General features: G+C 47.7%; 1 protein-coding gene across 3 annotated transcripts; it reads left to right on the plus strand.

Annotated features, from left to right (window-relative positions):
- The first annotated feature begins 715 nt into the window (after positions 1-715).
- abhd3 (abhydrolase domain containing 3, phospholipase) lies at positions 716-105858 on the plus strand. 3 transcript variants are annotated; one of them, XM_038809206.1, is made up of 9 exons: positions 716-963; positions 50963-51126; positions 53186-53368; positions 60683-60728; positions 67741-67853; positions 69943-70116; positions 76580-76628; positions 76732-76897; positions 105667-105858. In XM_038809206.1, the coding sequence occupies exons 1-9, from the start codon at positions 802-804 to the stop codon at positions 105843-105845; spliced, it is 1236 nt and encodes a 411-aa protein (XP_038665134.1). In that variant the 5' UTR covers positions 716-801; the 3' UTR covers positions 105846-105858. The 3 variants fall into 3 exon arrangements, with proteins under 3 accessions (XP_038665134.1, XP_038665136.1, XP_038665135.1); XM_038809207.1 differs by lacking the exon at positions 716-963 and adding an exon at positions 41203-41448; XM_038809208.1 differs by lacking the exon at positions 69943-70116 and having other exon boundaries at positions 717-963.
- The last annotated feature ends 38321 nt before the right edge of the window (positions 105859-144179 follow it).

Below are 144179 nucleotides of genomic sequence, written 5' to 3' on the forward strand. Positions count from 1 at the left end.
CATCACCACCACCAGAAGTCCACCCGATCACTTATTCCGATTTTGGTGCCAGCCGACGGAGAATCCCACCCGATATGTAGTAAGCCACAGATCAGGAATAATTTCAGTCAATGGTGGGACAGGCTCAAGGGGATAAATGGCCTACTCCTGTTCCTCTGTTCTTAGATTTCTAGAATAGCTTAATGCTACTGAGGATGACTATACATGTGGCAGCACAGTGCAACGGAAGTCCAATGGATGGTGTAATATGATCATTTGGCCGTATGGTGTCTTCAAGATGAGTTCTCAGTCTATAAACTATAATGTTATCTTTGCACTTAAGATAAATTGAAAGAGAGTGTCTCAAGACTCTTCAATACTTTTCAGAGTAGCTGCCTATATAGGATAAAATGCAGATTCTATACAATATTTAAAATTATAACATCTCTTCTTTACTGTATGTTCCATGATGTAGTTTAGAAATTTCTCTGAAAATAATCATCTGTTGTTTCAATGAGCAGTGATTCAATCACTCTTTAACAGTAAGGTCAATGTGTCTTCAAGTCTGGGAATAAAATAAGCCCTTTAATTGAAATGAAGTTTGGAAGAGTGAGGGAGGAAAGTGTAGTTAGTTTGATGCTATCCCTCCAGTAGGTGGCATTTGAACAACTGAGTAAAGCTTCAAACCTATAAATAGAAACTGAAGAGGATTGTGCTAGTGTATGAGGGTTGGGCTGAAGGACGCAAGAATCTCTTCCAACGTCTCTGCTTCTGGTGCAACGTGCTGGTAACCGGTCCTCATTTTTCACTGGTAGCACAGCAATGATTGATCTGATATGGAATGTGAACACATTGACCAGAGATCTGACAGTGTATTTAGAAAATCAGGTCAAAATCAATCTGTCAGGTTCAGGGGTAGGTTTGTCTCTTGTTTTAGGATTCGGTGCTGCTTACATCTGTTATTACCTGAGCTCAGTTGCAAAGGTAAGGAAGAGGTTTATTACATTTTATTCACCAGTTTAATATAAAATCTGCCTGATGTCAGGTCTCAAAAGGCAACAAATTTTCCAGTAAATCATTTGATGTTGCTTGTTTTCACATTATCTACGTTTTCAGCTGTGCCTGTCACTTTACCAGGAAGAGGTTTGCAGCTGTATCGATTCCTGTATGGGATAAGGTTAAGTGATTGAATGTCTGCTACAGATATTGGTGTTGTCACAACTGTTTGAGTTTTATGTGAAAATCTCCAATCACAAGTTTCTACCACTGCATTGAGTTGTCACTTCCAGATGTATCTGCATAATGTACATCTGTACTGAGGTCCGTAACACCGTCTCATGCTCTACTTCTTCCTGCGTATTACTCTGCCCATTTCCTTCTTCTACTTTCTCACCTCAATGTGCCAGAGGTCCTGGTCACCCAGTCCAGCCACATATCTTCTCTTGTACTCTCTTCAATCGCAATCTTTCACTATTATTGTCTGGTTTTATGTTATGTTGAAATGTTCTTTCCTTTAATTATTATTAAACTTACTTTAATTGCATTTTCCCAAGTCACAACTATTTTATATGCAATTAGATAGGCACCACTGTCACATTGAGACATTTCAAACTGATTTTTCCCCCTCAGCACTTTGGCAGTTATTGTATTGGGATGAGTTTTGAGCAAATCTCTGGCTGTATGTTTCTTCGGCATCATTTTGAATTAAAAGCGAACTGTGAGTAGGAGATGATCACCATTCAGAGCGTATTAATCAACTTTTTTGCTTTTACTGCTACTCACGTACTAACATGTATTTTGCAGTAACTATTCTTTATTAATGACTGTTGCAGGTTCTCTCAAAGATGATCATGGGAAAATTGAATGATTAACTTGCATGCAGACCTGTGGGATATCAGTATATCTGTAACTGTGACCCTAATTTAAGTTAATGATTCAATGGTGTATGTATAACTGCTATATGTATTCAGCAATAAAAGATAAACAATCAATAAACCTTTATCTCAAATCCACTGTACAAAACACAATGACAGGATTTCTCCGTTTGGGAGACTATGTTCTCCCGTCGAAGATGAATTTGCTCAGAGTTGGGCTCGAGGTTGGTGATTCACTATCTTTTGCCATACAAATTTAAGCATGGCGGAAATTGCGAGGAATTCCATCACAAATTCCACTATTGAGCCACCCACTCAAAATGGTGGCCCGATAGCGAGGCCCGGTAGCTGGGCCGCATCCCCCCTCTCTCCACAATGCAATTCCGCACACACACATCACAGAACTTTTTGAGACCCCCCTCTCCATAGTATGAGGGTGACGTGTCACCCCCTCCAAAGACCCCTCCATAGCAGAAAACCCCACCAGAAACCCCCCCCCCCCAATTACACAGACCCCTGTCTGGAAGCCCCACATTACAGAGACTCATGCCTGGAAGGCCTCCATTACATACGCCCCTGCCTGGAAGCCCCTCCCCCCCCCCAATTATACAGACCTCTGCCTGGAAGCTAAAGAGCAGGCCAGACAGAGACAGTGAAAAATAATCATTGCTTTAAAACTCACCTGTGCAATACATCTGCTGGCTCAGGCAGAGGAAGGAGCACCTGTAAATTCCTGGAAAGGGAAAATAACATCAGCTCGGTTTAAACCCCCTCAAATATTTGATCTGCCAGGATTTCATTCATATAAATGTGAAATTGATTTTACTAGGGTGTGATTGACGGCTTGTGCACACAGTCAACTGCCTGGATTGTTTAATTTCATTTCCCTTCATGCCTGAATGGATTTCAAGTTGCCTGCTGTGAAACTAACCACAATGTTTATAAACATCTAGCTATAATTGACAGCTCTTGGACCACATCAAAGCCAGTCACTGCTCCTTTTTCCCTGCAGAATGCACTTAACTACCTTTGATGTGCTCTAAGAGCTGTCACTCATAGCTTGATGTTTATAAATATGTGGTTAGTTTCACTGCCTTAAAAATACACCTGCTGGCTCAGGTAGATAAATTCCTCATAAGAGAAAACCGCATCAGTTGGGTTTAAACTCCCTCAGATCTTTGGGGCGGGATTCTCCCCTGCCCAGTGGGGCGGGCCGTACAGGGGTGGAGGAGTGGCGTGAACCACCCCAGCGTCGGGCCACCCAGAAGGTGCGGATTCCGCACCTTCGGTGGGGTTGCCGCCGCGCCAACCGTCGCCAAAGGGCTTGATGCTGCGCCAACTGGCGGCGAAGGGCCTCTGCTGGCCGGCACGAGTTGGTGCATGAGCGTGAGCACCAGCGTGTGCTGGCATCATCCCAGCACATGTGCAGGTCCCGCCGGTACAGACTTGGTGTATTTTACACCGGCGGGACCGCCGAAAATGGGCGGCCACTCGGCCTTTCGGTGTCCGGAAAATTGTCGGGGGGGGGGCGGTTGCAATGGCCCCCGACCGGCGCGGCGCGATTCCCGACCCTGCCAAAAAAACGGTGCCGGAGAATTGGGCAGCCGGCTTCGGGGTGGCAGGGTGGGATTCACGGGGTGGCGGGGTGGGATCCCCACAAAGCGAGACCCCACAAGAAAGACCCCATCAGAGATCCACCCCATAAGATATACCCCTGCCTGGAAGCCTTCCATTGCGGATACTCCTGCCTGAAAGCTCCCTGTAAGAGAGGCCCCTGCCCCCCCCCCCCCCAACACCCCCCCCCCCCCCCCCCCCACACACACCCCACACTCCCGCCCCCCTTTCCATGTCTGGAAGCTAGAGAGCAATCCAGACAAGGACAATGAAAATAATCACTGCTTTAAAACTCACCTCTGCAATACACATGCTGGCTCAGGCAGAGAAAGCAAATTAGTAAATTACTAGAAAGGGAAAACAATATCAGCTGGGTTTAAATCCCCATAAATCTTGATCTGCAAGGCTTTCATTCAAATTAGTGTGTACCTTATTTTAATGTATTGTAATTGACAGCTTGAACATTTTCTGAATTGTTTAATCTCATTTCCCTTCATGCTCGAGTGGCTTTCAAGTAGCCAGCTGCGAAACTATCTGCAATGTTTATAAACGTCCAGCTATAATTAACAGTTCTTGGAGCACACCAAAGCCAGTTAAGTGCTCTCATTTCCTCTTTTACTCTGCAGAAAGCACTTACCTGTCATTGATGTGCTCCAAGAGCTGTCAATCATAGCTAGATCTTGATAAACATTAGTTTCACTGCCTTAAAACTCACCTGTGCAATACACCTGCTAGCTCAGGCAGAGAAATCAGCCCCGTAAATCCTTGAAAAGGAAAACCACATCAGCTGGGATTAAACCCCCTCAGATCTTTAATCTACAAGGCTTTCATTCATATCAATGTGAAATTGATTTTACTCGGCTGTTGACCCATTTACATCCGATTAACAGGCCACGCACCGGATTCTCAGAGCCTGCGTGAATCTCCGGGTCTTTGAGCCGGGACTCACGTAGGCGGAGTATCCTAACGTGGCCCTGGCATGACGGACCCCGTGGTGGGCCAAAGGGCTAGCTCTTTTAGGGAGTTGCCCTCAAACTCCCTCCCCCCCACACAATGCTTAGCACTGTGTTTCACAGCGCCAGGGTCCAAGGTTCGATTCCTGCTTGGTCAACTATCTATGCAGAGTCTGCACATTCGCCCCGTGTCTGTGTGGGTTTCCTCCAGGTGCTCCAGTTTGCTCCCACAAGTCCCGAAAGATGTGCTTAGGTGAATTGGACATTCTGAATTCTACCTCTGAGTATCCAAACAGGCGCCGGAGTGTGGCGACTCGGGGCTTTTCACAGTAACTTCATTGCAGTGTTAATGTAAGCCTACTTGTGACAATAATAAAGATTATTATTTCAATGCAAATCCTGCCCATCCCACTCCCACCAGACACCCCCAATGCCCCCCACCAGAAACTCATCCCCATAAGAGAGATGCCACCAGAGACTCCCCATAAGAAATACCCTTCTCCCATGAGAGAGGACCCCCCCCCCCCACAAGAAACCCCTCCATAAGAGATACCTTGATGCTGCCACCAGCGGAGGGCTGGAGCAATGGAAGTGGATTGGCGGCAGACGCTGGATTCTCCACCGCACCGGGAAGTCAGCTATCATCCATGGGCTGTGGAGAATCCAGCCAAGTGACTCACTTTCACACGAAGCTGACTTTAGAGGCAATAGGTGTGTCATAGTTTCTGCCTTGTGATTAAAGGTCAATTTTCTAATATATGTTGGAGGTCTAAAAGGTGAGTTTCCTAGCTTTGATTTCCCGGTAAGGTGTTTTTCCTAACGAAGCACAGAATTACAAAATTAATTGTGTAAATCCAATGGATGAAACATAACTCGCAAAAAAGTGTGAGTCTCTCACGTAAGATCAGTTCTTGAACAAGATTGATGAGTACTTTCCATAGCCTTCGATACAATCGGGCAATCATGCACCAAGTTACGTTTGTAACTGTTGACGCATCCTTTGTAAGTAGGCGATTCTCACTTTGTGCAGATGGTTTAGCCTTTTCTCCTTTCATTCAATCAATTTTATTTCCAGCATGTCGACTGCATCCAGGCAAATAATTAGAAACTGTAACTCAGTGCTGAGCAATCTAAATCACAAGATTATGGGTTCATGTCCCATTCCAGAGAATTGAGCATAAAAATCTAGCTTGACATTCCAGTACAGTACTAAGGGAATGTAGGAATATGTTAGGCGCTGTCTCTCGGCTGAAATGTTAAACCGATTCCCCGTCTGCTGTTTCGGAACGCCAAAAATCCCATGGGCCTATTTTGAAGATGAACAGGGAAGCTATTAGTGTTCTTACCCTTCAACTAACATCAGATTATCTGGTCGTTATCACATTGCTGCCTGTGTAAATTTGTTGTGTATAAATTTGTGCCACTTTTCCTACATTGCAACAGCGACCACACTTCAAAAGCATGTCATTGGCTTTGAGTGTCATGAAGGACAAGTTCCTTTTTTTCTTTCCCTTTATAACTTTGAACAAACTCATATTTAGACATATTTCTAGAATAAATAAATATTTATTCATCTTTCAATTGCTAGAACAAATTATGTTTTATTCCTTGTTTTTTTAAAGGTTGCAATTAACTCACTGCTGTATACAATTTGCACCTATATTAAATTATAGATCTTTAAAAATTTACAATTGTCTATCGGGCCCCAATGGGTTGGCCTATTCTGGGCTCATGGTCTGAACTGGAGAAATTTTAAACACAGAGAAATGCCTAGAATTTACAGGACATTTGGTCATTCAGCCTTATGCCACTGCCAATGCTTTACAGGAGCTTATTTCCATTCTAATGACTTCATCTCATTCTACAAATGATGAATTCAGTTTTAAATTGCAAAGTGACTCCCTTGACATATTTCCTCTTTTTGGGTTGTGGGGTGGGGTGGGGATGTGGTACTGACAAATTCAGGTCAAGCAGAGTGCACTACATAGCGTGGTCTCTGTGAAGACATCCAAGTTGAACCCATTGGGGTACAGGTGCCAACTATAACAATGCGAAATTGGATGCATCTCCCTGAAGGCCCATCAGAGTCATCTGTGGAGACTTCAGGCAGATAGAATTCAGGGTCTGTGGATTTTCAAGTTTTTTATTTGTTATCATTACCTATCTATTGGAATTATTGGTAAGACAACTATGGAAGGGATTTTGCACTCCCTTTTTGGAGGGGGTGGGAACGATTGACGGTGGGGGCATTCAATGCCACAGGAATCCCAAAATGGATTTTATGCCAGCAGGATTTCCCGTTGTGATTGTCCTTGCCCCCCCCCCCCCCACCAATGATGTAACAGGTATCCCAACACTAAACCCATTTGAATACAATTATAAGGCCTTTACGCCTGAGAGTGCCTTCACGTTAAATTGTCCATTCACATCGGTGTGAGCGCATGCCAACATGAATCATGACAGGTTTCCCATGATGTACACCTGACGAGCAGAACCCGGCGGAAATGCACAGGTGAGTACAGCCCCCAGATGGAACAGGGTCATTCCCATGAAGTACCCTGGCACTGCCCAGGCACTTCCCCTTGGCACTTCCCCTGGTACTACCCCCAGCACTGCTTGGCAGATGTGGACTTACAATGAAACATACCATGCCTAGGCAAAGAGTCCTGACCAATGGGGAGTGCCCATGTTGGCCAGTGTATGTGGGCACCAATCAGAGCCTTATAGTTCTGCATTTACTGATAAGCTCACAAGTGTCGCAGCAGGTAATGCAGAGTGACACCAGATTCTGATTAGTTGAGTCCCCGTAAGCACATAAATATTGGTGAATGTTGACGTGAGTTGGAGAGGAAGAGACAGCAGTCAAGGCAAAGATCTTCGGTGTTCACTTAACTAACTTTTTTGAATTGGGGGTAAAAGCCATGAGGGAGAGAGGTGGTGAGTCATCCAGCTAGTCGGGACTTGGAAGCAAACTGTCGTCAAGGGGAGCAGGGTTGTCTTGACCCCCAGGCCAGGGCGGATGAGGGCTGTGCAGGTTACAGCCAGGCAACTAGCAGTGAGGTGAGGTCATTGTGATGAGGTGCGAGGCACCGCCAGGGCCTGGTGAATTGCCAAGATTAAGTTGAAGTGCAATTATCAGAAACGATTTTTGATCAGATGGTTGAAAAACAAGAACAGGTGGAGGATGAGGCGCATATTTTTACGGTAATAACACTCTGGTATACACTCAGAATCCTCTTCCGTATATGCTTTCTGATACATCCGTATTATTTCCGTTTTATTTCTACATCTTTCTGTTGTAACTCCGCCAATTTTCCTGAACTAAAAAGGCATTAAAGACAATGTTGAGGGCTTATTGTCACAATTATCCAGAGGATTGGGATAAAGGAATTCCATTCGCACTGTTTGCAATTAGGGATGCATCTGATGAGTCAACCAAATTCAGTCCTTTTGAAATAATTTTTGGTCATGAGGTAAGAGGAGCACTTAAATTGATTGAGGAAAAATTGGTGAGTGAGGAATTGGAAATTACATTATTGGATTATGTAACAAATTTTAGGGAACGATTCAATAGAGCAGGTGAATTGGCTAGACAACATGTAAAAGTTGCACAAAATGTGCTGAAATGGGGGCAGCATGGTGGCCTAGTGGTTAGCACAACCGCCTCACGGCGCTGAGGTCCCAGGTTCGATCCCGGCTCTGGGTCACTGTCCGTGTGGCGTTTGCACATTCTCCCCGTGTCTGCGTGGGTTTCGCCCCCACAACCCAAAAATGTGCAGAGTAGGTGGATTGGCCACACTAAATTGCCCCTTAATTAGAAAAAATAATTGGCTAATCTAAATTTAAAAAAAAAAAAAAAAAAATGTGCTGAAATGGGTAGAGGACAAGAAATCCAAAGTTTGTAGTTTTGCCAGTGGAGATAAAGTTTTAGTATTGTTCCCAGTAGTAGGTGAGCTTTTAAAAGCAAGGTATTGTGGACCTTATCAGATTAAAAGGAAATTAAGTGAGGTGAGTTATGTGGTAAAAACGCCAGATAGGAGGAAAACTCAGCGAGTCTGTCATGTGAATATGCTTTAAAGGTACTTTGAAAGGGAAGGAGAGAAAAAGGAGGAGGTTTTAATGATTCTAACTCAAAGTGATGAACCAAATCCAGATGACTGCGAATTTGGCATACCTCAAATTAAATTGGAAAACGAAGATGGTCTTAAAAATTGGGATAAATTGTTGAGTTACCTTCCAGAGGAAAAACAAACTGACCTGAAAGAGTTATTGATGTCACATGGGCAAGTTTGTGGAGATAAATTGGGAAGTACTAAAATGGCTATACATGACGTAGATGTGGGAAATGTTGTTCCAATCAAACAATATCCAGATTGACTTAACCCTTTAAAATTGGCACAGGTTAACAAAGAGATTGAGAGTATGCTTAAAAATGGCATAATCGAAGTGGGTTGCAGCCAATGGAGCTCACCCATAGTGATGATACCTAAACCAGACGGTACCCAACGGTTGTGTGTGGACTATAGAAAGGTTAATGCAGTTACAAGAACGGACTATTATCCTATCCCATGTTTGGAGGATTGCATTGAGAAAGTGGGACAATTAGTTTTTATTTCCAAACTGGATTTACTTAAAGGTTACTGGCAGTTACCTTTATCCGAAAGGGCGAAGGAGATTTCAGCTTTTGTGACTCCAGATGGTATATACCAATTCAATGTTATGCCATTTGGCATGAAAAATGCTCCAGCCACATTTCAATGGTTAACTAACAAAGTAGTTTCAGGATTACCCAATTGTGCGGTATACATCGACGATCTGGTAATTTTCAGCCAAACATGGAAAGAACATTTAAAGTATATGATGGAGTTATTTGATCAACTTCAGGAGGCAGGTTTGGTGATAAACCTAGCCAAAAGTAAATTTGGAAAAGCCCAAGTCACTTTCCTTGAGGAGATGGATCGAGCAGAGACCTTCTTGTTCAAAGAGACTATCAATCGAGAAGGATTCCAGTTGGAGGAAGAAGAAAAAGAAATGGACTATATTATTATTCCTGTGTGCATGCGTTGGTTTTTTGAAACAAAAAAGTATATTTACTGTGTGTATTTCTTCAAGGATAGTGAAGAGGTGAAAAATAAAACCATCTTGAAGTTGATGGTTTATTTTTTTTGCTTGGGGGAGGTGTCATGTGACAGTATCTTTAAGAAATGGGTGCTTATAAATGGGTGTGTATATAAATATCTATAGTGAGAGTACCTTTAAGAAATGGGTGTTTATTACTGCAGTGATGTCAGAGAGTGGGTGGAGCTGGGCTGTCAGCTTTTTACTTTCGCTTTGGGCTTTTTGCTACAAGGTGGGTTTGGTTTCATTTAAAGGTTTGGAGAAGCTGCAATCACCACAGGACGTGTGTTAATCTCTACAAGCTGATGAATGTCCATTTGCTCATTTCAACGTGGTAACTGTTCTCAATAGTGAAGTTAAACCTGAGGTGCTTCTGTTAAAGTTTTTGTTTTAAGTCTTATGGATGTTAAAAGGAAAGCTCAAGGATTACTTAGTGTTGTATTCTTTGGGGGCTGTATGTAAATTAATGGTTGCTAAGATGTTCACTGTATGTTTTAAAAAGGTTAACTTGAGTTCATAGAATAAACATTGTTTTGCTTTAAAAAATACTTTTCCATTTCTGCTGTACCATACCTGTAGAGTGGGCCGTGTGCTCCCCATACCACAATCTATCAAAGGTTGTGGGTCAGGTGGACACCATGATACACTTTGGGGTTCTCCAAGTCCTGGACCATAACATTATAAAAATCCAGTGATATTACCCATGCCAAATATGCTGCCACTTCAGTAAAGGCATACCATACAACCTTTTAAACTCACTTCCATCCTGCTATGGAAATCCAAGAAATGTCAGAAACAAGATTGCTTTCTGAAGCCCAAGATTTTCCTGGTTTGATTGGATGGCTGATTCGGACTTCACACCTTGTCCCAACATTTATGGGCATTGGGTTTGAAATTCAGCTAGAGTCACAAGCCTCGGAAAGCAAACCATCTGGCTCAGCCTGAGCAAGCATCCAGGAAAGGAAGTCGAATCAGGGGCTATGGAATGAGAGCAGTTTGTCCCCGAGAGCCTGCAAGGATGGATGTTATTTTTAAAATATTTTTCGGCAATATTGTGTTGTTCTGCAGACGTCTGTGTAAAGTAACCTTCATCAACCTACCTATCGCCCAAAATATCGAGTTTCAAATTTGTATCTTCACATACAAATCCATCTCAGGCTTTGTCCCATCTAACCTCTATCAACTCTCCAGCATTACCCGATTATGTACCACTCAGTTCTCAGTTGAAAATTCAATCTCAAAATTTTCCCTTTCCTCTTTTTTTTTGCTTTCCAAGGTCCTCTTGAAACTTCTTTTCTTAAATATTCCATTTGTGTCCAATGCCAATTTTTATTCTGTGAAGCATCATGGAGCATTTGCTACATTAAAGGCACTTGATAATTGTTAATATTTAGTTACTGTTCCAGTCTACCCTATGGTTGATCATCTTTTATATCAATACATAGATTCCAATGCCATTAATCAATGAGTGGCAAGCAAGTAACACTTATGGCTGTACATTTACAATTGTTAAACAGCTATAACATATGTCACATTGAGTCTATTCAGAGTTGCATGATTGTAAAATGGAACATAATTTTGGAATATTATTTTAAACTGCAAGATGTGACCATTTTTAGATGCAGTACTTTTTCAGCATGAACAAGACTTGCAGATAAATTAGCATTTTCTAAATCTATTGAAACCATCATAGAACATAGAACAGTACAGCACAGAACAGGCCCTTCGGCCCTCGATGTTGTGCCGAGCAATGATCACCCTACTCAAACCCACGTATCCACCCTATACCCGTAACCCAACAACCCCCACCCCCACCACTTAACCTTACTTTTTAGGACACTATGGGCAATTTAGCATGGCCAATCCACCTCACCCGCACATCTTTGGACTGTGGGAGGAAACCGGAGCACCCGGAGGAAACCCACGCACACACGGGGAGGACGTGCAGACTCCACACAGACAGTGACCCAGCCGGGAATCGAACCTGGGACCCTGGAGCTGTGAAGCATTTATGCTAACCACCATGCTAACGTGCTGCCCAATCATGCTAGGGTCTCCACGGTCCGGTTGCAGAACTGTTGATCAGTCTTTCCTGTTGATGGATTTCTTATAAACTTGTCAACTGCGAAAATATGCTACTTAATAGGTTGCTTTTCTTTTATGCTGATGATTCTTATTGGGCATACATTCAGTTTGATAAAACAATAAAAAAAAGCACAAACATTCACAACATCAGAAATATACAGTAATTCGGTGCATTCAAAATTATTTTACGTAATTTGCCAACTTGGGAAAATGATGTGCAAGGAATACTAGCAGGATAACAGTATGTCTCTGAGGTGCCTGATTAAATGAAGAGTTGGACATGATAGTCTGAAGTGAAATATATTAAATCAGATCAAATGCTAAAGGGCATGCAACGATGAGTTCACTTTTCAGTGGTTTAGTAAGGTACAAAGGGCATTGAACACCTATATGTGTACTTTGTTCTGCATGAATAGTTAAATATTATTTTATTAATAGGGGTAGTTTACACTGGCAGTTTATCTGTAAGAAAGAAAGATGCCCTTTCAATAATTGTCACTTTCTCCCCCCAAAATCTTCACACAAAGCAGGGCTAATTCAATAATTGTTTTTCATTTCCTTATGTACTTGTGTGCCTTGATAGAATGTAAATTTCAAATTGCAGGCAAGATTTTATGATATCTACCATCTGATGGCAGGATCTGCAGGGAGAGAACAACCTGCCCGAAACAGACAGAACAGAATGTTTACTCATTAATTCGGGCTTGTAAGGCTTGCGTGCAAGTTTCTGCTGTTCTTGCATGTGGGACTATTTGGAGCTCATGGAGGCCTAACGGAGACTTCCGTGAGTATAGAGTGCCTCTGGCCACTTCCTGTATATCCCCATTGGTAGAGTGGTTCATGCAGCTGTGTCCGCTGCCTGTACCAATGGCCTTAAATGGACACTAACATGACATAAGTGACCCAAAACAGGCTGATGCAACACCAGGATATTTGATCATCACATGTGCAGGTAGCATCTTTGTTAATCACTCCTTAACAAAAGTGTAAGCAAAGTTGGTGCTGTTCTGGACATATTTAAAGAATCCCTCAACTAGTCGCAGCTGGGAAACCTTACCTCACTTTTACTCAGGCAACATTTGTTGAAGCTGGACTTCCAGTTGTGGTGATGCGGAGCTAAGCCGCACGTTCGGAGGCTCCCGCTTTTTTCAGACTTTTGGGTCCTTTTAAGGGCCCGTAACGGTGCTGGTCGGACTTTTCCCGGTGTGGGAAGACATCAACTGCGCCTCTCTTCCGGTGGATGGACTGGACCAGGAGCGGGGCGGTCAAAAAATCAGCTTTGGAGCAGAGAAAGGTGCGAGGGAGGAAGATAAAGATGGCGGGGGGCGGGGTATCGCAGCATGGCGGCAGTGGGCGCAGGAGCAGCAGGAGCTGCTGTATCGCTGCTTCAGAGAGCTGAAAGCTGAGCTGCTGGAACCGCTAAAGGCCTCGCTTGACAAGCTCACAGTGACTCAGACCGCCCAGGGGGCAGAGATCCGCGAGGTCCGGCAAAAGGCCTCGGAGAATGAGGACGAAATCCTAGGCCTGGCAGTGAAGGTGGAGTCGCACGAGGCGCTCCACAAGAAATGGCAGGCAAGGCTGGAGGAATTGGAAAACCGCTCGCGGCGGAAGAATTTGCGGATCCTGGGCCTCCCGGAGGGGCTGGAGGGATCGGACTTGGGGGCCTACGTGGTCACAATGCTGAACTCGCTAATGGGAGTGGGGTCCTTCCAAGGGCCCTTGGAGCTGGAGGGGGCCCATCAAGTGTTGGTGTGAAGGCCCAAGCCGAACGAGCCGCCAAGGGTGGGGCTGGTGCGGTTTCACCGCTTCGTTGACCGAGAATGTGTGCTGAGCTGGGCTAAGAAGGAGAGGAGCAGCAGGTGGGAGAATGCGCAAGTCCGAATTTACCAGGACTGGAGTGCGGAGGTGGCGAAAAAGAGGGCTGGTTATAACCGGTCGAAGGCAGTGCTGCACAAGAGAGGGGTGAAGTTTGGCGTGTTACAGCCGGTGCGCCTTTGGGTCACTTATAAAGACCGCCAGTACTACTTTGACTCCCCGGAAGAGGCCTGGGCCTTTGTCCAGCCAGAGAAGCTGGACTCGGATTGAGGGGGGGTTGGGGACTGATGTATAGTGTTCGAAGGCTCTGTTCTCCCTTGCTCTTTTCTGTTGGTTTTTGTTTTTTCTTTCTTGTGGGATGTTTTGTAGGCCCGTTGTGGCGCGAGCCTTCTCTTCCCGCGTTTTGGGTCGAGGGGCGGGGTTTAAGCTGGAGGCGCGGGTTTTTTCCCACGCTGGAGTCGGAATGGGGGGGGGGGACTGTGCCGGTCGGGGGGAATGGTGGTTGGGTCACACCGGGGGGGGGGGGGGGGGGGTCGTTGGGGTGGCGGGTGCAGCCAGGGTCAGCAGGAGTCTGTTGACTTACGGAGGTACAATGAGGGGGGCAACGCAGCTAGGGGGGCCCTAGCTAGGGGGGGGAGGGGAGGAGGGTGTCAGGGGTGGGGGGGGGGAGAGTAAGGGGGGGTACCGGGTTGCTGCTGGAAGGGCTGAAGGGGAACTGGTGGTGCTAGGGGGGGGTCGGGATGAGGATCTACCACTGTGGGGAACGGGCCGTGTGGGGACTGCGGGCATGTGTTGGCCGAGGAAGAGTTATGGCTGACCGGAGGGGGGGGGGGGGGGGGGGGGGGGGGGGGTGAATAGCCCCCTGATTCGGCTGGTCACATGGAATGTAAGGAGGCTGAATGGGCCGGACAAGCGGGCCCGGGTGGTTGCGCATTTGAAGGGGCTGGGGGCGGATGTGGCTATGCTCCAGGAGACGGATCAGATAAGGTTGAGAAAGGGGTGGGTTGGGCAAGTGTTCCATTCGGGGTTGGATGCGAAGAACTGGGGGGTGGCGATTTTGGTGGGGAAGAGTATGTTGTTTGTTGTGTCGAGTGTGGTGGCGGTTAGTTCTGGCAGATATGTGATGGTGAGTGGTAGGCTCCAGGGGAGTGGGTGGTGCTGGTTAATGCGTACGCCCCAAATTGGGACAATGCAGGCTTTATGCGGTGTATGCTGGGCCGGATTCCAGACCTTGAGACTTGATAATGGGAGGCGATTTCAATACAGTGCTGGACCCAGCACTAGATCGCTCCAGGTCCAGGACGGGTAAGAGACCGGCGGCGGCCACAGTGCTGAGGGGGTTCATGGACCAGATGGGAGGGGTGGATCCTTGGAAGTTTATGAGGCCGAGGGGTAGGGAATTCTCATTCTTCTCCCATGTCCATATGGCTTACTCCCAGATTGACTTTTTTGTCTTTAGCAGGGCATTGATTCCGAGGGTGGTAGGGGCGGAGTATTCGGCGATAGCCACCTCGGATCACGCCCCGCATTGGGTGGACCTAGAGCTGGGGGAGGGGAGGGACCAACGCCCACTGTGGAGGTTAGAGGTGGGGCTGCTGTCGGACGAGGAGGTATGCGGGCGGGTCCGGAGGTGCAACGAGGGGTATTTAGAAACTAATGATAATGGGGAGGTGCAGGTGGGGGTGGTCTGGGAGGCGCTGAGGGTGGTGGTTAGGGGGGAGCTGATTTCCATTAGGGCACATAGGGAGACGGGGGAGAAAAGGGAGAGGGAGAGGTTGGTGGAAGAAATGGTGAGGGTGGACAGGAGGTACGCGGAGGTCCCGGAAGAAGGGCTATTGAGGAAGCGTCGTAGTCTCCAAGCTGAGTTTGATTTATTGACCACCAGGAAAGCGGAGGAGCAGTGGAGGAAGGCGCAAGGGGTGGTTTACGAATACAGGGAGAAGGAGAGTCGGATGCTGGCCCACCAGCTCCGGAAGCAGGAAGCGGCAAGGGAGTTAGGGATGGAGGAGGGAGTCTGGTGTGGAGTGCAAGGGGCATTAACGGAGTGTTTAGGACCTTCTATGAGGAGTTATACCGGTCAGTGCCCCCTGGGGAGGAGTGGGAAATGGACCACATTTTGGACAAGCTAGAGTTCCGGAGAGTAGGGGAGGAGCAGGTGGAGGGTCTGGGGGCGCCAGTTGAGCTGGAGGAGCTGGTCAATGCGATGGGGAGTATGCAGTCAGGGAAGGCACCGGGGCCCGATGGGTTCCCGGTGGAATTTTATAAGAAGTTTTCAGACCTGCTGGGCCCGCTGCTAGTGAGGACCTTGAATGAGGCAAGGGAAGGGGGGGCTTTGCCCCCGACGATGTCCAGGGTGTTAATTTCATTGATTCTGAAGCGGGATAAGGACCCCCTTCAGTGTGGGTCTTACAGGCCGATTTCGATTTCAATGTGGACGCGAAACTGCTGGCCAAGATATTGGCCAGGAGGGTGGAGGATGTGGTGCCGCAGGTTATTCACGCGGATCAAACGGGTTTTGTGAAGGGGAGGCAGTTGAACGTTAATGTGCGGCGGCTTTTCAATGTCATAATAATGCCGGCGGTGGACGGGGAGGCGGAGATAGTGGCGTCGATGGATGCAGAAAAGGCCTTTGACAGGGTGGAGTGGAGATACCTTTGGGAGGTTTTGAGGAGGTTCAGGTTTGGTGAGGGATTTATTAGGTGGGTGAGGTTATTGTATGATGCCCCGGTGGCGAGTGTGGTGACGAAGGGGAGGAGGTCGGAGAACTTTTGGTTGTACCGGGGGACGAGGCAGGGGTGCCCCCTGTCTCCCCTGCTGTTTGTGTTGGCGATCGAACCCCTGGCCATGGCGCTGAGGGAATCGAGGAACTGGAGGGGGATAGTGCAGGGGGGGGGGGAGAGAGGAGCATCGGCTGTCGTTGTACGCGGACGATTTATTGTTGTATGTTGCAGATCCGGCGGGGGGGATGCCGGAGGTAATGAGGATTCTTGGGGAGTTCGGGGACTTCTCTGGGGTATAAGCTCAATGTGGGGAAGAGTGAGCTGTTCGTGGTGCATATGGGGGACCAGGAGAGAGAGATAGGGGAGCTTCCGCTGAAAAGGGCAGAGAGGAGCTTCAGAAACCTGGGGGTCCAGATAGCCAGGAGCTGGGGGGCCCTGCATAGGCTAAACTTTACAAAGCTGGTGGAGCAGATGGAGGAGGAGTTCAGGAGATGGGATGTGTTGCCACTCTCCCTAGCGGGCAGGGTCCAGTTGGTTAAAATGATGGTGCTCCCGAGGTCTCTGTTTCTCTTCCAGTGTCTACCCATCATGATCCCAAAGGCTTTTTTTTTAGGAGGGTCAGTAGGAGTATCACGGGGTTTGTGTGGGTGCAGAAGACCCCAAGGATGAGGAGGGTATTCTTGGAGCGGGGGAGGGAAGTGGGCGGGTTGGCGTTGCCCAACCTGTGTGGGTACTACTGGGCTGCGAATGTGGCAATGATACGTAGGTGGGTGATGGAGGGGGAGGGGGCAGCATGGAAGAGGTTGGAGGCGGCGTCCTGTGTGGGCACGAGCCTAGAGGCGCTGGTGACGGCGCCGTTGCCGCTCCCCCCAGCAAGGTATTCTACGAGTCCGGTAGTGGTGGCTACCCTCAAAATCTGGGGGCAGTGGAGGCGGCATAGGGGGGAGGTGAAGGCTTCAGTTTTCTCCCCGATACGGGGGAACCACCGGTTTGTACCAGGGAGGATGGACGTAGGGTTTTTGAGCTGGCACAGGGCGGGTATCAGGCGGCTCGGGGTCCTCTTTCTCGATGGGAAGTTTGCGACCTTAGAGGAGTTGGAGGGGAGGTGGGGTCTCCCCCCCAGGGAATACCTTCAGGTATATGCAGATTAGGGCATTTGTTAGGCGGCAGGTGGCGGAGTTTCCACTGTTGCCGCCAAGGGGGGTTCAGGGCAGGGTGCTTTCGGGGACGTGGGTTGGCGAGGGGAGGATCTCGGCAATCTACCAACTGATGCAGGAGGGGGAGGGGACGTGGGCGGATGCCCTGGGGAGGGTGAATTCCTCCTCCTCTTGCGCACGGCTTAGTTTAATCCAATTAAAGGTGCTGCATAGGGTGCATATGACGGGGACCAGGCTGAGCCGGTTCTTTGGGGGAGAAGACAGGTGCGGCAGGTGTTCGGGGAGCCCAGCAAACCACACCCACATGTTCTGGGTGTGTCCTGCGTTGGAGGGGTGTTGTGCGGACCCTGTCAGGGGTGGTTGGCTCCAGGGTGGAGCCAGGCTGGGGGTTCGCAATTTTCGGGGTAGCATCGAAGCCGGGAGTACAAGAGGTGAAAGAGGCCGGGATCCTGGCCTTTGTGTCCCTGGTAGCCCGGCGCAGGATTCTTTTACAGTGGAAGGATGCGAAACCCCCGAGCGCGGAATCCTGGATCAACGACATGGCTGGGTTCATCAAACTGGAGAGGGTCAAGTTTGCCCTAAAGGGGTCGGTGCAAGGGTTCTTCCGGCAGTGGCAGCCATTTCTCGACTTCCTGGCGGAGCATTAGAGGGTGGTCAACTTCAGCAGGAACACGGGGGGGGGGGGGGTTACTTGTTTGTTATGGGGGATGGGGGTGTGGTTTCATGGCTCCATATGTTGGTTATTTTTGTTAATTTATTGCTTTTGTATTGGGGGGGTTACTGTTTCTCTTTGTTGTGTTGGTTAAAATTTGTTGAAAATTTGAATAAAAATTACTTTAAAAAAAAAACATTTGTTGAAGCTGGTTAGTTGGTGGCGCAATTTTCAGGTTTTTGCTGACAGGAAAGTAGGAAAGACCTATCCCTTGAACAGTTGTTGTTGCAGCTCCATTTGCTCTGTAACATGAGCAGGACATGGGAAGGATGAGGCAGAGAGAGAAAGCTCTATGAGCAGGAAGAAGGAAGGCTTTCGATAGAATTTCATGCCCACAAACGGTGTGCAGGGAGCATAACTGCTACATAACATTGAGCCAACAGCAGGGCCTCAGCGAGTTATGAATCACAAAGGAGGTTTTCATAGAGTTGTACCACCTCCTTCGCACTGACCAGAAGCCTCAAACCAGTTTTCCTACTGGCATGAATGTCACTACTTGCCTTACAGTCCCTGACATTGGCGTATTACTTGGCCACTGAAGGACCTCAGTTGGTCCACAGATAAGGAGGACGCCTGATGCCTCCCCCACATTCCCCTATGCTGGTGAAATTGCAGCCGAGTGGGTGAGGAAGAGTAGGCAGTGGGAATACCTTCACTAGCATGATGCACAATTTTATGCCCCCTCCCCCACCTGCCATTCCACTCTTGGAAAGTGTAAAATTTGGGCCATGAAGATGAATATTTGGGCCCATCAATGCTTGGGAACAGAGATGGGGAATGGGAGTGGATTGTTGAAAACCAATATTGGCCAGCATGTCACTTTTAGGATTGCATTCCCAGCACCTGGACTGTTAACTTGGATGGGGGTAGAACAAGATAGTGATCCCCGCTCTGCTTTCTATTGAGGACAATGAAAATATTTAAAAGTTTGTTAGGAATTTTTTTGGGGGGAGGGTTGCCATGAGAAAGTGGAATTTTGAAGGGACACACAAGTTTCAGGAGGCTTTTGTTCCATATCTGAAGGGTGTTAAATTTAGAGTGAGGAGCCAGTCACGGTTGCCCATGGACATTAGAGTTAACTCTTAGCCGGAACATGTTTTAAAAAGCTTTTAATTCAACAACAGTCAGAATTGTCACTTTAAAATGCACTGTGAACAGGTCAACACCGAGTCAACGCCTGAACATCTGGCAGCCAAACACGCTCCGATCAATAAATAAATAATAAATCATCGACAGTTAAAAGACCGAGGAAATGCCAGGAAACAGTGGTTTCAGGACCAAAAAATATTTTGATACGTCGGGGAAGATTCAGAAATGTTGATCCAGGTAGTCACTGTTAAATATTTAAAATACAGAAATCATGACTGCTATAGCAATGTGAGCCTGCCAAAACCAGCAAGTATGGGAAACCTCATTCAGAAGAAGCTTACTGCAATGCCATCTTGGATTTTCTTACAGCATTTAAAACTGTACACACTTTTAATTTTAAACAACTATGGATCAAAAGTCTACCTTACCAGACCACTTTTAACTTAACCAAAGCTAGTCGAAAAAAAATTGATGCTTTGGATTCCTTAGATACATGATTGCTTCAAGTCGAGACAAATGACATAAGCTGAACAGGTTAACACGCTGCTTTACTTTGTAGACCCAATAGTTGAAGATGTAATAGCTAGCCAAGGAATCAATGAACCCTCAATAAAATTTGACAAGGTTTTGAAAACACTTGAAACTGCTGTCTGAGCAGTAACAGGACCCTTGAAAGAACAAAGTTTAACAAACGGGTCCAACAGTCAGGAGAGCTTGTTGACTACTTCATTAACAAGCTGTACAGAATGGCTGTAACCATGGCGATGGTGGCCTGAAATCAGAGTTAATCAGCAACACAATTGTTGTTGGGGTGTCAGATGGTGCACTGTCAGACATACTTTAAGCTAAGGAAGATTTGACCATTGAAAAGCCCATTCAAATTGACAGGAAATCAAAATCTGTTTACAGCACAGATCCATCTTAAGGGACGAAAGAAAGCCACGGTACAGAGCAACCTTCACTGTGCAGCAAGGAAAACAGGAGAGAAACAGGGACCCTCCATGCCAAGGGAAGGAATACACTTACCAACCAGTAGAGGATGCGTGACCATGCCAGCACTGTGAAGCCAAGTGACACCACAGGCATGATTAATGTCCGGCAGTCTCAGCATAATGTTTTAATTGCAACCACAGATGATGCTTTTGAAAGTTAGACATTGCTAAAACAACCAAACACACAGAGGATCCCAAGATAATTCAGGAGGCCAAGGTACCACACCAAGCGGAGACACAATGATGCTTCATGGGTGAGGTCAAAGATCATGGATTTTCATTTGTGAACAGAGGCACCTCGGTTAATGGTTATCTGATCATCTCACAAATTAAGTTAGATGTGGGAGCCAGTGTTACGATCCTCTTGGACAAGGAACCATGGCTGGTGACTCAATTGCTGATTCCACCCACAGCTCAGCTGTATGAAGCTGGTAGCATCAAACCCCTGGTGAAAGGCGATCTGCAGGTGACACTCAGGTACAAAGACAAAAATACAAGAGACCTTGTTCACCGTCCACAACCAAGAAGGCTCCCCTTTCAGCTGAAATGCCTGTTCCGACCTCAACCTCGTCCAGAAAATTGACAAGGGCATCCAGCAAGAACCTGGTTCAAAATTTACAAATGAATACCCTAAACTCTTTATCACATTGGGGATACTGAGGACCACATACAGGAAAACAGTGAGGAGGTATGATAAGCCCATGTGCCTGTTCACACGATGGAAAATATTCCATCCACTCATTAAGCAAGTGCAGCAACAACTGGACAAGATGATCAAAGTGGGTGTCATCTCTCTCCCAGCCAACCCAGTGGTGTTCCAGGTTGGACCCGGTCCAAAACAGAATAGGTCCATCCCTATCTGCATTAATTTGACACAGCTCAATAAGTCCATGGAGAGGGAACTCTACCTGATGTCCTTGGTGGATGACAGCTTGGCCAAACTCTAAAAGTACAGTGTTTTCAAAACTTAATGCTAATAAAACTTTTGTCAATTTGCACTGACAGAAATTTCAAATTGTTTACCATATATATCACTCCCTTTGGCAGATTCTGCTTCAACCATTTACTGTTCAGAATATCTCTTCATTGGAAATCTTTCAACGCACGATGTTGGACATTTTGAAAGGCCTAAAGAATGTCATCGGCCATGATGTCTCGGTCCATGTCACAACAGCAGAAGGTGATGTGGGGTTCAATACAATACCACCCACACTGTGATGTAAAGGAACACATGACCTGAGTCTTGGGAGCAGCCTTAGACTGGACAGAGGCCTGTGTAGAGTAAAGCATGGAGACAGTTCCTGGATTGGACCTTTAGTGCATATTTTGAGTGGTTAATAAACTCTTATTAACTAAAATTTTAAACTATTCAAAACTAGTTTTTTTGTGAGACCTACAAACTGCCGCATCCTGCAACAGCTAATAAGGTCAATGCAGCAAATGGGTATTTGGAATTTGGTAAGGAAGTGTGCTTGGCACTGTCCAGGTGTTAGGATGAGAGAAAATACAGACCTCAGGCATTGAATTAGGTGTCCTCCCCTCCATTGCAGAGAGGCAAAGCTACTAAGACAACTGTGTGCTCAGGTTTCTCCTTCATCCTCTGCCAATCAACATTTTCTCCGATCTTCTGTCTAACCCGTGTGTGAATGGATCCTTGGGGACAAGGAATATCTCTTGACGGCATGGCAATTCTCCCCTCTCAGGGAACCCAGAAAGACACAGCCAATGCCACCTACTCACTAGAACAACATTGAGAAGGCCATTGGGTTCTGAAGATGCAATCCAATGCCTGGCTCAGTTGGGCGGTTCCCTCTAAAACCCTTCTGGAAGGGTCTCAATCACAGTGGAGGCCTCCGATGTTCTCTCTAACTTGGTCCTATATAGCAGTGTGGACCTGAAGCAGAGTGAGGACCAGGAAGGAGACAATTCATCGGGGAAGGAGCAGGAGGTGAGAAAAGAGGAGGAATTAGAGATATAACAAAGAGGTGGGTGCCCCTGCTGCAGGGTGAGGTGACCACCGCCCACCACCCTCCAGGAAGTGAGAACCTTTTTAGCCTTTTTATTCCCAACATTAGATCCAGGTCAGCATCGATGTACTGAGAGCAGTCCGGCTCCTAGTGCCTGGCCTCCAGCTCTCCTGTGACATCTCACTTCCTGCTGGTGCTATGGAAGACCATGGCACAAACCACAGATTTCTCCATTAGGACTGCCAGCAGCCTCAGTGATGATTGCCATGGGAAGTCTAAATCAGTTCCAAAGTTCATCTGGCCCACCTCTGCTTCCATTCCCACTGGCTCTAAATTGGGCAGGGAACCCACCTTATCAATTAAGCACTCACCACTGTGGAAAAACTTAACTTTAATCAGTTGCCCATCAAAACTGGATTTTTGACCCAAAAATAAACCAGGTATGGACTCGATGGGCTGAATAGTCATAATGACTCTATGATTGTATTGCTCCTGTTTCCTGCTTCCGTGGTGAAAATTCCTTCATGGCCTCTCTCTCCTGGCCTCTCTCCATTTATGACAATTTCATCATGGATAAAATTACTGCGGATGCTGGAACCTGAAACAAAAACAGAAAATACTGGACAATCTCAGCAGGTCTGACAGCATCTATGGTGAGAGAAGGGAGCTAATGTTTTGAGTCTGGGTGACTCTTTGTCAACGCTTCAACTTGGATGACTTCGCTAAAGCAGAAAAACCTTACCACAGCGTGGTGCGACAACCTCTTTGACCTTGTGTGTTCAAAAATAATGACCCAGAAGTCATCGCTGCCGCTTCTCTTTTACTTGGTCTGTGCCTTAAACAAGGGGAGGCTGCATGGAGCACATGGTTAGTTCAGAAAGCTAGTCAGCCCTCTGTGGGATGCAGGGGACATTGGCAGCACTACAGAGAACAGGTCAGTGTGGGGTTATTCAATAAGAACAGAAAATTGTCTAACCTGTATCAAAGGGGAACATGGAAATTACTGACTAGCTTGTTATCGAGGACATACTGCTCCACAATCTGTACACTTCTTTCACAGAATCATAGTCATAGAATTTACAGTGCAGAAGGAGGCCATTCGGCCCATCGTGTCTGCACCGGCTCTTGGAAAGAGTACCCTACTTAAGCCCACACCTCCACCCTATCCCCGTAACCCAGTAACCCCACCTAACCTAAGGGCAATTTAGCTTGGCCAACCCACCTAACCTGCACATGTTTGGACTATGGGAGGAAATAGGAGCACCCGGAGGAAACCTACGGAGACACAGGGAGAATGTGCAGACTCCGCGCAGACAGTGACCCAAGTTGGGAATCGAACCTGGGACCTTGGAACTGTGAAGCAACAGTGCTAACCTTTCTGCAGCACCGTTTGATGCTGGGTGGTGGATGGGCTGTTTGACTCCATTCTTACTCCGAAATGTTTCAAGCTCTCCTGATGTTAACTGAAACCATGATTTGACACCAACACTTCTGCAAATCATTCAACATTTGTCCACTTTATAGCTATCGACCAAAACAAGATTCTCTTTTCCTTCAACTTGTTCTCTTTCCTACAGTTTTCTTGTGTTTGACCACAGAATGAAAGGAGCTCTGGGTGCATCATTTGCCATTCGGGAGACACACCTCACGATTCTTTGCTAATTCTTCAATTCATTTATTTACCTTTGCATACCAAAAATAGCTACTTTGTACTGCTTTCATAAGGACTATGTCTGTGTGCACTTGATGGAGTTCCTCTAACAATCTCTCTCTAAACCATGGTGGAATAAAGACTTTTAAACCACATTGGAGACAGGCTGGATCTATATTCAGTTAATTTCTGTCTGCAAATATCCCTGCAATTTCTCATCATCACACTCTTCAGGCCAGGTATTCATGACATAATTGAGCACTTTACTAAGCATCACATCCTTATGAGTTTCTGGACTAATTTCTCTGGGAGACACTAGCCTGTCACTTGTGTATGTCGTGATTCACTGGTAATGCAGCAGCTAAAAATGAATTGGATTCATCAGAAATCTTGAAGTAATATCTGCATTTGTATGATCGGCTCACATATGGCATTGAATCGCACACTGATCGGCCATCACAATAAATGCCCATCTCTGAAGCCATGTTGCCACGAGAGGTGGTACTTCCTTCTTAGAACTAAATTATGATCATACAGACTTGGTGCTCATTAACAAAGTGAGCGGCTTACTGTACAAGTATTGTAGAACTTAGCAGCACCATTTATGATTGATAATGCCTCTTTCTCAGCTGGTGAGTTTAAAAAAAAATTTTTTAGAGTACCCAATTTTTCAGTTTCCAATAAAGGGGCAATTTATTGCGGCCAATCCAGCTACCCTGCACATCTTTGGGTTAGGGGTGTGAGACCCATGCAGACACGGGGAGAATGAGTAAACTCCACACGGACAGTGACCCGGGGCCGGGGTACAACCCGGGTCCTCGGCGCCATGAGGCAGCAGTGCTAATCATTGCGCCACCGTGCCCCCTAACTGGTGAGTTATTTTGCTCTGATTTTGTTAAAATACATGAAGGATATGCTACATGCTTCTCCACACTACCTTCCATAATGTGGTGAGGCATTTCATGCTAAAACCAATTGTTTCTTGGGATCATAGTCGATCAAAACTGTTCTTCACTTCAAATGCTTTCTGACACTCTACAGACCGTTTACACATCTGCAGTACTGTGGATATAGTATTATTAAATGAAGGATGTAAATGCATTTGGAGAAGTTCCGAGAAGGTTTACCAGACAAATGCTGGAATCAGAGGGTTGTCTTATGAGGCAAGGTTGGACAGGTTAGGCTTGTACCTCTGGAGTTTAGAAGAGTAAGTGGAGACTGGATTGATATAAGATCCCAAGGGTTCTTGACAGGGCGGATGTGGGGAGGATGTTTCTTCTTGTGAGAAAATCTAGGTCGAGGGGTTACTGTTTAAAAATAAGGGTCCGGCCATTATAAACAGAGAGAAGGCAAAATTATTTCTCGCAGAGGGCCGTGTTTCTTTGGAACACTCTTCATCAAACAGCGGTGGAAGCAGAGTCTTAAAATATTTTTCAGGCAGAGTGGATAGGTTCTTGGCCAGTAAAGAGGTGAAAGATTATCAGGAGTAGGCAGGATTCAGATTTTTGGTTACAATCAGATCAGCCATGATCTTATTAAATGGCAGAGCAGGCTCAGAGGGTCGAATGCTACAGTTGTTCCTTGTTCATATGTTCGTATCTATTTGAACTTTGAGCAGTAGAAATAGTGGACCAAATGTAATCGCTCAGTCGGGGATGAACTTTGAATAATATAGATCATTTCATAGAAACATAGAACTTACAGTGCAGAAGGAGGCCATTCTGCCCATTGAGTCTGCACCGGCCCTTGGAAAGACCACCCCACCTCAACCCAGTAACCCCACCCAACCTTTTTGGACACTAAGGGCAATTTAGCATGGCCAGTCCACCTAACCTGCACATCTTTGGACTGTGGAAGGAAACCGGAGCATTCGGATGAAACCCACGCAGACTCAGGGAGAACGCGGGACATACACCGGCCGTGTAGGGCTAGCTTTCGGCGTTGGAGCAGTGCACAACACTCTGGCGCCATTCTAGCCCCCGAAGACGAGGAGAATTACTGGGCCCGGAGGTCCGTTAACGCCGGTGTCGCTCACGCCGGTTTTGACGCCGGCGTCAACACTTGGCTGCGATATTGGTGAATCCCGGCTATTATCTTTGATGCCTATTCCTGAAGTCAACCGAGGCGTTCAACCTTGCAATATGTTCTTTCTCTGGCTGGGATTTTCTGGGCCCCCTGCAGCAGATTTTCCGGGGCAGATGTGGCTTACCATTGGCCACCAGCAGGTTCTCATTCGGTATTCTAAAAGAATTGGGGACTTGGCCGTAATCCTAACACGTTGTTCTTGCTCTCTGACCGAGTACAACCCTGGATCTTTCCTTAAACTAACTTCCTGTATGTGCCCTGCTGACAAGACCAACATTTATTGCCCACCCCTCATTGCCCTCGAGAAGGTGGCGGTGAGTGGTCTTGAGCCCCTGCAGTCCCTATGATGTACGAACACCCAGTTTTGTTAGGAAGGGAATTCTCGGATTTTGACCCCGCGACAGTGAAGGAAGATATATTCCCAAGTCAGGATGGTGAGTGGCCTGGAGTGGAAATTCCAGGTGGCAGGGTTCCCCACTGGGCTAAATCACTGGCTTTTAAAGCAGGCCGAGGCAGGCCAGCAGCATGTTTCGATTCCCGTACCAGCCTCCCCGAACAGGCGCTGAATGTGGCGACTAGGGGCTTTTCACAGTAACTTCATTGAAGCCTACGCGTGACAATAAGCGATTTTCATTCATTTCCTACATACCTGCTGCCCTTGCCCTTCTAGATGATAGAGGTCATGGGTTTGGAAGGTGCTGCCTAAGGAGCCTTGGTGAGTTTCTGCACTGCAACTTGTAAATGGTACACATGGCTGCCATTGTGCAGCGGTGGAAGAGAGCAGCCAATCAAGTGGGCTGCTTTGTCCGGGATGGTGTCGAGCTTCTTGAGTGTGGGTGGAGCAGCACTCATCCAGGCAAGTGGAGAGTATCATATCACAGTCCTGACTTGTGCCTTATGGCTGGTGGACAGGCTTTGGGGAGTTACACACCACAGGACTCCTAGCCTCTGATCTGCTCTTGTAGCCACAGTATTTATATGGCTAGTCCAATCCAGTTTCTGGTCAATGGTTGATGCGACCGTCAATTCACACGAAACCTGGAGTAGATGTAAACTGTGGCTTTAATCAACTAGAACAGTGCCTGCCTGCGACTGATCTGTTAGTGGGAGCCGCCTACAGGGTGACTGCTCTTTATACCTCCCCTCAAGGGGTGGAGCCAGGGCCGGAGCCCACACAGGCCCCAGCATGCTACATTATAGGTAATACCATACAATGGTCCATAAGTGGAGCCCACATGGGCAACAGCGTAATACTGATAAGCACATGGTGAATTGTTACAGCAATACATTCACCACATTGGTAACCACATTGATGTTTATAATGGGGGATTCAGCGATGGTAATGGCATTGAATACCAAGGGATGGTGGTTAGATTCTCTCCTGTTGAAGGTGGTCATTGCCTGGCACTTGTGTGATGTAGAATGTAACTTGCCACTTACCACCCCAAGCCAGGATATTGTCCAGGTCTTGTTGCATTTGTCCATGGACTGCTCCATATCTGAGGAGTCGTGAATGGTGCTGAACATTGTGTAATCATCAGCAAACATCCCCACTTCTGACCATATGATGGCGGAAAGATCATTGATGAAGTAGCTGAAAATGATTAGGCCTTGGACACAACCCTGAGGAACTTCTTCCCGCTTGAAAACATCAACTCTGTTTCCACGTTCAATTTATGCTCATTTGAGGATTTCCAGGCTCCTGGACTGGCTGTAGATTTACCACAGCCTCAACCTGGTGCATGACTGTGACCTGGTGCTTTATAGTGACCTGGAGTACGACTGTGTGGTGATCCACTGTGTGCACCTGTATTAGGGGATGTAAGGTAGGACCTGTACTACAGGTTCGCCGGTAGCCCCTGCCGGCTAGCTCCGCCCACAAGTAGCCGTATAAATATGCATGACCTCCTCCTGATCAGCCATTTCACCAGCTGCAGCAGGAGGCCACGCATCTGACTGTAATAAAGCCACAGTTGTACCAATCGGAGTCTTTCGTGCAATTGATCGTGCATCATACTGTTTACTTTATTCCTGCATGTCCTTTGGATGTGACAACTGTCCTGCAGGTGCATCACTTTTACTAGTAATAGAGGCATTTAAATGGTTGGCAATTAGCACGACAAGGTAGCATATAAATTTCTCACTCAAGAGACTGTGGGCTGGATTCTCCAAGCCTCCTTGCCGAAATCGTGATCGGCGCGGTGGGTGGGGGGGTGGGGGGAATGGGCGGTTACGGTAAAATCCGGTCCGATGCTGCTCCCACAATTATCAGCACGAATTGCGCACCCGCGGTCTATGCCGCATGGATAGGGGGCCATTGACAGAGGCCCCCGCGGCGATTCTCCCAGGAAAACTGGCCGAGTTCCCGACGGCGTGGTTCTAACCACGTTTTGCCTGTTGGAAACGGCCGGTGGCGGCTGCGGACTCGGTCCGTGGCCGCACTGGTGGGGGGCGGAGGGATCCTTTACCAGGGGAAGCCTCACAGAAAGCCAGGCAAGCGATCGGGAGGCACCGATCCGTGGGCGCGCAATCTCAGGGGGACCTACTTCGTTCATCATTGTCTGCGGTGTGAGTCCGCCGTGTCACACGGGGCCGCCGCCACAGGCCTCTGCCGTGCGCATGCGCGGACCTACGACCGGAATGCAGGGCTCCATATCCGTAGCCAGAGCTGTGAGGAGCACTCTGGAGCCCTGCAAGCCTCCTGCTTTCTTAAGGAAAGTCCAGAGTGAAACACCCGCGTTTTGACGCCGGCGTGGGGACAAACCCCATTATTGGAGTATCCCGCCCTGTGAATCTGGCTACTGTGGTCTGAATCTCACTAAAATCAGATTGACCTCCCCTACTGATTCAGGAAAATAACTCTCTTTCTCTTTCTGTCATTTCATTGGCCGTGGCCTCAAAACAAGCTTCCTCTCAAGGCAGCTTGTTGCCTTTGTTCAAACGCCTGGCCTGGATTTCAATGTTCTTTCGGCCTCTTATGAATTAGTCTCTAAGCTTTATTTCTAAACTTGGACCATACCCATAGCGATGAGAGAGATCCTTTAATTCAAGAATGTAATCTACTACAGTCTCACTCAGCAACTGCTTCCTTTCGCGGAATGCAACTTGCAAGGCAGAATAATATGTATGTGATATCACATTATGATTACACCCAAATTAGAACTGTAGTGACATGTACGAACGACTGCTAGAGAGGGCCGACACTGAACTGGACACGACAAGGAGGAAATGGAAAGAAGGCCTGGGGTTTGAAATAGGGTAGGGACGCAGGAGCGAAGCACTGCACAGGGTCAACTCCACCTCCACATGCACAAGGCTCAACCTAATGCAGCTAAAAGCGGTACATAGAGCCCACTTGACCAGAACCCGAATGAGCAGGTTCTTCCCGGAGGTGGAGGATAAATGTCAACAGTGCCAAGGAGGCCACGCCCACATGTTCTGATCTTGCCCTAGAATTGCTGGGTACTGGACAGCCTTCTTCGAGGCAATGTCCAAAGTGGTGGAGATGAGGGTGGAGCTATGCCCGAAAGTGATGGTTTTCGGGGTATCAGACCAGCCAGATCTCTTCTTGGGGAGGAGGGCAGACACCCTTGCCTTTGCCTCCCTGATTGCCCACCGTAGATCCCTGGTCAGCTGGACCACCTAAAGCTGCAGACTGGCTGGCCGACCTATCACAATTTCTCCAAATGGAGAATATCAAATTCGCTATCCGTGGGGCGGGAGAGGGCTTCCACAAAATATGGGAGCCATTCACCCGACTGTTCCGGGACCTGTTTGTGGCCAACACATAAATAAATAAATAGCCGATAGCCAGGGGGAAATAGCCAGGACAAGATAGGAAGAGGAAAGGGAGGGAGGACCTGGGAGCAAGGCGAGGTAACAAAACCCAGCAAGAAAGAATGGGGGGCAGCAGTGAAGATGGGGGGGGGGGGGGGGGGGGTGGTAAGGGAGGGCAAGGGAACAGAGAAGAGGACCAAGACGGGGGGGGGGGGGGGGGGGGGGGGGGGGGGGGAGAAGAGCACTGGGGAAGACAACAGCGGCAGCAACCACAGCTCGGCAAGAGGATGCAAAGAAAAACGCGAAGGGGAAACGAGCAATGGCCGATGCGGAGCAACTGCACAAAAGAATGTAAAGAGCATGGTGCCCCCTCCACCTTAGTTAGATGATCTGTAAACAGGAGGGAATAGAAGAGAGGGGAGGAAAGACCCCCCCCCCCCCCCCCCCCCCCCCCCCCCCCTCGGGTCTGGTTATCTTTGCAAGGTATATATACCTGCATTTATAACTTGTACAAAACCCAATAAAAAACATTTTAAAATAATTATTAATCTGAATTATTTGTGTTCATAATTTAATTCAAAGGATTGTGGGCATATTTATGGACCAACTGTCATGACAGCCTGGGCTAGTGAATGATCAATTCTAGCCCCACTTGACAACACAGGGGAAATTAGATTTTATTTAAAATATCCAAGGTCCTTGGTGGAGCCCAATAAACTACAATTTTCTCTGCCAATATTGTCTACTTTCGCTGCAGACTCAGCATCATTTTATAATAATCTTTATTGTTGTCACAAGTATGCTTGCATTAACACTACAATAAAGTTACTGTGAAAATATTGTAGTCACCACACTCCGGTGCCTGTTCGGGCACGGAGGGAGAATTCAGAATGTCCACTTCACCTAACAGCACGTCTTTCAGGACTTGTGGGAGGAAACTGGAGCACCTGGAGGAAGACCACGCAGACATGGGGAGAACATGCAAACTCCGCACAGACTGTGACCCAAGCTAGATTCAAACCTGGGAACCTGGCGCTCTGAAGCAACAGTGTTAACCACTGTGCTACCGTGCCGCCTTGACAGCAAAGGATGTACTAGGCACCCACTGCTTACAGAACAATAGAGCAGTTCTTTCACTTCAGCAATGAAGGAGAAAGAGAGACAGAGTTCCTTTCAGTCCAAGAGCTAAACACATCTGCTAATTTCTCTCAATCACTGACCGTTGTCAGGCAGAACACTATCCCTAGCCAACTCAAGGGCTGCCAGTTAACCAATCAAACCGACTCCCTCCAAATCTGGTACTCAAGATCGACTCGGTGCCAAAGAGTCTGGCTTTCATTTCCAAAATACAAAATCTGGGAACACAGTCTCCTGGCAAGCAGGGCACTTTTGATACTTCTGTTTAAAGGCACATCCTGATTATGGGTTCACAGACAAAAATATTTTTTTTTAAATGAAAGAAATGGGAACAAAGGAAATAAACAGAAAGGACTCTTACACAACCAAGAAATCCATAGAGTAATATGGTCTAGTTCATTGAGTATCTCCTCAAATGCAGACAGAATTCTCCCATCTGGGACTAAGTTGCATGGTGGGGCAGGGATGGGGAGTATTTCCCCACTGTGGAGGCCAATGGGAAACCACACCATGTCTTCTGGCCCCAAACTCATTAATTTATCCATCCGGGGGTATGGCACGTATTTCATTGCAGGGCAGGTTTGATTGCGTGTCCTACCGTCACTTCTGTATATGTAAAAGGCACCCAACATCACTGACCCACCATTGAAGAAAGACGATGGACCACCTCAATGACCTTGAAGCTGAAAGATCCACCTGATATGTGCTCTCCACCATCCACTGCTGTGGTGTTCCAAGGTAGCTGGCGGCCTCCATCCTGAATTCCGGTGGCAGCCCCAAGCATTCTGCAGGTAAATCACGATTTCTGCACGCCATCTTGTTCCAGATGTGTTCTGGGCTGACATGTTTTCCCTCTGGCATCGCAGAGAATCGGATGTGGAGGCAAGATTCTGGTCAGGCCTTCACCTGAATCGCATTAGCAGGATGCAAATCAGTTTCACGCCAGCCACCTGCTGGTTTCTTGATGCGCACCAATGGAAAATCCCATGGGAAATTTGCGCCAGCGTAAAACCTTTTTCCACCTCCCACCAAATCCTCCTCCCGCCCACCAGTTCAACCACCAGTGGAAGCATGGGAGAATTCTACTCAGAGTTTCTTATTTTTATAAATTTAGAGTAGCCAATTATTTTTCTTTTCCAATTAAGGGGCAATTTAGCATGGCCTATCTACCCAACTTGCACATCTTTGGGTTGTGGGGGGTGAAACCCACGCAAACATGGGGAGAATGTGCAAACTCCTTCGGTCAGTGACCCAGGGCCGGTATTTGAACCCGGGTCCTCAGCGCCGCAGTCCCAGTGCTAACCACTGTGCCACATGCCGCCCTAGAGTTTCTTAACTTACTCACACCAGTTAGGGTTGGTGACTGGAAAGAAGATACGTCCTCAGAAATAATTCAAAGTTCCAAGTCCCAAATCATGGGTGGAATCTTCCATTGGCAGTGAGGTTTTACCTCTGAGCTAGAGAGCCAGTGAGAGACACATGTTGCCTCTTTTGGCCCACCCGGTCTAATGCCATCAGGCAGCCTTCCTTTAGAATCAAGTCCCCGGAGGTGAAAGTTCCACCTGTTAAGTACTGCTGACAAATCAGAGGCCGGGAATTCTTGTGATTGACAGTGCCATTCAGAGGGATGTTGCTGATGTCAGAACACCATCATCCTGCAGTCCTAGGACCAAGGAGAAAGGTAAGTAAATGCCTGGGGGTTGGCGGGGGGGGTGTTGTCAGTGCAGAAGCTGTAGGGAGAGCGAGGCAGTGGAATCTGAAGCAAGGGCAAGCAAGCGTTGGCTACCAGTAGCCGTCCCCCCCACCCCATGTCTATTCCCTCGGTCATACACAAATTAGTGGGATTGAGGAACCCCCCCCCCTCCAGCTGACATGCAGCCTGCACAGTTTAAACAGTTATGCAAGCCACATGTCAGCAGGCCTGCCAGGAGCAGAGGATATTGCAGTGGAAGTGGGAAGAGGCCCTTAAATGGTCAAATAAGGGTCTCAAGTGGAGGCAGGGTGGGAAGATCGACCATGGGCCTTCCATTCAGAACCTAATTCAGATGAGGCAGGAAGCTGTTGGCTATTGACCCTGGCGCAATACTGTCTTTTTCAGGCCCTTTCACCTCCTTTCTTGCCTCTGGCAGGGGCAAAAGATTTTACCCCATACTTCTTCACCTTACAGTTCAGAATAAAATTGTGGTCTCCATGAATTTATCAAAATGGGGAAAGAAACTTAAATCCCTGTTAGTTCAGGAATGATAATTTCCCAATGCACAGCACATGAAAAGGGCAAAACAAACCCCTTCAAAATGGGGTAGGAAAATTGGCTGAAGCAGAAAATGAGTTTCAGTCAGTTCCTGGTGGTTTCTGAGGTACAACCTGGCCCAGAGTGTTAGGATTAGTGATTATTCTCTCTGGTAGCAATGTGAAATTAGTTTGCCAGTCTTCGTTTCCAAGTGCTGTGAGTTCACTGTGCCAGCAGCCCATAAATTGGAACAACCAGCAGGTTCAGACAGGCCACAATGAGGGCTGTTTTAGGGAATGGGAACACCATGGGGCGGGATTCTCCATCCCGCCACACCAGCATTTTGGTATGACGCGCCCCCGGGATTCTCCGTCTCGCCAATGGGGTTTTCCATTGTCGGCATCCCCACGTCGGGAAATCCCTGGGCTGCCGGCACAATGGAGACTCATGATAGCGGACAATCCAGCCCCATGCTTGGTCAGTAGAGTCTGCTATTTTTAAGTTTAATAGGAACTTTATACCAACTGGCCATAATGTAGACTTCCATAAAATTATATCATAATATACATTTAGTCTAAATGTCACCAATAAATAACATCAAACATCATAATTACGACAAGCACTTTATCTGCTTGCATGGCTTTCCTTTAACAGTTGATTTTACGTGGGTTAACATCTTTTAAAATAATGGATGAGAAATATCATATGAATGGAAGTACTGCATAGAGATACTGGAGTGGTTCGGGATTAGAACAGCGTTCATCGCCTGGGTGAAATCCCTGTACAACGCTCCCACGTGAGCGTACAGACAAATACCACTAGCTCTAACAGTAGCTCTCCCATCCCCGCCCAATAAAAATTCGACAAGCCCTGTGGTGTGAGCAACACACTGGTCATGGAACCATCTGCGATTGCATTTTGGACTAACCAAAATGTCCGACAAAGCTCCCATCTGCAACAACCACAGGTTCACGCCGGCGACTGTGAACGCCACCTTTAAAAAGGTGGAGACAGGATGGAGATCCCAGTTAGCAGGCTGAAACGTTTGAAGAACTGACAGGAAGATTCCAACTGATGGGGGACAACAAACTCAGGTATTTACAAATCAAACATTTCCTACAAAGGGAAACAAGGACGTACCCGCAACCACTCCGACAATCACTGCTAGAGGATGTTAAGGGCCTCAATAGGCAATAAGGGCAGACGGGTTAATGGACACATCACCCACTCACCATATTATGGGGAAGCATCGAGGTGGGGGAAAGATGATGAGCCATCCACCAGTTGTATTTTACATACTCCCTCCCCGCCAAAAACACACCTGCCGGGTGCAGTGAACTTCACCCTGTTAACTCGATTTCTCTCCTCACAGATGCTGACAAACCCGGAGTATTTGCAGAATTTTCCTGCTTATTTCAGATTCCAAACATCTGCAGTATTTTAGTTTTGCTAAAGTATATGCTGGTCATAATAGTCTGAATACCATTATCTTTCTTACAGTACTTTATATGCAGCTTTATGCAAATATCCTTTGAAATTATGTTCTATTATTACGTATTCTATTGTATTATGTTCAATTTGCAGCAGTAAATAATTCAACACCACTTTCGTAGTGGGACATTAGTAATCAAAAATGAAAATGGCATAATTCCTAGTTTAACAAAGAAAATAATTGTACGAATAGAAAAGCATTTAGACAGCACTCTACTGATGCTTCCAATGTAAGGCAGTTTCCTGGGACACTGCTCTCCCCAATATCCAAAGCCTTTATTCAGCTAACTTGTTTTTTTGCATGTTTGGAGGATTTTGTATCAAGGTTAGGCTGACTCACAGCTAAAAACGCTGTGCTTTCAGATGTAGAGCCATTAGAAAAATGACCCCTAACTAGAGGTAATGCTATACTGAGAGAATGCTATTAATCACAGATGTAAAGTACACCCATTATCAACGGCACTCTGATATAAAATGCCAAGCTCTCCACTGCTGGATTACATGAGCTACGGGTCATATTAAACTCCTAATCCACTTACCCGCTAAATGAGCAGAGTTAGTTCCATGCACCAGTGTACTTGCATCATGATCCTGTGTTGTGTCATGATGGAAGCATACATAAAATTAAACATTTGAACATTAATATTGCACACAGTTATTTATAAACTAATTCTCTCAGTATAGCATTGATACAAAATCGTCCAAACAATATTCATCCATTAGCAGATATTCTCATTCTTATGAGGAAAAGCTGTTTTGAATCTTTGCCCCTCACCCTCAGTGAAGGAAGCTAATCTGCACAAAAAGGGCTAGCAGCCTATTTTGACCATGTGACCAACCCATCAGCCAGTTCAATGTGGCATGAGCTGGTGCAGCTGTCACATTCCAACTAAATTTACTTTACAGTCCTTCCCCTAGTGACTGTACACATCAACAGTCACTAGGGGATGCCCTCCTGTAATGACCTCCAATTAGCATTATTGGTTGGCCAATTGGAGTATGAGCTCCCTCAATGATAGCTCATTGAGGGGGCCCATATAAGCACCTGTGTAGGCTTTGTGATCCAGTCTTAAGTTGACTGGACTACTAGTAGCACTGTTGGAGCTGCTCTTGTATATAGTTATTGGCAATAAATATTGGTGTGGTGACGGGACTCCTGCCTCCTGTGGATTATTACAGTGGCGACGAGGTAAACAAAGAACTTTGCTGAGACCAGCTGCCGCACTCAGAGGGTAAGCCTTGCTATTTCAAAAATGCCGTTTTTTGGGAGGTTAGATGCATTCGACCTGACTATTGAGGACTGGTCCCAGTATGTGGAGAGAATGTGTTACTTCTTCCGGGCCAATGATATAACTACGGACGAAAGGAAATGGGTTATCCTGCTGTCGGCATGCGGACCCTCAGTTTTCGCCATTATACGTAGTCTAACTTATCCCGATGCGCCGGACACAAAACCCTTCCAAGAATTGACGGAATTGGTTAAAGAGCACTACGACCCAAAACCACCCCTCATTTTGCATAGGTACAAATTCTACACAGTGAAGCGGGAAGACAGGAAGTCAGTCACAAATTTCTTGACCCGCCTAAGAAGGCTGGCGGAAAAATGTGAGTTCGGCCCGACGCTAAATTAAATGCTTCGGGACCGGTTAGTTTATGGCCTAAACGATCTCACAGTACAGAAGTGCCTTTTGGTGGAAACGCAGCTCGACTGCAGGCAGGCGTTACAGCTCGCACTGTCCCTAGAAAAGGTAGCAAGTGGGGCGCAGGAACTACAGGGCACGCCAATGGAGGTAGATACCTGTGAGAGGGACTCCCATAACAGGTCCAGCTACCAGATAGCCACTCTCAGGAAAAGCCTGAGGAATAGAGGGCCAAAGGAAAACCCCAGAACTGCCCCCAAGTCTGCTAGGACTAACTGGAGACAGAGGGAAGTACTGGCTGAGGCTCCCCCAACAGAGAAGGACCATTTCTGGCACCAGACAGAGTGGGGTAACAGCGACAGAAACCCTAGAAGGAGGTGGCAAAAGAGGAATAGCAGGTGGGGACACAGGGAAGTACACAACCTAGATGCCCCATCCTCCTCCGAAGGGGAACAATTATATAATATTGTGATGATGAAAGCAGAACCTATTAAGGTTACCCCACGGGTGAACGGTCGGCCGACAATAATGGAAATAGACATGGGGGCGGCCATATCAGTAATGGGAGTGGAAGCATTTTTAAAAAATCAAAGATGGACTCCAGCCACTAACCCTAACAAAAATATCGACAAAACTTAAAACCTACACGGGGGAACCCCTGGAAGTTCTAGGCAGGACTCATGTACCCGTGGAATATGAGAAACAATTGCTCAGATTACCGTTGACGATAGCAGAGGGCTCCGGACCGAGCTTAATTGGATGGAACTGGCTGAAAGACCTAAAATTAGATTGGATGAAATTTTTCAGAGTGGAAGCGGGCAGTTGAGTGGAGTACTCCAAAAATACCCGGAGGTCTTCCAAGAAGGTTTGGGGGAAATCATAGGTGCCAAAGCAACTTTGCACGTGGACCCAGAAGCCCTTCCGAAATTTTGTAAGGCCAGGGCGGTACCTTTCGCATTAAGGAAGACAGTAGAGGTCGAAATAGAAAGGTTACGGCACGACGGCATTATCAGACCAGTACAGTTCTCGGAATGGGCAGTGCCGGTGGTACCAATTTTGAAGCCAGACGGCTCGATACGTCTGTGGAGATTTCAAACAGACGGTAAACAAATACGCACTGCTGGACAAATACCCGATCCCAAAAATAGACGACCTATATGCCAAATTGGCAGGTGGGCTTTTGTTCACGAAACTGGACATGAGCCACGCCTACCTGCAGTTAAAACTGGACAAGGGCTCCCAGAAGTTCGCTACGATCAACACCCTGAAGGGCCTTTTTCGTTATACTTGGATAACCTTTCGGAGGGTCATCAGCCTGCGCTATATTCCAGCGTACGATGGAAAATATTCTGCAGGGACTACCGCAGGTGCCGATTTATTTGGACGATGTCTTAATCACGGGTAGGACGAACAGGGAACACTTAAGGAACCTGGAGGAAGTGCTCAGGTGTTTCGCAAAGGCAGGCGTACGGCTTAAAAAAGAAAAATGTGTTTTTCTGGCCCCACAAGTGACGTACCTGGGATATAAAGTAGACGAGTCGGGCTTACGCCCATTGGAAGACAGAGGAAGGGCAATAAAAGAAGCCCCAGCTCCCACCACGGTCCAGGAGCTACGATCATTTCTAGGGTTGGTAACCTACTATAGCAAATTTATTGAAAATAGGGCGTCCATCCTAGAACCCCTCCACCAGCTACTAAAAAAGGGGCAAGAATGGAAATGGTCCGCCCGGCAAAACCAAGCATTTAGGGACATTAAGGAACAGCTGTCATCCGAAAATGTCCTAGAGCATTGTGACCCAAGGAAGGAGTTGGTGGTCACTTGTGACGCATCCCCTTACAGGGTAGGAGCCGTCTTAGCCCATAGAGGAAGGAATGGGGAAGAACGGCCAATGGCCTATGCTTCGAGGACCTTGGCGATGGCTGAGAGGAAGTACGCCCAAATTAGAAGGAAGGACTGGCGGTGATATTTGCAGTAAAAAATGTCACCAGTATCTGTACGGGCGGAAATTCACCATAGTGACGGACCATAAGCCGTTATTAGGGTTATTAAAAGAAGACAAGTCAATACCCCCGATCGCATCAGCTAGAATCCAACGCTGGGCGTTGCTACTGGCGGTGTATAGATACGTTCTGGAGCACAGACCGGGAACGCGAGTAGCAAATGCAGATGCTTTGAGCAGACTTCCCCTCCCGGACACCCCGCCGCTAATACTGAAAGTAGAGGAGACAGTAATGACTCTAAATTTTTTGGACACCTTACCAGTGGACGCACAATATATTCGGCTGTGGACGCAAAAATACCCAGTTTTAGCCAAGAAGAAGCATTTACTGCTAACATGGGAACTGGAAAGACCAGGTGAGCCCCAGATGCACCCATACTGGAGCAGAAGGGACCAAATAATCGTTGAAGATGGTATCCTATTATGGGGAGCCCCGGCAATAGTCCCAGCTCAGGGCCGTCAGGAAATCTTAACCGAGTTACATCACGGACACCCAGGGGTGTCTAAAATTAAGATGCTAGCTCGAAGCTACGTTTGGTGGCCAGGATTGGACACAGACATAGCAGCCTTGGTACGTCGGTGCCAGCAGGGGCAAAGAGTGCCACCAGCTGCACCATTGCACCCGTGGGAATGACCAGGCAGACCTTGGACCCGCCTGCATATTGACCACGCCAGCCCTTTGATGGGCTCAATGTTTTTGGTGATAGTGGACGCCCACTCCAAATGGTTGGGCGTCCACCGGGTAAACACGGCAAGCACAGCATCGACAATCGAAAAGCTCAGGGCCTCGTTTGCAACACATAGACTTCCGGAGGTATTGGTGTCTGACAACGGAACAGCATTCACAAGTGGGGAATTTGGGAAATTCCTAAAAGAAAACTGAGTCCGCCACATCAAAACGGCCCCTTACCATCCAGCGTTCCAACGGCCTGGCAGAGAGAGCGGTCCAGACACTAAAAGCGGGACTCGAGAAGCAGCCGGCAGTGTCAATAGACACAAAGCTCTCCCGCTGGCTGTTTGATTACAGGATCACACCGCATTCCACAACGGGCATACCGCCAGCTGAACTCATAATAGGAAGGCGGCTGCGAACGAGGCTGAGTCTCCTTTTCCCAAATTTAATGGGGAAAGTGGAGAAACAACAGGAGGCCCAAAGCAGGGGGCATGATAATAGTCGGCAGCAGAGACATTTCCAGATGGGGGCACCGGTTTGGGTCAAAAATTATGGGACTGGACCAACGTGGGTCAAAGGCACGGTAGAGTCCCAAACAGGGCCCATATCCTATGAGGTTTCGATAGGAGGTAAAGTGCTGAAGAAACACCTAGACCAAATAAGGGCAGCGGAACCACACCTGGAGGCAGGCGAAGCAGGACCGCCTCAAGCTGGGATAGCCCAGACGGAAAAGATACCCACACCCCAGCCCCAAGCAATTTCTCCAGACCCCGTCATCCAGTCGTCAGAGTCGGAGATGGACACGTTCGACGAGGCCGCCGCGACACCTCTCCCCGAGGAGGAGGAGGAAGAACAACTTCCAAGGAGGTCGTCAAGAAAAAGACGGGCACCTATAAGGTACACCCCGCCCACATCGGAGAACGACCCGGTGGACGATAGAGGTGACAGACGCGGACATGAAGAGCAGGAAGAAGCTCCGAGGGATGCCAGCTGGCAGGAATTCCTCAGACCTTGGGGGGAGGGGGTGGATTTAATGACCTCCAATTAGCATTATTGGTTGGCCAATTGGAGTATGAGCTCCCTCAATGATAGCTCATTGAGGGGGCCCATATAAGCACTGTGTAGGCTTTGTGATCCAGTCGTAAGTTGACTGGAATGCTAGCAGCACTGTTGGAGCTGCTCTTGTATATAGTTGTTGGCAATAAATATTGGTGTGGTGACAGGACTCCTGCCTCCTGTGGATTATTACACCTCCTAAAGTTCGTCTTCACATCTAAATTTGTCTATATATGTTTCTGGAACATACATCTTCATTCACCTGAGGATGGAGCAGTGCTCCGAAAGCTAGTGTTTGAAACAGACCTGTTGAACTTTAACCTGGTGGTGTAAGACTTCTTATTGTCTTCGCAAAGCGTGAGGCCCAGACTACACATCATGCCAGGTAGTCAGAATAGATCAGAGATATATCATCAGGGAGTGAACATCAGCAATTTGATGACACTTCAGGCTGGGAATTACACCGTGAGCATTCTCACTCAGGAGCAGTAGCCCCCATGTAGTTGAAACATTTTTCTCAAAGTTTATTTCTCTGATTCGATTTCCCAGGTTCGATTCCCTGCTGGGTCACTGTCTGTGCGGAGTCTGCACGTTCTCCCAGTGTCTGCGTGGGTTTCCTCCGGGTGCTTCGGTTTCCTCCCACAGTCCAAAGACATGCAGGTTAGGTGGATTGGCCATGATAAATTGTCCTTCCATGTCAAAAGTCAGAAGAGGTTATTGGGTTGGGGGACGGGGTGGAAGTGAGGGCACGTTGGTTGGTGCAGACTCGATGGGTCGAATGGCCTCCTTCTACACTGCATATTCTATGTTCTATGATCTATCATTTTTAATTATTCTCTCCAATCTTTCTTTCAAATGCTGCTGGAATAATGGGCCAATTTTGTTTGTGTCTTACCAGTATTGATCTAAATGTGCATGGGCATGCTGCAAATTGTAGCCATTGTCCTGAAATATAAGGATATTTCTAGTCCCAAGTCTCTCGTGTTGTTTTAGTATCAGCTCCTTGCTAGAACAATCCATGCTTCCTCAGTCTCACTGCAATCTCCTTCCCTCCCAGCAAAATGATCCCGTGATCTGGCCACCCGTCCAACATCAAATGGTGGATGAGCTGAAGTTTTCTACAGCTCAACAAAAAGTCTAACTGCGCTCTAGCTAGCACCCACACGCTTCTGCCTCTGACTCTGTCAACACCTCTAGCTGAGCTAGAGTCTAACCTCTGCATTTATTCAACCCTGAATGAACTTTAAAACTCACATCCAATCAGTCACTCTCCAGATTACATAGGCATATCAAGTGACTCTTCATTACACAACAATCCTTGACCTCCAACCCCAGTGACTATCCCATCTTTCTGTAATGATGTCATGCCAGCACCTGAGGTGAACTGAATGTTGACGGCACATGTTACAGCCTCCTGAGCCTCTGCTACAAGGTGCTAGCAGCCAGCCTTTCCTTTTTAAAAAATGAGAACACCTTTACAATAATCACTAATGTCGTATGTAAGATGAATGAATTGATCAGGGAACTATCAGTATATTTAGATATCAATCTGTTTGATACCAGGACAAGTTTTCTTTTTGCTTTAGGATGTGGTGCTGTCTACATCTATATTTATTTGTGCTCAATATCGAGGGTAAGAAGATTTATCACCTGCTATTTAATAGGTTTTACGTAACACTTAAGTACTGTATTTTGTAATTTATTTCCTGATAGCGATTTCTGTTCTACATCTGTACAATGGGTATTTAATATGTAACAACTGTTTATAAGAAGCGTTGAAAAGCTACAATTGTAATTTTGCACATTAGAAAGCATTTACTTCGATTATTTTTATTAGGATCTGATCTCTTATGAATATCATTTTATATTTTCAACATATTAACTAATGTTTTCTATGCTGTTTCGTGGTTAAATTAATACCTTCCATAATTTGTTAATTTACAGTTTGGTTTTGTATTAACTCCATTAAGATCCTGTAAGTTAGCTCACACTGGCCGTCTATAAAAGCATAGCCTTTGCTGAACCATAAAGAACGAAAAACTCCAGATTCAATGTCTAGTCCACGCTAACAAATTGAAGTTATTGCTGCATACTGCATTTTACTGTATTCATTGCATCATAGTTTTGCCTGAAAGGTGGATAATTATGATGCCATAATAGGATTGTAGCTGTGGAGATTAATTATGAGACCATAATGAATGGTGGACATATAAGATAGTTTTATCATATGATTGAGTGATGGACCACAGACAAATATCACGTATGATGTACATAAAGCAAGCAGTAAGACATGAGGCCAGGGATAATCAAAATCACAACATAGCTGAGATGCATATCTTGGGGTACAATCTTGACTGCAATACCTTTTTTCAAAATAGTCTACAAACAAAATACAACTTGTATTGTTTTTGAAGGTAGAAGGAATCAAAAAGTGCCTCATTTTCATTAGAATGCCTGTGCCATGATTATGTTTTTTAATGTGGGGTTGAATTTTCAGGCCCCATAGGAACTGAGACAGATTGGGCCCAAAAATATCAGCTTCAACATTAGTTTTCCTGACACCTTGTAATAAGCCCCTACACCAGAATTCCTTTTGTTAACAAAACCAACAGCAGTACAACCATATGAATTTAGTTTGCTGTCTACACTGGGAGTTCAGAGGATCTGACGCTCCCTGTTATATACAAAGAAGAGGTTCCCTGATTGGCCCACTAATCAGGGAACTCCTATTCCAATTGGCCAATCTCAAAGGCCTGGTCTAAGTCATTACACACCCCATTTTCAGCATCAGCCATTTTTGCAGAGGCAGGTTTGGGGTTGGCAGGGCTATCTGTCCACAAAAGGCAGACAGCCAATCAAGCTCTAAGGGCCTTGGTGAGTGCAATCAAAGGAGGTTGACTGAGATTTTCCGGAAGTGGGCAACCAGCCATAGGCAGTTAAAATGACATAACCGACAAATGATCTACATTTGAAATGTTAACTTGTCCTTTTTGTCACAGGTCCTGACTGACCTGTTGAATACCACTCTGCTGAATACCATTATGATATGGAATGGAAATCATAGACATATGAAAAAGATATCAATTAATTTGATTTGAAATCATAGCATGAAAAATTGTCCAGTCAAACATTCATTCAATTATTCTTTATAAACCAAAATCTTCATATTATTCTACCAAATATATATGTGCTTTATGTTGGATTAATGGTAATTTACCATAATGGGATTAATTGAAATATTTTCCCAGTAGCTTTCAGAGGAATGATTTTAAAACAGTGAGTTTTTAAAAAAATATTTCTTTATTCTCCTCCTTTTTCACATTTTCTCCCAAATTTACACCCACCAAAAATAAACAATAATCAGGAACAAATATGTCAATCCCCATAACAATAACAACAATCCCATCCTCCCACCAAACCCCAAACATTCGTCCGCATGCTCACATAAACAAATGACGAAAAGGTTTCAGGAATCACCCATAGCTCCCATTAACACATATCGCACTCCCTCCACCCATCCCCCCCCAACTAATGTTCGATGTTATCCAGTTCTTGAAAGTGCATAATGAATAATGCCCATGAATTGTAGAACCCCTCTATCCTTCCCCTCAGTTGAAACTTAACCTTCTCAAGAGTCAAGAATTCCAACAGGTCCCCCCACCACGCCAGGGCACAGGGTGGAGAGGATGCTCTCCATCCCAATAGATCCACCTTCGGGCGATCAACAAGGCGAAGGCTACAACATCTGCCTCCGCACCCGTTTCCAACCCTGGCTGGTCCGACACCCCAAACATGGCCTCCCGGGGGCTCGGGTCCAGTTTCACACGCACCACTTTAGAAATTACCCTGAAAACCTCCTTCCAGTAATCCTCCAGATTTGGACAGGACTAAAACATACGAACGTGATTAGCGCCCCAGGCCCCCCCCCCCCCCCCCCCCCCCCCCCCCCCCCCCCCCCCCCGGCAATGTTCACACACATCTTCTACTCTTTCAAAGTATCGACCCATCCTTGCCCTCGTGAGGTGTGCTCTGTATAGCATCTTCAGCTGTATCGGCCCCAACCTCTTGCACGATGTGGAGACATTCACTCTCCTACCTCACACCAGAACCTCTTCTCCATATCCTCTCCCAACTCTTCCTCCCACTTTGCTTTGAAGGCAGTGAGTTATATATTGTGAGACCGCAACTAGTGGCCAATAATTCATCTGAAGGAGAGAAAATCACCTCAAATCACTTAAGTACATAAATCCAATATAACAATATTGAAGATATGAAGCTCCATGGGTTGGCTTATTCCATTTTAATCCCGTTCCGCCATGTCAATGCTATATGTGCAGTCGATGTGCGATGATATACACATTTTACCACATTATTGAATTTTTTAGTACCATATGTTTGCCAGGTGATGCTTAATATTTGATTACTATGAAATAACACAATCAGCAACCTGTATTATTGGAGATTTCTTTTTTTTAAACAAACAATTTTAATGAGGTATTTTTGGCATTACAAACAACAACAATAAAAACAATGTACAAAGAACAATAAACATAGTGCAAACACTGACTCCCATCCCTCCAAGACCTGCCTATTTAACCCCCTACTCTACACTACTCTAGCCCCCACCCCCCCGCTGATGGATTAATTCTCCGTGAAGAAGTTGATGAATGGTTGCCACCTCCAGGCGAACCCTAACACTGACCCTCTCTAGGTGAAATTAATCTTCTCTAGGCCGAGAAAGCTTGCCATGTCAGTTAACCTGGTCTCCAACTTTGGGGGCTTTGAGTCCCTCCAAGCTAATAATATCCGTCTCCGGGCTACCAGGGAGGCAAAGGCCAGAACATCTGCCTCTTTCTCCTCCTGGATTCCCGGATCTTCCGACACCCAAAAAATCGCCACCTCTGGACTCATTGCCACCCTTGTTTTTAATACTCTGGACATGGCGTCAGCAAACCCCTGCCAATATCCCCTAAGTTTTTGACACGCCCAGAATTATTGAAGATTTCGTCTCACACCTATAGGGTGAGATTCTCTGGCCTCCCCGCAACAGGGAGATGGCCCACCATTAGCCGGTAATGGGAACTTCTGTTTCCACGGCTGTCAGCAGGATTTCCCATTGAATCTATCCCACGTTTCCAGGAAACCCACGGCCGTCAGGTGGAGCAGAGGATCCCGCTGGTGTGAACAGCCAAAAGATCTCGCTGCAGGCAGGATCTTCCCGGTCCCACCAGCAATTTACCCCTCCCATGGGTTTCCTGGTGGCCTGGAGTGGATTCAATGGGAAATCCCATTTACAGCGGTGGGGAAGAGGATCCCACTGCCTCTCACTGCAAAGAAACACACCACGGGGAGGCAATAAAATCTCGCCCAGACTCTAAACTTTCACTTTTGCCATTATTTTCATGACTTTATCATATTACTCCTTCTGTGATCATCATACATATCAATGTTTGAATTAACATTAGCCACAATCACAGATAGACATAAAGGCAGAGTACGTTCTTTCACCTTCAGCCCTCTGGGTCACTTCTTCCTTACGTTGTAGCCGATATGTCATTGAAAGCTGCAGCACACCAGAGAAGCAGCGGTTGCACCAGAAAAAAATTGAGGCGAACTTAACTAACCATGACATAGGATTTTTAATGCTAACATTTGCTGGACAGTACACTCCTGTTCTATTTCCTCTCGAAATGCACCACCTATTAAGGAGATGGTTGGGCTGGTAGAAAGAAAGGGGAGAGGGGATGGTGGTAGCAACAGCAGTGTGACATTTGGAAGGACTGCAGTAGACAGCATTCTAAATGAATGAAATAAATATGTAGACAAAGAGACTGAGTTTGAACCCCTTATCTGCTATCGATAAAATGTCTTTCTCTCCGGAATCTATTATCTACTGCACCTGGGAGAAATAAATGCAAAGCAATGTTTAAATGCTCCCCATCATCACTACTGTCCCGAGTCGGGCGCAAAGAGGCTGTCGAAACGGGCCGTACATTTTAAATTTGGGAATTCACTGTGCTGATCTGTTTCCAGTTTGAAAAGCAAAACTGTGGTGGTTGTCTATTCCTTTTTGGTAGAATTCGGCATTTTGGAACTTGGCCACTTGTGGTAATCACCACTGTTGTGTATACTGTATACGAGGGTATTAAGGTAAGGCCCCTGTACTACAGGTACGGGGGTAGATCCCTGCCTGCTGGCTCCGCCCAGTAGGCGGAGTATAAATGTGTGGGCTTTCCGAGCTGCAGCCACTTCAGCAGCAGCTGCGGGAGGCTCCACATCTAGAACATAGAACATAGAACAGTACAGCACAGAACAGGCCCTTCGGCCCTCAATGTTGTGCCGAGCCATGATCACCCTACTCAAACCCACGTATCCACCCTATACCCATAACACAACAACCCCCTTTTGTTGGTGGTGTAGCCCCTAGCTAACACTCTCTCTCCCTGATTGAATACTTGCTTTTTAGAGTTTTCCTCCCTCTTAGCAATTTGTGTTTGTCCTTGTTGTTTGACAATGTCTGAAGTATCAGGTTGAGCTAACAAATCGAACTGTCTGTAGTTTCCTTTTGAACAACATAATTTCAGGTGAACTCTTGAGTGTAGCATGTACAGTGTTCCTGTAAGATATTAAGAATTTGTTCACTCTTCTAGCCAATGTACCCTGTTTTTTCGATACTTTGATGGAATGCTTTAATAATTGCACAAAATGCTCGGTCCATCTATTCATTACAGGATGAAACGGAGTTGACTTCAAATAGTGTAAACGTTTCCCTCCAAGCAGTCCTCAAACTCCTTCAAAGTAAACTGAGTATCATTATCACTAATAATCTGCTCCAGTGTTCCAAATCTTGCACATATTTCATCCAGTTTCTCAATGGTCTGCTCAGTCTTTGTTGACTTCATTATCGTGACTTCTGGCCATTTAGAGTACATCCACAATCACTAAGAACATGTGTCCCTGCGGTGGGCTAGTATAATCAATCTGTATTCTCTGCCGTGGCAGTGTCAGCCATTGCCACGGATGTAAGGGTGGCGTGTTCCTCAGTTTTGCACAGGATTGACATTGCCAAACTTTCTCTTCAATTTGAGCATCTAATCCTGGCCAACAAAAATAACTGTGTGCCAGTTCTTCCATTCTTACCATACCAGGATGCCCCTCATGCAATGTCAACTTCTGTCTTAGGTTGATGTAGGGCTTGAGGTCTGGATTTTTCCTATGAATGTTTGACAGCATTCCTTTTTGGACCTTATCTTATCCATCACCTTCCTCATTACTGGATTGGTTCTTGTATATCTGAACTGGAGGAGAAGTCACTGGTACACTATCCACGAGAGAAAAATACAGGATATTGACAAAATGTTCTTCAGGTTCTTGCTTGACTTGTAACTGCAATTGTGACAAAGCAGCAGTATTTGCATGCTGCTCTGATTGCGATATTGGATATTGTAAGTGTGTGACAACAATATCAATGATCATCTTTGTAATCTGCTAGCCGCCAAAGAAGCTATACCAGTATATGGCCCAAGGATTGTGGTTGAGGGTTGATGATCCGTTAAAAGTGTGAAATGACGCCCATAAAAGTAATGGTGGAACCTTCTTGCACTGAAAATGATGCTCAAAGCCTCTTTTTTTCTAGCTGAGCCTAATTCATTTCAGTGTTAGAAGAGTTTGTGAAGCAAATGCTATCAGTTGTTCCTCTCCTGAAGGCATAATGTGCGGGAAAACTGCACCAACCCAATAGGGCGAGGCATCGCAAGCAAGTTGCAACTTCAGCTAGCGATTGTAAAGAGCCAACATCTCTGACTTATGTAAGGTTCTTTTACCTCAGTGCATCATTTTCTACATTCTTCTAACTGATGCCATGCCTGTTTGGCACATAGCAAAGTGTGTAAAGGCTTCAATCGTGTTGCTAAATTGGGCACAAATTGACTATAATAATTGATCAATCCTAAAGACGGCCTTAATTATGTCACATTTTGAGGACGTGGTGATTCTAAGATTGCTGACATTTTCTTCGGCCCCTGGTGTAAGCCATCTTTGTCGTAGGCAATTTATGGATAGATTGAAAAAGTTGCACTTGGTGTGGTTCTGTAAACTTTTCAGGGTAGTTTCCAAATCCTCCAAGTGCTCCCATTCACTCGAACAGGTGATGAGTAGGTCACCTGAATAACATTGCACTTCATTTAAACTAATTAGAATTTGATCCAGGGACTTTTGTAAAAGAGCAGGAGCAGATGTTATTCAAAAATAAGTCTTCTGTAACGAAGCAGACCTTTGGGCGTCACTGTGTTGAGAAGAGGCTGTTATTTGGCAGCCACATTCATCTGCAGCTATGCCTGTGAAAGATCAATTTGACTGAATTTCTGCCCTCCAGAAAGCTCAGCCAACAAGTCCTCAATCAGCAGTAGTGCATAATGATCTGCGCACAACACTGGGTTAATAGTGGTTTTAAAATCTCACACAAATTCTCACTGAGCCATCACATTTCAATACAGAACTATTGGTGTTGCCCAATCACTATAGCAACAGGTTCAATAACTCCTGTTCTTATTAGTCTTTCGTTTTTCTTCAACTTTAGGCCTGATGGCATCTGGTATGTCTCTAGCTTTGAGACATTGGGGTGTTGTGTCTGGCTTGATTTTTAGGTGTATCTCAACTCCAGTCATAGAACCTAGTGAATCTTCGAGTACCTTCTCGTACTTCAGAAGTTGTTGCAAGTTGTTCTTTGAATCCATGAATTGATTTACTGCTTACCAGTTAAGCCTAATCTTTGCCAACCAAGCTCTGTCAAATAGAGCACGATAATATCCATGGACAACGTGAAGAGGCAACTTCATTGTCTGCCCATTTGCTTCTACTTTCACCATAATCTGTGTCCTTTGGATCACATTTGATGGTTGTAAAGGGAGATGCTTCAGCTTTAGATGATAAATAGTCTCAGGTACAATAGGGAGTTCCAGGGAGAGGAGCTTTCCACTGTACAAGAGGGGGCTATGTGCGGCCTCGTCCTCGCGTTCCCCGTTCTGGCACCTTATTCAACGCAATGTGTTTCTCGACACTCCCGAGTGCCGGGAATCATGTGGCTAAACACGCTTGCTAGAGCACTTTGTTCCCTTTTGGGAAAATCGCGTCCAATATTCTTTTTCTTACATATTCTTTGTGCAGGAGATATTTTATAAGCCTAACATGCCTTGGCAATATGGCCCTTCTCGACACAGTTCTTGCTTGTACACATTTACTCCAGCATTCCCCTGTTATACATCAGTGACATGGTTTCTGCTCCTTGCTCCTTGTGGTAACCATTTTGTGGATCTTCACTTCGGCCCCCATCTGTGAAGCTTGTTTTGCTGCTAGCTCTATAGATGTGGCAAATTCCACAGCAGCTTCTTAAGTTAAATAATTTACAGGAAGAAGTTTCCTCTGAGTAGCTTCGCTGCAGAGTCCACTACCAGCCTATCATGAAGAGTATCATGTCTTGCACCAAATTCACAATATTCTGCCAACCTTCTTAAAGTCACTACAAATTGTAAACTGCTTTCATCTTTTTCCTGACTACGTGGTGGAAATTAAACCTTTCTACAATCAATTAACGGTCTCGGAGATTTTCATTAATTCAATGTATGACTTATCTCCTGGTTTTTACTGGGTGAACTAAATTTTGTGGCAGCATAAAAGTTTTGCGCCCAACTAAACTGAGAAATGTTGTGACCTTTAGATCCTCTGGTGTCTGATTTGTTAGGAAATAAAATTGGAAACTTTCCTCATAAGAGTTCCATGCCTCAGTCTTCATCAAATGCATCCATGGTGCCCGTTTTTCTTGCCATTTCATATCCTGGCTCCTTGGGTTTACCTTCAAACAACTTCTTCCCTTCCAATTTTTATTGAAAGTATGCACAATGGATCCCCTTTATTATAAGCAACTCAAATTTTTTTCCATTTCGACTTTTTCCTCCCCAAGTAGTGGCCCATGGAGAGTCGGCAGATTTTGAAATCTCCGTTCTCCCGCAGCCCATTTAGTTTCGCCACATGCGCGGTCCCTGAAACTCAGATACTACTCACTCTAATGGCAAGCAAGTTTCCCCTGACTGTTCTTCCCTCTACTGACGTCACTACACATCAAGAGGCGCTTTACCAGCAGGATACATTTATTCCCTGATTCATAATAGGGAAGGGCAAATACAAACCACTCCCATTTGCTTAAGTTTCTGGGGAATTTTAATCGCTGCCCTCTTTTCGGTAGACCTGGCCACTTCCTAACTATTGCACGTTGAAAAGTGAAGGTGCACTTAAAATTAAAATTCCTATTTTTCTAACTCTGTGGCATTCCCATTTCCATAATTTCAAGAGAACTGTTTTTCATTTCAAAACAAGCTTGTCCATAATTATACTGAAACTAGTTTCAAGTTCATGACGATTTACTCTGGATTCTAATGCAAGCCCAGCCATTTCATTGAGCTATGATTCACTGAACCTCCACTTTCTCACAATAATCCCCTCACCTTGATCTTCCCTCAGACGGTTCCCTATCTTTCTACATGAAACCATAACCCTTCCCTTAAGCCTTTTAAACAACAGACAATTTTTGGATCACTCTCATTTGTCAAAATCCCACAGCAATGCACTTCAGTACATCAATCATACTTCTACTCTCAAATGTGCTTTTAATTTAAATTCTCCCATTTTCCTGACCCCACATCCTCAAACTCGCTGTACAAGGTGCCAGTGCTGCAGCTTATTGAAGCTCATTAACTCTTCACAGCTCCACCACGTAATGGCCCACACATTGTAATCCAGCAGTATTTTATAAATCAGGATTGCAGAAATTAGCCTTAAAACGTCAACAATGAAATACACCAGCCTTAATTTATATATTTTTTTAAATCAGTAAAACAGGTTGGGTTTTCTACATAAAACTCCGTAGTCACAAAGTGAGGATATCGTATGCAGCAATACAGAGGCAAATATAAAATAAAAGCAGAAAGTGCTAGAAGCTCAACTCTGCGGAAACTGGAAATGTAATCATTTTTTTCTTCCATAGTTTTATTTTTATTGTAGATCTCTAGTAGCTGCCAGCTGTTGTGCTTTTAACTTCAGTAAATGTCATAAATTTGCTGTCACGCTATAACTGTGAGCTTGATTTATTGCAGAAGCCACAGCTTATCACAGGAGCAACAAGACTATCTCAGTTTCTACAGAGGTATTGTCCTGTGGTAACAGAGACTTATTATCCGACCTTTTGGTGCTGGGAAGCAAGAGTCCAGACACTGCTCAGGCCATTCATCACAACAAAACCTTATGTGGAATACAGAAAGTACGCGTGACATTTTTTTCTGTTTATTGTACTGTTAGCATTGTCCAGAATTGATGCTTATTCAGATATCAAAACTATATTCTTTCACATAGGAAATTACTCATTATTTTTCAGTTGGATATAATTCAGATTTCAATATACATTCAAATCACTGGGTTTCTGGAAATAAACATTAGAACCAAAATATTCAAACACAGGAACTCTGATTCATCCATTAAAATGTTCTGCTTTTTCATTGTACAACACATGAAACAGTTATATTCTAATTTGCATTTTAGTCAACAATTTTTTAGAAAATATTGTATTGAGGCATTTATAATTTTAACATTTTAAACAACAGAGAGATCCAACATCCGCAAAAAAAAAAAACACCCTACTCCCCCAGCCCTAATATTTTAGTCAACTTTTACAGTTTCAGTGATTTTAAAATTTTCTTTTGGATTCAACTGTTGAATACATTGGGGGCTATTTTCTGTCTGCGTTGCACTCGGTGCTATGTTGGTAGAATTCCGAAAGAGGCCTGAAATGAGATTTGCGGCGGGCGTAAAACAGTTCTCGATGCCCTGAGGCCTGCCCAGCACAGATAATCAGGTTCACGCAATCAAAGTATGAGCCTGATAACCGTTAATTTGAATATATTTCAATATTCAAAATCGGTTTAGCGCCAAATATTCTGGGAACATGCTGGACCAGATTCTCCAATTCGGAATCTAAGTAGGGAGGATCTCTGGCGTTTTACGTGGAAAAAAAAAAGTTGGCGGCGCCCCCGCTCCAATAGCCGCCGAACCGCGTAAAACTCCCGGTCTCCACAAAATAAACGGCGGAAGAATGGCTGGGTCCATGGCCACGCATGCGCACGGCGACGACCTGCAGTGGTCACACCATAAAACATGGTGCCAGCCATGCGCGGACCCTGCCAGATAGTACCCACCTGGCCACCCCCTCACCAGTCCCCCCAGCCCTTGCAGAAACCCTCCAGCTCCCTCCCAACTATGGCGCCGCTGGACGGGTTCCCGCTCGGCTGAGACCACAAGTGAATGGTACCATCAGGAACTCGGCCCATCAGGGGTGGGGCACGGGCGACGGCCTGCAGGTGACCTGCTGAGGCCATCCCAATGGCATGAGGTGATACCGTTCAGAGGGTGCGAAGCATATAAAACCTAGGTCAAACAGGCACCGACCCCGATTTTGGCGTCAAAAGGTATTCTCCACCCAATCGCCGATTACAAAATCAGCGTCGGGGAACGGAGAATCCCGCCCCCCAATTTTTCCATCGGTTGGGATGACGTGACACCGACGGAAATTATTACTGTTCTCCACAAACGGAGACCAGATATGATGACCACACGGGAGGGTGCTCGGAGGTCATTGTAGCTCCTGGGTGCTAGGGGATTGGCAGGGCAGTGCCATAGCACAATGGCAGTGCCAACACTGCCTGGTTGACACTACCAAGGCAGAGCCTGAGGGGGTGGAGCATATAGTACGACCCATTGGGAGGGCCCGGTGCCAGTGATCTATGTTTTTGGGGAGGGAACATGCCATTAGTGAGGGGGGTCCCCCATGTCCATTGGGGGAGGTGGGGGGGGGGGGTTAATATCACATCGATCTCTGTGAATGACGGCACAATACACGCCTCCCTTGAGAAAAAAAATGGAAAAGTGTCAAAAGATCTCATCGGGAAACCTGCTTGCGCCGGTTTTCTGACTGAACCCAACATTTGTCATTTTTTGGAAAAATTCCGCCCATTATTAAATGTGGGGTGCGTAGAAACAATTTGTAAAATTAGCTTTTTTTTTAAATCTAGTTTTACGAAATCCTGATCTGACCTGAGCAAAATCCGAGTCTAAAAGCATTGAATCTGTTGGCAAGCTGGTTGTTCATTCAACTGCATTATCTGCTCAGAACAGTAATAATAATCCAAATAATGGATTATGTTTTTACAGTGTCCAGAAATTAATGATTACATAAATTGATAATATCAAAAAAATGAGATTGCTGTGTAAAAGTGTGTTTCAAGAATTAATCCATTTTCATTTTGTTTATTGTTTCTGCATTCTAGTGAGCTCATTAAAACAGCAGATGGTGGCCATATTTCCTTGGATTGGAGTGATAGCGATGACAATGCACTATATCCTATTTCTACGACAAGACCGACTGTCCTTATCTTACCTGGACTTACAGGAACGAGTAAGGAATCATATATACTGCACATGGTTAAACAGAGTGAAATACTTGGATACAGGCAAGAGTTACTTCTAATGATTATTATTTTCATGTTTTTGTTTACAATCCATGCATCATTTTATAGTCAGTGGGATGGGCAAGCACCATCTCTCATGCTTCTGGCAATTTCTCTCAAGATAAAATATATTAATCCTGGAAAATGGAACTATCCATTTTTGGCACCCCAAGGTAGGTACAACATGGTTAAATGTAAATTACAGCTCCCTATACTCTCTTCCAGCATATGTAATAGCACCAACCTTGGAGGATTATTCCCTACAGCACAAGTGTGATACTTGTTAGATTACCAGGTCTATGATGACTTCAATCCAGGTTTGATCTCAGCATCAAACATCAATAACTTCTGAAAGCAGTTCATATCTATAAATCTCAAAGGCAGCGGGGTATCAGAGCAGCCAGAGCTACACATGGGAAAGGGCACTGCCAGGCAGGCATTGCCAAGGTGCCAAGCTGTCATTTTTCTCACGGAGGGAGGGAATCGGGCCCGGTGGTGCCCTGAGCGATTGAGGTGGGGGCCCCGAGGGCCCGTCTATAGGCAGGTGGGGAGGGGGTCCACGAGAGCGGTTCAACATTTTTAAAATGGCCTCCCAAACTCTTCCTGCACTGAGGAGATCTAGCAAGCTCCTCAGTACAGGAAACGGAACTAAGTGCGGCCTCAACAGCCATTCCCCGCTGAAGCCCTGAATTGCAGATAGTGTGGTGTTGTCTACCAGTAACGGCCATGGAATGAGTAGTCACACATTTGGCAGCTCTCGCTCAAGGTGTTTTTTTTTAGCCTTTTCCCCATTTGCTGGGTGGATGTTTTGGTGGAAAAAGGTGTAGAGGTGACTGAAGAAAATTAAACTCCACTGGTGGATGGATTCACGGACCAGAAGTGGGTCGAGAAGAAGGGAGCTGTTGGAGCAAGAAATGATTTGTACGCCACAGGTGAATATGGCGGAGGGTAAAGGGTCAGTCCTGCCTACCCAGTGGTCAACTGAGAAGCTGGTGGACTTGTTAAATAAGAAGTTCAGCCAGCAGAGGAGGGAAGCTCAGGAAGGCCTAGCCAGGGTGATGGTACCACTAAAAGCGGGAATTGACCGGGTGGAGCAGAGGCTAGAGACTCAGGGCTAGGCCATTCGGAAAGTGGAGGAGGCAGTGGGGTAGCAGGAGGAGCAGCTTACCTCATTGGCTGCCGAGACTGGAATGTTGCAAGAGACGCAGAAACGGCCAGAAGGTGGAAGACTTAGAGAATCACTCCCAGAGACAAAACTTAAGAATCGTGGAGATGTCCAAAGCCATTGAGGGAGCGGACACTGGTTCATATGTAGCCAAAATGCTGGAGACATTGATGGGTTAGGAGGCCATTGACTGGGCCCTGGAGGTCAACTGGGCGCATAGGGTGCTGATGAGGAAGCTGGAGACAAATGAGCCACTGAGCACAATGATGGTGCGGTTCCACAGATTCCTCAATAAAAAGAAATGATGTGGAGATGCCGGCGTTGGACTGGAGTGAGCACAGTAAGAAGTCTTACAACACCAGGTTAAAGTCCAACAGGTTTGTTTTGAATCACTAGCTTTCGGAGCACTGCTCCTTCCTCAGGTGAGGAAGGAGCAGTGCTCCAAAAGCTCGTGTTTGAAACAAACCTGTTGGACTTTAACCTGGTGTTGTAAGACTTCTTACAATAAAAAGAAAGTATTGTGGTCGGCAAGGCAGACGAGGACGTGCACCTGGGAAGGCAAGGAGCTCCGGGTGTACCAGGGCCTCGGTGCGGACCTGTCGAAGAGGAGAGCCGGGGAGAAGGGGGTGAAGTTTGGAATGCTGTACCCAGTCCCCCTCTGGATGACTCACAGAATTTTGGGACACCAGAGGAGGCGATGGAGTTTTTAAAAGAGACAATGGACTGGCACAAGAAGGTAGACACTTAATTGTGGAGGAGGAGTGAGGAAATGTTCGTTTTCGCTGCCTTTTTCTTTTTTATTGCCTTTTGTTTGAGAACTTCTCTCCTTTGAGATGTTTGGTTGTGTTCTGTGGTGGGATGTTTGGGAAGTGTGGAGGTGGAGTGCTTCCCCCCTACATTATCGCAGGCGTCCATATCTCTAATATTAAAGAAGGATAAAGATCCGAAGCAGTGTAGGTCCTATCGGCCGATATCGTTGCTAAATGTGGTCGGTGAGTTGTTGGCAAAGGTCCTGCACTGGCGAATTGAGGACAGTGTGCCGGAGGTGATGGGGAAGACAAGACGGGGCTCGTAAAGGGGAAGCAACTGTCAGCGAAGTTGAGATTACTAAATGTGATGGTGATGCTCCCAGAGGGACTGGACTTGGAGGTGGCAGATACAATGGATGCAGAGAAGGCTTTTGATCGGGTAGAATGGGAATAGTTGTGGAATGTGTTAGGATGTTTTGGGTTCGGGCAGGGGTTTGTAGATTGTTGTATAGGGCACCGATTGTATAAGGTGCAGATAGCGAGCGAATTGGGTGAGGTTGGGGACTTCGGGTTACACCGTGGGACAAGGTAGGGGTACCCACTTTCCCCATTGCTTTTTGCCTTGGCAATACAGCCACTGGCAATGGTGCTTAAAGCATCAAGGAGTTGGAGAGGGATTGTGCTGGGGCAGGGAGGTGTTGAGCACAGGGTATCTCTATATAGAACATAGAACAGTACAGCACAGAACAGGCCCTTCGGCCCTCAATGTTGTGCCGAGCCATGATCACCCTACTCAAACCCACATATCCACCCTATACCCGTAACCCAAAAACCCCCCCCTTAACCTTACTTTTTAATTAGGACACTACGGGCAATTTAGCATGGCCAATCCACCTAACCCGCACATCTTTGGACTGTGGGAGGAAACCGGAGCACCCGGAGGAAACCCACGCACACAGGGGGAGGACATGCAGACTCCACACAGACAGTGACCCAGCCGGGAATCGAACCTGGGACCCTGGAGCTGTGAAGCATTTATGCTAACCACCATGCTACCCTGCTGCCCCTATGCTGGGACAACCTGTTGCTTTATATCTCGGACACACTGGGAGGCATCGGGGGGAATTACGGGTATCTTGGAGGAGTTTGGCTGGTTTTCCGGATATAAACTAAACATGGAGAAGAGAGAGGTCTTCCTGATCGAGGCAGGGGGTAGGAGAGCAGGTTGTGTGAACTGCTGTTTAAGGTGGTGGCGACGAGTTTCAGGTAGTTGGGCATCCAGATGCCATGGGGATGGGAACAACTGCACAAATTGAATCTGGCATGTTTGGTGGAACAGATGAAGGGGGACTTCAAGGGGTGGGATGTGCTGTCACAATTGCTGGCGGGGCGATTGTAAACCGTGAAAATGGCAGTGCTGCTGAGGCTTTTATTTGTTTTTCAGAACCTCACGATCTTCATCCCCAAATCATTCTCTAGGAAAGTTAATTTGTTGTTCTCAGGATTTGTGTAGGCGGATTTGTGTGGTCGGGGGAAACCCCATGGGTAAAGAAGGTGTTGGAACGGGGGCGAGGCTGGCCTTGCCAAACATAATGAATTATTACTGGGCAGCGAATATTGCTATGGTGAGACAGTGGGTGAGGGGTCAGTATAGGGGCTGATGGAGGCAGCCTCTTGCAGGGGCAGGAGTTTAGGAGCATTGTTACCGGCGTGCCTGCCATTCTCGCCGGCCAAGTGCTCCATGAGCCCCGTGATAGTAGTGGCCTGGGTGTGTGGGGACAGTGGCGGCAGCATTTGAGGTTGGAAGGTGCCTCGGTGTGGGCACCGATTTGCGGTAATCACAGATTTGCACCAGGAGGCGTTGGACGCGGGGCTTCAGAGGTGGCGATGGGCAGGGATCAAGCAGTTTGATGACCTGTTTGTGGGGGGCTGCTTCGCGAGTTTAGAGGACTTGGAGGAGGAATTTGAACTGCCCACTGGGAACAGGTTCGGGACTTTGTGAGGAAGCAGGTGCCACCTTTTCCAGATTTGCCGCTCCCGGGATTACAGGATAAGGTACTATTGAAGGAAGGAGTGGGGGAAGGCAAGGTGTCCGAGATATACAAGGAGCTAATGGACTGGGAGGAGAAGTCAAGCGGAAATGGGAGGAGAAAATGGGGGGTAAATGAAGGTTGGGTTGTGGGAGGAGGCTCTGAGGAGGGTGAATGCATCCTCGCTGTGCCCGAGGCACACTTATCCAGTTTAAGATAGTTCATCGGGCACATATGACAGTGGCCAGGATGAGCAGGTTCTTTGAGGAGGTGGAGGATAGGTGTGGACGGTGTGCTGGAAGGCCCACGAACCATGTTCCCACAAAGTGAGGTTCTGGCAAGTGTTCACGGACTTAAACAGAGGGTGACGGTGGCCCCTGTGATGTTCTTTGCTTTGTTGATGAGGCTGGCTTCAAAATGTAGTGTCTCTCAAATGAGAATCAAGCTATGGTTTAAACAAAGCTAATTTATTAACACAACTAAATGGATTTGAATTACTCACCAAGATATAAATATTACAAAATACACTAAGTCTATGATTCTTTCTGCAGAGCTTCTGGAAATACGCCTACTCTCTATCCCACCTAATCAACTACTGCGCTGAATCAAGGGTATCACGTGATTCACATGCATGCTCTTGATCACCATCTAGTGGTTGGATGTATTCACATTAAATTGTGAACCCTTCATTTACAATATAATATATATTGTCACAGCCCCGAGTCCAGAAGTGATGATATTTGGTGTGTTGGAAGACCTGGGAGTCCAGGGAGGAAGAGTGGTCGATGTTTTGGCCTTTGCCTCCCTGGTAGCCCAGAGATGGGTTCTCCTGGAGTGGAGGGACGCGGAGCCACCAAAACCAGGGGGGTGGGTGAGTCACCTGGCAAAGTTCCTAAGGCTGGAGAAAATCAAGTTCTCCTTCAGAGAGTCGGTTGATGGGTTTGCCTGGAGATGGAAATCGTTCATTGACTTCTTCAAGAAGAATTGTGGTGTCATCAGTGGGGGGATAAAGGGGTTAAAATGAGGAAGACAGGGCGGGAGGAGGGGAATGGTAGGGTGGTTGGGGCATTTGGGTAGATATCCTCTTTGTTCTTGTGTTGGTTAGTGTTAAATGTTCATACAAAAGCTTCATAGAATTAATTGGCATGAAAAGTCTGGAAGAGCAAAGGATGGTTGATGGGAGGACATGAGTTGGCATTAAGTTTGCATGGAAGCTTTAAGGGACCATGGGGCTGGGTGGGGGTCATGGGATGGCATGGAGAGTGGGTGGGGTAAAGGCTAGAGGGCCTAATATTTAAGAAACCAACTGGGATGAAGTCCAAATGCAATGAGGTGGGCCTTTTAAACAGTCTCCCTCGGCACTCGACACCCACTGTATGTGACTGCAATATGCAACTGTGGATAGAGGGCATCCTCCCCTCCTGCACTGCCCCATTTCCCGAGTCAAGTGTTCCAAGCCAGTAAATATTTTTATTCAAGCTACCCATCTCTGGAGTGAAATGCGGAAGATGTTTCATGTCTTCAAAGATTAGATACTTTTGCATGGTTATGTAGACGTTACACACAAGGAGAATGGCACCTTAAAGTAGAGATGTTTCAAGTAATTCTGACTTTGTGAAACAATGTAAAATGGTCAAGCCCCTTTTATAACTCAGTGGGTTTGAGGCAGTACTGTAAAATACTGTACCTGCCCTCCAACCCAATTTTACCAGTGGTGGGGAGGCGTTTGCTTATTTAAGGTCCTTAAGTAGCCAATTTAAGCCCACTTAAGGGCCTCATCCAATCGCCACTGAGACTTAACTATCATCTGGAGATGTCCATGCCAAATTTCCAGCACTGCGGCTTTCTCTGTATGGGCTGATGTTGTGAAGGCAGGTCGCTTCATTCATAGGGACTTTGCCAGGAATGTCAGCCTGGCCCCTGTGAACCCCCAAGTCTCATCTCCGGACATGGCTCTAACACAACACATCTTCTTGCCGATCTCGCTGCAGTACTCACCACTCCTGGTGGTGCTTCCACTACTGGAAAACTGCCATCCTCTGATTGGCTGACAGCTCCTTGAGGTGGGACTTCCTGTTTCTGAGGAATGGAAGTCCTGCCTCAAGCCAATTAATGACAGTCAACCAACCAGAGAAAGGTTTGGCCATGGATTTTATGTGGGGTGATACCACCACCTGCAATGTAAAATCCAACCCTATATCAATCTTGATGTTGGCCGGAATTTTCCAGCCTCCCATGCTGGGTCAGCGAGCCATTGAAATCTCTTCAAACTGCCAGGACTGGAAAATCCCACCGACATGAAGGGTTAGAAAATTCTGGCCTATATACCTGAAAAAAATAAACTCTGGCCGTGTATCTATTATTTTCACAGTTAGTCTGTTTATTTTGTACATTCAGTGGAATACACATGTCACGTCGCAATTTAATAATCGTCAGAAAATGCCTGAAGTGAGTATCAATAATTGCAACGCAAATTTCCCCCCATACATTCATCCACCTTTACCGCAACAACACAAATACATCTTAAAGAGTTAAAAGATTATAGATACTGTGGCTGGCATGAAGATTTTTACAAATACAACTTAAGAGGCGGATTCACAGCTTTGTTGCAGAGCCTCGCCTGTGGCATCATGTGTCATATTGTGAAATATTCTCTGTCTCAACACCTGCTTTAATGGTGTTTTAGTCAGATGCTGTTTCTCTTGCAGGAAAAACACATCACTGGTGTGTCTGCTGCCGCTGAGGTCCTTTTTACTCCAGGGCATAAAGCAGATAAATAAAATTAACCAACAGCAACATCAAGGGGAGTTCATGCTGCTTCCAGTATTTGTAGTCAATCTCCTGTCGCATTATTAGCTCACAGTAAAACCATCATCAAAACATTGTCCTGATTGGTATTATTCAATAATCAACTGAACCATAAGGTCAGGAATATCCCAGATTCCATTCCCAAACGCTTGATTTTCATGAACGGAGCTGCAACCAGTGATAAAAATGCCACAGTTGGCCTCAGTGTCCATAGGTTAGGGAAACTAAATGGCTATCAGCGGGTTTGCTGCTTATGATGGCCAAAGTTGCTTGGTAAGTAAAAATAAAAGATATGTTAACAACCTCCACCAGTAAAGCCAGCACGTACAAACCATTCAATTTCTAGGAAATCATCAAAAAATATTTATTTCACTGTCTACAAAAATTCTCTTAGAATTCCAAACATTTACTCAGGATTCCATGCACTTTCCCAGCAACCTTTCCTTGCATCAGTGCTACTGTTGACTCTACATAAGCCTTGCCCCCGGAGATCTTCTCGTATTTTTAGAAGTTGAAATTAAACATTGGTGGAACACGCTGAAAAATATTTTTGGATTTATTTTAGGTGTGTTATTTTCAACAATAGAGGAGTTTCTGGAGAGAAACTTTTGGTAAGTTTTTTTAAAAATCCATGAATACTGTGGGAACTGTTTATCAATGCATATTTAAGCTATGGAGAGGGTCCACAAATTTGGATACTGTCCCTGCATCATAATACTAGGAATGTGGCTTGTCTGGCAGGAGCATGCATTAGAAATTAAAGGACAAACTGTGTAAAAATAAAATAGTTTGTTCCACTCTCCCCTCTCCCACACACAATAAATAGATTGTCTTAAAGAGTGCATCACTAACTTGAAACATAAATGGTGAATTTTATGATGGAATGTTTCCCTTGCCCACATCCACCCCTCCACCGCCCCCACAGATGCAAAGTCAATCGGAATCACACCAACCTTAACCCCACCGCAAATATATATACCCCACCTTCCAGTTTGCCTTTAGCCCATGCAGATTGCCCCTTGCCTCGATAGGCCTAAGTGCAGATGGCCTCTCTCTCAAATTTATCCCAAAGAGTTCTAAAGTAACAGCTTGCCCCAGCTAAATGACAGGCAGGAAAAGAACAACTGATCCAGATTTATAATTCCCTGGTCATCATGAACAGACAGTTCCTGCGCACCAACAGCCATGTAATCACCTAGGATTAAAAAAACTAAAAGCTACAGAGGGGAAAAGTGAAAAAAAATATGGAAGTACAGTTTGGGCACGATTCTCCCAAAGGGGAACAAAGTCCCATGGTGAGTGTGTTTAGCTGCGTGTTTCCTGGTGCACACAGTGCCAAGCAGCACATGGCTAATCAACACGACTTGCGTTGTACAAGGGGCCTGAATGGGGAACACACAGCTGAGAATGCACATAGCCCCATTCGCCAAAACTCCCGGGAGTAGCGAGAGATCAGGGCGCCATATTTAAATGCCGTCCTGATCTCCAAGGCCCCCGCAAAGCTATTCCCGACCTGCCTATCCCCCAGTCCAAATGCATTATGGGAGGGTAGGACATCCACGTAGGACACGAGCAGCCCACTCCCAAGCGCATAAAAATGCCAGCTTGGCACTACCAACCTCGCAGTGCCCATGCTGGATGGCAGTGCCACCTGGGCAGTGCCAGGCTAGAACCAGGTGGCACCACCAGGGTGCCCAGGTGGCATTGCCAAGGGCATGCCAAAGGGCATGCAGCTGGGTGCCTCCGATCCCCTGGAAGACTCTCATGAGTGCCATTCCATCTGGAATGGGACTCACCCGAGGTCACTGAGGCCAAGGAGATAAATCCCAAAGCCTCAGATTCTTTGGGAATCTGCACATTAGAGTGATGCTAACTGCCTCACACTAATATACAGATTTGCTAAAAAGTTATCCTGCTCAAAATGGATGGGATTTACATCGCAACATCTGCGAGATCGCGTTGGAATTCACAAGGAGTTGCGAGCCAGGTAGATCCTGGGAGCAGGATCTCCCAGCTTTCATTGACCACGCTGCGTCACGGTGAGCTGGTATTCGGGTGCAGAATGGCCATTGGATCTCACACTTTGTGTTTCAGGGATGCATCACACTTGAAAACATGTCATTAATTTAAAAATCCACCCAAATACCCCTTCTTAAAACATACAGGTTGGATTATATGCTGAGGGTGGGATCCCTGCTCACCACTGTAAATGTCAGGGATGAACCTGCCACTGGTTGGCCAGCTCATCTCCCCCTTAGATTTTCTGCCATTGGGCCTTTAATTATTATGAAGGCAGCCCTCTGCCCCTCTTCAGTGGGCAGTCCCTGTACCGAATATTCTGTAAGTATTGTATGTAACTGTCACTTGAAATCTTGAAAATAATTTTTTAAGGTGTCTAAAAGTTAAATAGTTAACTTTGATCAGAGAAAGAGCTGAAGTAGATCAACAAATTTAAAACGAAAGGGAAAATGCTGGAAAATCTCAGCAAGTCTGGCAGCACCTGTAGGGAGAGAAAAGAGCTAACGTTTCAAGTCAAAACTAACAGACAAAAAGAGTGGGAAATATTTATACTGTGGAGTGAGAATGAAAGATGAGTCATAGCCACAGAAACCCAGGGAAACCGGGTGCTAATGGCCACAGATACCAAGGGGAAAGAGTGCTAATGGCAGTCCCCAGAGAGGACAAAAGATGTGAAAGGTCAAACAGCAGGGAAACTAACATCAGAGGATGAACTGTCGGTGTGGGGGGAGGGGAACGGGAAGCAAAGAGGTGAAAGGTGCAGGAAAGAAAGAAATGGTAAAAGACAGTTAAAATGAAATGAAAACAAATGGGTCGAGGTGGGACTGATCATCTGAAGTTGTTGAATTCGATGTTCAGGCCGGAAGGCTGTAGCGTGCCTAACCGGAAGATGTGGTGTTGTTCCTCCAGTGTGCGTTGCGCTTCACTGGAACATTGCAGCAGACCAAGAACAGACATATGGGCATGGGAGCAGGGTCTTTTGTTAAAAAGGCAAGCAACAGGAAGGTCAGGATCCTGAATGCGCACCAACCGAAGATGTCCAGCAAAGCGATCACCCAGTCTACATTTGATCTCTCCGATATGGAGGAGACCACATTGGGAGCAACGAATGCAATAGATCAAATTGAAAGAGGTGCAAGTGAAACGCTGCGTAACCTGGAATGAGTGTTTTGGGCCTGGGATGAGGGGCCGAGGGTAGTGGCGCGGGAGATGGACCGCACACTGTTGAGGGCCCTGTTCACAACTGTAGGTGGGAAATCACGATCGAGAAGAAGGAACACATTTTCGAAGCACCATTTTGGAAAGTGGCATCGTCGGAACACATGCGACAGAGGCGAAGGAGTTGAGAGAAAGGGATGGAGTCCTTACAGGGTGTAGGGTGTGAAGAGCTGTAGTCCAGATAGCTGTGGGAGTCAGTGGGCTTGTAGTGGATATTAGTGGATAGTCTATTGCCGGAAATGGAGACAGAAAGATCAGGGAAGGGAAGGGAAGTGTCTGAGATTGTCCAGGTGAAAGTGATGGAGCGGTGGAAACTGGAAGTAAAGTTGATGAATTTTTACAGGTCCGGGCGAGAGCATGATGCGACACTAAAATAGTCATCAATGTATCAGTAAAGGACTTGTGGCAGGGGGCCCAGATAGGCCTGGAATAAGGATTGTTCCACATACCCCATAAAAAGGGGTATGTGGACAAAGGGGGTGCTGTTGTCATCTGGCGCACTGACCTCTACCTCAGAGGCTGTGCGCCAACTCTCCGATACTTCCTCTTACCTCCCCCTGGACCATGACCAGACCACTGAACATCAAACCATTAACTCCAACACCGTTAGTGACCTCATTTCCTCCGGATGCCTTCCCCCTACGGCTTCCAACCTCATAGTCCCCCAACCCCGGACAGCCCGCTTTTACCTACTTCCAAAATCCACAAAAAGGACTGTTCCAGCAGGCCCATTGTGTCAGCATGCTCCTGCCCCACCGAACTTATTTCCTCTTATCTTGACTCCATCCTCACTCCTCTTGTCCATTCCCTCCCCACCTACAACCAGGATTCCTCTGATGCCCTGCGTCATATTGACAGCTTCCAGTTCGTGGGCCCTAACCGCATTCTATTCACCATGGATGTGCAATCTCTCTACACCTCCATCCCACACCAGGATGGCCTGAGAGCTCTTCGCTTCTTTCTCGAAAAGAGGCCCAGACAATGCCCATCCACCACCACTCTCCTCCGCCTGGCGGAACTCGTTCTATCTCTGAACAACTTCTCCTTTAACTCATCTCACGTTCTCCAAATCAAAGGTGTAGCAATGGGTACCCGCATGAGTCCTAGCTACGCTTGCCTTTTTATGGGGTATGTTCCAGTTTCCACCTCTCCATCACTTTCACCTGGTCCATCTCAGACACTTCCCTTCCTTTCCTTGATCTTTCTGTCTCCATTTCCGGCAACAGACTATCCACTAATATCCACTACAAGCCCACTGACTCCCACAGCTATCTGGACTACAGCTCTTCACACCCTACACCCTGTAAGGACTCCATCCCTTTCTCTCAACTCCTTCGCCTCCGTCGCATTTGTTCCGACGATGCCACTTTCCAAAATGGTGCTTAGAAAATGTGTTCCCTCTTCCTCGACCGTGATTTCCCACCTACAGTTGTGGACAGGGCCCTCAACAGTGTGCGGTCCATCTCCTGCACCACTACCCTCGGCCCCTCCACTCCCTCCCAGAACAAGGATAGAGTCTCCCTCGTTCTCACATTTCATCCCACCAGCCTCCGTATGCAAAGCATAATCCTCCGCCATTTTCGCCAACTCCAGCGTGATGCCACCACCAAACACATCTTCCCTTCACTCCCTCTGTCAGCATTCCGCAGAGACCGTTCCCTCCGAAACAATCTAGTCCACTCCTCCACCATACCCAGTACCTCTCCCATCACCCATGGCACCTTCCCATACAATCACAAGAGGTGTAACACCTGCCCCGTTACCTCTTCCATGCTTAACATTCCAGGCCCAAAACACTCATTCCAGGTTAAGCAGCGTTTCACTTGCACCTCTTTCAATCTGGTCTATTGCATTCGCTGCTCCCAATGTGGTCTCCTCTATATCGGAGAGACCAAACGCAGACTGGGTGATCGCTTTGCTGAGCATCTTCGGTCTGTGCGCATTCAGGATCCTGACCTTCCTGTTGCTTGCCATTTTAACAAAAAACCCTGCTCCCATGCCCACATGTCTGTTCTTGGCCTGCTGCAATGTTCCAGTGAAGCTCAACGCAAACTGGAGGAACAACACCTCATCTTCCGATTAGGCACACTACAGCCTTCCGGCCTGAACATCGAATTCAACAATTTCAGATGATCAGCCCCACCTCGACCCATTTGTTTTCATTTCATTTTAACTGTCTTTTACCATTTCTTTCTTTCCTGCACCTTTCTCCTCTTTGCTTCCCCCTTCCTCTCCCCCCACACCGACAGTTCATCCTCTGATGTTAGTTTCCCTGCTGTTTGACCTTTCACATTTTTTGTCCTCTTTCCCCTTGGTACCTGTGGCCATTAGCACCCGGCTTCCCTGGGTTTCTGTGGCTATGACTAATCTTTCATTCTCACTCCACAGTATAAATATTTCCCACTCTCTCTGTCTGTCAACTTTGACAAAGAGTCATCGGACTTGAAACGTTAGCTCTTTTCTCTCCCTACAGATGCTGCCAGACTTGCTGAGATTTTCCAGCATTTTCCCTTTCGTTTCAGATTCCAGCATCCGCAGTAATTTACTTTTAACAAATTTAAAATGTAAGTTGAGTACTTCCCAGTTACTGAAATGAAAATCGCTTATTGTCACGAGTAGGCTTCAACGAAGTTACTGTGAAAAGCCCCTAGTCGCCACACTCCGGCGCCTGTCCAGGGAGGCTGGTACGGGAATCAAACTGTGCTGCTGGCCTGCTTGGTCTGCTTTAAAAGCCAGCGATTTAGCTGAGTGACCTAAACCAGCAAGTTGGTTAAGTTGTGCGAACTGCACCTAGGTTCAATTCCTGGACCTGTGTTGAGATCACCTTGCCACAGCACAGGCATGGAGGGCTTACACATGAAAGTTGAGGAAGGTAACTAGTACCCATTGACTGAGCCTCAGGCAACATCCTAACAGGGATGAATGAAGAGGGAGGAAGCATGTGTGGAGATAAACAACAAGTTTAGATCAGTCAGGCCATATGGCCTGTTTCTGTACTGTACAGTCTATGTAATCCTGCATAGTACAAAGGGAAATGAGAAGATGAAATTAGAATTTGTTTCCATTACACTTCAACATAATGCTCACTTATGATTTCTACTGTAAATGCCATGACAATGCACTGCTTTGGGAGACCTTCAATTATAAACTATGATCCCTGCCTGTATAAATTGTCACATAATTCTGAAGTGCTTTTCTATTGCACATTACTCTCTATCCAACTTGAGCCACTGAAACAGTTTTTGAGAGTACTATTTTTGTAAATTAAAAATAATTTCCTAAAACATAATAGTTTATTCAGTGTGTATAAAGCAGGATTTTGAGACACTAAAGTCCTGATCTTGACTCCGAGAGAGAATCAGGCTGAAGGGCGCATTGCAACTAATAAGCCCTCAATCATGTTGCCAACGTGAGGCATGGATGATTTTAATTCCTGGGCCTCACTGTCATGGAGCAAACACGGGGAGAATGTGAAAACTCCACACAGACAGTGACCCAGAGCCGGGATCGAACCTGGGACCTCGGCGGCGTGAGGCAACAATGCTAACCACTGTGCCACCATTCTGCCCCTCTGGCTCCATATTCAAATAAGTATTTTTTATCAAACTAAACTTTTTGTTGGCCAATAAACAGGGGCTGGTTTAGCACAGCGGACTAAACAGCTGGCTTGCAATGCAGAACAATGACAGCAGCGCAGGTTCAATTCCCATACTGGCCTCCCCGAAAAGGTGCCGGAATGTGGCGACTAAGGGCTTTTCACAGTAAGTTCATTGAAGCCTACTTGTGATAATAAGCGATTATTATTATATTGTTATTAAGGATCCTTTAGGACTGCTCATTAGGCTGCATGTAAAGCTGATTTTCATGAATCAAGTCAGCCCTGGCTGCCTCAGAGCAGATTAATATTGTGGAGGGATACTCAAACATTCTAGGTTTTTTAAAATTGAAACTGTAAAGGTCCTGGTGCCACTTTCAGGAACAGGCTCTGGGCACCTATTAACGGAGGCTCGCCTAGCACTGTAAAATGCGTATAGCATCATTGGATTTCTAGGCCAATAAAATTTGAAAACTCCTAATTATAGCATTAACATAATACCCATAACAGTAATGCCAAACCCACTTATTTCAGTGCTGACGTGCAAATGTAACATGGAAAGTGATCCTGATGTGATAGGACAATCCCAACAATTAATTTGAAAATTGCCTTTTTTCTCTCTTTAGCGGATTTAATAGTTAAATGCCCAGTTCATCTTTCCAGCTCACAAGTGTACAGAGAATTCTGAACTTGCGAACTCTGAGGTTTTGGGCCTGGTAACAATTAATTTTGCTTTCGGCAATGGAATCACCCATATTACTTACTGTGCCACTTTGTATGACCGGTTCTAGACTCCCAGAACATACTGTGCAGCCAACACAGAAGATTTGGAAACAGTCATTTCACATGTGCAGAAAACATTTGTGGAAGCTCCACTGATGGCTGCTGGAGTCTCTATGGGCGGGTGAGTCCTTTATTCAAAGTTTGTAAGATTAAAGCAGAATATTTAAGGAATTGTAGATGGATTTTAATGTAAATTAAGATAGGGTCAAACATTTTTAGAACAAGAAACAGCAAAATTAGAAAAGGAAACCATTGGTACATCATCATATAATTTGAGGCATAATAAAGTGTTTAATGCATTGAATTATCTTAAAGAGCAGTCATAAGATATGGGAGCAGAATTAGGCCATTCGGCCCATTGAGTCTGTTTTGACATTCTAACGTGGCTTATATGTTTGTCATCTGTTACCTAGATGCTACAGACCAAGAGCTGGATTGCAAAATCAGCCCGAGCATCTCCTCCCTATAACACATAACCTCGGAGCAGGAGTAGGCAATTTAGCCTCCCAAGCCTAAACACCTTCATTGTCCCTGCATCCACCGCACTCTGGGTTGGCGAATTCCAGACTCACAACCCTTCGGGAGAAGTAGTTTTTCCTAAAATCTGTTTTAAATTTGCTACCTCTTATTCTAAGATTATAACCTCTTGTTTTAGAATGGCCCACAAGAGGAGGCATCTGCTCCATGTCTACTTTATCCATCCCTTGATTTGATCTCCCCTCATTCTTCTAAACTCTAGATAGTATAGGCCTAAACTATTCAAGGTCTCCTCATACGATAAACCCCTCATCTCTGGAATGAATCTAGTGAACCTCCTCTGAACTGCCTCCAACGCCACTAAATCTTTCCTCTAATAAGGGGGCCAAAACTGTGCACAATCCTCCAGGTGCGGTCTTACCAATGCTTTGTATAGTTGCAACACTTCCTTACCTTTTATATTCAATTCCTTTTGCTATCCTTATTATCTGCTGCACCTGCATGCTCGTTTTCTGTGACTCATTAACAAGGACACCCAGAAACCTCTAAATCGGAGCACCCGGAAGTCTCTCCCCATTTAGATAATAAGTTGCCTCCTCCTTTTTTCCGACGAAAATGCATGGCCTCACACTTATCCACGTTAAACTCGATCTCTCACATTTTGGTCCACTCCCCTAACCGATCTCTATCCATTTGTAAGGTTCTTATTTCCTCATTGCAACTTACTGTCCCACCTATTTTTGTTTCATCTGGGCGAATTTGGCTATAGAACCTTCTATCCCTGTATCCAGGTCATTAATATAGATTGTAAATAGCTGGGGCCCAAGGACCGAACCCTGTTCGATAGTGTCAGGATAAATACCCATTTATCCTGACACTTTGTCTCCTGTCTGTCAGCAAGTCTTCTATCCAAGCTATTAAGTTACCCCCTAATCCAATGTGGTCTCACCTTGTGAATTAACCTCTGTACAGCACCTTATCAAATGCCTTCTGGACATCCAGATAGACTACACCTACAGGATCACCATTATCCATTTTGCTTGTTATATCTTCAAATAACTTTTTGTTATGTCAGCAAAAGACAGCAACGGTTTCCCACACATTCAGGCCTACAAAAGGCAATGAGAATGAAGAATAGTGAAAGAATGTCTGCTGTTTAAATGTAGCCAGCAATAAAATCCATCTTCAAATGTATACAATTGGGACACAAATAAAATCTATTCCCAGCTCAGTAATTTTTGGTAAAGCAAGTGATGTTGCATATGCCATCTAAATTATATACGACATTTCTTCTATTATGCTATTGTCTCCTGGAAATGTCAGTGGGTTCCCATACCCTCGCTGCTTTGCCTTTATTGAGGTGAGGAAGGAACACTGATACAAAATCTGTTCCCAGCCTTCTGTTAACACTCCACTGAATTGGCTGTTGGGATGTGTAGAAAGTCAGCTGGTCTTCCCATAACCTTCGATTTTCACTTAATCAGGGACAGTGTATCATGAAACACTTCCAGGTGAGTTTGAGAACTCACTGTTTGAAATAATTTGGTGAAGAAGCTGGCTTATGGTAAAGCACATGAGTGTACACTTGCAACCAGGGACACCGTAAACAATTCATTTTACTGTTCTAGCCCAATTCAAATAGGAATCCAGTGTGTTCCTTAAAGCTTAGGTAGCACAATAGTGAATTGTTAAGCCAACTTAATAAGCAGATCTTCATTTCGTGCCTGATACAGAATGCTCCTGTTGAATTACCTGAGTAAGACTGGCCAGCAGACCCCACTGAAGGCAGCAGTAGTCTTCTCCATTGGCTGGGATGTATTTGAGTGCACGGCTTCCCTTGAAAAACCACTTAACTGGATATTGTTTAATTACTACTTAACCAATTGTCTACAAGCTTCCGTCAACAGGTTGGTATCTAAGGATCAGGGAAGGCTTGTATCACTCTGACTGATAACAAATGGCATTTCCTATAATCATTATTGGAGTGGGTTTGCTTTTCTTGCTCTCATTATGCAGTAAAATGTTAAATTTAGAATAATGTCATGGAGAACTTTTAGAAGTAGATACAAATCCATTGTTAATGGATGATCATTTTGAGTGAATTACAGAGGGGTTCTGTTCATAAAAGACTTTTCTCTGGTCTGAAAGTAGAATAGCCATCTTTATGTTTTAAGTTGTCAATGAAACCAAGTGAGCCTATGACATCTAGAGGTAATGGTGTCCTTCCTGCTGTGCGAATGTTCAATGGCACCTTAGAAGCCAAATGGTAGAAATGTTTGTTGGCAGTATGAAGGTTTAATGTATCTGTACCAAAATCTGCTCGCTCACATTCTAATAAAGGCTGCCAATGTTTCTTTTAAAGTAACAGCAGGGCCGCACGGTGGCGCAGTGGTTAGCACTGCTGCTTCACAGAGCCGAGGACCCAGATTCAATCCCGGCGCTGGGTCACTGGCCATGTGGAGTTTGCACGTTCTCCCCTTGTCTGTGTGGGTCTCAATCCCACAACGCAAAAGATGTGCAGGGTAGGTGGATTGTCAATGCTAAATTGCCCCTTAATTGGAAAAAAAATAATTGGATACTCTAAATCTCAAAAACAAAATATATCAGCAAGGATAACCTCTCACAATTATGTTGGTTTTTATGTAATATTGCCAACAGTAATTTCTACCTCCCCTTGTTGAGAAATGAAGCAGAGTTTTATACATAGATTTGTCTGTTGCCAATATTCCATCTTTCAGCTGAGTACAGTTGTGACTTCTTTTCGTACAGAGATTGTGCAACACATCATTTTGACTTGCATTGTAAAATGTAATAGTTCTCCAGAGACTTTAAGGATTTTATTTCAATGCATGTAAAGTGATCACTGCATTAATTTCTCCTGCAAAATCATTAATCCTCAGGAAGGGATTAGTGATGATCACAGATTTTTGGCCACAACTGATATTTTAATAAAGGCAAAAATATAATTGGAGACATTTGAAGAATTTTAATGGCGGAGACTATTACCCTGAATAAGGGTGTGGGTTAGGGTGGGGGCGTGGTTAAAAAATAAAAAAAACTAACAGTGGCTTGAAACCTGATCTGATCTTGCTGACTTCAAGATTTAATTGGTATGTATTTCACAGTGCTCAGGAAACCCCAATCGGAAGAGGGTGGCAATTATCAAACGCAAAGTGGCAATTGATTGAAAATTTAACCCCGCACTCTGGCTTTAACTGCCAGAGCATAGGTTCCCTGAGTTGTCTAAAACTTGACAGTGTTAACAAGGTGAGAGCATAGTGAGAGTTGACAAGGTTGTGAAATTGAGAGGCTTGAAAGCCCACAACAATCAAAGTCAAAATAGTTGAAAGCCTATGGCAGCTGTTACCTTGCCTAATTGAACGGTTTTTGTTCAAAGGACTTGTGAGCTTTCACTTCTTGGTAGCTGATTTCTGCTACTTTAGACTTGTTGACTTTGATCTGTACATCGCTTCTGTTAACCTTCTTAGGAGCTTTTGCAGCTCTGCTTTGTGTTAAATTCCAGGCAGCCAGTTGACGAAGTAGGATACCAGAAGTTAATCTTTACTCAGTTATAGATTTATAACACCGTGAAACAGTAGAAGCATATAGCTCTTAACTCTACCACAAAACCAGTGTCACTAAGTGTCTCTTTATAATGTCACTGGGGGACTTCCGGTTGCGGCTATGCGGAGCTAAGCCACACGTTCGGCAGCTCCCGCCAGGAACGGACCTTTGGGTCTTTTTAGGGCCCCCAGCGGCACTTTTGCGACGATTCCCGAGGTGGGAAGGAGTCAGCAGCAGTTCCCCATCAGTGTATGGCCTGGACGAGGAGTGGGGCAAGCAAGAGAGCGGTGGCAGCGCTTAAGAAAAAGCGACGGAAGAAGCACAAGATGGGGGCCGGTGGAGACCTAGAGGAATGGAGGCAGTGGGCGCAGGAGCAGCAGGAGACTCTCCAGCGCTGCTTTCGGGAGCTCAAAGTGGAGCTGCTTGAGCCGTTGAAGGCTTCCATTGACAAGCTGCTGGAGACTCAGACAGCCCAGGGGATGGCAATCCGGGAGATCGGACAGCAGGCCTCTGAAAGAGAGGATAAGGTCTCAGCCCTCGCGGTAAAGGTGGAGATGCATGAGGCGCTCCACAAAAAGCGGCAGGAGCGGTTCGAGGAGATGGAGAACCAGTCGAGGCAAAACAATTTGCGGATCCTGGGCCTCCCGGAGGGGTTGGACTTGGGAGCCTATGTGGTCGTCCTGCTGAATTCGCTGATGGGAGCTGGGTCCTTCCAGGGGCCCCAGGAGCTGGAGGGGGCCCACAGAATACTGGCAAGGAGGCCCAAGCCGAATGAGCATCCATGGGCGGTGCTGTTGCGGTTCCACTGGTTCGTTGACCGGGAGTGTGTGCTCAGGTGGACCAAGAAGGAGCGGAATAGCAGGTGGGAGAACGCGGTGGTGCGGATCTACCAGGACTTGAGTGCGGAGGTGGCTAAGCGGAGGGCCGGGTACAACCGGACGAAGGTGGTGCTACACAGCAAAGGAGTGAAGTTTGGCATGTTGCAGCCGGCGCGTTTGTGGGTCACCTACAAGGACCGACACTTTTACTTTGAGTTCCCGGAGGAGGCCTCATACAGTTCAAGGTGCTACATAGGGCTCATATGACCGGGATGAGGATGAGTAGGTTCTTTGGGGGCGAAGACAGGTGTACTAGGTGCTCGGGGAGCCCAGTGAACCATGCCCATATGTTCTGGGCATGCCCAGCGCTGGGGAAATTTTGGAAGGGGGTAGCAAGCACGGTGTCGAGGGTGGTAGGATCCAGGATCAAGCCAGGCTGGGGACTCGCAATATTTGGGGTTGCAGTGGAGCCGGGAGTGCAGGAGGTGAAAGAGGCCGGTGTTCTGGCCTAGTAGCCCGGTGGAGGATTCTTCTTCAGTGGAAGAATGCGAGGCCCCCAAGCGTGGAGGCCTGGATCAACGATATGGTGGGGTTCATCAAATTGGAGAGGGTGAAATTTGCCCTGAGGGAATCAGTACAGGGGTTTTTCATGCGGTGGCAGCCTTTCCTGGATTTCCTGGCAGAACGGTAGGGAAAAATAAAGGGCCAGCAGCAGCAGACCGGGGGGGGGGCGTCTCTTTGTTTTTGATTTGGGTTGAATCTTCGCTAACGACGGGCGTTTATTTATTGTTTCTCTTCTTTTTGTATTTAACGGAGGGGGGGGGGGTTGTTCTTTTTTGTTTTTCTTAATTGTTAATATTTTTGTTTGTTGTTAATATTTTCTGTTATTGATATTTTGTGAAAATCTGAATAAAAATTATTTTAAAAAATATATATAATGTCACTGGGCAGAGCAAGGAACCTTCATTACGAAACAACGGTCGTGGTCTGTTACACTTTGTACCATTATAGCATGGCAAAGAGGACTACAGCTGCAGGAGATGGAGAAAGGAAAGGAAGAGCAGGAGGAGGAGGAACCAGATGTGGCTGAGGTCTCTACAACCATTCACCTAGCTGCCAGAGATATCCACAATGGAATCACACATACATGATTCACCTAAACTGAGACTGTGAAGCCATATTGCATGAAGAATGGTACAATCCGGAATGGGCCAGCGTTTTGATCGATGATGCCTCAATGTAGTTTGTATTTGTCCTCCTGACAGAACAGAGTGTTTTGTTTAATGAGATCATGCCAAGTACATTTTGTCAGCAGAAGAACACAATTTGCATTGGCTGTTCCCATCCCATTTATCCCAATGGTTTCTCTCAGATATCAGGGTCACGGCAAAATCTTGCATTACCGTCCCCAAAAGGATGATCTTCTTCTTTTGGGATGATAGTGAGGACTTCATCAAGGGTCAGGAGACAAGAAATGATGACAGTAGCTTATTGAATACGACTGACCTGTAGGTGAAGTGTCTTGAGTCTTTTATACAATTGGGGTGTTTGGGCAGTGCATCTATGATCCTATTCTAGATGGCAAAACTAACTCCATGGATCCAAGGGTTTCTGTCAGTCTTTTCTTTCCAGGAGAAGGTGTATCCTTCCTGTTTGTTCCTTCAGCTGCCCCTCTTTAGGAAGGCAGGCTTCAATGAGTGGCCATTGCCAATTTAGAGTCATGATTGCTCACATGATACAATTACTATTCTTTTTTCTGGACCATCACTCTGAGTGACTCTTAACCATGAGCGTTCTAACATTCCAAGTTACAAAATTTATTTTGTTGACCATGAAGATAGAGATCCTGCAGGGTGTGGTTCCACAGCCACAGGAAAGTGGTACAGCCTATTTTTAAGGTACCTTTTCCAGCCTCTCCCTCATGATTTGATAAATGGTAGAAGTTTGAGGATGGGATTTTTCGACCGTGCCCACCCGGTGAAATTCCTGCCTGAGGTTAATGAACCTTTACATGGTCCCCATCCCATCAGTGGTGATCTTGCGGTGGGTGCAGCCAAAAATTCCAGCCCTGGATTACTTTTTGGTTAATGTAGGGACCTTGGACCATCATTGTCCATATGATTGTGACGGGTTAGTGGTGAGATTTCAGTAATGTGTTAAGCCACAATGGCTGGGACCACATTGTTGGTGCAGCCTTCTTCCACCTTTGTATCCATGAAAGTGGCCATTAGTGCAAAGGCCTGAGACATTTCCTGTTTGAGACTTATTTTGGAGTACAGAATCCATTGTACTTTTGAAGACAGCCAAGGCTTGCACATCTGTTAAAGATTTTAAATAACCAAACAGATGGCTAGGCTGATTTGCATAGAATGAATTAAAGCAATAGGAATTTAAAGAATTGTTTCTGGAATTCATACTGAGCTAGCCTTTCAATATTGCATAATTCAGAAAAGCCTTTTAACCAGTGGATAATATATTCTAATGCATCTGAAAACTTTGGCAGCAATGCTGATCTTTTATTTGTTAGCTTGCCAATTGTTAGAAGTAATGTGGCAACCAAATTATTTAATGATCGCCAACCTTTTCTAATCACAACATTGTCATCACTCACTTTAGTAAAGACAGATTTAACTCCGATATGAACTGTAAGGAAGGCCATTTTTACCCAACTTTTATACTCCTTCCACCTCTAAACCATGATTTATTTCTGTGAGGTAAGGCTTCCAAATCACAGCCACCTTCATGAAATTTGCAAAAGTTTTAAAATAGCCACTTCTGGAATGGTGCCGGCAACTTTTAAGTCACTTGATTAATCCCTGGGTTGAGAGGGTTGTCCTGTGACCAGAGGCTAGAAACTCCTTCTGGAGTTTAGAAGTTTAGGTGGTCTCACTGAAACATATGAAATTCTAAAGGACCCTTATAGCTCAGACACTGGAAGCTTATTTCGCCTGGTTGGGTATCTAGAACACAGGGGCACAGTCTTATAATAAGCGATTGATCATTTAGGACTGAGATGAGGCGAAATGTCTTCACTCAAGGATTGTAAAACCTTGGGATTTTCTACCCCAGAGGGTTGGAGATGTGGCATTGTTGAATCTATCTAAGGCAGAAATAGACAGATTTTCAGGCCCTCAGAAAATCAGAGGCTGGCAATTGCCTATGCGCTTCCAACAAATGAATGCCACTGTTTAATTATACTAAATAAAATCAATTGCTCACAAACTGTTGGGAACCTTTGAGCCCCAGACAATTTTTAAAAAATGTTCTTGCTTACTCCTTCTCTCCTTCAAAGCGATGGCTTGTGCTGAAATATGGTTCAGTGCCACAGACCACCTTCTGATACTTTGCCCAAGTATCCACTCTTCATTTGAGAGTCTAGATGGTGAGTGGCAATGAGCTATTTGACTGAAGGGGAATTACAGCCAAATCCTGTTTTTACTTGACATCCAACCGCATGCATTCTAGCAAAGATCAAGAGCTGGACCCCTGGCTGATCTTTGGGCAGCACGGTAGCATAGTGGTTAGCACAATTGTTTCACAGCTCCAGGGTCCCAGGTTCGATTCCCAGCTTGGGTCACTGTCTGTGCGGAGTCTGCACGTTCTCCCCATGTGTGCGTGGGTTTCCTCCGGGTGCTCCAGTTTCCTCCCACAAGTCCAAAGATGTGCAGATTAGGTGGATTGACTGTGCTAAATTGCCCTTAGTGTTTGGTGGGGTTACTGGGTTATGGGGATAGGGTGGAGCTGTGGGCTTGGGTAGGGTGCTCTTTCCAAGATTGGTCTCCTGCTGCACTGTAACTTCTATAATTCTATGATCTTTTCCCTCACCTTAGCTGAACGAAGTTGAGGCCAATTATACTGCTTTCTTCCCCTTCCCCGCCTATCCCAATACACAATATTTTAATTATTAAACTTTTACTTCAGGTTTCTTATATATATTTTGACATTTTTGTGTTTCATAAATTTCTATAATTTATTTTTTACATTATAGGCACAGGCACGTCTTGGAAAAATTATTTGATATTGACTACATCCTGAAGGTAAATACTTCCTTTGTTACTTTCTGTTCATTTTGGAAATAAGTTGGATACAGTAAATGTGTGTTGCTTTTATTTGATGCTTGCTTAACTTATTTCAATACAGGCTAAAACGATCCGAGAATTTGATGAACGGTTTACATCACTGATGTTTGGTTACAAGACAATTGCTGATTACTACAGAGATGCCAGTCCTAACCACAAACTAAAGTCCATTGAAATTCCTGTCTTGTGCTTGAATGCTTTAGATGATGTTTTCTCACCAGGCCATGGTAAGTTTATATTTCATATTTAGAGGCTCCATTAATCTTTAAATCTATCGTTCGGAGTTAAAAGGAGAGCAAAATTCAAAATCAATTCTCCCCTTCTTTTCAGATGTAGGTTTTCTTTCGTCAAAACTGTATAAACTTTTCATCTTTGTGGGTGCTTAGCTGCACACTATGGAGCTTTGGGGGGGGGGGGGGGGGGCACATGCAAGGGCAAATGGCTTTGTTCGATATGAGATAAAAATTCATCAGCATAAAATCCTGTTTTGCAGGAGACTCACTCGCAGAATTTGCTCTATAAAGTTAAAATTTACATTAGCATTAACTTTAATTTATTTCAAGTTGTTGACGCAAAGAGCTTGCAGTTCTTTTGAGGTAGTGGTGTAGTGGTATTGCCACTGGACTAGTAATCCAGAACCCAGAGTACTCTGGGGTCCCAGGTTCAAATCCCAGCAGATGGTGAAATTTGAATTCAATAAAAATGTGGAATTAAAAGTCTATTGATGACCATGAAATCATTGTATATTGTCATAAAAACTCATCTAGTCCTTTAGGGAAGGAAATCTGCCATCCTTACCTGGCCTGTCCTATATGTGACTCCAGACCCCCAGCAATGTGATTGACTCTTATCTGCTCCTCCAGGGCCATTAGGGATGGCATAGCCTGTGACGTCCAAGCCTCATGAACAAGTAAATAAAATAAATTAATAAAGGAAAATATTCCACTGATCTCTTGCTAAAGAAAGGAAAGTTGGGATAGTAATAATGCCCCTAAGAGACAAGCATAATAAAATTGCAGGCAGTGATAGCAGAAATATTAAATAATTATTTTGTTTCAGTATTTACCCCTTCAATGTCTTCATCCTCATATAGCTCTTCCATCTCGACATCTGGCAAGTCATCACCTCTTTGCAATGCTGGGTTGTGTAGTGTACAGCAAGGCCGGATGATGCATGGCACCCTGTGGGGAGCATGCTGGAGTGCTCTGCTAAATCTGTCCAGGCATTGGAACTGCATTTTTAGTATCCCTATGGTGTGTTCCACCAAAGTCTGGGTTGCGCAGTGAACTTCATTATACCTTCTCTCAGCAGGTGGCTAAGGCCACCGTATGGGCATCATCAGCCACGTTCTTTGGGGTGACCTTTGTCCCCAAGGAGCCAATCCTGGATCAGGTGCAGTCCATTGAATATGTCTGGAATCTGTGATTAACTCGAGATATGAAAGATGGACATTTCTAAGATATCAGGTGAAATCCTGCATGATCCGTTAGTCATGGTCACACATCAGCTACACTCTGAGTGAATGGAAGCCTTTGCAGTTGATGTACTGGACTGCTTGTTGCCAGGGAGCTTTAACAACCAGATGAATACAGGCGTTGGCACCTTGCACTTTTGGAAATCCAGAAATCTCAGAAAATATCAATGCTTGATCTCTGTCAACTTTCGCAAGATCATGGGCTTTGCAAAACTGGCACCTGTGAACTCCTGGATGCATTTGTGGGTTGATGCTTTGGAGATCATGTACAGAGGTCTCCAGTGGAGTCCTGGAAGGAGCCAGAACCGTAGATGTTGGGTTAGACAGTTATTTTCATTGCCATTGGCAATGAATGTCCTCTCAGTCCCCATGGCGCCAAATCCTGCAGATTTGAGTGGCCAGTTCACTTGACTTGTGCAGGCATTGGCGACACTTGTTCTTGCTCATCTGCGGATAACACATGCAGCTTCTTTACACCCAGGTCTAGTGAGGCACCTATGAATGATGACTCTCTGAGGATCATCCCCTTGGACATGAGGGTTTGGTTCCTCCCTTTGATAAGCCAGATGCCTCATTTGCATTTTTCTCCTTCTTCTCTCCTGCCTATAAGCAATAATGCCGGTAGTAACAACACCAGAATCCATCTTCCCGATGGTCAGCTAATTGAAGTATCAAAGAGAGAGACACAACAGTCAGCATTTGTTGGTAAAGATCCACTTTTGGTCAAGGAATAATTTGCGACTGCAGCCTCAAGGCCCCTCTGCACATGCCGGAGAGTCCTAGCCCCTGAAAAGATGCCCAGTGGGGGAGTGCACGTTTGCCATTTTTCCCCTTACCCCAACCCACTTGACCGATTGCCGACAGTTTTTGGCCAGGCAGCTAGATGTCTGCTTTCAGTTGAGGTGCTGGGATTGCCATGATCTGCACTCCAAGACTGAGCAGTTTGGCCTGACCGTGGGCAAATGTTCAGTTTGCGCATTACAATAATTAAGTGGGTCCGGAGGCTTCTGTGAGTGCTATATGACCACATTTACTAGGAGGTCCTCTAGTTTGTCCAATCGCTTAATAGTTCTGCGGTTGCATGATACTTAATGTGAAGGCTGCACACAAGGGATTGAAACTAGAGGAACAACCATTACTACTTTGAGGGATCACTATTATGTGATTGGGCATAATTGTTTCACTTCCCTCACTCCCTGCATGTCGAGTGAGTAGCTGCAAACCTCTCTCAGCTGTGCCGATGTCATCATCTTGGAATTAACATTGCAGTGGGCTGGTTATTTATTTCCCATAACCCCCTCCCCCAGTCATGTTTTTGTATCCAAACCTGCCCGCTTTACAGTCCCTTCCCTTACCTTACCTTCCCACAATTCTGGCTGGCCTTTTCTCATGATAGATTCATTGCCCATCAACACATTTAAAACCAGCCCACCTTCACCCTCGTGTGCACGCTGCAGAGACTTGCCTGAAACCCTCCCGAAACTGCGGTGGTGCAGCCTGCGAAGGCTGGTGCTTTTCACTGCAAGCGCTGTACAATAGAGGTTTTGCGAGCTCATCTTGAAGTCCCGAGCAAAGTGCAGGTGGCCTTCTGCACATTGCTTAAAAGCTGAATTGAAACATGTTGGGCGCGATTCTCCCAGCGCCATTTGCACCGGCGTGGCGCCGGTCACGGGCCGCTGTACATGGTGGGACCGCTGATTATCTGGCCCAGATGGGCCGAGTGGCCATGCGGAAAAAGCTGCTGGCGGGAACTCTGTGCGAAGGTTCGGGGGGCAGCCTGTGGGGGGGGGCTCCATCCCTGGGGGTGCCTCTGATGGAGTCTGGCCCGCGATCGGGCCCCACCGATCGGCGGCCGGCCTCCCCTCCCCCCCCCCCCCCCCCACTTTGTTACGTGTCCGGGCCCTGAACCCCCGCGCCATGTTGCGTCGGGGCCGGAGCGTTCAGTAAGGCCACTGCGCATGCATGGGTTGGTGCGTCGCCACTGCGCATGTGCGGGCTGGCGTTGCCCCCAGTGCGCACCAGGAATTGAGGCTGGAGCGACATAAACCGCTCCAGCACCATGCTGGCCCCCTGTGGGGGCCAGAAACGCTAATGCCCGCCCGTTTTGAGCCGTCGTGAAACGCGACGACTTTCACAACGGCGCAAACACTCTGTCCCACGATCGGAGAATCGCGTCCCATGTTCTAATTGCATGCCGACATCGGGTTTAAACTAAATGGAGGAGAATGATATCAACAAGTAGGCATCATAATGAGATATTAATGTATGCCAATTACATTTGCAATGTTCGATGGTGGGAAATGCGGCCCGCCATGGACATAGTCCGTACACACTTCCTCATCCTACATCATTGGGAAGTCTGTTTTCAGCTTCTTAGGAGATTTAGTTCTTCTCCTGCCCTGACTCCCGCCCCGATCAGGAGCGGAACCCTCTTTGACCAAACTTTTAATCAGGACCCGATTATCTCCAGATGCAACTTATTGCTAAGTTTTGCTTCACAAGATTCCTGTGAAATGCCTTTGAATTGGCTTGCAGGAGGTGCTATATGAATGTTGTTCTGTGACACTGTTAGAACTCTTGATTCATTTCAAATTTTCAAATGCGTAACCAGTCTTATACAATAAATATTGTCTATTTTATTTTCCAAATCTGATCTGTGTAATGGGCAAATGCACTGTCTGGGTCAGCACTGAACTATCGACTGGAAATGTCCCAGATTGTATCACTGGTCAGCTGCTAAGTTTGTTGGCTTCTGTTGCGCTGTGATGCAATGTGTTACAGTTGGTCACAGTGTTCCAGTCTGAGGAAATGATATTTGAAAATAACAACCTAAATTGCTGCTTTTGATCACTTTTTAGTGACTTCTATTGAAAGTGACTTTGTGTGGACATTGGGCTGGGGCAGGATCAGAATTGGATGTGATGCCCCAGTAGTCTCGTAGCCTGCCAAAAGTCAGTTCTACAGCCCACAGAAGTACTAGTAAGAGACTGGAACCTTTGTGATTCACCATGGACAGCCACCTTAGGAAAGGAAGTTGAAAAAGAAAGTTGGAACAAAAATCAATATATAAATGGTCTTGACATTGTATACTTAAATTGCAAGCAATATATTGCATCAGAATTATGATAGAACTTGAAACAAAATTGATAAATACTAACAATTGACATTAGCTGGTAACAGTTTGAAATTACATAGAGATTTTGCAGCAATACTTTTAGGTACGGCAAAAGTCCAGAGTTGGAGCCAACCTGATGAGAGAAAGACAGACAGAGAAAGAAGTTGTGCTCATGAGGTGGTAGACATGCATCACTTGAATTTGGCAGCTAGCATATTAAGGAATCACAAATGCACACGAAAAATGTGGGCAATTGACGACATTCATTTTGCATTTGTGGGTTGTCGCCCCAAAAATAAATATCAGTATATCAGCGAGGTTGCAACTTGTTAAAGATGGTAGCAAGCTAAAAGTGCTGCTCATAACCTTTCTGGGCTGCTGTAGCTCAGCTCAGTTTGTTTGACAGGTAGGTTCTTGGTGTTCGGAAATACTGAACTTGCACTTTCTTGACAACATGAATGTTGTTGGAGCACCATCTTTGCTAAACTATTCCTGCATTCTTGCAGCTATTTCTCCACGTCGAACAATTTCCACTACCTATCACTCTGGAAAAAGTACCATCAGTGTTGCCTCTGTAAGATCCTGCAAATTCATTGGCAGAATAGGCACACCAAAGCCAGTGTTCTTGCTCAGGCCAACATCCACATTACTGAGGCACTGACTACGCTCAATCAGCTCCGCTGGGTGGGCCACGTCTTCCGCATGCCTGACATGAGACTGCTGAAACAAGCGCTCTACTCAGGGCATTGACAAAAAAAAAGTCTCAGGAGGGCAAAGGAAACACTTCAAGGACACTCCCAAAGCCTCTTTCAAAAAGTACAATATTCCCACTGACATCTGGGAATCCCTGGCCCAAGGCTGCCCAAAATGGAGGAAAAACATCCTGGAAGGGGCTGAACACTCTAGTTTCATTCCGGGAGCAAGGTGAAGCCAAGCTTTGACAATGAAAGGAGTGCATAGCAACCCAGGCATCCGACCCACTCACTTTGCCAACCACTGTCTGCTCCACCTCCAACAGAGAATGTAGGTCGTGCATTGGACTCCTCAGTCACCTGAGAACTCATTTTTAATGTGGAAGCAAGTCATCCTCGACTCGGAGGGACTGCCTAAGAAGAAAAGAGCCGTGGCTGCACCCTCACTCTCTCCCTCCTCCTCCTCCTCCTCCTCCTCCTCCTCCTCCTCCCCCCCCATGCTGCTCGACGACTGGCAACTCCTCGGCCCTTCCCTCTGCTGCTGCAGCTGGCCCTGCAGCCACTGCGGGTTGTGGGTGTGGATGCTGCTGCATCTCCAAATCCAGTAGAGCGGCCCCAACCACTGCGCAGAACATAGCCGTTCTGTTCCCATGCACCGTGCTAACCTACAGAAGGGTGGTAGGAGGCAGAGAAACGGGACATGTTAGACGGACGTTAGTCGACACCTCGGCAGCCGCCAGCCATAGGATACCAGTGTGTCCCGGTGGCCTGGTCGCGCTGCTGACACGCGGTCAGCCTAACCCTTGGTCACTTTCTGCATCCAACGGCCAGTAAACTATGGCCTCCTCACGGGTGCATCAGTGGCCTGTGGCCGGAAGCCACAGGGGAACCAGCGGCCGTGTCCTCGTCACCTGCACACCATGGCATGCTGGGGGTGAGCGGGATTATCCGTCCCGCCAGCAGCAAGATTCTCCATCCCAGCAGCCGGCCAATGGGGTTTCCCATTGTTGACACCTCCACGCTGTGGTGATTGTAGATCTGAGTAGATGCAATACAACTGAGCAAGCACTAGAGGGAGCACGGGAGAGCTATATATACACAGGGACAGGAAGTGACGACACACTTCACGGAAGGCAGAACTGAAAGCAGGACACAGACACAAGCAGGCAGCATTTGAGGTAGCCATAAGTTAAGCTCTGAAGAGAGAACGAATTCACAATAAAGCATCTTCTCCACATTTGAGACTACGAGCTTTATTAAGACACGAGGAACAACACACACGCCATCGGGAAATCTGGCCTGTGTATTTTGAGGAGCAGAATGGTGAGCATATGTAGGATGCTCAGAGAGATAGCAGATTGGAAAAGTACCATCAGCAGAGGATAATAAGAGCCTGCAGAAATGCAGTGCACATTACATCTACAAGCTAATCTGTTTCTGTCTAAGCTTATCCTCTAAACAAGCACAAAATTCCACCTAAAAACGACATACGTGGGGAATTGTCATTTTTTTAAACATTGCTATTCCCAGGGCCTTGCAGATGTATTCTGCTACACCAACGCACTGCATCAGTTTCCTTTTCCCGCATTTTGGAGAGCATCACTTAGTACCAAAATGGTGCTCGTCCCTGAAAATTTATTAAGTGCCCTGTATTGTAATATAGATGAGTTTTTAATGCAATGATTGATCACAGGGCTCTGTCTTGCAAAGATTAGTTGACCATTACAATGACTGCCATTGTGTAAATGTGCATTTTAGTACTTTTCCCTATGTAGTAAGTGCCATCATGATTTCAAAACTCTACAAAAATGTCCTGGAAACTCTCCTGTCATGTTTTGTGTTATTTAAATATCCAAAGATCTTAGCTTTGAAAAAAGTCCTGCTATTGAAAGTAAAAGTAAAGCCATTGCTTCACTCCATTGATCGACAGGTAATCTACTATGAAAGGGAAATGAAAGCGTAGCTGTGGCTTACAAAAGGCCAACTGATTTTCCATTTTAAATGGTCTCTTTGGCTGCTTTGATAGTTGATGCTAATATGCATGTTTGGCTGGGTGACTCACTTACCTCAGCAGGGGACTTCATTCACAATTTGATTGACAGCTTTACGAGGTTATTAAAGCATAATATGCCTTAGATGTAGTAAATGGATAAGTTTGTTTTTACAATAAAGTGACCACTTGAAGGGATTTACATTTTTTGAATGGCTTTTATGAATGAGAGCTTTTTCCCAGTATGGATTGTCTTTGAATAGGACAGCTATGTTGCCTGTTAATTTATTTTTAATGTCAATTTTTCCAAACCTTTTGTGCTACAGAACTCCTTGCGACTTCCCAAGAGCATTGGGGAACCCCGAGCATCTTCATAATGTTGACACCCCTTTTTTGCCTCAAAACAGGTGTGAACAAAGGAATCAAATGTAGACAAGTCTTCTCGCTATATCTCTGTATATATTAGGAAGAGGTACACAGTCACAAATACATTCACCACCAGCATAACCCTCTCACATTAACCTCTTGCCAAGCCACCTTCCCATGGCCCCTTAACATCAACCCCTGGAAGTAGTACCCACTTTAAGAATGGATATTCTGGTAATAATTTAAAAGTTCTCTTTATTAAAAAAGTACTTAGTTTTAGTTTTACCTTTTGTAATTTTTAATGGGAGGAATAATGCTGGAAAGCTGATTCTCATTAGTTAGCCTATCAGTATCCAGTGCTCCAAGAGACCTTGCTCTAATTGGCCTATATCATTGCTGTATTTCTTTTTTTTAACAAACAATTTTATTGAAGTATTTTCCGGCATTGTAAACAGTTACAGATAACGAAAAAAAAGGCAAAAATTGTGCAAACATCAATGTAAAATCAATACTTCAATCAAACCATACTGCACAAGCCCGCTCCTCCCCCATAAACACTACCCGCCTATTTATCCCTCCTACTCTACTCTAATCTCTTTCCCCCCCCCTCCCCCCCCCCCCCCCCCCCCCCCCCCCGCTGACATTCACTCTCCCGCGAAGAAGTTGATGAATGGTTGTCACCTTCAGGCGAACCCCAGTACAGATCCCCTCAGGGTGAACTTAATTTTTTCCATATCCAGAAAACTTGACATGTCCGAAAACCATAGTTCGGTCTTCGGGGGTTTTGAGTCACTCCATACCAGCAGTATTCGCCGCCGGGCTATTAGGGAAGCAAAGGCCAAAACATCGGCCTCTTTCTTGCCCTGGACTCCTGGGTCTTCCGAAACCCCAAAAATTGCCACCCCTGGACTCATCGCCACCCTTGTTTTTAGCACCCGGGACATGATCCCCGCAAATCCCTCCCAGTACCCCCTAAGCTTAGGACATGCCCAAAACATGTGAACGTGGTTAGCTGGTCCTCCCGTGCATCTAGCGCACTTGTCCTCTACCCCAAAGAATTTGCTCATCCGAGCTACCATCATGTGGGCCCGGTTGAGTTTACCCTACTCAGGGCTTCGGCCCACAGCCCTTCCTCCATCTCCCCGCCAAGGTCCTCCTCCCATTTGAGTTTCAGTTCCTCCGTCTGGGACTCTTCCCCCTTCATGAGCACCTTGTAAATATCCGAGACTCTCTACCCTCTCCTCCTTCTCCTCTAGAGACTATTCTGTCCTGGATCCCTGTTGGTGGGAGGCGTGGGAAGGATGGGACCTGTCTGCGGACAAAGTCCTGCATCTGTAAGTACCTAAAGTCATTACCCCTTACCATGCCAAATTTCTCCTCCAAGCCCCTCAAACTCGCAAAGTTCCCCTCCAGGAACATATCGCTCACCCCCGCCTGTCACCATGTTCAAAACCCTCCATCCATGTTCCCGGGGGCAAATCGATGATTATCACATATTGGAGCCCTGACAGACGCACCCACCTCCCCTACATGCCTCCTCCACTGGCCCAATATCCACAGGGCCGCCCCCACTACCGGGCTGGTGGAGTACCTGGCCGGCGACAGCGGTAGGGGAGCTGTGACCAGGGCTGCCAAACTCGTGCCCCTCAAGAAGCCACCTCCACCCGCTCCCAGATAGACCCCGTACCCACCATCCACTTCCTTATCATGGCTATGTTAGCCGCCCAGTAGTAGTTGATCAGGCTCGGCAATGCCAGCCCTCCGTCTCTGCGGCTCCTTTCAAACATCGCCTTCTTCACCCGCGGGGATTTTCCCTCCCATACAAAGCTCATGATAATTTTGCCAGTCCTTTTGAAGAAGGACCGTGGGATAAAGATCGGGAGGCACTGGAAGATGAACAGGAATCTAGGGAGGATTGTCATCTTTACAGTCCTGCACCCTCCCTGCCAGTGACAGCGGGAGTCATTCCATCTCCGAAACTCCCTCTTCATTTGTTCCACCACTCTAGTCAAATTTAACTTCTGCACCTGCCCCAGTCTCATGCCACCTGTATCCCCAAGAACAGGAAGCTTTCCTCAACCAGTCTAAATGGCAGCTCCTTCAGTCTATTCTCCTGGCCCCTTGCCTGCACCACAAACATCTCACTCTTGGCCATATTTAATTTGTACCCTGAAAACCGGCCGAACTTCCTCAATGTTTCCAGTATATTTTCCATCCCGGCCAGTGGGTCCGACACGTACAGGACCATAGAGAGAGACCCTATGTTCCAACCCCCCACCCCCCCATCCCAGTCATTCCCTGCCGCCCCTTCGCAGCACTCAACGCAATCACCAACGGCTCTATGGCCAGCGCAAACAGCAACGGGGAGAGTGGGCATCCCTGTCTGGTCCCGCGATGTAGTCTGAAATAATCTGACATTACCCTGTTTGTCCTAACACTAGCTTTTGGGGCCTGGTATCCAATTCACCAGGGCCTTCCCGAACCCAAACCGTCCAAGCACCTCCCACAAATAGCCCCACTCCACCCGGTCGAAGGCCTTCTCAGCGTCCATTGCCACCACTACCTCCACCTCCTTGCCCGTCGGGGGCATCATGATTACATTAAGCAATCTTCTCAAGTTAGCTGTCAGCTGCCTGCCTTTCACAAACCCTGTCTGATCGTCCCCAATCACCTCCGGTACGCAGTCCTCAATTCTAATCAGCAGGACCTTTGCCAGGAGCTTGGCGTCCACACTGATCAGGGAGATTGGCCTGTATGACCCGCAGGATTCTGGTCCTTGTCCCGCTTCAATATCAGCGAGATGGTGGCTTGCGACATCGGCGGCGGCAGGGTCCCTCTGTCCTTTGCCTCATTAAAAACCCTAGTCAAGGCCGGTCCCACTATCTCCGAGAACTTCTTGTAAAACTCAACTGGGTATCCATCCGGCCCTGGGGCTTTCCCCGACTGCATGGCTTTTAGGCCCCCCAATACCTCCTCCACTCTAATCGGGGCCCCCAGCCCATCCACTCTCCCCCCCCCCCCCCCCCCCCACCTACTGTTGGGAATGTTAGCCCGTCCAGAAACCTTTTCATCTCCTCCGGCTCTTTCGGGAGTTCTGAAGTATACAGCTTACTATAGAAGTCCCGGAATACCTTATTCAGTCCTGCCGGGTCCTCCACTCTGCTCCCCTCCCCATCAATCACTCTACTTATTTACCTGGCCGCCTCCCTCTTCCTGAGTTGCTGCGCTCGCAATCTGCTGGCCTTCTCCCCATGCTCATACACCACTCCCCTCGCCTTCCTAAGCTGTTCCATGGCCCTACTCGTGGATAGCACCCCCAGTTCCGCCTGTAATCTCCGTCTCTCCCTGAGTAGGTCCTCCCCAGGGGACCCCGCATGTTCCGCGTCTATCCGATAAATTTCCACAAGCAGTCTGTCCATTTCTGCTCTGTCCGCCCTGACCCTGTGAGCCCGAATTGAGATCAGCTCCCCCCTCACTATTCCCTTCAACGCCTCCCACAGGGTCGCTGCTGAAACCTCCGCACGTATCGTTCACCTGCAAGTAGTTTTGCATACACTTCCGCAGTCTCTCACATATCCCCTCCTCCGACAACAATCCTACGTCTAACCTCCATTGTGGGCGTTGGTAATTCGCCCTTCCAACCTGCAGGTCCACCCAGTGCGGGGCATGGTCCAAGATAGTGATTGCCGAATATTCCGTATTCCTTACCTCCCTTACACAGTCCCTGCTCAAGATAAAGAAATCAATCCTAGCGTATACTTTATGAACATGTGAGTAAAACGAGTAGCCCCTTCCTGTCGGCAGTCTAGCTCTCCATGGGTCCACTGCCCCCATTTGCTCCATGAACCCTTTCAGCTCTCTTGCCATTGCTGGGTGTCTACCCGTTTTGGACACGACCGGTCCAGCCCCGGGTCAAGGACCGTATTAAAGTTCCCCCCCCCCCCCCATTATCAATCTATGTGAGTCTAGGTCCGGGATCTTCCCCAGCACTCTTTTGATAAAGTCCACGTCGTCCCAGTTCTGAGCATATATGTTCACCAGCACCACTCTTCTCCCCTCCAGTTTGCCACTTACCATCAGGAATCTGCCCCCCCCTGTCTGCGACTAAGCCTTCCACCTCAAATTGAACCCGCTTATTGATCATAATTGCTACCCCCCTGGACTTAGAACCCAAGTCCGAGTGGAAAACCTGGCTAATCCAGCCCTTCCTTAGCCTAGTTCTGCTGGTCAGACACTTTCAGATGTGTCTCCTGCAACATAATTACGTCCACCTTCAGAGCCCGCAAATGCGCGAACACACGTGCCCTTTTAACTGGCCCATTTAGTTCCTTGATGTTCCTGGTGATCAGCCTGGTTGGGGGGCACAACCCCCCCCCCCCCTCCATGCCGGTCAGCCATAACCTTTCTCGGGCCGGCCCCTGACCCGTGCGCCACGCCATTCTTGGCTCGCCTCTTGGCCGCCTCCACCCCCGACCTTCCCATTGCCTACTTCAGATCCCCCCCACATCATCAGAATACCTCCCCACCCCTCCCCAGAAACATCCCCCGGTAACCCCACCCCTGCCATCCATTGGCTGTATTCCACCCACGTGACTCCCTTGACTAGCCAATCTGCTAGCCCGGTGACTCATCACTCCGGCGCCCATGTGTCTCATTCCCATTGTTTCCCCGACCTCATCCCCTCACTCCCCAGTACACTATCCCCCACTCCAACCCACTGGAGCAATCTCACTAACACAGGAAGGTCAAACCAGATGTAAACCTCAAACAGCCCCACGAGGCTGCTCCAGGTGCAATACAGTTCCAGCTGTGTACAGAGAAAAGTGTTAACCCAGGTCCCTTTCCGAGCATTAATAAAATAACACAGCAATAACCCAGTACCCGTACAACACCCACCCGAAACAAACATAAAAACCATAGACATAAATGAAACGAAAGCTCCCAACCAACATCTTTAATCCCCATTGCTGACCGGCCACCCCTTTGTTACAATACCGGCTCTAGCGCACTCAGAGAGCCCAACAAAAGGTACCCACCACAGCAGAAAGATCAAAGAAAAATAAATAAAAGCAACAAAAACAGAAAAAAGACCATCCGAGGATCCCACCCCCCCCCCCCCCCCCCCCCCCCCCCCCCCACCCCCAGGCAAAAACTGCCCACATAAAATACACCACATGGCACCTTTAAAACAGTGAACAGTCGACCAACAGTCCAGGCACAGTCGGCATCCCTTTAAATGGTAATTCTCGGACCCTAGCTTGCGTCCGTGGGTCCTTTTTTGGGACCAGCCCCTGATCCCTCGCAAAGTCCATCGCTTCTTCGAGCTCGGAGAAGTAGTGGTGTTGACCCTAATGCGTAACCCAAAGACGAGCAGGGAAGAGCAGACCAAACTTCACGTGCTTCTTGATCAACACCTCCTTAACTTGTTTAAAGGCTGCTCGCCGCCTAGCCACCTCCTGGCTTAGGTCCTGGTAGATGCGAAGAACACTGTTGTTCCACGTGCTGCTCTTGGCGCTCTTTGCCCACTGCAGCACCCGCTCCTTTTCCACAAACCTGTGGAACCTAATCACCATCGGACGGGGGGGACCCCCCCGGACGCACCTGTCTCGCCTGCACTCTGTGTGCCCCCTCCAGCTCCGCCGGTCGCGGAATGGCTTCAGCCCCCATCAGCTGCATCAGCAGGTCCGCCACAAACGCTGTGGCATCAGCTCCCTCAGCCCCCTCCGGGAGGCCGATGATCCTCAGATTTTGTCTGTGGGCTCTATTTTCCATCTCCTCTACTCTGTCCAGCAGTCTTCCCTGCCTCTCCTTCAACCCGTCGACTTCTAGCGCCGCAATCGTCTGCGCATCTGTCTGCTCCTCCACCGCCTTTCCCAGCTCCGTAACTTTTTCATCCTGGGCATCAAGCCTCTGGTTCAGCTGATCCACTGCCTTATGAAGTGGGTCCAAGTTATCCCGCTTCAACGACTCGAAACTGCTCTTAATAACCTGAGCATGTTTTCCAGCGCTTGCTGGGTCCGAGGTCCACAGGTCCGCCATCTTGGGTCCCGGGTCAGCTTCCCCTGCACCTTGTCTTTGTCCCTTCCTCTCCCGTTTTCGCTGCTTCCTGCTCTCCCGCGGTTCCATGCAGCTCTGCCCGCTCCTCCGCACCTCTGTGGCCGTCCTTTCACTGCTCCACAGTCCCGCAAAACCAGGGAACCAGCTCCTTAAGTCCCGCCGGAGTGAGAGCCCCCGATTGTGCGGCTCACTCACTCATTGCCGCAACCGGAAGTCTTCATTGCTGTATTTCTTTTTGAAATTTGGTCAGTTTCCCTTTCAAACTGGTGTTTACCACACACGTGGCAGCCGCCAATTCACTGGACCCCCTGGAAACCCTTCATGGGCCTCAAGGGGTCCACAGACCCCAGTTGGGGAACCCCTGCCGTAGTGGATACTGGGTGAGTGTCTATAGGTGGGATTATGGAAAGGGCATGGGGATTTTGAGGGGGCATGGTTGGCATGAGGGGCATAGAGGGGGCATAAGGGGCCTAGAGTGGCAATGGGACATGTCAAGATGGGTGGGGGTGAAGGTTAGGGAGCACAATAATTATTATGTGTTAGAATTATGAGGTTTGATGAGCCATCAATTGCACGAGAGACGAGTTGCTATACAAAAGTTAGGCTTTAATAAGCTAGAACTTAGCCCTGCAGTTGACTACAATAAAATGGACGACCGCCGGGCGTTCCGACTATTTATACCTCGGTATGGAGGCGTGGTTAACTCAGCCTCTCGACCAATCGGAGAGCCGTCACATGACTGGTCTCAACCAATCGGTCGAGAGGCACATGACCGACCAGGGCCAATGGTAAGCCGGTGTTCTGCACCAATGGCAGACAGCTATGCAAATCATACCACCACATTCACCCCTTGCGGAGAAAGAAGCCGGGGGGGGGGTATCAACGAGAGCTGGGGGGGAACTGGTGGTATGAGTAGCAACCAGGAGAACAAAAATTTTCTCTCCTTTTCTTTAATTACATTTTTGGCTTCCCACTGGCCCAGACAATTAGCAATATTACACAAGGTCCCAACAAAGTCCATGGAGCTGTTGAAATTTAGATCAATTCGATCAGTCTTTTCGTGGCCCGTGACGTTCTGGCAGACCGCCGCAGTGGAGTAGGTGACGTCGGTTCAGCCGATGGTGGTGGTTCCGCTGACGTCCTGGAGGCCGGGAGCGATGGTCCTTGAATAGTCTCCGTCACCCGAGCTGGCGGGAGACCGCGTCCTGCCGACCGTCGGGGTACTCCACGTACGCATACTGCGGGTTAGCGTGGAGTAACTGGACTTGTTCCACCAACCGGTCGGACTTGTGCACCCGCACATGCTTCCGGAGCAAGATGGGCCCGGGGGCAGCCAGCCGTGCCTGTCCGTGGAACAGCTCCCCCCTGACTGTGGCGGGTTCACGAAAAAGAAAGGACAAGTGTTCCACGCCATCGGGAACCCAGCCCATTGGGGGTGGAGCATCAGGGGGCGGAGCATTGGGTGAGAGCTTCAGGTGATGTCCTGAGGCCATCCCAACGTGGGCGGTTTTGGCAGGGCGGAGCATTGCAAAAGCGGCGCCGGTCCAGATTTCCTCGCAAACGGGGAATCTCCGGCCGACCGCCAAACGCGATTTCCGCATCACCACCGCCCGGAGAATACCGCCCAATGTGTTTCACATTCCCATGGAGAGGAGGTCAGAGGAAGCCATTTTAAAAATCAGGTTACTGGCTTGTCTACAAATCAATAAATATCACGGACAGACAGCAGTTTTGTGTGGTCAGCAGAGGGAACCGGCTATTTGGTTTTTCAAGCTACCATGGCCAGGTGTGGGAGGGAGATGGTCTCTGGTTGAACAGGTGCATCCTTATACCCTTCAGCAATTCCAGTGAATTCATTCTGCCGTAACGGGGGAGGGGTGTAAGAGAGAGTGAGATCATCAGAGATACATACTGCCAGTGGTGAATTTAAGGAATTCCAAGAACTGAGGAAGGTAGCTGGAAACAGGATCACAAGATCTCGTCGGAAACTGGGAACAACTGGGAACTGCTTGCTCTAAGGACTGAAATTCTATGGGGACGGCAATATGTGATAAGTATAAAGGGTTCCTTTATAAAAGTTCCCCTCTGCAGTTTAAAGAACAAGTTGCCCACAAAACGAAAACAGTGTTTAGTCAACAGTAAATGTGTTACAGTAATATGTGAAATCATACCATGTTGTTCTTTCAGCCAGTAAGTAGAAGTTTAAATCTCTTTCCAAAAGTTACCTGTCTCTATGTAGATCATAACAGTTGGAGGTGACTTCCGGTTGCGGCTATGACCAGCTAAGTCGCACGTTTGGCTGCTCCTGCTACAAAGGTGTTTTCGGGCCGATTGGAGGGCCCCAACGGCGCTGTAAGGACAAATCCCGGTGGGGGAAGGCTCCCTGAAGAGAACCAGACCAACTTTATGGTCGGTACCCGGAGTGGGGTGGTAAAGAAGCAACAGCAGCTCCCAAAAAAAAGCGGGGGAAGAAGACCAAAATGGCGGCCGGTGGAGCACCCGAGGAATGGAGGAAATGGGCGGAGGAGCAGCAGGCCGCTCTCCTGCGCTTCTTTACGGAGCTGAAAATGGAGCTCTTGGAGTCAATGAATGCGACGACCACCAGGCTGATGGGAGCCCAGGCGACCCAAGAGGCGTCGATTCGGGAGCTGCAACAGGAGATGACTGTGAGGGAGGAGGAGGCCACGGTCCTCGTGGGAAAGGTAGAGGTGCACGAGGCACTCCACCTGAAATGGCAGAGCCGTTTTGAGGAGCTGGATACCCGAATGAGGCGGAAGAACCTGAGGATCTTGGGCCTGGCAGAAGGCCTGGAGGGGTCAGACCTCCCGGGATATGTAGCAGAAATGCTGAGCTCCCTGATGGGGGCAGGGGCCGTCCCTTCGCCCCTGGAGCTGGAAGAGGCCTACAGGGTCATGGCTAGGAGGCCAAGAGCAAATGAGCCCCCGAGGGCGGTGCTGGTGCGGTTCCAGCGACCTCAGCGGACCGTGAGAGAGTGCTGGAGTGGGCCAAGAGGGAAAGGAGCAGCAAGTGGGAGAATTCGACGGTGAGGGTCTACCAGGACTGGAGTGCGGAGGTGGCAAAGCGGCGGGCCCGGTACAACCGGACGAAGGCGGTGCTACATGCAAAACGGATCAGGTTCGGAATGCTGCAGCCAGCGCGCTTGTGGGTCACCTACAGGAACCAACACCACTATTTTGAGTCCCCAGAGGAGGCGTGGGCCTTTGTACAGGAAGAGAAACTGGACTCGAATTAGACCCAGGGGATACTTGGCGGCCGTAGCCGCTCGGGTACTTTCAGCTGAATTCTTGTTTGGATTTTGAACTCTTGCTGTGGTTTTTTCTTCTGATGTTTTTCCCCCTTTGCCAACTTCCCTTAGTTATTGTTATTGTGGTTATTCATGGTTATTTATGGTTATTTATGCTGTTTGGTAGAGGGCAACTGTTAAGTACATTGTTATTTGTTATTTATCTGTTATTTATAATGTTAAGTTGGGGAGGTGGGACGGGGGGGGAGAGCAGATCGGGGATATGGGCTCCTAGGGGGGTTCTTTTACAGGCATGGACGGGGACGGGGGTGGAACTGAAGATGGCGGGGTGGGGTGTGGCAGGGCGAAAGCGCGGGCTTTCCTCTGTTTTCCCGCGCGCGGGGCAGAGGAGGGGGGAGGGGAGGAGTGCGGGGCGTGGCTAGCAATGGCGACCTTTCCCGCGCTGGAGCGGGGCCAGGGAGGAGTGGCAAGGGGGGGGGAGGCCCCCCCCCCGAGCCGGGGGGGAGTCGGAGTGGGGCAGGAGCAGCCGGGTCAGCGTGAACCAGCTGACTTACGGGAGTACGATGGAGGGTACATCGCGGCTAGGAGGGGTCCTAGCCTGGGGGGGGGGGGGGGGGGGGTTAGGGAGGGACACCGGGTTGCTGCTGAAAAGACCAGAAACGGGAAGTGGAGGACTGGAGAGGTGGGGGAGGGGGACATCGCCATGGGGAGCGGGTCAGAAGGGGAGGGTCGACCCGGGGCGAGCAGGGAACAGGACATGGCTAATCGGCAGGGGAGGGGGGCGGGTCGTCCCGCGACCCGGCTGATCACTTGGAACGTGAGGGGGTTGAATGGGCCGGTCAAGAGATCAAGGGTATTCTCACACCTAAAGGGACTGAAGGCTGATGTAGCAATGTTACAGGAGACCCATTTGAAGGTAGTGGACCAGGTTCGCCTGAGAAGGGGGTGGGTGGGACAGGTGTTCCACTCTGGATTGGATGCAAAGAACCGGGGGGTGGCGATTCTGGTGGGAAAGAGGGTGTCGTTCGTGGCGGAGGAGGTGGTGGCGGATAAGGAGGGTAGGTATGTGATGGTGAAGGGTAAGCTGCAGGGGGAGAAAGTGGTGATGGTCAACGTATATGCCCCGAACTGGGATGACGCGGGTTTTATGAGGCGCCTATTGGGCCTCATTCCGGGACTGGAGGCAGGGGGCTTGATCATGGGGGGGGACTTTAACACAGTGCTGGACCCCGGGCTAGACAGATCGAGCGCAAGGACCAATAGGAGGGCCGGCAGCGGCAGAAGTGCTGAGGGGGTACATGGAGCAGATGGGAGGAGTAGACCCATGGAGGTTTGGTAGGCGAGGGCGAGGGAGTATTCCTTTTTCTCCCACGTCCATAGAGTGTACTCCAGAATCGATTTCTTCGTGTTGAGCAGGGGGCTGATCCCGAGGGTACGGGAAGCTGAGTACTCGGCCATTGCGATCTCTGATCATGCACCGCATTGGGTGGATGTGGAAATGGGGGAGGCGCGAGATCTGGGACGATGTTCCAGGGGCATGGGAACCTGGATTGTAGTTTTGGGGTACGGGAGATTGAGAGTATAGAGGTCAGGAGCACAGATTTGACTTCGCAGGAGGGTGCCAGTGTTCAGGTAGGTGGTTTGAAGTGTGTCTACTTCAATGCCAGGAGTATACGAAATAAGGTAGGGGAACTGGCAGCATGGGTTGGTACCTGGGACTTCGATGTTGTGGCCATTTCAGAGACATGGATAGAGCAGGGACAGGAATGGTTGTTGCAGGTTCCGGGGTTTAGGTGTTTTAGTAAGCTCAGAAAAGGGGGCAGAAGAGGGGGAGGTGTGGCGCTGCTAGTCAAGGACAGTATTACGATGGTGGAAAGGATGCTAGATGGGGACTCTTCTTCTGAGGTAGTATGGGCTGAGGTTAGAAACAGGAAAGGAGAGGTCACCCTGTTGGGAGTTTTCTATAGGCCACCTAATAGTTCTAGGGATGTAGAGGAAAGGATGGCGAAGATGATTCTGGAAAAGAGCAAAAGTAACAGGGTAGTTGTTATGGGAGACTTTAACTTTCCAAATATTGACTGGAAAAGATATAGTTCGAGTACATTAGATGGGTCGTTCTTTGTACAATGTGTGCAGGAGGGTTTCCTGACACAATATGTTGACAGGCCAACAAGAGGCGAGGCCACATTGGATTTGGTTTTGGGTAATGAACCAGGCCAGGTGTTAGATCTGGAGGTAGGTGAGCACTTTGGAAACAGTGACCACAATTCGGTGACCTTTACGTTAGTGATGGAAAGGGATAAGTATACCCCGCAGGGCAAGAGTTATAGCTGGGGGAAGGGCAATTATGATGCCATTAGACATGACTTAGGATGTGTAGGTTGGAGAAGTAGGCTGCAAGGGTTGGGCACACTGGATATGTGGAGCTTGTTCAAGGAACAGCTATTGCATGTTCTTGATAAGTACGTACCAGTCAGGCAGGGAGGAAGGGGTCGAGCGAGGGAACCGTGGTTTACCAAAGAAGTGGAATCTCTTGTTAAGAGGAAGAAGGAGGCCTATGTGAAGATGAGGCGTGAAGTTTCAGTTGGGGCGCTTGATAGTTACAAGGAAGCGAGGAAGGATCTAAAGAGAGAGCTAAGACTAGCAAGAAGGGGACATGAGAAGTCTTTGGCAGGTAGGATCAAGGAAAACCCAAAAGCTTTCTATAGGTATGTCAGGAATAAAAGAATGACTAGGGTAAGAGTAGTGCCAGTCAAGGACAGTGGTGGGAAGTTGTGTGTGGAGGCTGAGGAGATAAGCGAGATACTAAATGAATACTTTTCGTCAGTATTCACTCAGGAAAAAGATAATATTGTGGAGGAGAATGCTGAGACCCAGGCTATTAGAATAGATGGCATTGAGGTGTGTAGGGAAGAAGTGTTGGCAATTCTGGACAAGGTGAAAATAGATAAGTCCCCGGGGCCTGATGGGATTTATCCTAGGATTCTCTGGGAAGCCAGGGAAGAGATTGCTGAGCCTTTGGCTTTGATTTTTAGCCATGATGTGGAGATGCCGGCGTTGGACTGGGGTGAGCACAGTAAGAAGTCTTACAACACCAGGTTAAAGTCCAACAGGTTTGTTTCAAACACGAGCTTTCGGAGCACGGCTCCTTCTTCAGGTGAATGGAAAGGCTTGTTCCAGAAATGTTTATATTCTCGCCATGAGCCATGAGGTCATGTTTATATACTCGCATTCCGGGGCATCTCTGACTGTGTCTATATAAACATTTCTGGAACAAGCCTTTCCATTCACCTGAAGAAGGAGCCGTGCTCCGAAAGCTCGTGTTTGAAACAAACCTGTTGGACTTTAACCTGGTGTTGTAAGACTTCTTACTTTGATTTTTAGGTCATCATTTGCTACAGGAATAGTGCAAGAGGACTGGAGGATAGCAAATGTGGTCCCTTTGTTCAAGAAGGGGAGTAGAGATAACCCTGGTAACTATAGGCCGGTGAGCCTAACATCTGTGGTGGGTAAAGTCTTGGAGAGGATTATAAAAGATACGATTTATAATCATCTAGATAGGAATAATATGATTAGGGATAGTCAGCATGGTTTTGTGAAGGGTAGGTCATGCCTCACAAACCTTATCGAGTTCTTTGAGAAGGTGACTGAACAGGTAGACGAGGGTAGAGCAGTTGATGTGGTGTATATGGATTTCAGTAAAGCGTTTGATAAGGTTCCCCACGGTCGGCTATTACAGAAAATACGGAGGCTGGGGATTGAGGGTGATTTAGAGATGTGGATCAGAAATTGGCTAGTTGAAAGAAGGCAGAGAGTGGTAGTTGATGGGAAATGTTCAGAATGGAGTTCAGTTACGAGTGGCGTACCACAAGGATCTGTTCTGGGGCCGTTGCTGTTTGTCATTTTTATAAATGACCTAGAGGAGGGCGCAGAAGGATGGGGGAGTAAATTTGCAGACGACACTAAAGTCGGTGGAGTTGTAGACAGTGCGGAAGGATGTTGCAGGTTACAGAGGGACATAGATAAGCTGCAGAGCTGGGCTGAGAGGTGGCAAATGGAGTTTAATGTGGAGAAGTGTGAGGTGATTCACTTTGGAAAGAATAACAGGAATGCGGAATATTTGGCTAATGGTAAAATTCTTGGTAGTGTGGATGAGCAGAGGGATCTCGGTGTCCATGTACATAGATCCCTGAAAGTTGCCACCCAGGTTGATAGGGTTGTGAAGAAGGCCTATGGTGTGTTGGCCTTTATTGGTAGAGGGATTGAGTTCCGGAGCCATGAGGTCATGTTGCAGTTGTACAAAACTCTAGTACGGCCGCATTTGGAGTATTGCGTACAGTTCTGGTCGCCTCATTATAGGAAGGACGTGGAAGCTTTGGAACGGGTGCAGAGGAGATTTACCAGGATGTTGCCTGGTATGGAGGGAAAATCTTATGAGGAAAGGCTGATGGACTTAAGGTTGTTTTCGTTAGAGAGAAGAAGGTTAAGAGGTGACTTAATAGAGGCATACAAAATGATCAGAGGGTTAGATAGGGTGGACAGTGAGAGCCTTCTCCCGCAGATGGAGGTGGCTAGCACGAGGGGACATAGCCTTAAATTGAGGGGTAATAGATATAGGACAGAGGTCAGAGGTGGTTTTTTTACGCAAAGAGTGGTGAGGCCGTGGAATGCCCTACCTGCAACAGTAGTGAACTCGCCAACATTGAGGGCATTTAAAAGTTTATTGGATAAGCATATGGATGATAAGGGCATAGTGTAGGTTAGATGGCCTTTAGTTTTTTTCCATGTCGGTGCAACATCGAGGGCCGAAGGGCCGGTACTGCGCTGTATCGTTCTATGTTCTATGTCCCAGCAAACCAAGGTGTGGGCCTTCTAACCAACCAGCCTCAGAACCTGCACTCCTCCAATGCTGTACCAGGACTCGGAGAACCCCAAATCTGCCTGCTCTCCAGGAGAGAAAAATATGGGGCGGGATTCTCCCCTACCCAGCGGGGTGGAGGGTCCCGGTGTGATGGAGTGGCGTGAACCACTCCGGCATCGGGCCGTCTCCGCACCTTTAGGGGCCAAGCCCTAACATTGAGGGGCTAGGCCCGCGCCGGGTGGTTGGCACCCCGCCGGCCGGCGGGAACGGCCTTTGGTGCCACGCCAGCCTTGGCTGAAGGGACTTCGTCGGCCAGCGGAAGTCAGCGCATGCGCCAGAGCGTCACCAGCTGCTGACATCATCCCCGTGCATGCGCAGGGGAGTGGGTCACTTCCGCCTCTGCCATCGTGAAGACTATGGCAAAGACGGAAGGAAAAGAGTGCCCCTACGGCACAGGCCTGCCCGCCGATTGGTGGGCCCCAATCGCGGGCCAGGCCACCATGGGGGCATACCCCCCGGGACCAATCGCCCTGCACCCCCTCCCCCAGACCCCGGAGCCCGCCCGCGCCGCCTGGTCCCGCCGGTAAGGTAGGTGGTTTGATCCACCGGCAGGACTTTGGCCTATCGCGGGCCGGAGAATCGCCGGGGGGGGGGCACCGACAGGCACGGCGCGATTCTCGCCCCCGCCAAATCCCGGGTGGCGGAGACTTCGGGACACGGTGGGGGCGGGATTGACGCCGGACCCCGGCAATTCTCTGACCCGGTGGGTAGTTGGAGAATCCTGCCCCTGGTGTGTTTGGGCAGAGGCAGTACTGGGTGCTCCTCTGGGGAGCTCCATGGGGAGCACAATCTCCTCGTGTGTGTATACTTGGAGTGCTCTGAACTCAGGAATCCCAGTTTTGCTGGCTTTTTCTGGCCCCTACCTGCCATCGTGACAGCATGGGCCACCCCTGTAGATTTGTTTGCACCAAGTGTTGGACTACCTGGCCTGAAAAGCCGGCAATGCAGCTATGTGTGCTGCACGTCAGTTTCCTCACCCCAGCCAGGACTCTGCAGAAGTGAGAAAATTTCACCCCGCATATAGAACATACTCCTGCAACACAGTTCTTCAACTGCCTAACATAATTATTTTAGTGATCTCCAGCAATTCTTTTCTTTTTGTTCAGATTTTTAATCTGCTTTTGAAAGCCTGTATTTGTTACATGGAATTCTGAATTAATTACCTGGAAAATCTTCCAGTCCTAAAAATAAAAAATTTAGAGTTCTAGATGGAATAGAGCGTGGCATATCATAAGGCTTATAATTCTCGCTGATGTAAAGCAAAATTGAAATTGTTGACCTTGATTTCATAACAAATGGAATAGCTATGTTAAATTAGTTTGTAGTTCTCTGAACGTTCCCCTTGAAAAGTGCTTTGCATTGATTTCGTTCTGTGCCAGCTGCTGAATGGTGGAATGAGCTTTGTGTTTCTTGCAGTTTTCAAATATCTGCTCACAGACATTAATATCTAAAATGTCAATGGATGTTGCCTTATAATTTATGTATTTTAAATTTGTACATAAACCAATATTATATGTTGTAAAAAAAGAAATTAAGTGACCGCTTTTCATTGGTCAGCTGAAAACATCAGCAATCTTTTACTGAGGGTTTCCTTCCCAGTGGGGTCTGAGCACGGTGGCAGCACAGTGGTTAGCACTGTTGCTTCACAGCACTAGGGTCCCAGGTTCAATTCCCGGCTTGGGTTACTGTCTGTGCAGAGTCTGCACGTTCTCCTCGTGCCTGCATGGGTTTCCTCTGGGCACTCCAGTTTCCTCCCACAAGTACCAAAAGATGCACTTGTTAGGTGAATTGGACATTCTGAATTCTCCCTCAGTGTACCCGAACAGGCGCTGGAGTGTGGCAACTAGGGGATTTTCACAGTAACGTCCTTGCATTGTTAATGTAAGCCTACTTGTGATACTAATAAAGATTATTATTATTATTATTATTATTCCTTTATCAGGTCTCATTCATCAATGTATAATGAGCTCCTGGTATGTAATAGCCCAGTAATTGGGAGGTTTCTGTTTTGGAAGCAGGTTATCCAGTGCTGATGCAGGGATTTAAAGATCTGCAATAGTAACTTAAAGGGGACTGTGATTTGTGGTCAGCATATTCAGGACCTATTAAGATAGGTAGAATGCAGCCCAGGCATGTGCCTCATAAATTGAACATGCAGCAGCAGAAGTGCTGTTGGAAGCATGCTAAAGGAGGGTTACGTGGTTTAACTCTCTAGGCCACCCCCACAACAGGAAAACAGTGCAGAGTATGGAAATAAATGATGCCCCAATATAACATCCAATTGGCGTGATCGAACCAAATGGGAACTATGTTCGTTGGCAAGCGCGTGTAGCTGCGTGTTTGCCAGTGCTGAAAAACACACTATCCAACCTGACTGTGGGTAGATACGGGGCTTCATCGGGGAATGCGCAGCCGAAGACGCACTTAGTCCCATTTAAAAATAGCATCGCAATGTCTCAAGCCCCTGGTGCAACCGTTGAGCGCCCCCCCCCCCCCCCCCCCCCCCCTCAGACTCAACTCACTGTAAGGGGGTCCCCAGGACCCCCACACCCCTCGGCATCCAAGCAGGGCACCCCCCCAGCTCGATCACCACTGCAGAAAACTAACAGTTTGGCTCCCTGACAATGCCTGCCTGACTCCCTGGCAGTGCCCCTGCCCACAGGTGGTGCTGCCAGGGTGCCAGGCTGGCACTGCCAAAATACCCAGGTGGAACAAGCAGGGACGCAGCCGCGATACTTAATAAGAGATGTTGGGTACATTCCAGTCAGTGCACAACCAATTGGAGGAGTCCCAAAGCCTTCGAGTGCAGGATATGGTGGTGACAATGCATGGCACTGAGGCCAACACTGCTAGGGTGGAGACCGCAGTAGAAAGCCTGGAGCACGACATCCACGTCGTGCGCGGTGGCCTAGGCATGGTTCAGTCTGTGTTGACCATGGCTGAGTGCTGTGATATCATGTCCCAATTGCTGAGGGACCTACCCCAGATGCAGGTGGACATGCCAAGGCACTGCAGAGCATGGCCTGGTCACTCAGGAGCATCGCTGAAGACGTTGACACCATGATGGAGACAATGATATGCCACCAGGACTGGCAGAGCCAGATGAGTGAGTGACCTCTGGAGCTCACTCCCGCTGCCCCTCCATCCCATGGAGTCCACCAGGGCTTCTGCAGAACATTCTGTCATCTCATTGAAAGGCCAACAATGCCTGTACACCTTGGACCGTTGCTGGCCTCCCCCCCCCCTCTGAATTCCTCCTTTAATCTGATGGGCGGCTGGGTCCTCCAGGTGTGTGATTGCCCCCTGCACATGGAGTGCAGCCTGGGTCATCGCTGCTGCCTTCTCCGGCATCTAACCGCCAGAGCTGCCACCAGCAACACGAGAGCAGCGGCTGCAGGACTGACACCACCATTCATTTTGGTCTCTGTAAGAAATTGGAGAAGGAGTGAGACCGACAATCAGTTGGGGGCTACCATCCCGGGACCCTCAAACCCCACAAGCCTCCCCCATTCTTGTATGTTCCGCCTTCTCTCAGAGTGCCAACCAGCGAGCCAGTTGTATTGGCAAACCTTGCTCTGCATACTCACCCCAACCACACAAGCCCGTAGACCCCAGACCTCTGCCGGGGTCATTAGCGAGACCCGTTGGTCGCCATCTCTGTTCCTTCTGCGGCTCTAAACACCAGACTAATCCTGCATAATAAAATTAATAATTTTCTCAGAGCAGGGATGAAAAGAAAAGAGTAAAATGCAATATTCACCTTGAATTAAGTTCTGCTCAAGTAGCTTTTACAATAAAACATGTCAAATTATTAAGGGAATGATGTACCATCAATTGGATTCAAGACACGATTAGGATCCGAACTGTGACTTTAATCAGCTAGTTGTTAGCCCGGTCCATCTCCCATTGGAAGACCGAGACTCCATTTGTGACACCGAATGGAACCCTGAGGAAGTGGTAGAGGCGCCCATCTGCCTCAAACGCGGTGTACTTTTGGTCACTCGCGCGGATGGGGAGCTGGTGGTAGGCGGACTTAAGGTCCACCGTGGAGAAGACATTGTACTTCGCGATCCTGTTAACCAGGTCGGAAATACGGGGGAGAGGATACTCGTCCAGCTGCGTAAACCTGTTGATGGTCTGACTGTAATCGATGACCATCCGGTTTTTCTTCCCAGTCCGAATTACCAGCACTTGGGCTCGCCAGGGACTGTTGCTGGCCTCGATAACTCCTTCCTTAAGGAGCCTCTGGGCCTCTGACACGATGAAGGTCCGGTCCTGGGCATTGTATCGTCTGCTCCTACTGGCGACAGGTTTACAATCTGGGGTGAGATTAGCAAACAAGGAAGGGGGGTCCACTTTGAGGGGCGCGAGGCTGCAAACAGTAAGAGGAGGAATAGGGCCGCCAAATTGAAAGGTCAAGCTCTGCAGGTTGCACTGGAAATCCAGACCCAAGAGTGCCGGAGCGCATAGACGGGGGAGGATGAGGAGTTTGAAGTTTTTGAAGACCCTCCCCTGGACCGTGAGGTCCGCTATGCAGCACCCGGTGATTTGGACGGAGTGCGAACCCGTGGCCAATTCAATCTTATGCTTAACTGGGTGGATGGGAAGCACGCAGCGTCTTACCGTGTCGGGGTGGACGAAACTTTCCGTGCTCCCGGAGTCCAGCAGGCACCTCGTTTTGTGTCTGTTGAGTTGAACCGTTGTCGTAGTCTTGGCGAGCGTGCGTGGTTGCGACTGGTCGAGTTTGATGGAAGCCAGTTGTGGTGAGATTCCAGATCATCCTCCGTGGCAGAGTAATCGCTTGCTGGGCCTTCCGTGTTGCCCCAAGATGGCGGCGCCCAGGACCCGCACGCGGAGTCGGGGTCCCAAGATGGCGGCGCCCAGGACTCGCACGTGGAGCCACAGCCCCAAGATGGCGGCGCCCAGGGACTGCACATGGCGTCCGGGGCCCAAGATGGAGGCGCCCGTGGGAACCTCGTGGCGGCTGGGGGCACTGTCAGCGGCGTCTGCGGGCCGGTCGGGGTGGCTGGGAGCAAGGGTCGGGAGGACCGTGGGGCCTTTGCGGGGGCCAGGAGGCGGGCCAGAGAGGTTGGTGCGCGGCGTGGGGCCCTGGGGCGATCCGCGGTCACTGCGTGGAACAGCAGCGACCGACTTGGTCTGGCAGACCACCGCGTAATGGCCCTTCTTCCCGCAGCTCTTGCACAGAGCGGAGCGGGTCGGGCAGCGCGGGCGGGGGTGCTTGGAGAGACCACAAAAATAGCAACGGGGCTCCGCTAGTTTGTTGGAGCGACACGCAGCGCAGGCTTGGGGGGTCGGGGTCCACGGAGGACGGGGGTGGCGCGTGCCATGAAGTCCAGGGGGTTGCTGCGCGGCCGGGGGTGTATGCGCGGGTGTTCAGGTCAGCAACCTCCAGGGAGGTTGCAAGAGTCTGTGCCTCAGCTAGGCTGAGGGTGTTCTTCTATAGCAATCGTTGGCGGATAGAAGGAGACTGCATGCCAGCAACGTAAGCGTCTCTGATTAAAAGTTCCATGTGCTCAGTCACCGAAACTTGGAGACACGCGCATGTTCTCCCTAGAGCTGCGAGGGCCTGGTAAAACTCGTTGAGTGACTCACCAGGGAACTGTTGTCTAGTCATCAGGAGATGCCGTGCGTATACTTCGTTGACCGGCCGGAGAAAGTGTCCTTTGAGAATCTCCATGGCCGCATCATAATCGCTTTCATCCTCAATCATTGAGTAGATCGCTGTGCCCACGCATGAGTGGAGGATGTGGAGTTTTTGCTCCTTGGTGGGCTTGCCGGCTGCAGTCGTCAGGTAACTATTAAAACACGCCTGCCAGTGTTTAAAGATTGCAGACGCATTTGAAGCATGCGGGCTTGGACGGAGGCAGTCAGGCTTGATGCGTAGCTCCATTCCAAAATTCTAGCTGATTAAATTGATGTACCATCAATTGGATTCAAGACACGATTAGGATCCGAACTGTGGCTTTAATCAGCTAGTTGTTAGCCCGGTGGTCGACTACAGAGTAAGGCCGACCACCGGGAACTCTGGGTACTTATACCCCGCCTCAGAGGCAGGGTCTACTTGCCTCCCGACCAATTGGTGAGCAGTCACATGACTAGTCCCAGCCAATCGGACGAGTGGCACATGACCAGCCAGAGCCAATGGGAAACCCCTGCCCTGCACCAATGGCAGTGCTCGCATTCATACCACCATGGGGAAAATATCAGGAAATCAGTCAGGTTAAAAGGGCACATACCTGTAAAGAAGCTTGTGTGGCTTGATCCAAACCATTTGATTTTCTGCAATTTTCTTCACCAGACAATCCAGACAAAACTCTTCTCAATAATATCACAAAACAATTGCGACAGTAGGAATATTTTAAAAATTGACCCAATATTTAACACCTTCATTGGTTTAAACATTAAAGCAGCTGCACATATGTTTTGCTTTTCAAGAAGTATTGACACAGCAGAAATTGATCTCAAATAAGTTCTCTCCCAAGTGTATCGGCTGTCAAATTGAAAGCTGGCATCTTCCATTTATTCAGGTCACATAGGCTAGGAGATGGGAATTTGAGCCCTCGAGTATGAGAATTAGGATCCGTAGGAGAGTGAGTCCAGGCCAGCAGTCACCAACAGTGTTCTTGTGGAGATGGGATAATTAGGATCTGCAATGACATTGTGAAAGTATTAGCACAGAAATGGTTAATACATTCATCGGAATTTGCATAGCTCCATTGTTTTAAATGGCAGTGTTCAGCAATTCACTTCAGGCCAAATAGCAGGGATAGTAAATATTGAAAAATGTATCAAACATCCAAATACTCGTTATTTCATTGCAGACTTTCAGCGGCATGTTCTGTGATATTCAAAGAGAAGCAAATTTAATCTTAACTATGTATTTAACTTGTAAACTAAAATATTACTCATAGGATTAATTTAACTTTTGCTAGATTACAGTGCAGTGAGTTAAAGTGGATTTGTATGTGAAAATTATTTTGTAAATTAAAGCTGATCTCGAGAGCATTGTTCTTCAGTGTGCTCCACTATTATTTATTTGTTGAATGGCTTGCAAAAATTCATGCATTACTGCTTTGACATTTGTATTTCTTTTAGCCATACCTACGCAGTCAGCCAAACAGAACCCAAAGGTTGCATTATTACTAACTGCACATGGTGGTCACATCGGCTTCTTGGAAGGAATATTTCCACGGTGGGCTACTTATATGGACAGAGTCTTCAAACAATTTATACAAGCTGTCTTTGAGCATAAAGATGAGTTGAAAAATACATAACTCTTGAAATCTGTCCATTCTGATTATTTGATAATTTAAATTTACCGACTAAACCATTGAAAATCTCGACATTGGTATTTGAGCACATTGTAAAATACATATTTACTTGTATCTTCGTGTATTTAAAATGGCCTGTCTGTTACTTGAATTTGGTCAGAGATTAATTAAGGGGTGAATGACAAAGAGCCAAGAATATTATATTCAGACTAATTATCAATTTATACATGGCTCTCTTTCTTTCATGCGAGTTGGTAATTTTTGTTAATTTGAAATATTCAGGTTTTAGTTTTATATCATTTTCTAACTACTGCTTCATCTTCTATCATAATTGTTCATTTTGTATACCCATTGGGCACTGAATCTAAACAATTACCACATTATCAATGGTAGATTGAATTCCTCAGGGCTATTATTTAATTTCAGGGCCAGTTCAATCTTTTTCAATGTATTTGCAATTCATAACATGATTGAATTGTTTAGCAGAGAATGCATTTGCACACAATTTAACTTTTGCCCAAATAACTTACTTTGCAGCACTTTATGCCTTGTACCTAAAGCTAGTGTAATGATATAACATATGGATAAGCATCATAAATTAATAAAGAAGAAACACAGACATTGCGAGGACAAAAACTCTTGCCTGAAGAAATGCTAATTGCTGGTGCATTTTCTTATAAGTTTGGGCTCAATTAAATTGTTTTCAAAACCAATAATCTATCTTGACTGTGCCAAGGTTGATCTATTCCTTAAAAGCTTAGAAACCAATCGAAATCAATATCACACTTAAACTAATGGCGACTAACTCTGAACTGAAGCGTATTTGAGAGATGTCACTGTGAATGCAACATATTTGACCCTGGGCTATAGTATTTACACAGGTCGGTGCTACTGGGTTGGCCATGAGTTACTCCACATACTTAGTCGTCAAGTCAGAGGGTCCAGGACTTGTTAGGATCATCCAGTACTTAGAGTACAATAACAGACTGTATGTGACAATATGGCTTACAAATGTAATAAGCTTTTTCTGAGAAAACTCTTAAACAACTGGAATAAATTTAAAGATATTTACTATATATAAAAAAATAAAATTTTGTAAACTGTGAACTGTTTGTCCATTTATTCAATACAAATAATATACATATTAAGGTTATCTACTATTTCATGTTTTGGATAATGGATTGGTCCAATGACTACAATGATTCTATCCCACTTTCAGCCAAGGTATGTAAATTCAAATGTGACCTATTTCATAAGTGTGTATTGTTTTCATTATTTCCTGTGGTTGTTTGAACTTATCATTTGATTTACAGCATGAATACGGCCCAACTTTGAAAAGAATCCAAGACAAAGTCACACCAATTACTGCTCAGCAAAGGTTATTTCAGGAACTACTTTACATATCATTTGATCTCTGCTGGCAGTAAAGTAGGAGCTGAACAGTGAGATGGCACTGTGCTTGCCAACTGATTCTCATGGAAATATCCCTTATGTCAGTATCCAAAATTTATTAAATCTATTATTAGATTATTATACTGCCAAATGAGAAATAAACAATTAACTAATGGCGACAGCAATACAGGTCATTTATAGTTCTAATACTCATAGAATCGCAGAATTGTTACAGCCATTCAGCCTGCCCTGCCTGTGCCATAGGAGAAATTTACCTAGTCCCACTCCCCTGCCTTTCCCCTTAGCCCTGCACTTTCTTCCTTTTCCAGATAGCAATCCAATTCCTTTTTGAATGCCTCGGTTAAACCTGCTCTGTGGGCTGCTTTCTCCTTTGAAGGGGGAAGAGGTGACTGGTGGTGATTTAACCTGAGGATTACCACTCGTCAGGCAAGGGGCAAGGTTGAGAAAGGGGGCCTTTATGAATAACCTCAGCTGGTACAGGAATTGAACTCATGCTACTGGCCTCACTCTGTATCACAAACTAGCTGCCTAGCCAACTCCTGCTTCATTGCATTCGAAGGCAGTGGATTCCAGATCCAAATCACTTGCCGCATGAAAAATGTTTTTCCTCATGTTGCCATTTTCTTTTGCCAATTACCTTAAATCTATTCCCTCTTGTTCTTGAATTCTCCCACCAATGGTAATAGTTTCTCCGTATCTACTATGTCTAGACCCCCTCATGATTGTGAATACCTCTCCAAGGAAAACTGTCCCACTTTCTCCAGTCTATCTACATAAATGATTTGTTTTCATACTGGGACCACTCTCATGAACCTTTTCTGTTATAATGTGTTGGCCAGCCACTTTGGGCGCAGCAGGCTTCCCTAAGAAGTAATGTTGGATCTTTAACATCCTTCTGACAGTGCAGACATGGGGCTGGATTCTCCGCACCCCGATGCCGAAATCACGTTCGGCATCGGGGTGGGGAATCCATTTCCGCGCATGGAATTGGGACTGGCGCCAGTTCCTCGATTCTCAGACTCCCGAAGAGTGGCATACTCAGAGACTACGCCGCGCCACATATCCCCTACCTGCGGCCATTGCCAGAGGCCCGCCCCGCTATTCTCCACCCACAACCGGCCAAAGTCCCGATAGCGTGGATCTAACATGGTCCTGCCGTTCGGGATACTCGTGTGGTGGCTGCGGACTCGGTCGGGGCGGGCTGATTGGAGGGCAGGGGTGCCTTATACGGGACTGGGTTATTTTGGGACGAGCAGTCCGGGTCGGGCACGCAGCCGATCGGGGGCACTATTTCGGAGGTCCAGCTCCATGGTCTGAGTCCACCATGGAGCACGGCGTGGCGGCTGGAGGCCGCCGCCATACGCATGCGCAGCCTCTGACCCGGAGGTGTGGGGGCCCTATCTGCAGCTAAAGCTGCGAGATTCACGACGGTCCCTGCTAGCCCCCTGCAGGACTATGAATGTGGGGCCTTTTGACACCAGGTTTTCTGGCATGAAAGGCCAAGTTTGTACGATGGCGTGGGGACACAGTGCCTGAAACGGAGAATCCAGCCCACGGTCTCAGATCAACATTTGACTTGACTGACTGGCAGCATAGAGAGTGCATTATGCTGGGACTGAGGCTCTGAAGCTTTCTAATGGCCTTAATTGGCTCTTTAATTGATAGGGATTTGGCAGTGACAATGCTGTTCAATGTCAAGGAGAGATTGTTAGACTCTCCTGTTGGAGATGGTCCTTGCCAGGTTCTTGCACGACATGCATGTTTCTTGCCACATATAAGTCTAATCTGAATGCTGCTCACATCTTACTGCATGCAGGCATAGACTCCTTCATTATTTGAGGAACTGAACACTATACAATCATGAGCGAACATCCCTACTGCTGACTTTATGATGGAAGGAAGTTCATTGATAAAAGCTGAAGATGATGGCGTCTAGGACATTGTCCTGAGGAACTCTTGTCCTGCCACTCAAATGACTGGTCTCCAAGAACCTCAGCCATCTTCCTTTGTGAAGGTATAACTTTAATCAGTAGAGAGTTTTCCCCCCAATCCCCACTGACATCAATATTACCAAGGCTCCTTAATGTCGCACTCAGTCACTCGCACCTCACCTTTGGAATTCTGCTCTATTGTTCATGTTTGAGCCAAGGCTGTAGTGTGATCTGTAGCTGAGTGGTCCTGGTGGGACCCAAACTAAGCATTGGAGAGGAGGTTATAGGTAAGTAAGTGTCACTTGATATCACTGTCAACAAAACTTTCCATCACTTAATTGTTGATTAAGAATAGACTAATCAGGCAGCAATGCAACTGTCCCCATCCTTTGTTGGGCTATCTGTCACTTGATCTTAAGTTTTGCTTTCATCGAGCACAGACATTTGTTCTCCTATTAACATATTCTGCTATCTTGCCTTAATGACATTATCAGCACCTTCCATAGTCCTTCTCACTGCCATTAATGCTTTCTCTGTCTTGTGCTCTACACATGTTTGTTGCACTCTCTCCTAGCTCCCACCTATCAGGGACCCTTGACGTTGCCCCGCCTGCTCACCCCCTCTTGTACAAGATACAATCCATCACGTTGCTGCCTCACTTTAGCTCCGAAGAAGAGTCATATGGACTTGAATCATTAACTGTTTCTCTCTTCACAGATGCTACCAGACCTGCTGAGTTTTCTCAGCATTTTCTGTTTATATTTCTGATGAAGCGACAGCTCGCCAGACTGGATTTATCCTGCCTCATAGGGGAAAATTACCTTGTGAATCTCAAAATGTAATAACCATCAGAAAAATAAGCAGTGAAATTGCCTACATTGGAATGAATCAAAAGATATTTATAACTTCTCATTATTGTGTTTCCTACGTTATTCTTGACTAAGAAGACAGGTTTATAGGTCAACTGTTGGCAGCAAGAGGGCAGCAGGGTAGCATGGTGGTTAGCATAAATGCTTCACAGCTCCAGGGTCCCAGGTTCGATTCCCGGCTGGGTCACTGTCTGTGTGGAGTCTGCACGTCCTCCCCCTGTGTGCGTGGGTTTCCTCCGGGTGCTCCGGTTTCCTCCCACAGTCCAAAGATGTGCGGGTTAGGTGGATTGGCCATGCTAAATTGCCCATAGTGTCCTAATAAAAGTAAGGTTAAGGGGGGGTTGTTGGGTTACGGGTATAGGGTGGATACGTGGGTTTGAGTAGGGTGATCATGGCTCGGCACAACATTGAGGGCCGAAGGGCCTGTTCTGTGCTGTACTGTTCTATGTTCTATGTTCCCATGCTTTTGGCTACAGTGCCCTATCAGCAGCACTGGGAAGTGTGCATGATGTCATTGTTTGGATGGGCACAGTAAGAAGTCTTACAAGACCAAGTTAAAGTCCAACAGGTTTGTTTCGAATCACTAGCTCTCCGAAAGCTAGTGATTTGAAACAAACCTGTTGGACTTTAACCGGTGTTGTAAGACTTCTTACTGTGTTCACCCCAGTCCAACGCTGGCATCTCCACATCATTGTTTGGATGGTGAGAGTGAGGAAATAAAGGGAAGAAATTCACCCTCATTCCCTACAGGGAACTTCTTGGAATGACATGGCTGAGATTGGTAATATGCTGAGTGTAGAAATCACAAAAGTAAATTTATTCTATCATGATGGCACAGAGCATCTGAGGTGCTTTGACATTTTTTCAAAGATTACATGCATTTCAGTCGAATTGGGTAATTATAGAAGGGATAATACATATAAACTTAACAAACATTTTGTGTAGCTGCAAGACTTCTGCTTTCCCCTCCACGTATAACTGTGTGCTGTACAAAATAAACATTTGTCTGGGATATTATTTTGGCTCAAATTTGCTTTTTGCTCAAATAATTGATTCATTTTCAAGAACTGAAGATAAGTCCTCTGATAGCAGACTATTAGGTCATTACATGATCCTGCACCAATGGAACCATCACACATACAGAGAAGGTAGGTCAGGGAGAGTGCCAGAGCAATGTGGAAAATTACGTTCCTAAACACAAAAATCAGGACAAATCCAACCTGGAAAATTACTGCCCCATTAGTCTACTCTCAATCATCAGCAAAGTGGTGGAAGAGGTAATCAATAGTGTTAACAAGTGGCAATTGCTAAGCAGTAATCTGCTCATTGATGCTCAGTTTGGGTTTCACCAGCGTCACTTAGCTCCTGACCTCATTACAGCCTTCGTTCAAACATGTGCAAATTAGTTTCTTCCAGAGGTGATACGGGAGTTACTGCCTTGACATCAAGGCCACATTTGACTCAGTGTAGCATCAAGAAGACATAGCAAAACTGGAGTCAATGGGAATCGGGAATTGTGGTAGTAGGGGGTCAATCATCTCAGTTCTTCCTCAGGGTAGTGTTCTGGGCACAACCATAGACAGCTGTTTCATCAATGACCTTCCTTCCATCTTAAGGTCACAGGTGGGGATATTAGTGGGCTGAACGGTGGTGTAGTGGTTAGCACTGCTGCCTCATGGCACCGAGGTCCCAGGTTCGATCCCGGCTCTGGGTCACTGTCCGTGTGGAGTTTGCACATTTTCCCCTGTTTGTGTGGGTTTCGCCCCCACAACCCAAAGATGTGCAGGTTAGGTGCATTGACAATGCTAAATTGCTCCATAATTGGAAAACATGAATTGGGTACCTAAATTTAAAAAAAAGTGGGGATGTTCGCTGATGATCGCACAATGTTGAACACTATTCGTGAATCTTCAGATACTAAAGCAGTCCATTCCAAATACAGAACGACCACCTGGAATAGGCTTGGCTAACAAGTGATAAATAACATTCACACCATAGACCAAAGGAGAAAATGCTGGAAAATCTGAGCAGATCTGGCAGCATCTGTAAGGAGAGAAAAGAGGTAACGTTTCGAGTCATTGTGACCCTTTGTCAAAGATCAGCATCAAGGATTCCATCTACAAGATGCACTGCAAGATGAGGGCTCCTTAAGCAGCACCTTCCAAACCCACAACCGTTATCTTCTAGAAGGACAAGGATAGCAGACACATGGGAACACCACCACCTGAAAGTTCCAATCCAAGTCGCTCACCATCTTGACTTGGAAATATATCGACATTCCTTCACTGTGACTGGGTCAAAATTCTGGAACTTCATCCCTAATAGCTCTGTGGGTGTACTTACAGCACATGGACTGCAGTGGTTCAAGAAGGTAGCTCATCAACACCTTATCTGGGGCAACTAGGCATGGGCAATAATTGCTGGCCTAGTCATAGATGCCCATATCCCATAAATGAACAAAAAAAATTGGAGCCCAGACCCACCTACTGGTGAACGTTACAAGCACTGCTCTCTGTTCGGACCATAAGACCATGGAATCACACCCTATGATTTCAGCCAACCAATCTAATAGTAATATCATGGGTCATAATCCTGTGTTTGGCTTCATGTAGCTCTGATATTTGCATTTGTCTCCTGTTTGAAGTTCAACAATTGACCTTTTTCAGTTTTAATTTGTCAGCAAAATGTTTCATTTTCCTCAATTGCCAGATTTTCACAGTGCCTTAGAGGTCAAACTTCTAACCGCAGGATCACTCACCTGCTCATCTTCCCCTGTTATTATAAATTACTATCACTCCAATATAATCATAATGACCGCAGCTCGTTGGCACAGTGCACCCCAACCTCAACATGTTACACTATACAATGGCAGGTTGCAGATTTGCAGTCCTGGATGCACAGAATTAAAAATGTCATTCACATCACGTCAGTGATCAGTATCTTCATCAAAAAGATCAGGAACTGGACAAGCCATTTTTAATTTTTTTTTTAAATAGAGTTTTATCATTTTACAGATAATGCAACAAACTTTCAAAACAAACTGGTACAGCACAGAACAATTATTTCTGCAAACATAAGAATAGAGAAAGACTAATTTCAGAACTATGGCCTCTAATTGCACAACTGATCAAGCAGAGAGTGGGGGGGGGGGGGGGGGGGGAGGATAAAGCCACATAAACGTGATAAAATGACATAACTAGATGCACACCATATATAGCGAGATCAAGATTTGCAACATGGCTCACGGAAAACCTTGCAGGTGCATGTCAGACAGAGCACAGCTTATGAATTTGAGATAGGGGTCCCATACATTGCAGAGTATATCTGACTTAGAATGGAGTACAGAATTCAGGGCCGGGATTCTCCGAGCCTGCGCCAGGTGGGGGGGGGGGGGGGGGGGGGGGGCGCCCGAGAATCCCGCTGCGCCGCTCTGACACTGGGCCGCCGATTTTCCTGCGACTGGAGAATCGGCGGCAATCGCATCCGCGCGGTCACCACGGCGCGGTCGGGGGCCATTGAAAGCGACCCACGCGGCGATTCTCCGCACTCGAACCAGCCGATTGCCCGCCGAGTTCTGCAAAGAGCCGCCAGCGTGGTTTACATATGGTCCCACCCGGCGGGACCTCACCGTTCTGGCTGCGGAGGCCGTCCTGGTGGGGGGGGGGTGGGGATCTGACTCCAGCAGGGGCCTCCACGATGGCCAGGCCCGCGATCGGGGCAACCGATCGGCAGGCACCCTCATTCCGGAGGCGGGGCCTATGTTCCTCCACGCTGGCCACCTTGAGGGCGCCGCCATATTGCCTGGGGCCGGCTTAGAGACGGCAACCCTGCGCATGCGCCGGCGCGGAGACAGCCGTGACGCACATGCGTGGACCCACGCCGGCCGTGGCGTGCATGTGCAGACCTGCGCCAGCTGTGTAGGGCCGGATTTCAGCGCCGGAGCAGCGCACAGCACTCTGGAGCCGTTCTAGCCCACGAGAAAGAGGAGAATTCCTGGGCCTGGAGGCCCTTTGATGCCGGCGTCGTCGCGCCGGTTTTGACACCGGCGCCAACACTTGGCCGCGATATCGGTGAATCCTGGCCCAGGAATTCCACAGGAATACAATCCATAACTATCTCGTGAAAATATTGGATCGAAGAATACTTGTCACTAATTCAGGAATAGAGGATATTTTCCGAGCTGCAAAAGTTAGGATGTTACACAGCCTTTTTTCATTAGCTCCAATAATTCTCCTATCTGGAATTAGGAATAAAGGATTAAAGTCCAAGGCTGTGCGGAATATTCTTTCCAACTCCTTTTTAAAAAAAAATATTTTTATTATGGCATTTATATCAACATTAAACACAAACCAACACACGAGTAAGAACAAACAGAAATCGCATAATAAATAAATAACTAGCCGAAGCCCTGACCTCCCTGCCATTCCCCTCTCCTGACCTGCCTTTCCCATTTTAACCCCATTGTCCTCCCCACTACAACCCCCCCCCCCCTCCCCCATGCTGACATGACAATTTTCCTTTAAAAAAGTCGATGAATGGCTTCCACCTCCGTGCAAACCTATCAACTGACCTTTTTCAGGCAAACTTAATTTTCTCCAACCTTAGGAACTCTGCCAGGTCGCTCACCCACACCGCAGGCTTCTATGGCCCCGAATCCCTCCATTCCAGCAAAATCCGTCTCCGGGCCTACCAGGAAGGCAAAGGCCGAAACGTTGGCCTGTCTCGTCCCCTGGACTCATGAGTATTCCAACACACCAAATATCACCACTTCTGGACTCGGATCCCTTCACCTTCAGCACTTCGGACATTACGTCCGCAAACACCTGCCAGAACTCCTTCAGTTTTGGGCATGGCCAAAACATGTGGACATGGTTCGCGGGCCTTCCCGTGCAATGCCCACACCTGACCTCCACCCCCTCAAAGAACCTACTCAGCCTGGCCACTGTCATATGCACCCTATGACCTACCTTAGACTGGCTAAGCCTTGCACATGACAAAGCTGCATTCACCCTCCTCAGAGCCTCCTCCCGCAACCCAGCCTCCATTTCCCTCCCCCAGCTCCTCCTCCCATTTCCACTTGACTTCCCATATCAGGACTCCCCTATCACGGCTAATGGACAGGGGTGTCCATTAACTCCTTGTAAATCTCGGACACCTTACCCTCCACCACCCTCCTTCAACATCACCTTATCCTGTAGTCCCAGGGGGAGCAGATCAGGGATGGACGGCACCAACTTCCTCATCTGGTTTAGCTCACTCAGCTAAGTCGCTGGCTTTTAAAGCAGACCAAGCAGGCCAGCAGCACGGTTCGATTCCCGTACCAGCCTCCCCGGACAGGCGCCGGAATGTGGCGACTAGGGGCTTTTCACAGTAACTTCATTGAAGCCTACTCGTGACAATAAGCGATTTTCATTTCATTTCATTTCATTTCATTTCATATAGTTCCGTACCTGTAAGTATCGGAACCCGTTCCCACTGGGCAGCTCATATTTCTCCTCCAATTCCTCTAAACTCGAAAAGCTGCCCCTCACATACAGGTTCCCAAAACCACTCGATCCCTGCCTGTCACCACCCCCGAAATCCCCATCCAACCCTCCGGTGCAAATCTATGATTACCGCAAATCGGTATCCACACCAAGGCACCTCAAATACTGTCGCCACACCTGCAGGGCCACCACCACCACAGAGCTCGTGGAGTACTTGGCCAGCAAGAACGGCAGAGACGCTGTTAATAATGCCCCCAAACCCTGGCTCTGGGTCACTCTTTGTGTGGATTTTGCACATTGTCCCTGCGTTTGCGTGGGTTTCGCCTCTACAACGCAACGGTGTGCAGGGTAGGTGGATTGGCCATGCTAAATTGCCCCTTAATTGGAAAAGAAATGAATTGGGGACTCAAAATTTATGTAAAAAGGAATAATGCCCCCAAACACGCACCCCTACAACAAGCCACCTGCATCCGCCCCCCACCCCGACCCTTCCCTCACTATCCACTTACTCACCATAGCAATATTCGCTGTCCAGTAATAATTCATTATGTTTGGCAAGGCCAGCCTGCTCTCCTACCCCCCGCCACCCATGTGCCCCCGCTCCAACAGCACCTTCTTTACCCATGGGGTTTTCCCCACTCACACAAACCCCGAGACCAAAAAATTAATTTTCCCAAAGAATGATTTTTGGGATGAAGATCGTGAGGTTATGAAAAACAAATAAAAGCCTTGGCAGAACTGTTATTTTCACTGTCTGCACCCGCCCCGCCAGTGACAGTGGCGGCACATCCCATCTCTTGAAATCCCCCTTCATCTGTTCCACCAAATGCCTAAATTCAATTTGTGCAGTTGTTCCCATCCCTGCGCCACCTGGCTGCCCAAATATCTAAACTTTGCCCCTACCTTAAACGGCAGCTCGCCCAACCTCCTCTCCTGCCCCCTGACCTCGATCAGGAAGACCTCACTCTTCTCCATATTTAGCCTGTATTCGGACAACAAACTCCTCTAAAATATCCATAATTCCCCCGTTGCCTCCCAGTGGGCCCGAGATATAAAGCAACAGGTTGTCCACATAAAGCAAGACCCTGTGTTCAACTCCCCCCCCCCCCCCCCCCCCCCCCCACCCCCCAGCACAATCCCTGTCCAACCCTTTGACACTCTGAGTGGCATTGCCAATGGCTCTATTGCCAAGGCGAAAAGCATCGGGGAGAGTGGGCACCCCTGCCTTGTCCCATGGTGTAGCCAAAAGTACCCCAATTTGTCCGTACACTCGCTACCACCGCCCTATACAACAATCAGATCCAGTCCATCCTGCCTGAACCCAAACCATCCTAACAGTTTCCACAAATACTCCCATTCCACCCGATTGAAAGCCTTCTCCACGTCCATTGCAACCACCACTCCACATCCTGTCCCTCCGGGGGCATCATGATCACGTTCAGTAATCTCTTGACATTTGGCGACAATTGTCTCCCCTTTACGAATCCCACTCTCAAAGTCCTTAACTACACTGTGGTGTTCTTTGTGTTGCTAAATTCAGGATGGTTGGCGTAGTGTTCACAAAGACCACAAAATAGCTTTAATTTGAACAAAGCTATTAATTTATTAACACAACTAATTTGGATTCGAGCGGTGCTCCTAAATAATACACAGTTGGTTATTAGCATATAAATTGCACTCATCTACAACTAAACTTTATATTGTTATAAACTATGATCTGCTCTTACTCACACTATCTTTCTGTCTATCTATAGCTAACTCCTGCACTACTCTCTTCCCCCAAAGTTTAGCATCAATGCCTTATATATTTGTTGCTGTATCTCCTTCTGGTGGCTACTATAGACATTTCATTAACCCTTGCAGTTTGGGCAGCACGGTGGCCTAGTGGTTAGCACAACCGCCTCATGGCGCTGAGGTCCCAGGTTCGATCCCGGCTCTGGGTCACTGTCCGTGTCGAGTTTGCACATTCTCCCCGTGTCTGCGTGGGTTTCGCCCCCACAACCCAAAAATGTGCAGAGTAAGTGGATTGGCCACACTAAATTGCCCCTTAATTGGAAAAAATAATTGGCTAATCTAAATTTATTAAAAAAAAACAAACCCTTGCAGTTCTGTTAATACCACATACACCAGGCCAATCGGATTGAATCTTGACATAGAACCACATGCAGTGTATGCAATCACCCTCGACTACAATCGGGTAATGGCAGGATCAAACCTGTGTCCTCAAACTCGGTGAGTTTTTTCCTTTATTCTTTCATGAGTTGTGGACATCGCAGGCAAGGCCAGCATTTGTTGCCCATCCCTAATTGCCCTCGAACTGAGCGGCATTTTTAAGAGTCAACGACATTGCTGTAGATCTGGAGTCAAATGTAGGCCAGACCAGGTAAGGACGGCAGATTTCCTTCCCTAAAGGACATTAGTGAACCAGATGGCTTTTTGTAACAATCAACCATGGTTTCATGCTCATCTTTAGACTTTTAATTCCAGATTATTATTGAATTCAAATTTCACCATCTGCCTTGGCGAGATTCAAATTTGGGTCCCGAGAACATTAATTATCCAGGTGTCTGGATTACTAGACCAAGTGACAATACCACTACTCCACCGCCTCCCCATAATACCTTGAACTGAGTCTCCTTCTGTTACATACTGACATTTTATTGCCATAATCCCATAAACTACCCCATGTCTCTTCATCAATATTAGTTGCCAAGTCTCTTTCCCAAGACTGCAAGGTATTCAACACTCACACAGGATGTAGAACAAAAGGCATCATATAACTTGCTAGTTAACTGTTTAGGCTCAGCAGAAGTCCACCAGGGAAATAGAAGTTGTCTTATTAAAGATAAAGTCACTAAGTTGCAGATACTTAAAAAAGGAATGTCTCAGAATGTCAAATTGTTGACATAGCTGCTCAAAAGGTGAAAAAGGAAGCACCTGAACATATCTCCCAGCCTACAAATGCCTCGGGCGGAATTCCCCATACCGCCGCAGCCTTTTTCTCGTGAGGCGCGCCTCCGCCACCAGCAGGATTCTCCGTCCTGGCAGCCAGCCAATGGGGTGTCCCATTGTGGACACCCCATGCCGTCAGGATATCCATGGGCGTGAGTACGCTGCCAGCGAACCAGAGGATCCAGCCCCTCATCTCTTCAAATATCAAGGGTTGGATTCTCCGTTTCAGGGACTATGTCCCCACGCCGTTGTGAAAACTGTGGTCTTTTATGTGAGAAAACCTGGCGTCAAAAGGCCACAGATTCACATCCCTGCAGGGGGCTAGCAGGCAGCTGTTGTGAAGCCCGCAGCTCCAGCTGCAGATACGGCTCCCCGCACTTCCGCGTCAGAGGCCACGCACCCGACCCGGACCTCCCGCACAATAAAGGCCCAGTCCTGTATGAGGCCCCCTGTGCCCTCCTATTGGCCCACCCCCGACCATGGCAGTCGCGGACTGAGTCTCCTGCTGTCTTCTACCGCTCCCAGCAGTTGTGCTCGGACTTCTCCTGGGAGGGGGGGGCAAAAAAAAATAACAGCATTTGACAGTCCGACGTGTGCAGGTCAAGGGCTGGGTAGCCGGTGGCTTCAGTGGCCAGGGCACCCAGCCATGACGGCCGGTATTGATGCCAGCATGTGGTGCAGGGTGGGGGTTCGGCTGCCCTCTGGGTGAGGGGGAGGAGGAGTGGGGAGGGTTACAAGGGTCAGTGCCTGGGGCACAGTCCTGCCTACTCACCCTAAGGATGTCGTGCAGTTTTCTACGGCACTGCTGGCTGGTCTGGACAGTGTTGCCCACTGCATTGACGGCCTCTGCCACCTGTTCCCAGGCATGGCGAATGGCGGTGGGTGGCAGCCTCCTTCATGCGGCTGCAGCTTGTCAGCCCCCTGAGTGTCAATTGTGGAACCGGTGAATCTGGCACCGTTTCTCATTGGCATCGATTGTGCTCCATCAATGCCAGCCCATTGACAGTAGCAAAATCGGTCCAGGTGCAGCACTTGTTTTGCTGTTGTGAAAGTCCACAAATTCTGCGTTGGTGCAACACTTGTCTCAGAAATGGAGAATTCGGCCCAGGATCTTTTTCCTTTTGACAGGATGATGAATTCCCTGCATATTCCAGGTGCATAGTTTTAAATTAGCTACCGCCATTACATGGTCCACAAGAAGAAATATAGGATAGGGTTTTAACACTGCATTTGGGGGTGCACCAAAACACACCTCCCCTATTGCAAGTCACACCAGAGGCACCAGAAAGTTCTTATCACGTTCCTTTCTCAAATAAGAGACATGTCTATACAATTGCAGGATCCAGTCAACATCTTACAAAACCCAACACAACAAAAATACAAAGGAATCACGACCACAATAGATCTAAGGGGACATTCCTCAACACAAGTGAAGGCCCACAAGGCTAACCTAACGGCCATACCATCATTATCATCAGGAGACATATTCCTCGAAAATGAGGAAAATAAATAAGTCAAAAAGAGAATGGGAGCCAAACATCCTTTTCCACATTTAGGGCACACCCATGAAGAGCGAAACCTTCCACCCACCTTCTGGCATTGGCGCCATTGATTCTATCATGATTAAATAAAGGACCAAACAACCAGTAATACTATCATAAAGATACAGATAAGAAGAGATAATGACGGATAATTAACACATGGCACAGCTACCAGAAATGAAGGTCCCTGAGACTCTTAAGGATAAAACAATCAGTATAGTGCTCAAGGTTGGTGCCAACAACTCCCATTACACATGATACATGGCAATATAACATCAGACAAAAGGCATTATAAGGGGGAGAAAGTCCAATTATATCAACGAGCTGCAGACTGTCGGTCCAAATTATCGTCTTCTGTGAGCTTTACGAAGCCCAAGACACTAGCCGGATTATCAAACGACTTAACAAAGTTGTTGGGCTGGATTCTCATTCTCGGGGCGCCCAGAATGGGTTGCCCGACGGGATGGAGAATCGGGCACCTGGGCAAAATCGGGAATGGCGTCGGCCACTGACTCGAATGCCATGCTCTGACCCCTCGCTGGCGCCGTTAAGAGTTTCATGCCGCACGCCATCGGGCGTATGGAAATAAATGCAAATGGATCGTAATGATCAATTTGCATCGATTTAGTGGGCCCAGCACCCTATCTCTGCCCTCCCGTGATTCTCCGGTCCCTGTGGCCGGGAATCACGTGGGAGAGGTTCACTTGTGGCCTCTACCTTTGTGGCCCTGACGTGGTGGAACTCATGGCAGGCCAAGAGCACAACCGTTGCCCACCATGAGGTCCACCATATTAGGGCAACGATTGTAGAGACCATCCGAGGTCACCCCCCCCCCCCATAGCACAAATCAACCCTGATCAGCTGACCCCCTGCACCGCTCATCACCCCCCACCCCCAGATTGCCTGGACACTGCTCCCCCCACTCCCAAATATGGGGATGAAAAAATGCCAAGGGATCCAAAGAAAGCTGGTGATAAATGGGAGCCTTGGTTCCTGATGCGACCATCAATTCACACGAGACGATTAGTAGAAGTGAACAGTGGTTTTAATAAGCTAGATCTGTGCCTGCCTGCGACTGCTCTCTACCGAGTGCCGCCTACAGGCTGCAGGTTTATACACCAGCCCCGAGGGGGCGGACCACAGGCGGAGCCCACAGGGGCATCAACGCAATACAATACAATACAGTGGTGAATTGCAGTAGCAATATATTCACCACAGTTCCCCAGATCCTCCAGGATTTCTGACGTGCCACGCAACTTGTCTTCCAAGGCTTGAGTGCGAGTTTCGGCTGAGGAAGCAACATTTTCGGCGTTTGGGATTATTTCCTCCATTTTATCATTTTAGTATTCTGCAGCTCGGTCTCATGACGGCTTATATTCTGCGTCAACAAGCTGAGTTTGTCGTCAATTACTCTGATAATGTTCACAGTTATCATTTGCAGTGCCTTCGAAAGCAATGGGTTGAGGATGAGGCGCCATAGTGAGAAGGCAACTCCACCCCCATTGCATTTGACTGCTCGTTTTATCGCTAGCTTTCTTAGAATATCTTGTCATTCTTTCTCCAACACTTAATCAAATATCTTGTAGTGACGTACTGTGGAGTATTAACACCTGGATTAGGCAAGCAAGTGCCGTGCAAACAGAATAAAGGAAGGATTTAAAAATGAGTAGTACCAGAACAAGCGGAAAAGCAGCCGGATCACGTGATCCCCGAGCTGATGTTTAAAACAAGACAGATGACAACATTAAACATGGCAAATACATGCTCTTAGTCAAGACATGGGAGGGGGCATCATCGGACGAGACATTAAGAGTTGTACACCTTCTAGTGGCCTGTTCAGGGCTGTCAGTTACAGAGATCTCAAAGCATATTTTTTGCCCATGTTCTCAGCTGGGAAGCAGTACAACAGACAGAGAAAATGAAGCAACCCCAACTCGCCTTTGTCAGCTGACAAGTTATTACATAAATCAATCATCACATCTTAGAAATAAGAACTTAGAACGAATCATAACCCAGTCACACAACTACTTAGTTTCATAAGAGCAACGGAAGACTAAAGAAATAAGCCTCCATGTAACTGTCCTCTTCAGGAAAGTACATATTCTACCTAATTTTGCAATGCTCTTAATATTTTTGAACTGAAGAGATCATTTTTTGACTTGGTACAATCTTTACTCACCAAGAATACACACTGAAAATCCGGCATGTGCAAGGTTTTAAGATAATGGTCGTAAAGTCATGAGCAACACTATCCTTAAAGTTACAAAGCCAACATGCAGAGTGGACAGGACCAGCAGCTTGGGCAAACCTTCAGACTTGTGCGACCCGGCCCTCCAACAAATAACTTTCAGAAATAAATATGATGCATCAGTAAAATATAAAAATTCTGTATTTATATTTACATATTTATCTTCCATAAAAAAGAGAATATTATGATAGTGATTGTATATTCGCATTGTTCTGCATTTTTCACAGGATACAGACTGAGGAAATGCACATTATAATGTGGAATATGGTTCACATGATGTACTGCAGTGCTCCTACAACAGTCACTAGATGGATTTATGCGCAATTTACAAAATCAATATTCATTACAAAAGTATGGTCCAGAATAAATTATATTCTTTGATATTACTTGCCAGTTTGCAGTTTTGGGATACTCATATAAACGAGTAAATTTGTAAAACTGTCGCAAAAACAGAATGAGGAATATGAAATTATGGGAAAGACTGCAATGTAAATAGCTGAAAACGATAGATATGTCTGTATATGTGGATGAATATGAGTAGATTTAGACCTTTCGTTCCCACTGCTTGTTTGTTGCTTGAAGCCTGTTTGTTTAATTGGGTAGTTTCATGAATAGTTCAATCAGTTTATTGCTGTCCCACCACCCCAAATGTTGTTGTTTGAGGTGAGATCCCAGTTTGCTTAGTGATTACACCAGCCCTGGGTGGAGTGCCCACCGTTTTCCACTGCCATGTTATCTTGCCAGCAGTGAGGAAGGTGGCAGAAGGCCCTCCCACATAGATTTCCCGCCACCACTAGCATTTCAACAGTGGTTGATGGGCACTCTGCCATATGGGGGGAATGCCAGATAAACCCTCCAATTCAGGTGCTCTTGGCCGTCTGAGGGGTCTACCTGGCAGCAATGATGGGCCTCACATGACAACCCCGCCGCATGCCCTCACCAAACCTATCCTCCTAGTAAGAGCCAGTTTAATTGTCCCTATGACGACAGACTACTGGTTTGGATGGCACCAGCCTTCCATGACATCCTCTTCTCCCAGTAGTTCCAGCAATGGTCACTGTGGTGTTATGCCCGTGCACAGTTCTGCATATAGTTAGTGTAATAAGTCCACGGAGGCAGAAGTCCCGTCACCAGAATTCCTTTTATTTACAAACCCAACAGCTGAACAACCATGTCCATTTAATCTGCTGCCTACACCGGGAGTGCAGAGGATCTGACACTCCCTGTTATATACATAGAAAGGGGTTCCCTGATTGGGCCACTAATCAGGGAACTCGTATTCTAATTGGCCAATCTCAAAGGCCTGGCCTAGGTCATTACACCACTCCCCCCAAAGTCCGAGGAGCGCCCGTGGTCCTCGTGACCCACGGGTTTCCTGCTTCGCTTTTGCGCCGGGTCTGGCTCCTCCACTTCGGCCTCCGAAATAGTGGGGATATAACGGCTAGGCGCCCGTCTTTTCCGATGTGAGTGCCTGAGGACGGGTTCCCTGATTGGACCACTAATAAGGGAACTCCTATTCTATTTGGCCAATCTCAAAGGCCTAGCCTAAGTCATTACACCCCTCCCTCCACACCCCCCCCCCCCCCCCCCAAAGTCCGAGGATCAGCTCCTCCACTTTGGCTTCTGACGTGGGGGGGGGGGTAGAACGGTTAGGCGCCCGTCTTTTCCAATATGAGCGCCTGAGGAGCGGTTCGCCCCTTTCCTCCGGCGGAAGTGGTACAGCTGCGGCATCGTCCACGGTGTCCATATCCTAGTTCAATGTCCTCACCAGTGGTGTCGGAGGGGCCTGAATAGTTTGTCGGGGAGGACTCTCCACGGTCCTTGAAAGGCTGGTCTGAGTCAGCTGCGGAGGAGGAAACAAATCTGAGGCCCACACCTGGTCCAGGTGTTTCTTTATTACATGTTTTCCCACACGTATCTCATACGACACAGATCCTGACCTGACCTTGACTGTTCCTGCTACCCATGTGGGGCCATTCGCATAATTTCAGACTCATACATTTTCATACTTGTTGCCCTTCCTAGTTTGTGCAACCCGCAAATTTAATCGAGTGGTATTGTATTTCTAAATTATAGTAATTGATTTAAATTAAAAGCACCCGGTTAAAAGCACCAGTGGCTCCAACACAGAGGCCTGGGAAGATTCCACTCAATACTTTGTACATCCAAATATAATGGGCCGGGATTCTCCGACCTCCCGTCGGCCCGGTGATTCTCCGGGCCCTGATGGGCCGGGCTGCCGTCCAGTTCTGGTCAGTCCCGCCGGCGTGAATTACTCACCTCACGCACGGCGGGACCTGGCAGGTAAGTGTGCGGGGGCGGTGCTCGGGGGGGGGGGGGGGCGCAGGGGGATCTGCCCCTGAGGGGGGCGGCCTCCACGGTGGCTTGGCCCGCGATCGGGGCCTACCGATCTTCAGGTGGGCTTGTTCCGAGGGGGGACTTCTTTCCTCTGCACCGGGCTCCTGTAGGGCTCTGCCATATTGCCCAGTGTGCAGCACGGAGAAGAGAACCGACACGCATGCGCGGAAATACGCCAGCCGTTCTGCGCCTGCGCAAACTCGTGCCGGCCCTTCGCCGCCAGTTGGAGTGGTGCCAACCCCTCCGGCGTCAACCTAGCCCCCAAAAATTTGGAGAATTATTCACTTTCGAGGGCTGTTGACGCCAGAGTGATTGCCGCTGGTTTTCCTGCCAGCATAGGGACATAGTCCCCAGAAGGGAGAATCCCGTCCAATTTCTCCAATCAATATGCATTGCTTTCTACCCTTCAGACAATTTCTTATCCTTTACTCCGAAGCGCCACCATTTTTAACTTAACTATCAGCTTTTTGGATGGAACTTTGCAAGTGTCTTTTGGAAGTACAGCAATAACACATCACAGAGCTTTCCGCAGTTTACTTATTTTCATTTCCTCAAAAAAATCAAGAATGTTGTTCATCAATGATCTTCTTCTGAATTCATGTTGACTACTATTAACTAGGTTTTTACTGCGCAGGTAATTCTCAAATTTAGTTCCGATTATTGGTTACATAATTTTACACAAAGAAGCAAGACTAATGGATGTGTAGTTAGTCGCCTGTGTTTGATTTGCCATCTTTATTAATACAGGCATCATATCGATCTGTTTCAAAGTTACTGATACTTCCTCAGTGTGCAGTGATTCCCTCATTATGAATAGTGATACCTCACAAAACCTCTCCTTAGTCTCTTTGGGATGGTTCATAGATTATCATGGATTGTCTTAGGTTAACTTGGTTAATTCCCAGAGGTATATCTGCCTCTTTCAGGGTCATTATATGGAAACAAATAGAGCAACTAGCAAATGCAGGCTTTATTGGTATATTTTTCGAAATCATTCGTCAAACATCCCTTAGATTGTCATCCTGATTTTCCACTGACACACATTCCCTCATTATCCTTCTCATTGTTAGCCTTCTCCTTCTTCCCATTCTTAGGTCCAGATTTTCACCGTGACGATGGTGACAGGAGTTTTCCATTGAGCCAGGGTTCACACATGTGAGATTCGCAGAGGCAGTTTAAATCACCATTTAAATCACTAACTGCCTCCAGTGACTTTAATTTTTGAACTTCTGCTGAGTGAATCATGGAATGCACAGAGCAGACAAGGTAAGAGGAGGTCTAAATTTGGTGGATTCTTTGGATACCTAGAATACCCCTTTGGATAGGTCAGGTTATGTTGGGCCTTGGCTCACCTTTCAGAGAGGAAAGGCACCCCTTTGGGAGAGGTAAGGCACCCTTTGGGATTGGCAGAATTAAACATAATTATGCACTTTTTACACACAAACTCATTGGAATTGTCTAGGTGCACAGGAAGTGCCAAAAATGTCAAAGAACTGTCACCTACTCAGAAAATACCAAAGGATACTCGGTGAGCTGACATGGAGTGGGGTAAGGGTGGTGGGTGGGGGTTATGTGGTGGCATGAGTTGGTACCACATTGGCAGGTGGTATGAAGGGCCATGGGGTGGATAGATGGGCATGGACTCACATAGTGGTACCTGGGGGGGGGGGTGTAGAAAAAATTGATGTACAAAGGGACCTGGTTTCCTCATCAGTAATTTACTGAATGCTAACATGCAAGTGCAGCAAGCAAGTAGGAACACAAATTGTATGTTAGTCTTTATCTCAAAAGGTTTTGAGTACAAGACTAGCAAAATCTTGCTTCAATTGTATAGAACCTTGGTGAGACTGCACCTGGACTGCTGAGAGTATTGTGTGAAGTTTTGGTCCACTTACCTTAGGAAAGATATTATTGCCAGTGGAGGAAGTGCATTGAAGGTTCACCAGACTTATTCCCAGGATAAAACCTATAAAAGGACAAACAGGGTAGATGCAGGCAAGATGTTTCCCTTGGTTGGGGTGTCTAAAACCAGGAGACACAATTCCCTCCAACTCCATAAGTTCTTTATAAATTACTGAGAGCTCACCCCCCCCCCCCCTCCCCCCATTCCTATTTTGGAAATGACCTTATCCTGTATCCCCTGGGGTGGTACAAGCAGAAAGGTCAAAATCTGCCTTGGAACAAAGTCGCTCACCTGCAGATAGCGAAACCCATTCCCTCCCAGCAATTTGAATTCCTCCTCCAAATCCTCCAAACAAGGAAAGCTCCCATCAATAAACAGATCTCCCAGTCTCTCAATACCTGCTCCCTGCCACCTCCAAATCCCCCATCCAACCTTCCCGGGACAAACCGGTGATTGCCACAAATTGGAGCCCACACCGACGCTCCCTCCACTCCCATATGCTTCCAGCACTGTCCCCAAACTCTCAGAGCCGCCACCACCACCGGGCTTGTAGTGTACCGGGTCGGCGAGAATGGCAGAGGTGCGGTTACCTGTGCTCCTAAACTTATGCCCCTACCTGATGCTGCCTCCACCCGCACCCGTATCGACCCCCTCTCCCACTACCCTCTTCCTGATCATGGCTATATTTGCCGCCCAGTAGTAATTCCTAAGATTCGACAGGGCCAACCCTACTCGGTTCTGCTCCAGCAGCACTTTCCTTACTCGCGGGGTTTTACCCGCCCACCCAAACCCAGAGATCACCGCATTAACCGGCTTAAAAAAGGTCTTTGGTATAAAAATAGGAAGACACTGGAAAATAAACAAAAATCTCGGGAGAACCGTCATTTTTACCGTCTGTACCCTCCCCGCCAGTGACAATGAGAGCATATCCCACCTCCGAAAGTCCTCCTTCATTTGCTCAATTAACCGGGCCAGATTTAATTTATGTAACTGCTCCCATCCCCGTGCCACCTGAATTTCCAAGTGTCGAAAACTTCCTCCCACCACTTTAAACAGCAACTCCCCCAGCCTCCTCTCCTGCCCCCTCGCCTGGATCATAAAAACCTCACTTTTACCCATATTAAATTTATACCCCGAGAACTGGCCAAATTCCCCTTGGATCTCTCCCATCCCCCAACAGGTCAGAAATATACAGGAGTAGGTCGTCCGCAAACAACGAGACCCTGTGTTCCACCGCCCCCGCACCCGGCCGGACTAGCCCCCTCCAGTCCTTTGATGCTCTCAGCGCCATTGCTAATGTCTCTATAGCCAAGGCAAACAACTGTGGGGAGAGTGGACAGCCCTGTCTCGTCCCCCAGCTCAGTCTGAAACATTCTGAGCTCACCCGGTTTGTCCACACACTCATCACCGGCACCTGGTACAAAAACCGGACCCAGTCTACAAAACCCCGGTCAAACCCAAAATGCCGCAGGACCTCCCACAAATACTTCCACTCCACCCGGTCGAAGGCCTTCTCCGCATACATAGCGACCACCACCTTCATCTCCCTCCCCTCGGAGGGCATCATTATGACATTCAAGAGCCTTCTAATGTTGGCAATTAGCTGCCTTCCGTTAACAAATCCCGTCTGGTCCTCCCCTATCACCTCCGATACACAATCCTCTATTCTCGAGGCAAAAACCTTGGCCAGCAATTTGGCATCAACATTTAGTCGGGAGATTGGTCTGTATGACTCGCATTGTTCTGGGTCCTTCTCCCGCTTCAGGATCAATGAGATCAAAGCCTCTGATATCGTTGGTGGAAGAACCTCCCCATTCCCTAGCCTCATTAAATGCCCTCACCAGCTGCGGACCAGTGCCCCAGAAAACTTCTTATAAAATTCCACTGGGTATCCGTCCGGTCCCAGGGCCTTGCCCAACTGCATGGCCTCCAATCCCTCTACTACTTCCGCAATCTTGATCGGGGCTCCCAGTCCCTCCACCAATCGTTCCTCCACCTCCGGAAACTCCAAACTCTCCAAGAATTGCCTCAACCCCTCCACCACAGCTGTGGGCTCCGACTCAGACAGCCGACTGTAAAATTCCTTGAACACCTCATTCACCCCCGCTGGGACCAAAATCGTATTCCCCCTCTGTCCTTCACTCTTCCTATCTCCCTGGCTGCCTCTCTTTTCCTGAGCTGGTGTGCTGGCATCCTACTGGCCTTAAGATGTAAATTTCTATCTCTAAGAGTCCTTTCTGATTATTTCCTTTGTTCCAATCTCTTCTTTTTATTATTTTGGTTATTGGCCAATTATCAATATGTCTCTTTAAGTAGAAGACTCAAAGTTGAACTAGTCTGTTTGGCAGGACACTGTGGGCTGAATTCTCTGATTTGGGGACTATGTCCCCCACGCTGGTGTGGGAACAGTGCTGTTTTACGCCAGGAAAGCTAGTGCAAAACGGCCACCGATTCCCCGTTTTGTTGGGGGCTAACAGGGAGGCAGCGTAGAGCACCCGGCTGTAACTGCTGTTATGGCCTGGAGAATTGCTGGGTCCATGGTGGCGCTTGGTGGCGTCCTGCAGCGGCCACATCGTGCTTCATAGCGGATGCTGCTCCCAGACCCATCCCGCGACATAGTCCTCCCCATCGGCTGGCTCACGCGCCCCGGAGCGCCCCACCACAGTGTCCTCAGCCCTGAATATGTCTACCCCTGCCCCCGGATCGGCCCTCCCCTGACTGAGGCAGCGCTGGACTGAGTCCGCAGCCACCATGCTGAGTTCCCGACAGGTGAGACCACACGTGTCCCACGCCTTTGGGAACTTGGCCGGTCGGGGACGGAGCATCGTGGGGCAGGCCTCAGCCAACATATGGAGGCCGTGGATACGGCGTGTGGGGTACATGCAGAGTACGCTGCCTTTAAGGGGGCGAAGCATCACAAAAGCGGTGCCAGTCTGATTTTGCCGTTATCAGGGATTCTCCGCCCTGTCACCGAAAGCAATTTTGGCGTCAGGGATCGGAAAATCCAGCGCCCTCTATTTTGGAAAGGAGCATCCTGACTGTTTGGAACTTTGGAGAGAGTCAGTTCAATTGGTTAACTGCAAAGAAGTACCAAAATGAAAGCCTGAACTTCAGAAAGATATTGACTGGAAGTCACCCAATTGCATCACAGATCTTTTTCCTTTAATTTTTCATTTTAAAAAATTTCCCTTTCCACCACCCTTTCCCATCTGTGTCAGTGGTTTGTGTGTCGAGAGAGTGGGGCGAGTTAGGAAGGGGGGAATGGTTGGGAAAAGGGTATAGATAGTCAGTTACATTTTCTGTTTATTTAATAATAAGACTGTACATAATAAAAGGTTACTTATGATACTACGTTATAAACCGGGTGATTGTAGTCCATAGGGCTCAACCAAGGACCTTGGGTATTTTAAATAAAATCTAATTTCACCTGTGCTGTGACTCTGGGTCAAGTAAGGTTTAAATTGACCGTTCACTAGCCCAGGATGTTGTGACGTATCAATATGGATCACTTCACACTCCTTTGCAATATATTTCATCTGCCATGCTCGGTTTTCAGGAGCACCTTAAAAGAGAATAGAGAAGTAGAGAGGTAGAGAGTTCAGGGAAGGAATTTCAGAGTTTAAACCAAGGTAGCTGAAGGTACAGCCACCAATGATGCACTAATTAAAATCAAGGATGCTCAAGAGGCCAGAATAGGAAGAGCAGAGATTTCAGAAGGTTAAAGGACAGGGGAGAGTACAGAGATAGGGAGGGGTGCAATATAGAGGGATTTGAAAACAACGATTAGAGTTTTTCCAAAATTAGTTGGATATATTCCCACTCAGTAGTGTTTAGTATGTAGGACAGCCAGCACAGGGTTGATGGGTGAGCAGGGCTTGGTGCAATTTAGAGGAAATAGGCAGTAAAGGTTTGGATAAACTCAAATTATGTAGATTGAAAGATGGGAAACCGATTAGCACCTTGGCTTTAAACTCTGGAATTCCTTCCCTGAACTCTCTACCTCTCTACTTCTCTATTCTCTTTTAAGGTGCGCCTGAAAACCTAGCATGACAGATGAAATTTAATACTCAAATCCTGAGGTAACAAAGGCATGGAAGAGGGTTGCAGAAGCAGGTGCACAGAGGCAGTGCAGCATTGTGCGATGTTACGGAAGTGGAAACAGGTGGTTGTGATGATGAAAAACAGTATTCACTTTCTTCTTTCTGTTCCTCAGACAACAACAATAACAACTTACAGCGTCTGTGGGGCAGCACAGTAGCATAGTAGTTAGCATTGTTGCTTCACAGCGCCAGGGACCCGGGTTCGATTCCCGGCTTGGGGCATTGTCTGTGTGAAGTCTGCACGTTCTCCCCGTGTTTACGTGGGTTTCCTCCGGGTGCTACGGTTTCCTTCCATAAGTCCCCAAAGACGAACTTGTTTGGTGAATTGGACATTCTGAATTCTCCCTCTGTATACCCGAACAGGCGCCATAGCGTGGCGATGAGGGGATTTTCACAGTAACTTCATTGCATCATTAATGTAAGCCTACTTGTGACAATAATAAACATTATTATTATTATTATATTATCTGGAAAGTGCAAGGAACAAACTTTTATGATAGCGTACTTCCAGGGTGCCACATTTACTGCTACACTGCAGTTGGGTGCCAAGCAACATTGTGTCGGTCTACCAGCCACATGTACTGCTGTACAAAATACATCAATGAGGCTCCTACATTGTGTGTCCAAAGTGTGATTATTTCAAACTTCTGAGAACCGGAAGACATAATGTGGTAGCAGTAGGTATCTGTGAGTAAAACTAAAACATTGTAAATGGATTTGCTGTTGAATTAGATGGAGAAAAATCACCCCGAATTAGTGCCAGAGCGAAAGAGAGGAAAGCTGAGAGATCCATGCAAAAATAAAATGGCCACTGTGCAATGAACGCTCAGATACAGCACATATGAATTGGGAAGCTGATAATATCATAGAGGCACATCTTCAGTAACAGCATTGGAGAGAGATATTTTGAGTTAAGTTTTTACTTGGGTTGTGTTATGTTATAATAGTCGTAAAGAGCTATGAGGTTATGAGAATGTACTGCTGGGACTTCCAGTGGCAACCATGGAGTGAGCGGTCACACATTTGGCAGCTCCCGCTCATGGTGGTCTTTGTGTAGCTTTTAAGCCGGAAATTTGTAGAGAAAGGGTGTAGAGCAAGAACAGATGAAAGGGACCCCCAGTTTATGGAGCTGCGACCCAGAAGTCATCGGAAAAGAACGAACCAGGTGGTGGTGGCGAGTGAGGAGCGGACAACGTGCGTGGAGATGGCAGATGAACAGGGTCAGACTCCATCAGCTCAGTGGTCGATGGATCAGTTGGTGAGCTTCTTAAATGAGAAGTTCACCCAACAACGGAAGGAGAGTGCGGAGGACCTGGCCCGGGCGGTGGACTCAATCAAGGTGGTGGTTGACGCGTGGAGACGAAACTGGCGGCCCAGGGTCAGGCGATCCAGAGGTTGGAGGAGCTGGTGGGGTAGCATGAGGACCAGTCCACCTTGATGGTAGCAGAGGTTGGGATGCTGTGTGACCAGCAGAAGAGGCTGCTGGAGAATGTGGAGTACCTGGAATATCATTCTCGGAGGCAGAACATTCGGGTCATGGGTCTGCCGGAGGGAATTGAAGGATCGGGCGCAGGTGCATATGTGGGGAAGATGTTGGAGAAGCTGCTTGGGGAAGGTGTGTTTGATTGACCGCTGGAGGTGGATCGGGCCCACAGGGCTCTGATGTGCAAGCCCCAGGGGGTGAGCAGCCGTTGTGGAGGTAACCAGGCGTTGGTGGTGCAATTACTTTTTTTTTTTAAATCATTTTTATTGAGAAATTTTGATTTTATACAACATTGACGCACCTTAGTAAAATACCGAAAATAACAATAATATTAACAATCATACACATTCGCCCCATCCCCATGAACAACCCAGCATTTTAACAACAACGCATATTAACACACTATAAAGTTACAGAATAAACACTACAATAATGCACCACCCCCCCCCCCCCCCCCCCCCCGGGTTGCTGCTGCTATTGACCCAGTTACCTATCTCTGAGCCAGGAAGTCCAAAAAAGGCTGCCATCGTTTATAGAACCCTTGTATTGATCCTCTCAGGGCAAATTTGACCTTTTCCAATTTTATAAATCCCGCCATGTCACTGATCCAGGTCTCCACACTTGGGGGCCTTGCATCCTTCCATTGTAACAGAATCCTTCGACGGGCTACTAGGGACGCAAAGGCCAGGACACCGGCCTCTTTCGCCTCCTGCACTCCCGGCTCTACCGCAACTCCAAAAATCGCGAGTCCCCACCCTGGTTTGACCCTGGATCCAACCACCCTCGACACCGTCCCCGCCACCCCCTTCCAGAATTCTTCCAGTGCTGGGCATGCCCAGAACATATGGGCGTGGTTCGCAGGACTCCCCGAACATCTGGTGCACCTGTCCTCACCCCCGAAGAACCTACTCATCCTAGTCCCGGACATGTGGGCCCGGTGCAGCACCTTAAATTGGATAAGACTAAGCCTCGCACATGAGGAGGAAGAGTTGACTCTGTCCAAGGCATCCGCCCAAGTCCCGTCCTCTATCTGCTCCCCGAGTTCCTCCTCCCATTTAGCCTTCAGCTCCTCCATTGACGACTCCTCCACCTCCTGCATTACCTTATAGATGTCAGACACCTTCCCCTCTCCTACCCACACCCCCGAAAGCACTCTGTCCATCGCCTCCTGCGAGGGCAGCAAAGGGAATCCCTCTACCTGTCGCCTAGCAAACGCCTTTACCTGCAGGTATCTGAACATGTTCCCCTGGGGAAGGCCAAATTTATCTTCCAGTTCCCCCAGGCCCGCAAACCTCCCGCCAATAAACAGGTCCCTCAATTTGCTGATGCCCGCCCTTTGCCACCCCCTGAATCCCCCATCCGTGTTCCCCGGGATGAACCGATCATTGCCACCCAGTGGAGCCTCCATCGAGGCCCCTGTTTCCCCCCGATGCCGTCTCCATTGTTCCCAGATTCTTAGGGTCGCCGCCACCACCGGGCTCGTGGTAAACCTCTTAGGGGAGAGCGGCAACTGTGCCGTTACCATGGCATCCCAGGCTCGTACCTCTACATGACGCCATCTCCATTCTTTTCCACGCCGCCCCTCCCCCCTCCATCACCCATTTACGCACCATTGACACATTGGCTGCCCAATAGTACCCCAGAAGGTTGGGCAGTGCCAGCCCACCTCCATCCCTTCCTCGCTCCAGGAACACCCTCCTCACTCTCGGAGTCCCATGTGCCCACACAAAACTCAGAATACTGCTAGTCACTCTCCTAAAGAAGGCCCTGGGGATAAATATGGGCAGGCACTGAAAAAGGAACAAGAACCTCGGAAGCACTGTCATTTTGACGGACTGCACCCTCCCCGCCAACGACAATGGCAGCATGTCCCACCTCCTGAACTCCTCCTCCATCTGATCTACCAGCCTGGTAAAGTTATGCTTGTGGAGAGTCCCCCAGTCCCTGGCCACTTGCACCCCCAGGTACCTAAAGCTCTCCCCTGCCCGCCTAAGCGGGAGCCTACCAATTCCTTCCTCCTGGTCTCCAGGGTGCACCACAAACACCTCGCTCTTCCCTAAGTTCAATTTATAACCTGAGAAGGTCCCAAACTCGGCTAGTAACTCCATCACTCCCGGCATCCCTCCCACCGGGTCCGCCACATACAGTAACAGGTCTTCGGCATACAACGACACCCTATGTTCCTCTCCACCTCGCACCAAGCCTCTCCACCTCTCTGAATCTCTCAATGCCATCGCCAGCGGCTCGATTGCCAGTGCAAACAACAAGGGGGACAAGGGGCAACCCTGCCTGGTCCCTCGGTAAAGCCGGAAGTACTCCGACCTCCTCCTATTCGTAGCCACGCACGCCATCGGGGCCTCATATAACAGCCTTACCCATCTAATGAACCCTTCACCAAATCCAAACCTCCCCAACACCTCCCATAGGTACCCCCACTCCACTCTATCGAAGGCCTTCTCCGCATCCAGTGCCACCACTATCTCTGCCTCCCCCTCAATCGCCGGCATCATAATGACATTCAGCAATCTCCGTACATTCGTGTTCAGCTGCCTTCCCTTCACAAAACCTGTCTGGTCCTCGTGCACAACCCCTGGCACACAGTCCTCTATCCTGGTGGCCAGGATTTTTGCCAGCACCTTAGCGTCCACGTTGAGGAGAGATATGGGCCTGTATGAACCACACTGCTGGGGGTCCTTGTCCTTCTTTAAAATTAACGAGATCAGCGCCCGTGACATCGTCGGGGGCAAAGTCCCCCCCTCCCACGCTTCATTGAGTGTTCGCACCAGCAAGGGGCCCACTAGATCCACAAACTTTTTATAAAATTCCACCGGGAACCCATCCGGCCCCGGTGCCTTCCCTGACTGCATCTGCCCGATCCCCTTAACTAGCTCCTCCAGCTCAATCGGCGCACCCAACCCCTCCACCTTCTCCTCCTGCACCTTCGGGAAAGAAAGCCCGTCAAGGAAACTCTCCATTCCCCTCCTCTCCCCCGTTGGCTCCGACCGGTACAGTTCTCCGTAAAAATCCTTGAAGACCTCATTCACCTCTACCCCCTTCCGCACCACATTCCCACTCTTATCTCTCACTCCAGCAATCTCCTTAGCCGTATCCCACTTACGCAGCTGATGAGCCAGCATCCTACTCGCCTTTTCACCATGTTCGTACACTGCCCCTTGTGCCTTCCTCCACTGTGCCTCCGCCTTTCTAGTGGTCAGCAAATCAAATTTAGCCTGCAGGCTGCGCCTCTCCCCCAACAGTCCCTCCTCTGGTGCCTCTGCATACCTCCTGTCCACCTCCAGCATCTTTCCCACCAGTCTATTCCTCTCACTCCTCTCGCTCCTCTCCCTGTGTGCCCGGATGGATATCAGCTCCCCACGAATTACTGCCTTCAGGGCTTCCCAGACCATCCCCACCTGAACCTCCCCCGTATCATTCACCTCAAGGTACCCCTCAATACTTGCCCGGACCCTCCTACACACCTCCTCCTCCGCCAACAACCCCACATCCAACCGCCACAACGGACGTTGGTCTCGCACCTCTCCCATCTCCAACTCTATCCAATGCGGAGCGTGGTCGGAGATTGCAATGGCCGAATACTCGGCCTCCTCCACTCTCGGAATCAGTCCCCTACTCACCACGAAGAAATCTATCCGAGAGTAGACCCTATGTACGTGGGAGAAGAAAGAGTACTCGCGTGCCCTCGGCCTTACAAACCTCCATGGATCCACCCCACCCATCTGGTCCATAAACCCTCTCAGTACCTTGGCCGCCGCCGGCCTCCTACCCGTCCTAGAGCTGGACCGATCCAGTGAAGGATCCAACACCGTATTAAAGTCCCCCCCTATGATCAGACCTCCCGCCTCCAGATCCGGGATCCGTCCCAACATACGCCTCATAAAGCCCGCATCGTCCCAATTTGGGGCATACACACTAGCCAGTACCACCTTCTCTCCTTGTAGCCTGCCCCTAACCATCACATACCTACCCCCCTTATCCGCCACCACCTCCGATGCCTCAAACAACACATTTTTCCCCACCAGAATCGCCACTCCCCGGTTCCTCACATCCAACCCCGAGTGGAAAACCTGCCCCACCCATCCCTTCCTCAGGCGGACCTGGTCCGCCACCCTCAGGTGGGTCTCCTGAAGCATTGCCACATCCGCCTTTAGCCCCTTCAGATGAGCCAGTACCCTCGACCGCTTCACCGGCTCATTCAACCCTCTCACATTCCAGGTGACCAACCGGATCAGAGGGCGTCCCGCCCCCCTCCCCCGTCGGCTAGCCATAGCCCGTTGACTGCCCGCCCCAGGCCAGCACCCCCTGCTCGACCCCGTCCCCATAGCGACAACCCCTCACCTCTGTCCCCCCAGCCCCCACCAGCTCCTTCTTGACCCTACCAGCAGCAACCCGGTATTCCCCTTTCCCCCCCTCCCTTCCCCCCCAGGCTAGGAACCCTCACAGCCGCGAACCGTCCTCCATTGTACTTCCGTGGGTCAGCTAACTTCTGCTGACCCCGGAAACTCCCGCCAATAGCCCGACCCCTCCCGAAGTGGGATCATCCCCCAATCTATCCCTCCTCCTGGCACCGCTCCAGCGCGGGGAAGAACCAGTTAAGGCCCCGCCTCCCCCGTCACCATCTCCACCCCCCAGCCCCGCAGCACGGGAAACCAGAGGAAAGCCCGCGCTTTTGCACTGCCCCACCACACCCTTCTGACGCAGCTCCCAAATATCAGCCCCACTCCATACCCCCACTCCGGCATAGAATACAACATACCCCCCCGACCCTCCCCTCAAGATACACAGCCCAGCACAAAAACAAAAACATAGCAGAACAACCCCTCCGTAAATAACCATATCAAAATTGCAAAAGTACTAAAACAAGAAGAAAACAACAGAAGAAAAAGAGAACACAGCAACAGCAGAATCCAGCACTAATATCTTACAGCCGACCTCGCAACCCCCAACCCCTAGTTCAAGTCCATTTTCTCCGTCCGCACGAAGGCCCACGCCTCCTCCAGGGAATCGAAATAATAATGCCGGTCCGAATAAGTTACCCACAGGCGCGCGGGCGGCAACATTCCGAACTTTATCTTTTTTCTATAAAGCACGTCTTTCGTCCGATTAAATCCGGACCGCCGCTTAGCCACCTCCGCACTCCAGTCCTGGTAGATCCGCACTACCCCATTCTCCCAATTGCTGCTCTTCACCTTCTTGGCACAGCGCAGCACGCACTCCCGATCACTGAACCGGTGGAACCTCACCAGCACCGCACGCGGGGGTTCATCTTCCTTGGGCCTCCTGGCCAGCACCCTGTGCGCTCCCTCCAGCTCCAAGGGCAGATGGAAAGATCCGGCCCCCACTAGCGAATTCAGCATTACAGCCACATAGGCTGTCAGGTCCGATCCCTCCAGCCCCTCTGCAAGGCCCAAGATCCGCAGGTTTTTCCGCCTCATGCGGTGATCCAGCTCCTCAAAGCGTTCCTGCCACCTCTTGTGGAGTGCTTCGTGCCCCTCCACCTTACTCACGAGGACCACGGCCTCCTCCTCTCGTTCAATGGCCTGCGTCTGCAACTTCTTGATGGCAGCACCCTGGGTGGACTGAATCTCTGACAGCCTTCTGTTCGTTTCCTGCAGAGAGCTCAGTACTTCATCCTTGAATTCTTTAAAGCAGCGCAGGAGATCAGTTTGTTGTTCCTGGGCCCAGAGTCTCCATTCCTCTGGAGCTCTGTCGGCGGCCATCTTGGATCCCTTCCCCCGTTTTTTCTGAGGAGCTGCTGCTGTTTTTTCCCCCTTTCCACTCCGAGTTCGAGTCATGGACTGCAGGGAAAGTCGTTCAGCACACCTTCCCCCACCGGGTGACGTCGAAAAATTTCCGTTTTGGGCTCTCAAAAGAGCCGAAAAATCTCTTTAAAACGGGAGCTCCCAGATGTGTGGCTTACTGATCCATCACAGCCACCGGAAGTCTGGTGGTGCAATTACATCAGTTCCTGGACAAGAAACGTATTATGAGGTGGGCCAGGCAGATGAGGCAATGTACGTGGGGGGATGTCGAGATCCGGGTGTATCAAGACCTGGGGGCAGAGCTCGAAGAAAGGAAGGCGAGCTTTAATAAGGTCAAGTCGGCCCTGTACAAAAGGGCATAACGTTCGGACTACTGTACCCCTTCCCGGCTATGGGTGACCTATGGGGGCCAGGAATGGCACTTTGGCTTGGAGGAGGAGGCAGCGGACTTTATGAATGAGAATAGACTGATGGAGAGGAGGATCTAGAGCTTGGACTGTGGAGAACTGAACTATGTTTTGTAAAACTTTGGATCTGTGTTGTTTGGACTTATTTCGGGGGATTTGCTCGTTTCATGCTGGTTTTCTTCGGTTTGGTTTGGGGTTAGGCCGGTAGATAGTAATTTGTAAAGGGAGGAGGGGTGGGCCTTTGTGCTTGGACCTTGGGAGGGATTGTTTGTTTGTTTTTGCTTCTTGCCTTTGTTTTGACTGTTTGCATTAAGAGTGGGGGGGGGGGTAACCAGTGGGGGGTAAGATGCTAGGCACCTCAGGCGGGGGCTGCCAGGCTAGCTGGGAGGGCTAGTTCAAGGAAGCAAAGTGGGGGGTGAGCTGAAGACCGATGGGGGGGGGGGGGTGTTGAGTGGGGGGGGGGGGGACACTAGACTGCTGACGGGGAGGGGACTTTCAAAATGATGGAGGTTTTGGGTTGATGACAGTGGTTGCCCGAGGGAGGGCCAGGGGACGTGCGGGACATGGGCCAAAGACTGGCCTCGGAGAGGTTATGGTTGTTCCGGGACGGGGGGACGGGGGGGGGGGGGGGGGGGGGGGGGGACCAGGCTGGCCACGTGGAACGTTCGAGGACTGAATGGGTCAGTCAAAAGAGCCCATGTGTTCGCCCACTTGAGGCAACTGAAGGCGGACGTGACCATATTGCAGGAGACACATATTTGAAGGTGGGGAATCAGATTTGGTTGAGGAAGGGATGGGTTGGGCAAGTGTTTCATTCGGATTAGACCATAAAACAAGGGGGTGGCAATCCTGGTCAATAAACGGGTGGCGTTCGAGGTGGGGAAGATAGAGGCGGACCCGGGAGGTAGATATGGTTTGGTTAGTAGGAAGTTGGAGGGAATGGCCGTGGTATTGGGAAATATATATGCCCCAAACTGGGATGATGCTGAGTTTGTCAGGGTGCTGGGCAAGATCCCGGACCTGGATTCATATCGACTGATTCTGGGGGGAGATTTCAACATGGTCCTGTATCCGAGGCTGGATCAGTCGAGTTCCAGGTCTGGGAAGAAGGTATCAACTATGGCAAAGGAGCTGCGGGGTTTATGGAGCCCATGGTGGAGGGGGGGGGGGGGGGGGGGGGGGGGGGATCCGTGGAGATTTGGGAGGCCAAGGAGTAAGGAGCTTTCATTCTACTCCCCTGTACCCAAGGTATATTCCCGGGTAGACTTCTTTGTGTTGGACAAAACGCTGCTGGCTGAGGTGGTGGATGCTGAATATTCAGCAATGGTGGTGACAAACCACGCCCCGCACTGGGTAGACCTGCAAGTCAACAAAGGAAAGGCCCAGCGGCCGCAATGGAGGTTGGATGTGGGGTTGTCAGCGGAGGAAGAGGTGAGCCAGCGGGTGAGGGAGGCCATTCAGGGATATATAAAGATCAGTGACACAGGTGAGGTTTCGGAAAGGGTGGTGTGGAAGGCACTGAAGGCGATTATTCAGGGGGAACTCATCTCAATTCAAGTACATAAGGAGAAGACTGAGCAGCGGAGTTGGACAGGCTGGTCGGCCAAATTTTACCGATGAACAGGGGGTATGCGGAGTCTCCGGATGACGGGCTTCTGAAGGAGCGTCAGAGACTGCAGCTGGAATTTGGGACCCTGTCCACAGGTAAGGCGAAGGGACAGCTGAGCAGGGTAAAGAGGGCGGTGTATGAATATGGAGAAAAAGCCAGCAGGATGTTGGTGCGTCAGCTGAGGAAACAGGAGGCGGCGAGAGAGATTGGGAAAGTAAAAGATACACGGGGGAAGTTGGTTTTGGATCCGGCAGGGGTGAATGATGTGTTTTGGGGGTTTTATAGTAGATTGTACAAATCGGAACCCCGAGCCAGAGAGGAGGGTATGAAGCGATTCCTGGGGGGACTGGAGTTCCCAAGGTTAGATGAGGAGTTGGTGGAGGGTTTGGGAGCCCCAATTGGTCTTGGGGAGTTTATAGAAGGATTGGGGGCGATGCAATCAGCTAAGGCCCTGGGACCTGATGGATACCCGGTTGAGTTTTATTAAAACATTCTCCGAGTTGCTGGGCCGCTCCTGGTAAAGGCTTTTAATGAGTCCAAGGAGCTGGGAGTGCTTCCCCCAACATTATCGCAGGCATCGATCACCCTTATTTTGAAGCGGGATAAGGATCCAGAGAGTTGTGGGGCGTATAGGCCGATCTCTCTGTTGAATGATAATGCTAAATTGCTGGCAAAGATCTTGGCCATGCGCATAGAGGATTGTGTCCCGGAGGTAATAGGGGAGGACCAGACGGGATTTGTGAAGGGATGACACCTGACGTCCAGTATTAGACGGCTCCGAAATGTGATAATGATGCCTGCGGTCGAGGTGGTGGTGGCCATGGATGCAGAGAAGGCCTTTGATCGGGTGGAGTGGAGGTACCTGTGGGATGTCCTGGAAAGGTTCAGGTTCGGGTTCGGGCAGGGATTCGTGGATTGGGCCCGGTTGTTATATCAGGCACTAGTGGCGAATGTAAGGACCAACCGGGTCTGGTCAGAGTATTTTAGTCTGTGCAGGGGACAAGGCAGGGCTGCCATTCTCCCCACTACTGTTTGCCCTGGCCATAGAGCCCTTGGCAATGGCGCTAAGGGCAATCAACATTCGGCGTGATTAGTGAGGTGGGGGGGGGGGGGGGGTGGGGGTGGTGGAGCATAGGGTCTCGCTCTATGTGGACGTTTGCTCCTGTATATACATTGGGGCGGATTGCAGGAATTATGGGAATACTGGAGGAATTTGGCTGGTTCTCAGGCTACAAACTAAACATGAGCAAGAGCGAGGTCTTTGCGATCCAGGCAAGGGGGCAGGAGAGGAGACTGAGGGAGATGCCGTTCAAAGTGTTGGGAGGGAGTTTTAGGTATCTGGGGATTCAGGTGGCAAGGGACTGGGGTCAGCTTCATAAACTAAATTTGGGCAGGGTGATTGAGCAAATGAAAGGGGACTTCCGCAGCTGGGATGTGCTCCCGCTGTCATTGGCGGGGAGGGTACAGACTGTGAAAATGACAGTCCTCCCGAAATTGACGTTTGTGTTTCAGTGTCTCCGAATCTTTATCCCCAAGGCATTTTTTAGGAAAATGAATGTGGCGATCTCAGGTTTTATATGGGCTGGGAAAGTCCCAAGGGTGAAGAAGTCCTTCTTGAGCGGGGTCGCGGGAAGGGTGGCTTCGCCCTTCCGAACTTTATTAATTACTATGCTAATATTTCAATGGTTACGAAGAGGGTTGGAGAGGGATCAAAGAACAAAGAACAAAGAAAATTACAGCACAGGAACAGGCCCTTTGGCCCTTCCAGCCTGCGCCGATCCAGATCCTTTATCTAAACCTGTCTCCTATTTTCCAAGCTCTACTTCCCTCTGTTCCCCGCCCGTGGGAGCGGGAAGAAGCGGCATCTTGTAAGGGCACAAGTATGGAGGCTTTGTTAACGGCACCTCTGCCATTCTCACCGGCTCGGTACCCCAGTGGTAGTGGCACCCCTGAGAGTGTGGGGGCAATGGAGGCAACATATGAGACACTAATGTCATATGAGACAACATATGTCACTAATCTGTGGCAATCACCGGTTTGCTCCGGGGGCTGGATGGGGGGGTGGGGGGGGGGGGGGGGGGGTGGTTGGAAGTTGGGCTATGGGAGAAGGCCCTGAGGAGAGCCAATGCATCCTCGTCGTGTGCCAGGCTTAGTCTGATCCAATTCAAGATGGTCCACAGGGCTTATATGACTGAGGCCCGGCCCGGATGAGAAGGTTTTTTGAGGAGGTGGAGGGCAGGTGTGGGAGGTGCGGAGGAAGTCCGGCGAATCATGTACATATGTTTTGGGCGTGTCCGAAGCTGAGGGGATTTTGGAAGGGATTCTCAGATGTAATGTCAGGGTCCTGGAAGGGAGGGTGACTCTGAGTCCAGAGGTAGCATATTTTGGGTTTCGGAAGATCCAGGAGCCCGGGGGGGGGGGGGGGGGGGGGGGGGGAGAAAGGCTGACGTCTTGGCCTTTGCCTCCCTGGTGGCCCGGAGACGGATTTTGCTGGGATGGAGGGACCCGGAGCCTCCAAAGTCAGGGTGTGGGTCAGTGACATGACAGAATTTCTCAGGTTAAGGCGAAGCTTTAGTTCGCCTTAAGGGGTTCAATACACGGGTTCACTCGGAGGTGGCAGCTGTTCATCGACTTCTTTAAGGAAAATTGACCACAGGGAATCTCATATATGGGTAGCTCGGAGGTAGGGCGGGGGGGATGTTGGGTATGTTATTGTGGGGTTTTTGCGTGTGTCGGACCGCTCTGTTATTTAGAATGTTAATGTGTTAAATGTTAAAATTCTAAATGCCTCAATAAAATGTTTCCTAAAAAAAAGAGAATGTACTGCCGGTGGGCCACATTTATTGCTGCACTGCAGTCTGGTGCTGAGCAACAATGTATCAATCCATCAGCTACATGGAGAACTGTACAAGAAGAAATATACACAATGAAGCTCCAGCGTTTTGATTCGAAAAGCTTAATTACTTAGAACTTCTGCGAACTAGAAGATGTAACAGTGCCTTTACCATAATGAAATGTCCTAGGTGCATTGTAAACCAAAACATGACATTGAACTAGAGAAGGTGCCAGGTCACATGGCCAAAAGCTTGGTCAAAGATTTAGGTTTTAAGGAATGTCTTAAAGGAGGAAAGCAAGGTAGAGTGGCACAAAGGCTATGTAGAGAAGGAATTGCAGAGCTGAGAGACTAACCACGGCCAACAATAGTGAAACAATTAGAATTAGGGACACCCTAAAAGCCAGAAATAGATGAGGGCTGATATCTTGGTGATTACAGAGCTAAGGAGGAATGAAGGCTGAGAATTTTAAATTCAAGGCATTGATTCTCCAGAATCCAATGTAGGTCAGCGAACATAGTGATGATAGGTGTCCAGGCCTTGGCACACGTTAAAAGCATGGACAGCTAGATTTTGGATGGCCTCAATTATACAGAAGGTGGAATGTGGAAGAGCAACCAGGACTAAGTTGGAAAAGTCAAGTCTATCTTAACAAAGGTATGAATGAAGATTTCAGCAATGGATGAGCTGAGGCAAGGGTGAAGTCAAGCAATCTTACGTAGGTGGACACAGATGGGCTTAGTGAAGCCGCAAATATGAGATCAAAAGCACATCTCAGGGACAAATACGACCCCAGGATTACAAACAGGTTGGTTTAGGCTTATACTGTTACCAGGGAGAGGGATGGAGTCAATAGTCAGCTAATGGAGTTTGGACCAAGGACCGAAAACAATGCCCTAATTTATTTGGAGTAAATTGCTGCTCCTCCAGTTCTGGATATCAGATGAGCAGTCTAATAATTAGCAACAGAGGAAGAATTGACAGAGATGGTGGTGAGGTAGGTGTTGTAGGTGTACATGTGAAAATTGACACTACTTTCAGAAGATGTCACCAAGGACGAGCATGTAGATGAGAAATAGGAGTGGGCCGAGGATAGATCCTTGGGGAACATCAGAGGAACAATTTGATTGTGGGAAAGGAAACCATTATTACTACAATTAAGATAAGAATGCAACCATGTGAGAATGGTGTCACTCAGATGGACGAGAGTGGAGAAGCGTTGAAGGAGGGTGGTATTAAAGGTTATGGACAGGTCGGGAAGGTTAAGGATAATTTGCCTATGTCACAGTCACATAGATGTGTTTTGACATCGATAAGAACCATTTTGGTTCTGTGGTGGGGAGGCAACCTGATTGGAGGAATTGAAACATGGAATTCCAAACAAGATAGGCATGTATTTAGGAGATAACAACATGTTGAAGGA

The sequence above is a fragment of the Scyliorhinus canicula genome, chromosome 10 (assembly GCF_902713615.1).
Source record: "Scyliorhinus canicula chromosome 10, sScyCan1.1, whole genome shotgun sequence".
Taxonomy (NCBI): domain Eukaryota; kingdom Metazoa; phylum Chordata; class Chondrichthyes; order Carcharhiniformes; family Scyliorhinidae; genus Scyliorhinus; species Scyliorhinus canicula.

Excerpts from the sequence above, each read along its gene's own strand:
- abhd3 (XM_038809206.1), top strand. The coding sequence starts at position 802 with ATGATTGATCTGATATGGAATGTGAACACATTGACCAGAGATCTGACA. Across the intron at positions 964-50,962 it reads ACCTGAGCTCAGTTGCAAAG|AAGCCACAGCTTATCACAGG; the intron begins GTAAGGAAGAGG and ends GATTTATTGCAG. Across the intron at positions 67,854-69,942 it reads GCTGGAGTCTCTATGGGCGG|AATGCTCCTGTTGAATTACC; the intron begins GTGAGTCCTTTA and ends TGCCTGATACAG.